Here is a 144179-nt window from a genome sequence, read left to right on the forward strand (position 1 = left end):
TCATTTAATGTTCAATATCATTCTAATTTCACCAATTAAGCATCATTCAGATGGTTATTTTTAATTTTTATGGTTAATTTTAATTTATACATCTCCAATCCTTTATGGTTGATTTCTTGTTATTTTGTTTCTTGGATGGGGATATGTTACCGTGAATTTTGTGAATATTGTAATCGTTGGTTGAGATTTGAGAATTAGCAAAATCAGCTCCATAAACTTCATCAAGTGGCTTTGTCCTGGGAGACTTTGATAGCAATTCACCTTACTGGAGATTGAAGAAGCCTTAAAAATGTTCTGAGAATGCATCTTCTGTGACTATATTTGTTTTCCATTTAAAGAACCTTTCCTACATTTCTTCTTAGGAGCTTGTCATCATATTCTATAACTATTCTCCATCTGTTGTAGTGAAATTTCAACTGACGTTGTAATAATCTTTTATCTTTGGTTTCAGCACACTCCGTCCTTCACTTAATATCATGATTCTTTTCTGAACTCTGTGTTATGGGAGACAGAAACCAGTCTTTGGAAGGGTTTCTAAAAGCTAGAAATATAATCAACATTTTCATTTTCTTTGAGAAAGAAGCTGGGGTTTGGTAATATACTTCTATGCTGTATTAAGGAGGAGGACAGGTCTTGGAGTGTCAGTATAAGAAATTTTGTTTCTTTTCTCTGTTGCTTTTGGTATTGTTCTCACGTGATTTTCTGTGAACTCTTCTTTCCTTATTAGAATTTCACAAAGTCAATTTGGTAAGCATAATTTTTTATATTTATTTGTGTAAAAGAGAATTAGAGCCTACATGTTGTATTGTGCCATCCTGCTAATGTGCTTAGGATAATTTTACATATAAATTTTGTAATATTTATTATTTGATTATGAAGGAAAGAAACAAGTGAGATAATTTGTTGTTTTTAAAATTTCTTTCAGTAATATCTTCTCATTCTACCCAACACTATTTGCCAGAGCAGCATTTAAAATTTCTTTTACCAAAAGTGATAAGAAGAAGATATGGAAGCTTCGGCCTTCAGAATATACAATTTAAAAATGACTGGGAAAGTGTGGGTGAGTGTAAGGAACAGAAAGGATATTACAATGAATGTAATCAATGTTTGACTACATATAGCAAAATCTTCCAGTCTAATGCATGTTTGAAAGTCTTCAGGAAAATGTTAAATCAAAATAGACATAAGGTGGGACATAGTGTAGAGAAATTTTTAAAATGTAATGAATGTGGGAAAGCCTGTAACCAATACTCACACATTACTCAACATAAAATAATTTTTAATACAAAAGACTATTACAAATTCAAAGAATGTGGCAAAGTCTTTAATCAGTGATTTTACCTTACTAAACACAAGAGAGCTCATACTGGAGAGAAAGCACACAAATGTGAAGAATGTGGCAAAGTCTTTTACAGGTACTCAGCCCTTTTGATACATAAAGTAATTCATGAAAGAGAGAAACCCTACAAGTGTGCCGAGTGTGGCAAAAAGTTTAATCATATCTCAAGCCTCACTAAACACAAGAGAATTCATAGTGGAGAGAAATCCTACAAATGTGAAGAATGTGGCAAAATCTTTAATTGGTCTTCATGCTTTAAAAGACATAATATAATTCATACTGGAGAGAAACCACACCAATGTGATGAGTGTGGCAAAGCTTTTAACTGTTGCTCGGAACTTAAAAGATATAAGAGAATTCATAATGGAGAGAAACTTTACAAATGTGATGAATGTTCCAAAGCCTTTAACTACTCCTCACAACTTAAAAGTCATAAGATAATTCATACTGGAGAAAAACCCTACAAATGTGAAGAATGTGGTAAATCCTTTAACTGGTCCTCAACTCTCATTGCACAAAAGGTCATTCATACTGGAGACAAATTGTACAAATGTGAAGAATGTGGAAAAGCCTTTGCCCAGATCTCAAACCTTTCTAAACATAAAATAATTCATCCTGTTGAGAAACCATACAAATGTGAAGAATGTGGCAAAGCTTTTAGCTGTTCCTCAGACCTTAAAAGACATACAAGAATTCATACTAGAGAGAAACCATACAAATGTGAAGAATGTGGCAAAGCCTTTACCCATAGCTCAATCCTTACTCAACATAAAAGAATTCATACTGGAGAGAAACCGTACAAATGTGAGGAATGTGGCAAAGCCTTTACCCAGAGCTCAAACCCTACTCAACCCAAAAGAATTCATACTGTGGAGAAACAATACAAATGTGAAGAATGTGGCAAAACTTTTAGCTGTTCCTCAAAACTTAAAAGACATAAGAGAATTCATACTGGAGAGAAACCATACAAATGTGAGGAATGTAGCAAAGCCTTTACCCATAGCTCAACTCTTAGTAAACATAAAAGAATTCATACTGGAGAGAAACCGTACAAATGTGAGGAATGTGGTAAATCCTTTCACTGGTCCTCAATCCTCATTGCACATAAGGTAATTCATATTGGAGAGAAACTGTACAAATGTGAAGAATGTGGAAAAGCTTTTAGCTCTTCCTCAGACCTTAAAAGACATAAGAGAATTCATACTGGAGAACAACCATACAAATGTGAGGAGTGTGGCAAAGCCTTTACCCATAGCTCATCTCTTACTGAACATAAAAGAATTCATACTTTGGTGAAACCATACAAATGTGAAGAATGTGGCAAAACTTTTAGTTGTTCCTCAAAACTTAAAAAACATAAGAGTATTCATACTGGAGAGAAACCATACAAATGTGAGGAATGTGGCAAAGCCTTTACCCAGAGCTCAACCCTTACTCAACATAAAAGAATTCATACTGGAGAGCAACTGTACAAATGTGAAGAATGTGGAAAAGCTTTTAGCTGTTCCTCAAAACTTAAAACACATAAGAGAATTCATACTGGAGAGAAACCTTACAAATGTGAAGAATGTGGCAAGGCTTTTAACTGTTCCTCACAAGTTAAAATACATAGGAGAATTCATACTGGAGAGAAACCATACAAATGTGAAGAATGTGGCAAAGCATTTACCCAGAACTCAACCCTTACTCAACATAAAAGAATTCATACTGGAGAGAAACCATACAAATGTGAGGAATGTGGTAAATCCTTTAACTGGTCCTCAATTCTCATTGCACATAAGGTAATTCATACTGGAGAGCAACTGTACAAATGTGAAGAATGTGGAAAAGCTTTTAGCTATTCCTCAAATCTTAAAATACATAAGAGAATTCATATTGGGGAGAAACCATACAAATGTGAAGAATTTGGCAATGCCTTTACCCAGAGCTCAACCCTTACTCAACATAAAAGAATTCATACTGGAGAGAAACCATACAAATGTGAGGAATGTGGTAAATCCTTTAAGTGGTCCTCAGTCCTCATTGCACATAAGGTAATTCATTCCTGAGAGCAACTGTACAAATGTTAAGAATGTGGAAAAGCCTTTACCCAGATCTTACACCTTATTAGACATACAATAATTCATAATGTATATAAACCATACAAATGTAAAGAGTGTGGCAAAGCTTTTAGCTGTTCCTCAGACCTTAAAAGACAAAAGAGATAAGAGAATTTGTACTGGAGAGAAACCGTAAAATGGGAAGAATGTGGCAAAGCTTTTAGCTGTCCCTCAATACTTAAAAGACTTAAGAGAATTCATACTGGAGAGAACCCTTCACATGTCAATGTGGTAAAGCCTTTAACCAATACTCACACTTTTCCATACATAGAAGAACTCATACTGGAGAGAAGCCCTACAAATGAGAGCAATTAGGGAAAGCTTTTTATCTGTGTTCATACCCTAGAATGCAAAAAAGAATTTACACTGGAGAGAAACTTTTCAAACAAAAAGAATGTATTAATGCTTTACCTTATGCTCTAAGTTTCCATGCATGAGCTAATTTGACTGGAGAAAATCCTTACAAATGTGAACAATGTGGGTAAGTCTGTATCTAATACTCACATCTTTCTGTATATAAGATAATTCATATAGGAGAGGAAACTTATGAATGTGAAGAATGTGACAAAAAGCTTTAACAGCTGATTAAATTTAACTAGGGTACCAGAAGGAAATCATAGAAAAATGAAATATGTGTCAAATGCTTTACCTGGTGCTTTTATGGTAGCATACATGAGACAATTCATACACGAACAGGATACTACAGATGTTAATAAAGTGGCCTAGCCTTTAATAACCCATCACACATTGTTCAACACCAGTTATACTGAGTAACTGGTATAAATGTAACGAGCATCAAAACACCTTTCTGAACATAAAAATTTGAGAGTACAGTGGAGTATTTATACTAAGAAAAAATTACAACTATAAAGAGTGACATGATACCTTTACTTTTATCACAGATATTGTACACAAGAGAATTTGTAGTGGGGGTGGAATCCTCCATTGATTGCTCAAACTTTATTTAAATTAAGGGAATTTGGGTTGTTGAGACACTCTAGGAATGTAATGAATGAATTCAGAAAAACCTTTGGTCTCTAACATAGCTTTGAAAACACCAGAAGTTATATGAAAATATATTTTACTTATGTTATAATCTGAAAAAATAGTTAATCAAAAAATCATGTCTAAATAAATACCAGAGGACTCACAGTAGGAAGAACCTTAGTGCTATTACTTCTAGACTATTCTAAAGTAGAATTTTGGTTATAGAGAATGCAAAGTTAAATACTTTAATAATTGATGTATATGTTTAAAATCAGCAGGAGATTGACTTTTATGGAGAGTTATATTTAGAGTTTACTTTTCACATTAAAATTTTTATATTTTTTTGAAAATCGAATATCAAGGTAATTCAATTTTAATTACTTGATTCTATTCCAGCATTCCTAGTATTTTTGTGAAAGAGTGTGTTCAATCGTTGCTGCATCAAAGATATGAAAGGTCTTTGTAAATTTTGTGGGCATCATTCATATGCTCTTACAATGTACACTAAACACTAAAATTTAAGATGCATGAATAAAATGGAGAGACTCTTTTTGATTAGCTTGTAAGTGCATTGCAGGTGATGTTGGCATTAATTGTACAGAGTGGTGTTTAATGTGTTGAGTGTTGTACATTGAATAAAGTGTTACATTGCCACCAACCTTAACCTGTCTCACCTTATTTATAGTTGTACGTAACAGATGGTAACAGTATACTATTGGATATCATGATGTAATGACATGTTTAGCGACCTTTATTCCAATATGCTGTAAACTTCAAGTATTTTGAAAAACATCATTTCCATAGGTTATATTATTATTCTTTGCATAGGTAAAATGCCATAAAAAGGCATATATTTCTGAGTCCTGAAGACACAATTTACAAAAGTGCATCTTACATTTGTTTTGAACCTGTGAACTCTCTGGCCTGCAAACCATAAACATACTATTATTTTTGCTTTAAGGAAGTGAAATATAAAATTATATCACTCTAAGTATAGATTTAAGCTTCAAGAGGATTATGGGAAAGGTAACTGTGTCTATGTTAGTGTGTATCTGGTTTCAGAAAAAAATATATATACATTGACAAAAACAGACAATCCCAAAAATGTTGATAATCTACTAGTAATGTAGAAGCCTCAAAAAATTCAAAACTAAGTATATATTCTCTTTGTTATTTCAAATTCATTTCTGTAAAATCTTATGGGTCCCCATTCAGAATCTGCCCATAAAAATTAAATGTTTTTCATTGTCATTGAGTTCCATGTTCTCTTTGGATCTGTCCAGAAGTTGAAGTCATTTTTTCAAGGTTTTGTCCCTTCCACTCCTTCAATAAGAGCTACCAGTAGGCCACACTGTGCTACTGACTGGCCACCTTCCTTCCCCATGTCACCTTATAAGCAAACACACCACCTTCATTATCCTGGGGAAACCTGAATGCAGCCAGGGCTGCAGATTTGGGAAGATGGAGCTAGGTCATAAGCTCCTTTTTCTTATAATTTCTGTATCCCTAGACAAGTCATTTTGTGTTTCAGGGCTTCCAGAGCCTCCCACCATTCACAGTGGGGATTATGCTAGCATGTATTTCCTAGCAATTATTCAGGTATAACTGAGATAAAACTTATAACACTCATAATGTGGTGTCACATGTAGATAATGCCTGAATTTAGAGATGGAAGAAAGAGAGATGGAAGACAGCATAGAATACACCTCAGACAGGACTAGGCCCAGCTGTGTGATCTGGGGAAAGTCATTTCCTTTCTGGGCCTCATTTTTCATTCTGCACAAGAAAGAAATTTAAATTAAATGAAATCCAAACATTGTCATCCTCTGACATCAAACGTTCCAACACCCTCCCATTATATTTAGAATCAGATCCATGTGCCTCATCTCAGCCTCTGTGCTGTGCAGCCTCCACAAAGGCTCAGAGCAATCTGTGGTTAATGAATCACTTCTGACTAAGACAACGCCACACAAATGATTAGCTATTACTTCTGTGTTACTTCAGGCTGCTATAGCAAAGAACCATAGACTGTGCAGTTTATAAACAACAGAGTTTAACTGCACACAGTTCTGGTGATCAAATGTTCAACATCTGGGTTTCAACCTGGCTGGGCTCTGGTGAGGACTCTCCTCTTAGTTGCAGACTTCATCTCCTCTTAGTTGCAGGTTTTATACTCACCTGGCAGAGAGAGGAGAAGAGAGCTCTCTGTGGTTTCTTGTAGAAAGCTAGTAAACCCAAGCATGAGGGCTCCACCCTTGGACATAATAACTTACCAGTGGACTCATCTCCTAATTAGGTCGCACTGGGGAGAAGGAGTTTAACATATCCATTTTTGGAGGACAGTCCATTGTGAATTCCAGAAATTGATTATGAACAAAGCTACTAATATCCATCTTATTTCCTTTCTCATATGTTCTATCCATTAACCTTTCCCTCTCTTGAGTGTATCCTTAAAGTTGGTGAAGCAAGCTCTAGTGATATGAGCTGCTTTTTGTAGATGCTGAATGGCAAAGAACTGAGGGAGTGAAACTAAAAGAACCAAAATAAAATCAGGTTCTCAGTCTACACGGATTCCTCCCAATCCCCACATGTATGAATTTGGAAGCTGACTCTTTCACAATCCAACTTCAATTGAGACCACAGCCCCAGACTCTTTGGTGACCTTGAGGCAGAGTCACCTGCTAAGCTGTGCCCAAATTTTAGTAAACAAAAATTATAAGGTATTAGGTATTTGTTGTGTAAAGTTGGTAATTATGGGGGCAGTGTTTTCATAGAAGAGAAGGGCACTCCTGTCATCTTGCAGCCTCAGTATTCTTCCTTTGCTTCTCTCTCCCCCAGGCTCCCTCTAGCCACACTGTCCTTTTTTTTTTTTTTTTTTTTTACCTTCTCTGCAAAGTCACTTCTACCAGTGACTGTCTACTCCCATAGTGGCATGTTCCTGATACACAGTTTTCACACTTGTGCAGTTCCAGAATTTGTCATTCTGGTCACAGCATTTCACCTCAGTGAGGCATTTTAGATCCAACACAGTGACCCCATAGCCCTCCCTGCCGTCCTCATGTTTTATTGTCACTATAGCACTTATTCTCTTTTTTCACATCTACTTGCTTTAGTGATTTTGTCCAGCTGTGCTCAGACTATGGGCTCCTTGGGGTAGACCACATGCTTGGACCACCAGGGCACCTGGCACAAGGTGATGCTCAGGGTGGTGTTGCTGAGTGAATTAATGTGGGGATCTCAAAGATGCCTTGCTGATTTTGACCACATCATTAAGTGGGCATCATTGGTAAGAACAAGAGGTTCGAGTTGGGTCTGAGAGAAGGAACAGACAGAATGACCTTGGCCTGAGTCTCCCCTGGCTCCAGCTGCTCCAGCCACGCTCAGGGAAAACCAGAGAAACAAGAGCTTGCTGCCTCCTGTTGCCTGAACTGTTAATGCAGCCCCATGCAGGAGCATCAGGGAACAAAGCAGCCACTTGCATTTAAGGATCTACAAGGCAGTGGCTCTCCATGGTTCCAAGGGGGCAAAGATCAGGATCTTCTTGCTCCAAAGGCAAGAAGACGGACACTAGAAGCCTGCCTTGTCCCCTCTTTGCTTCCACCTCCTGGGGTGTGCAGCTTATTCATGAAGCATGGTCACCTCAGCCAGGGCAATGATTTCCACCAGCTTCCAAATGAGTACCTGAAGGACCCAAGAAGACCTTGTATAATCCCTGGACATAACACTTGGTGTCCAGTGCTCTCCAACATTCTGCCCTGGTCCAAATTTTCAGTCTCTTAAGCTCCCAATACTCTCTCAGCCCTGAAGGTTCTCCAGGGAGTGAAATGCATTTTTCTAGAGTCTCAGAGCACAGTGAGTCAGTCATCAATGAAACCCAAGGCCAGAAGCTATTTATGATCATTGTGACCTCTTGGTGTTACCCACTCCAAACACCCCAATTTATACAGGAGGAAACAGGATTTCTCTCCCACATCTTTTGTGCATCAGGCTCATGCTAGCTTCAAGAGGCCACAAAACTGAGGACAGGACGCAAGGCCTGCCCTCTCAAGGTTGTGTTTGCTGTGACCCCAGTCCAGATAGAACTTTGGGGACCTGGAGGTTGCACTTGCTCATAATCTTGGTCCCTTGGCATGGCATGTAATTAGGAAGTGGATGTCCCTGCCTCATAGCACTGCCACCTTCAACTTATCTTCTTTTTGTCTTTTCACATCTCTAGTGTCTACTCCTGTTACTCAAGATCCATGGTCCTCACCTGAGAATTCACTGCACACACTGTGCATGTGTGTGCTTGTATGAACTCCTGTGGAGATTGAGGTTATCTGAACTCATGTGTAAAGGGAAGTGGCCTCAGGTGGAGAGGCAGTTAGAAAGGGTCTTTCAGGTTCTTTCAGGTTTCATTTGCAAAGAAAACCTTCTGGGAAAAGGTGGGCGAAGGCCTAGGAAGCCAGAGTACTTCCTAATGCTCCAGAGTCTGTCCACCTCCTTGGTATGGGCTAGTGCCATCCTCATTCTGTGCCTCAGTTTCCCAATTGTACAATGAGAATTTGAATAAGTGTGTATTGAGTGAGGACATGGTGTCGGGATTCATCAACACCAGATAGGATGTCAGCATGGGCTGAGCACAGTCACACAGGAGGGCACAGGACTCCTGTCATGGCCTGTGCCATGGACATAAAGCATAGGGAAACCAGGTGTCCTGTCCCAATTTGAGTGGGCATGCACAGTGCACCCACAGCTCTGCTCTTCAAGCCAGTCCCATATAATACTTCAGCTTCAGTCTCTGCCTGCTCTTTATACTCTAGGCCTTTTGGGGCCTGTGGGCAACATCAGTGCGTTCAGATGTGGCCGCATGGTGCCAAAGTGTATTGTCAAACTTTGAGTTTGACAATATTGTCATATTATGCTGAGCCCTAGGATATTGTCATCTTCTACATTCTATTGAGATTTCTTTTTATGTGAACTGGGGGTTATTATTCTACTTTGTGCCCATTTATTTTCTTATAAATTTCTCAGAGTTCTTTATGTGTTAAAGATTTAAGCCCCTTTGTGATATGAGTTGTAAATATGTATTCCCCATTTATTCTTTCTTTTTTATTATGGTCTTTAGTTTTGGTTTGGATGGGTTTTCTTGGTGTTTTGTTTGTTTTGTTTTGTTTCTCTTGTATTATTAATATTCCTGTTCTCTCCAAATTCATTGATGGGTTCAAACAGCCACAATAAAGCATCTTAGCAGGTAGCTTGTGGAAACTGATTAGCCAGTTTCAAAATTTATTATACATAGAAGTAAGGGCCAATAACAGTCAGGAGAATCAAGAAGAAGAAAAATTAGGAGGATTCACAGCATCAGATGTTTAGACTTAGATTAAAACCACAGTAATCAAGGTCATATATTTTAATAGTTTTGGCACAGAAACAAGAGAAAAATAAAATAAAATAAATAAATATTTATTAATATTTCCATGTCTCTACTAGAAATAGAAAGAAATTGATTGGCCAAATAAAATGTATAGAAAAATTAGCAGGGCATTGTGCCATATGCTTATAGTCCCAGCTACTAGGGAGGCTGAGGCAGAAGGATCCCTGGAGCCCAAGAGTTTGAGGTTGCTGTGAGCTAGGCTGATGCCATGGCACTCTAGCCCAGGAAACAGAGTGAGAGTGCTGTTTTTGTCATTCCATTTGTCAGTCGTAAGCAAGGGAACTCTGATATTTATCAGCAGACTCATAATCCAGCATACAACATGAACGGGGTTTTAATGCTTTCACTTGAAACTAAAGACACCTGGACTTCATGGTGCTGATGATTATGTTATAGAAGAGACGAAAAATGTATGTGGTGCTCACTGTCTCACCTCTGGCCACTGTGAGCATACAAAACAGGATTGCATCCAAAATCACTCATAAAATAGTCAATCAAAAAGCAGCCATGATCCCTGAGATTCCTCTACAGAGAAAGACCAAATTGTTGGCCACAGTTAGATGACTAAAAATGAGAACTGTGTACTGGGTACTGCACCCACTAAAATAAAGGAAGATAAAGTCATGTAAAATAAATTCTCTAGATTGAAATATCAGAAAAGAAATATTATTCCAAATACTTTAAATGCACAGAAATCATTCTATTATATTCTAACATGAAAATACACTCATAAGTACATTCTAGATGGATGCATATGTTGTACTACAAGTACTTCATAGAAAATTAAATTAAAACTTCTTTATATACCTAAACTCTCTATTAAGAGATTCCCAGATTCTCATGTTTCTTTATATAGTACTTACCATATGCATCAAACACTTATTAATGCTTTACTTATTGTCATTATTTTCATATCTATGGCATTATATGGTAGAATCTAATAACAGTTTGCTTTTACAAAGCAAACAATACTGAGTTCCAGATTTAATCCTCTGGCATTCTGAATTATTTATCTGTCTTTGTACTTAAGGCTCTTACTTTAAGCTTAGGATTCTGAATCTCTCTAATCTTAATTAAGTAATCAGAATGCTGCATGTATAGCCTATAAATGACCTCAAACTCTCTAGTTAAACTTTTTTTCACCAAAATAAATAATTCTACAATTCTCATTAAAACTTTTAAAGTATTATGTGAACTCACAGGGGGTGAGTACAACAGTGAGAATGTTGCAGCCAAAGTGAAGGCAGGAAGAAGAATGGCTTAGAAACATTTTTAGAAGGGAATGAATATAGAAAGATAGCAAAAGAAAAATCAATGCTGGAGATAATTATGAAATGAAAGAAGCAGAATTCCCACTGAAAAATTCTGAGAGTTGTTTGTACTGCAAGTTTCATCACTCCACATGCATATCAGTGACTTTTTTCAGCCGGGACATTTCAATCTATTACCTGGAGCCATAATTAAAATTTTATAAAAATTATTCTTATAATTTCAGAGTAGGACATATATACAATACGTAACAAACTTTGAAATAATAAAATAATATATTAAGCCTAGCATGAGTAATAACCATGTAAGAACAGAAGATAGGCATGGGCAGGTTCTGAATTAGAAACTTTAGAATTTTAACCAAATTAATTCAACATAAAGGAAAAAAATATGCTTTCACAATCCATGGAGATTCTAGTTTGCTAGTAAATTGTGAACAATTATGAAATTACCCATTTTTTTAATATTTTTCTTTTCAAAATAAATATACATCCACATTCACACAAACAGAATTACTCACTCTGTAAATTTACAACAATTAAAGTTCTTCTTATATGTGATGTATTTGTATATTTGATTCAGTATAAATAAAAATGTGTTTATTTCTGTTTCACTGGCCAGATGGGTTGCATATTAAAAGAAAAATGTAGCATAAAATGTAACAAGTACTCATTCAGTATTCAGAAATATATTGCTTTTCATTAAGTGTACAAACTTTATTGTAAGCATTACAGTTAAAATGGAATTATAAAAATAATAAAAAATAACACTTGTGGGAACATTATTCTTCAAAGAATTAGAAATTTGAAGCCACTGAAAAAAGGATCACAATTGATTTAATTTTACTGTGTAACCCAATAGTACATTTTTACAATCCCTTGCCTCCAACTTTGAGTAACATGGAATAGGTTAATGTTGGTAGCAAAATAACAGTTCATTCAAAGTAAAAAACGTTTGACACAATAAAAACATTTTTAATTTAATAAAACAAATTCAGTTTACATGTAATCTAAAATATTTAAAAATTCATTGTTTCATTATTCTAATGCGCAATCAGTAAAACAAATTATTGGTAATATTGTCATCGTTTCATTCTGATTTTAATGAGAAGGATATTAGTCTGTATACCTACATCATATATCACTTGAAATACTGTTTTTTAGAAGTCTACCACACAGCACCTCTCCATTTCATACATCTTACATTTCAGTGATTTTAGTTTTCTATGGAAAAGTACATGAATGATACGAAGACTTCTAATAACTGTGAGACAGCTATCATTAACCATAGACATTCACATACACACTAAAAATGAAGCATAGCATCTACTGTTTTTAAAGTTGAATAACATCAGTATTTCCTTGTCAAAGGTTGCAAAAAAATTATACTTTATTGCATTTGCATATCACCCTGATGAGAAAGTATATTTTACACATCATTATAATTTTCAAAAAATCTCATGCTTTTAAAACTGCCATAAAAATAAGTTATCTAACTATTTTAACAGAGTTATTCTCTATACTCAACAACCTGGTTTAAAGAAATGTTTAAATGTGTTAGTGCCTCAGCACATTTTGCTGTGAGTCCTGTGATATCTGTTTAGACTTAATTTTGAGTAAATGTGTTCTGAAATTTATTATATCTGTAAAGAAGTTTTAAGTATCAATTCTTTGTTGTTCTCTAATGTACACCTTTTCCATAAATATTTGTTCACATTCAGTATATTTGTAAGGTTTCTATCTATGGAAATTTTTGTGATGTTGAGCAATGTTTCAGAAAATATTGGAGAATTACTTTCAGTGAAAGTTCTCCCATGTCCAATAAAATCTCTGTTATAACTCAAGATATTATCAGCACTCTACATTATTATTGTTTACATAAGTATAAGTACTGTTGTGCATTTTAAAGCTAATATTTTGGGAAAGTACTTCCAAAGTCATTGCATTTGTCTCACTTATATCTAGTATGATTTCTTTGATGATGAGTAAGATTGAGCAGTTATTAAAGACTTTGTCACAATTTTCACATTTATACAATTTTTTTCTGTTATGAACTCTTTCATATAGATTAAGGTGTGAGCACTGGATAAAAGCTTTGCCACATTCCTCAAATTTGTATGGTTTCTCTCCACTATGAATTATTTTATATAGTGTACAGATAGAGCACTGGGAAAAGGCTTTTCCACGTTGCTCACATTTCTAAGGTTTCTCTCAAGTATGAATTCATTTATCCAGAGTAAAGTGTGTGTACCGGGTAAAGGCTTTGCCACATTCCTCACATTTGTATGATTTCTTTCCTGAATGAAATCTTTTATGTTGAGTGAGGTCTCTACACCGGATATAGGCTTTGCAAGATTCTTCATATTAGTAGGGTTTCTCTCCATTATGATTTATTTTATGAAGAGTAAGTGTTGAGCACCGGGTAAAGGCTTTGCCACATTCCTCACATTTGTAAGGTTTCTCTCCTGTATGAATTCGTTTATGTCGATTGAGGTCTCCAATCTTGATAAAGGCTTTGCCACATTCTTCACATTTGTAGGGTTTCTCTCCTGTATGAATTCGTTTATGTCGATTGAGGTCTCCAATCTTGTTAAAGGCTTTGCCACATTTTTCACATTTGTATGGTTTCTCTCCAGTATGAATTCTTTTATGTTGAGTAAGGTTTGTGCTCTGGGTAAAGGCTTTGCCACATTCCTCACATTTGTAGGATTTCTCTCCAGTATGAATTCTTTTATGTTGAGTAAGGTGTGTGCTCTGAGTAAAGGCTTTGCCACATTCTTCACATTTGTAGGGTCTCTCTCCTGTATGAATTCGTTTATGTTGATTGAGGTCTCCAATCTTGATAAAGGCTTTGCCACATTCTTCACATTTGTAGGGTTTCTCTCCACTATGAATTCTTTTATGTTGAGTAAGGTGTGTGCTCTGGGTAAAGGCTTTGCCACATTCCTCACATTTGTAGGATTTCTCTCCAGTATGAATTCTTTTATGTTGAGTAAGGATTGAGCAATGGGTAAAAGCTTTGCCACATTCTTCACATTTGTAGGGTTTCTCTCCTGTGTGAATTCTCCTATGTATAGTGAGATTTGTGTAGCAGTTAAAGGGTTTTCCATATTCTTCACACTTGGAAGGTTTGTCTACAGTGTGAAATTTCCTATGTCCAAGAACTTTTGAGCTGTGCATAAAAGGTTTGCCACATTCATTATCTTTGAAACCTTTCTCTCCAGTGTGCCTTATCTTAGGTTTACTTAGATTTGAGGACTTGCTAAACATTTTTATACATTTATAACCTTTCAAGATTTTCCTATGATTACCTGACAAACATTGGGTAAGACCATCATAACATACTTTCTGCCTCTTACACTCATCAACACACTCCCAGTCTTTTCTTAAAAGTACATTTTTTCGGTCAGAGCTTCCGTATGGTCTTATTATTGATTTCTGGAATGAATGTTTTATGCCCTGCTCTGGCATTGGGTCTTCAGAGCAATGGGAAGAGAGTTCTGAAAGAAATGAAAATAATAAAGTATCTTACTAATTATACTTAGGTAAATATACTTCATAATTTGAATATACAAAACTATACCAAGCACATTAGCAAGAAAGTGCAATGGAATACCATAGTCTTACTTCCATCATAGATATATGACCTCCAAAATATATTTGCAAACATGATTCATTGAGAAATCATAAGTGGTAATATTTCATGGTACCCCAGATGAGTATGACACCAAGAACCATATGGAAGGGGAAGGAACATATGTTACATTTACCCAGCAAAACTCTTCCTCCCCACTCATATAGAGTTCTCACTTTAGCAGTAAAATTCCATTTTCTGGATTCCCTTTCAAAAGAGAGTCAAACCAATGGCACATGTGTCCATACATCTGGTTTTTGATGGCCTTTGAATGTCTGGTTTCTGTCTTCCAAGATGACTACATAACATTCTGGGAAAGATATGCACATATCAAAAATAAAATTCTGCAGTATTATATTGATGGTGCAAAAACATTTAATTATGCTATCAAATTTGAAAGACAAAATAAAAATGATCATTCCCACATGTTAATTGACATAATGTAAAGAGACATAATTACTGACATCTATATCATGAAGTTGAGGGCAGATATAAATATTTTGAATTTTTATGTACAATTGAAGTTAAGTAGTTATCAGTTTAACATAAGTTGCAGCTTCAAAAGATTTTAGGTAATTCTCACAGTGAACACCAGAAAAATGTTTAATGCAATACACAAATGAAGGTGGCCACAGAAACAAAATATATCAATAAAAATCAGTGAGGTGGAATGAGGAGAAAAGGAGTGGAAAGAAAGACTAAATAGTGACAAAAGTGACATAAACAATTAATATTAGGGCAATTTTGAATCTGTCCCTTTTAGACAATTATGCAAATATTTATGTACTACTATTTCTACTCAGAAGACACAATTAAATAAAGAAATTAAAAAATCCAACTATATTCTCTCTAAAGAGACTTGACTTCATACCTGGTGAAAGCAATAGACAAAAAGTGACAGGAAATAACAAGACATACCACGAAAATGTTCAGCATACAAGAGCAGTGGAGTTCAAAATTATATTAGGCACATGACTTTTGAAGTGCAAAATGTTATAGTTTATAAAATATACTTTAAGTCTAAAGTGCCACAAGAGACAAACAAGGACATTTAATATAAAAGGAGGTCATTCACTGATAACCCTTTAAATATAATTTATATATCTGATATCTATCTATGTCTCGCATAAAGGTTCTCAAATATATAAAAGGGTTGACACCATTGAAGCAAGAAATGAACATAAAAATAATAGGATAGCATGGTATTCCACTTTCAATACTAATAAGGTCAGTCAAATTACTAATAAGAAAACAAGAGAGTTGAAATCACTAGAGAACAATAAGTCCTCGCACATACATAGAATATAATAGAATATACAATATTCTTGATAGCTCATAAAAATTCTTCCTACAAATCTACCTGTTCAGACAGAAAACATGTCTTAACCAATTTTCGAAAATTGAAATTTTATACAGTTTAATTTCTCACCAGAATGGAATGAGACTGTAGATAAGTGACACAAAAAACACAGAGAAATTCAAAAGCATAGAAAAATAAACAACACACTCTTGAACATGTTCTTGTTCAAGGGAAGAAGACCTAATGTTGTGAAAATGTCCAAAGTGATCTACTGATTAAATACAATTCCTTTCAAATTCTCAATTTCATTTTTTCAAAAATAGAAATAGCAAACCCCAAAATAATATGAAATCTCAAGAGACCACAAAGATGTGAACAATCATCAAAAAGAGAAGCAATGCTATAGGTATCACACTTACCCATTTTAAAACATTAAAAATGTATACTTTGGAATACTACTCAGCTATAAGAAACAACACTGATATGCACCTCTTGTAATTTCCTGGATAGAGCTGAACCCCATTATCCTAAGTGAAATATTCCAAGAATAGAAAAACAAGCACCACATTACTCACCAGAAAATTGGTTTCACTGATCAACACCTATGTGGACATATAGGAATAACATTTATCGGGTGTCGGGCAGGTGGGAGGGGAAGGAGGGGATGTGTATATACAAACATAAGGAGTGCGATGTGCACCATCAGGGCATGGACATGCTTAAAACTCTGATTCCGGGGGTGAAGGCAACACACATAACCTAAACATTTCTACCCCCATGATATGCTGAAATAAAAAAAGAAAAATTAAAAAAAATGATACAGTAGTCAAAGAAGTTATCTAATGGCAGAGACACCTGGACCAATGAATGAGAAAGAAACACAAATAAGCTCTTGCATATATTGTAAAATAAAGAGTTATATTCATATGCATATTTATTTCACCATAATTCACAAAAGTCAGTGGATGAGAGCAACCCAAACTGCCTTTGCCAAATGAACAGATAAATACTATTTGAAATGTAGAAATAATGGATTATTTCTCAGCTAAAGGAAAAACAGATTCTCTAATAACATCCACAATATAGATAAACCTCGATGACAATATGCTTAATGAAACCTCAGTCACAATAAGACAGATGTATTTTGATTGTATGCGTAGGATATTTCTTAGCTGTTACACTGCTAGGAACAGAAAACATAATGCATTTTGTCAGCAGTTAGGCAATGGGCAAAACAGGTAGTTTTCTCATGTGTACTGAAATTCACATTTACTTAGTACATACATTCCAGACAATATAGTACATGATGATGTAAATATAGCTCACATGACTGATGTTAACAACTAAAAGTAATTAAGCTTTCATTTTTGTGATTTTACAATAATTAAGATAAAAAGAATATCTTAAAGAGATACAGAGATGAACTTTTCAAAACTTTCTTACATATTACAAAATTGTTTTTGTAATTTCAAAATATTATGGGAGTAAATCATTTAGAATATGTATATTGCTTTTGCGCTGACTGATCAGAGCTACAACTGTGCCCTTCCACAGATCGTGTGCACCACACTCATTAGGAGTGGATTTTCCCAACACCTTCTCCCCCTTCCAACAGCCCAATACCCACTGAATTTTACTTCCATTTGTTCACATATGTGTTAATCAATTGGTAACAATTTGATAGTGACTATTTGTGGTGCTTGTTTTTCCATTCTTGTGATAGTTTACTTTAAAGAAAGGCCTCCAGAACAATCAAGGATAATATAAAAGGGTGTCATTTAGCCACTGAATTTGAGGCTCAGTAGTACTCCATGGTATACATATATCACATTTTATATTTATTTATAGATATATTTATATTAATGTATTTATAAGTACCAAGGATGTTTCTACCTCTTTGAAATTGTAAATTTTGATGTTATAAACATTCAAGTGCAGATGTATTTATTATAGGATGACGTTTTTACATTGGTTAGATACCAAGTAGTGGGATTTCTGGATCAAATGGATGTTCTAAATTTAGTACTTTCCTGTGTCTCCATATAACTTTCCAGAGAGATTGTACCAGTTTGCAGTCCCACTAGTAATATATAAGTGTTCCTACCTCTCTACATCCACACCTACACTTATTTTGGGCTTATTGATAAAAGCCATTTTCACTGGAGTTAAGGGATATCTCAGTTTGGTTTTCATTTGCATTTCCTTGATGAATAGAGATATACACACTTTTTTCATATGCTTCTTGGCCATAGTACATGTCCTTTTTAAAACTTTCTGTTCATATATTGGCACACTTTTAATCAGGTTGTTTGATTTTATCTTACTGAGTTCCTGGACTTATGTATAAATTCTAGCTATTAGAAATATATTGAATATATAGCATGCAAATATTTTCTCCCATTCTCTAGGTTGTTTGTTTGCTTTAGTTATACTTTTAATGGCTGTGTGGAAACTTTTTAGTATGATGAGGCCTGATTTATTTATTTTTGTTGTTGGTGTGATTGATTTTGGGGTAATCTTCCTAAATTTTTTGTCTAGGTTGAAGTATGTAAGAGTATTTTCAACATTTTCTTCTACAATTGTATGGTTTTATGCCATAGGATAAAGTCTTTCATCCATTGTGAGTTGATATTTGTGAGAGATGAGAGGTGTGGACCCATAATTTTGCCAGACATTTTTACTGGTGGGTCTGTAGACTCATTTAGCTAAGGGTTCTGACACATCTGAGTCCTGCATCAAGTGGTGAACTGTAAAAAATTAGGTGGAGATATAACTATTTGCACAGGAGATTTCCAATCCTAAGGAATTAACCTTTCTATTTGAGCCAATTCTTTAAGTGAGCTCTTGGTGTGAAGAGAGTTTGTGCTGTCCAGGCACAGTGGCTCACACCTGTAATCCTAGCACTCTTGGAGGCCAAGGCAGGAGGATAACTCAAGGTCAGGAGTTTGAAAAAAGCCTGAGCAAGAACAAGACCATGTCTCTACTAAATCTAGAAATAAATTTATCAGCCAAATAAAAGTATATAGAAAAATCATCAGGACATTGTGGCATATGCCTGTAGTCCCAGCTACTAGGGAGGCTGAGGCAGAAGGATTGCTTGAGTCCAAGAGTTTGAGGTTACTGTAGCTAGGCTGATGCCATGGCACTCTAGCCCAGGCAACACAGTGAGAGTGCTGCTTTTGCCATTCCATTTGTCTGTCATAAGCAAGGGAATTCTGTTATTTACCAACAGATTCATAATTCAGCATAGAACATGAAAGGGGTTTTAATGCTTTTATTTGAAGCTAAAGACACATGGACTTCCTGGTGCTGAAGATTATGTTATGGAAGAGGACTGAAGAGGTATGTGGTGCTTACTGTCTCCCCTCTGGCCACTGTGAGCACATATAACAAGATTTCATCCAAAATCACTAATGAAATTTTCAATCAAAAAGTAGCCATGATCCCTGAAATTTCTTTAGAGAGAATGACTGAATTGTTGGCCAAAGGTAGATGACTAAAAGTGAGAACTGTGTACTGTACCCTGCACCTACTAAAATAAAGGTAGCTGAAGTTATGTAAAATAAATTATCTAAGATTTAAATATCACATAAAGATTATTGCAAATATTTTCAATCCAGATAAATCATTCTATTATGTTCTAACCCTGAAAATACACACTCATAATTAGATTCTAGATGGATGCATATGTTGTACTATAAGTAATTCATAGAAAATTAAATTCAATCCTATTTACCTAAAATCCCCATTAAGAGATTGCCAAATTCTCATATTTCTTTATATAGTACTTAAGATATGCATCATACACTTTTCAATGCTTCACTTCTTGTAATTATTTTCATATTTATGGCATTATATGTTAGGATCTAGTAACAGTTTGCTTTTACAAAGCAAATAATGCTGAGTTCCTGATTTAATCCTCTGGCCTTCAGAATTGTTCATCTTTCTTTGGACTTTAAGGCTCTAACTTTAACCTTAGGAAACTGAAACTCTCTAATCTTAATTAAATAATCAGAATGCTGTATGTATAGCCTGTAAATGGTCTCAAGCTCTCTAGTTAAATTTTTTTTCATGAAATTAAAAATATTCTACACTGCTCATCAGAACTTTTAAGGTACTGTGTGAACTGGCTGGGGGTGAGCACAATGGTGATAATATTGTAGCACAAGCAGAGGCCAAAACAAGAATGGCTTAGATACAGTTGCAGAAGTGAATGAAGATAAAAAATGGCAAAAAAACTGGAGATAATTATGAAATGAAAGAAGCAGAATTTCCACTTATAAATTCCGAGAGTTGGTTGTTCTGTTTGTTCCTTCGCTCCACATGCAAAATCAATGACTTTTTTTTATCCTGGATATTTTCAATCTCTTCTCTGGAGCCACAAGCTCACTCCCACAGACGTATTGACTGCTAATTATGAAGCATCTATTACATATCTAACACTGTCCTGTACTTTTTTCTCCTATTTAAATATAAAATCAACTCCATACTTTATAAATCCTTCTTAGTGTTTACCTGAACAAGTAGCCTGATAAAGTCAATAAATCAATTAGTTCGATGACCAAAAGTAAAAGAAACAGTAACCAAAAAGGGCTTTCAATATGCTTCCCAAATTAGAATGAAAAGATAGAATGTACTAATTAAAATGATATTACTACACTGTGGAATTATTCATACCTTCAGGTAATTTTATGAGCACCAGTAAGTTTCATAACAATCTTTCCTGTAATTGCAGATCACATCACATAACCAATACTTAATCAACTTTGAAATAATAAAAAAAATAGTAGGCCTAGCATGAGTAATAAGCATGTAAAAACAGGGGATTGGCATGGGCAGGTTCCCATTCAGAGGCTTAAGGGTTTTAAACAATTAATTCAATATAAAGCGAACAAAACATTTCCTTTCAGAATCTTTGAAGTTTCTAGTTTGCTAGTAAATTCTCAACACTTTTGAAATTACCCATTTTGTCTAATATTTCTTCTTTTCTGTTCAAAATAAGTATATATCCACATTCAAACAAACATAATTACTTACTCTGTAAATATAGTGCAACTATAGGTCAACTTAACCATGATGTATTTGTATACTTGATTCAATATAAATAAAAATAATATGCTTATTTCTGTTTTACTGGCCAAGCAAGTTGCATGTTGAAAGAAAAATGTAGGATAAAATGTAACAACTAGTCATTCCTTGTTCAGTAATGTATGGCTTTTAATTAAGTGGAAAATCTTTATTATAAGCATTACAGCAACAATATAATTATAAATATAATAAAAAAGCTTTGGGAACAATATTCTTCAAAGAAGAGCAACTAATAAAAAGGATCACAAATGATGTCTTTGTACTGTGTAACCCAACAGTACATTTTTGTAATCCATTACCTCCAATATTGAGTAACATGGGATAGATTAATGTTGGTGCAAAATAACACTTCATTCTATCTACAACATGTTTGACATATTGAAAATATTTTTAATTTAATGAAACAAATTAAGTTCACATGCAATCTAAAAACATTCCAAATTTCATTTTATTTTATTATCGTAATGTGCGATATTAAAACAAGTTATTTTTCATATTGTAATTTTTTCATTCTGATTATGAGGAGAATATTAGTCTGTATACCAACATCATACATCACTTAAAATACTGTTTGTTATAAGAAAACTCCATAGTACCTCTCAATTTAGTAAATCTTACATTTCAGTGTTTTTAATTTTTCATAGAAAAGTACATGAATAATGCCTACTTAATAGAGAAAGACCTCTTATAAAAGTGATGTAGCTATCATTAACCACACACATTCACATGCACGCCAAGAATGAAAGCATACCATCGATTGTATTTAAAGTTGAATAATATCACTATTTGCTTGTCACAAATAGCAAAACAAAATTATACTTTATTACAATTTCACCCCACATTGACAAGAAAGTATATTTTACATGTAATTATAACTCTCAGAAAATCTCTCTCGTATTAAAGCTAACATACAAATAAATCAACTAACTATTTTAACTGGGTAGTTCTTTATAATGAACAACCTGGTTTAAAGAAATGTGTGAATGTGTTAGTGCATTAGTGTATTGCACTGCGAGTCATCGGATATATGTTTATACTTGATTCTTGATTAATTGCATTCTGAAATTTATTAAAGTAGTTTTAAGTATCAATTGTTTTTGTGTTCTCTAAGGTATATCTTTTGCATAAATATTTTTTCACATTCATTATATTTGTAAGGTTTCTATTCTTTAATATTTTTCTGATGTTGAGCAATATTTAGAATATATTGGAGCATTTCATTCAGTGTAAGTTCTCCCATATCCGGTAAGATCCGTTATAACTAAAGGTATTGTCAGCAGTCTACATCATTCTATTTAAGTTTCAGTACTGTTGTGCATTTTAAGGCAAATACATTGGTAAAGCACTTACATACTCATTACATTGATCTAACTTTTTTCTAGTATGATTTCTTTGATGTTGAATAAGATGTGAACAAATATTAAAGACTTTGCCACAAATCTCAATTCGTAAAATTTTTCAGTGATAGGAATTCTTTTATGTAGATTAAGGTGTGAGCACTGGGAAAATGCTTTGCCACATTCCTCACATTTGTATGGTTTCTCTGCTCTATGGATTCATTTATGTAGAGTGAGGTCTTTTAGCTGGATAAAGGCTTTGCCAGATTCTATACTTTTCTAGGGTTTCTCTCCAGTATGAATTCTTTTATGTTGAGTAAGGTGTGTGCACCAAGTAAAGGCTTTGCCACATTCTTCACATTTGAAGGGTTTCTCTCCAGTATGAATCCTTTTATGTCGAGTAAGGTTTGTGCACTGGGTAAAGGCTTTGACACATTCCTCACATTTGTAGGGTTTCTCTCCTGTGTGGATTCTTTTATGTCGAGTAAGGATTGAGGAATGGTTAAAGGCTTTGCCACATTCTTCACATTTGTAGGGTTTCTCTCCTGTATGAATTCTTTTATGTTGAGTAAGATTTGTGGACCAGGTAAAGGCTTTGCCACATTCCTTGCATTTGTATCGTTTCTCTCCGATATGAATTCTTTTATGTAGAGTAAGTTTTGTACACTGGGTGAAGGCTTTACCACATTCTTCACATTTGTAGGGTTTCTCTCCAGTATGGATTCTTTTATGTTGAATAAGGTTTGAGGACTGGGAAAAGGCTTTGCCACATTCTTCACATTTGTAGGGTTTCTCTCCATTATGGATTCTTTTATGTCGAGTAAGGTGTGCGCACCATGTAAAGGTTTTGCCACATTCTTCACATTTGTAGGGTTTCTCTCCAGTATGTATTCTTTTATGTTGAATAAGGATTGAGGACTGGGAAAAGGCTTTGCCACATTCTTCACATTTGTAGGCTTTCTCTCCAGAATGGATTCTTTTATGTCGAGTAAGGTGTGTGCACCGTGTAAAGGCTTTGCCACATTCTTCACATTTGTAGATTTTTAAAATGGCTAATATCCAAAACAAGAGACATAATAAGTGAGGACAAGAGTGTGCAGGAAATCCATCCCTGTAGACTGTTATTGATTATAAATGGATAGTGTCATCATACAGATTTGTTAAAAAATGTAAATAATACAACTGCCTCGTCATTCACCAATTCTACCTATGAGTATACTCATGTAAACTCAGTATCTGAAGAAGATTCTGCACCCCCATATATATTGCAGCATTATGCACATTAGCCAAGAAAATGGAAACAAACTAAATGCCTGCTTTGATGAATAGAATAAAAAATGACTGTACAAACAAATACCATATAATATTACTAAGCCATGAAAATGATAAATATCCTGCCATTTCAACAACATGGATGGACATAGGAGGCATTATGCTAAGTAAAATCAGCCATTCCCAGAAAGATAAATACTGCTATAGATAATTTTTTTAAAGCTGAATTTACAAAAGTAAAGAGTACAACAGTGGTTTCCAGGGTGTAGAGTAAGGAAAAATGAGAAGATTTTAAGGGTAAAATCTTTTAGTTATAAGATGAATAGATCTTGGAGATCTATTCTATGGCAACATGATTAGAGTTATTAATAATGTTTTATACGCTTAAAATTTTTAAGACCATAGAACTCACTATTAATAAATGTTCTCACTATAATTAAATGATAAATATGTGAGATGATGGATATGTTTATTACCTTAATTATATTGTTTTACCATTCATACACACATCAGATCACTACAGTGTGTACAATAAATTTATGCAGTTATACAAATATTATTTGTGGAGACTTCCACCCATTAAGCACCCCACACAGAAATATATGCACACACACACATGAGTGACACATTTCTGATGCTACTAAATAGGAGGAAATTATGGAACATAAGTTATCAAAGTATTATATATCAATTGGGAGTATAAACATATTCAGTTATTTGAAGCACTGAATGAGACAGTGTATTTAAGAATTATATAAGGTGAACAGAGAAAATAAACTATATTATAGTTTGAGTATTTGGGTATAATAAAGTTGAAATTTTACTCTCATTTTATACTAGAAAAAGATTATTTTAAGTCAAATAACATTAGATATTTTTACATTTAGGAAGAGGATATGCATTTGTACAAAATTAGTGAATCTGACTTTCTGTAGGATGGCCTCTGAAAATATAGAATTGGAAATCATGATGCAGAAAATATAAATATCTTTCCCTAGTGTTTCTTGTATTCCAGAAACAAATCCCAACATCTTCACTATTCCCCTTTACACATTTCAGAAATGAGGCATCAAAAAGAACTTAAAACATGGACCTGGGCATGGAGGATCACCTTTAGAATCCCAGCACCTTGGGAGACCAAGCAAGAAGGAAGCCAGGATCTTGATACCAGCCCTAGTAACATGAGGAGACTCCATTTTTATAAGAAAATAATAATAACAAAATGGTAGCTCATGCCCATAGATCTAGTTACTTGGAAGACAGAGGTTGTAGGATCTCTGGAGCCCATAGTTTTGAGGTTGCAGTGAGCTATGATCAGCCACTGTACTCCAGAAAGAGCAGGAGAGCGAAAGGCTATCAAAAGATGGTTTAATGTCATGGTCTTCAAAATATGCACAGATGGTCCCATAACTCCTAACCAATAGACATGCTAAAAGATAATGTAGTCCCTTATAAGCCATGACAAGAAGTTTGGCTCTCACTGAATTCTGAGGAAGATCACTGCATGGGTAGAGTTCTTAGAGAGTTTAAGAGCGTGGGACAGAAGATGTCCTTCTAAAAATCATTTCCAAAGAACAGAATATTCAAACCCACTATTTAATATCTGCCTTCCTCCTTGAGTTTTGGCTCTCTAACATTTGTTAATCTGCTTCACTGAATCTCACCTGCCTGGATGTTTACCTGTTGTTTCCTCTTTCTTCATAATCCAGGGTTCTATCCTTTGCTCCAGGCATGTGATCAGCTCTGGCTTTGACTTGGCAAGACCTGTTTCATTAGAGAAATTTCACATGACTCTTGCTGAAGAGTTTCCAATTACTAATGCAGTACTATCCTTAGTAGAGAGAACATTAGTGAAGATTCTAGAAAATTCCTTTGCAACATATTACTTTCTCATAGACCCTGTAGAATGATAAAAAATTGATCTAATTTATGACTAGAGCACCAATTCCCACTAGCACCAAATAAATAAGTGTTGGAAATTCTATTCCAAGGTGCAGACAACAATTTTATACCCTGATTTCTAGAGTAACCACTAATCTAGTGTGAAATCCCAACAAAGGGAAAGGTTCAAGATAACATGAGACATCTAATGATTTTATTTTATGCACCAAAATCTTCAAATTTTCTTTAAAAGTATGGATATGAAATTCATGCACATTGCTTTCCACAGACGTTGAACTAGTTTGCAATCCCACCAGCAGTGTAGAAGTGTTCTTCTGTCTCCGCATCCACGCCAGCATTTGCTGTTTGGGGACTTTTTGATTACATTGAGAACTTTTAAATAAGTAAATATATATACACATACATACGTACATACATATGTTGAGAATGTAGAGAAATTGAAATGCTGCCATGTTATTCTGAACCTTGGATTCTAATATTATACAAAATAGACATACAACAGATCTGAAAATAAAAATACAGAAGGAATAAAATGATTTGCATTTCCCTGATGATCAGAGATGTTGAACATACTGCAATAAGATATCACTTATCTCCACTAAGAATGACCTTCCAGTAAAAAGTCCCCTAACAATAAATATTGGCATAGATTTGGAGATAGGAACACTCCTATACTGCTAATGGGACTGCAAACTGATTCAGCCTCTGTGGAAAGCAATATGAAGAAACCTCAAAGCGATACAAGTAGATCTACCATTTGATCCAGCAATTCAATTACTGAGCATCTACCCAAAAGATCAAAAGTCATTTTATGAAAAGACACCTGCACTCGAATGTTTATAGCAGCACAATTCACAATTGTGAAGCTATGGAAACAACCCAAGTGCCCATCAATTCATGAATGGATTAATAAAATGAGGTATATGTATACCATGGAATACTACTCAGTTTTAAGAAACAATGATGATATAGCACCTCTCGTATATTCCTGGATACAGCTGGAACCCATTCTACTAAGTGAAGTATCTCAAGAATGGAAAAACCAGCACCACCTGTGCTCACCAGCAAATTGGTATTAACGGATCAACACTTATGTGGACATATAGGAATCATTTATCTGGTGTTGGGAGGGTGGGAGGGGGGAGGAGGGGATAGGTATATACAACGACAATGTGTAAGATGTGCAACGTTAGGGGATTGGACATGTTTGAAGGTCTTATTTGAGGGGGGAGGGGGGCATGGGCAATATAAGTGACCTTAACCCTTGTATCCCCATAACATGCTAAAATATAAATAAATAAAATAAAACAAAATACAATAAAATTTATTCATGTAAAGTAGAAACTTTTAAGAAACTATTAGTAAAAAAAGAATGGCCTTAATGTGGAATAGAAATTCTGTATATAAGTGATCCTCACCAAGGGAGAACAGGTTTCCATAGTTCTCTAACATCACATCCCTATACAAATTCCGCTGAGCATTGTCAAGGCATGCCCACTCCTCTGGAGAGAATTCTACAGCCACATCCTGAAATGTCACCATCTCCTGTAAAAAGACACATATTTCCCAAGTGGCCATAGAGAGAGTTATTCACTTGACTACAAGGAAAATGAGTTGTGAGAACTGTTTCTGACACATGAAGTACTGGAATTATCCAATAAGATATTCTCTAGCACATTGATATTCTTGAACGTATTCTCTTATCCGCTGGAATGAAGATCAAAAAAGATGTATGAATCTGTGTGCATATGATTCTTCTATGGATGATAAAGTATTTAATACAAAATTAAGGCCCCTACTACAGTAATATAAATTTTTGGGTGTTATATTTATATCACATCAATAAATTGTGCATATTTCTCACATACAGGATCATAGAGAGTTAGAAGGTATCACATAATTTTTACAAGTACAGTAAAGAACTGGAGATTTTGTTAAAATACAGCTTCTGATTCAGGCGATCTGGGGTGGGGTCTGAATCTCTGCATTTCACATAATATAACTACTGACAACAATGCTTCTTGCCTAAGGAGAGTAATTTGTCAATATCCAGTAAGTGGTAGACTTTGAATATATCTCAGTTCATCTGAACAGAACACAGATAATATCCCTCAGTTTTCAAAGCAAGCTATAAGAAGAAATTAGAGCTTCTAGATTAAATGTGATGGCTCATGCACATCAGAAAGTAAATCTCCACAAGACTCTTAATGATAAACAAAAAAACAATTAACTTTATATTGGATGAATCTGTCAGAAAGCATGTTAAGCAAGTGAATGAAATTAGCATAACTTTAGCAGAATGAATTGGTGTTAGGCATTGTTGCAAAGAGGAGGATACAAAATCACTGCTGGGATGGTAGTGTCCAACAATATGTAACCATGAAGAATCATCAGATTTATCCAAATTTCAGATACAGATACTTCCCATGTTTTATCTTTAATAATGTATGTAAATACTTTAGCATCAAATGGAACAAGTCTTTTATGTTATAATTTTTCCATAATTTTCTGGTTATCCTAGGCAATCAATGCTATCTTCTTTCTGAACTTTCCTAATAATATATTATGTAGAGATGATGAAGTATCTGGATCAAACTTTAGAGTACCTGTTTCCCTTCCTCACTCAAATCCAAAGACTCTATCCTATCCCCAATGGGAATCTCAAACATTCATACTATTCTATCTTGACCTCTCACGATGGGAACATTTCTAATATTATATGCCATATATTTCTTAGAAAACATGGTTATTGTAGTAAGAAGCTTGTGTGAGAGAATGTACAGTAGGCATTGTAATATAGGAAGGAAGGATTTCCTAGAAAACGTTGACTACCATAAGAAGAAATAAAAATATGTGGTTACAAAACTTGTTAGCTATACACATCAGAAGTAAAGAAGTAAAGGTTTACAGGTTCAAAAAATTGACATTCTATATGACTATCTGGAAGAAATAGTGGACACAATGCCAAATCTGGGCCACACTTACCTGATAACCAGCCATTTCTTCTTCTTCTTCTCCTACTCTGAAATTTCTTTTCATGTGAGATTGTGTGGAACAATTAGAATTAAATCTTGAGACTTTCCTTAATGGAGTCAGCACAATTTCTTCCCTTGTTTCCATCACACTCACAAGCAGGAGGAACATAAAATGCAGAAGGGCTACACTCACTTATTCTTGCTCACAGTAAAGAGTCGGCTATGATCAGCCCATTCATGGAGACCAAAATGGGAGGTTCTCCTGTCTTTTCTTCCGGTTACCTCCCCCTGCTACAGGTGCCAGGAGTTTCTGCAACAGGAATGGAAATATGGACCATACTGATCTGCCTCTACCAAACCCAAGAGAGCAGAACCTGTGACTTTCTTCAAGAACAAAGGCAAAACTCAATTCACATGAATATATGCAGAAGTCCTAATGCTTGACCCTGGTATCAAATTAGAATTATGTGGGGCACAATTAAAACCACATGGATGTTCCCACCCAGCCCAACACGCAGGTGATGGTGTTTCTTCAATCTAGCCAGGTTATCCTAATTGAAAGTCTGGGTTGAGAGGTAATTACTTTAAAATTGTCTCTGAAACATCAATGTGAATGTAAATGATGTGATAATGTGCGCCTCACTCTAAGAATTGTGCTCGGCTGGTGTGGAAGGTATACACTATTTGGGTTCTTTGTCAGGTCCCCTTTTAGTGCTGCTGTTGGTCAACCTGAATCCATTATTAGTAGCACTCAGGTAGAGACAGCAAGCACTGCGTACATACTGCCTTTTGCCCAACACTCATCACAACATATACCTAATATCCAAAGTGAAGAGCAGCATAATGCAATGTCTACTGAGCATGTGCTATTTGATTAGAAGTATGGTTTGTTGCACTGTGGAGAAGCCTTTACATTGTGTGATTTAATCCTTATTATTCCACAAAAGGTGACTAGTAAGTGTCCCATAATTTACAGAAAAATTTAGATGTGGTGCCAGCATTTCCATTCTTCACATACAACTATAATACAATACTACACAAGATCTAAAACATTGTCTACACTCACCCCAAAAGGATCCTTTCAAAGTCAACTTACAAGTCCATGTTGATCTCTTACACTGCAGCATAGGCCTCCCCTGAGACTTTGGAACATCCTCAGTCCAATGTATGTCTCTGTGTTGTGAATTCCAGGTTCAGGCCAGGTCTAGTTTGATCAAACTTGTGTATTCTTTGCTTTGACAGGGAGGGGAGGAAAACAGGAAGAGAAATTCTTCTTTGGAACCTGCTCTAGTGCATCCTGAGGAACCTCAGACTTTGGATTCAGAATTCAGAGCTGCAGGTTTAGGTCTCTAGAGAGGCATGGATTCAGTAGGACTCACTGCCCATTTCCTGGCATTTGGGCAAGAAGAGAAGGCAGAAAGGGAGTTTATGTGTCCAACCCAGAGTGCATTATCTTGTTCCCATTTGAGTCTGAGCCCCATGGTCTCCGAAACCATTTCAGTTCTAAAGATGTGAGATGCATTTAGAGAAAGGATAGAACTACTGATTATTATCCTATGAGAGTGTATTCACAGGAATCAGATCTAAGTATGCTCTAGAGGGACAGTAGACACCAAAGAGGCATAGAGAACTTACTGTGTGCAGATGTGGGGACAGTGAAGCTCTGTGCTGCAGAGTTTCAGGTTACAGACTGGAAGCTCAAAAAGGAATCTAGTGTTCAAAGCCCTTCAAATGTAGAAGTGGTGGGCACATTTTATGTTTATGTTGCATTTTTAATTCTGGAAAGTGTTCAGGAAATACTAAAAGTAAAGAGTCTCCAAATAAGAAAACCTCTCCACAAAGTTAAAAGAGAATTAAAAGAAAATCCTTTTATTACTCAATTAAAGCAGAATGTGATGTGCAGAGTGCCAATCCACTGAGAGATTCCAAAGGCACACATAAAGTCGTTACTGTATATAAGTAAACAAATCATAACTTTCACATACAAGTTATCTAGATAATTAATAATTAGCTTTGAAGAAGGAAGAAGTCTAAACAGCCCTATTTGTAATAAAGAGTGCACTGTAGCCAGGCGCAGTGGCTCACGCCTGTAATCCTAGCACTCTGGGAGGCCGAGGCGGGTGGATTGCTCAAGGTCAGGAGTTCGAAACCAGCCTGAGCAAGAGCGAGACCCCCGTCTCTACTAGAAATAGAAAGAAATTAATTGACCAACTAATATATATACAAAAAATTAGCCGGGTATGGTGGCGCATGCCTGTATTCCCAGCTACTCGGGAGGCTGAGGCAGGAGGATTGCTTGAGCCCAGGAGTTTGAGGTTGCTGTGAGCTATGTTGACGCTACGGCACTCACTCTAGCCTGGGCAACAAAGCAAGACTCTGTCTCAAAAAAAAAGTATTTCTTAAAAAATAACCTTTTAAAAAATCTTTCAAAAGGATTTACAAATCTTAGGCAGATAGTTAGGATCTTGGATCTTCTGGGGACAATGGTGCCCTGTTTTGGTGGTGTTTCCAGCAATTGCTACACCTGGGGAGATGGATAAGGCTGCTCAACCTTTAATTCTACCCTGAGCCACTTCTAAACCTGAGGAAGGAGGGAATCCTTTATCAATCTAATGTTTCCCCAGACAAGGCATAATAAGATTTACAAAGTGACCTAAGGTATCCTAAGTGTAATTAATATGTAATTAGCTTTTTTTTTTTTTTTTTAAGACAGAGTCTCACTTTATTGCCCAGGCTAGAGTGAGTGCCGTGGCGTCAGTCTAGCTCACAGCAACCTCAAACTCCTGGCTCAAGCAATCCTCCTGCCTCAGCCTCCCAAGTAGCTGGGACTACAGGCATTCGCCACCATGCCCGGCTAATTTTTTGTATATATATATTAGTTGGCCAATTAATTTCTTTCTATTTATAGTAGAGATGGGGTCTCGCTTTTGCTCAGGCTGGTTTCGAACTCCTGACCTCAAGCAATCCGCCTGCCTCGGCCTCCCAGAGAGCTAGGATTACAGGCGTGAGCCACCGCAGCCCGGCCTGTAATTAGCTTTAATCTGCATTACAGTTTACCCCCTCCATGGGCTTTCTTAAAGGGGCCTCCTATAGTTTGATGAAATTTTCAGGACACCTGTTGATTATTTGATAAGAACCTACACCTCTGAAGATACAAATACTGATGAAATAAAATTAATGAGCATGTTACAATTTTAAAGTAAAAAAATAAAAAACACCCAAGAGCCCATCAATTCATTAGTGGATTATTAATATTTGCTATATGTTTTTAATGACCTATCAGTCAATTTTAAGAAATGACAATGAGCTAGCACCACTTATATTTTCCTGGGTTGAGTGAGCCCATATCTGAAGTGAAGTGACACAAGATTGGAAGAATGGGCTCCACATTGTACTCACCTTCAAATTGGTACTGAATGATTAACACTACGATGCTCAAATGGTGGTAGTGTTCACCGGGGATTCAAGAGTTTGGGGGTAGACCCACAAATGAGGGATGCCTTGACCCTCATGGAGGGGAAGGGTGTACCTCTAACCCTTGCTAGGGAGATACAAAGATATTAAATGTGATAAAAATGTTTGTACTCATATTTTTTTGAAAGAAAAAATATAGTATCCGAAGAATGGAAAAACAAGCACCACATATACTCACCAGCAAACTGGTATTAACTGAGCAGTACCTAAGTGGAAACATAGGTGCTATGGTAATAGGGTATTGGGCAGGGGGGAGGGGGAGGGTATATACATACATAATGAGTGAGATGTGCACCATCTGGGGGATGGCCATGCTGGAGACTCAGACTTGTGGGGGGAGGGGAGAAAGGGCATTTATTGAAATCTTAAAATCTTTACCCCCATTATATGCTGAAATTAAAAAAAATCTAATAATAAATAAATAAAAATAGAGAGCAATTACAACAGTATACCAACATTATTACTCTTATGTTCTGTGTTCATTATTAAGTAAAATAAGTGTTACTTGAAAACAAACACTTTGGTACCATGATAGACAATCTGACATCTGACATAGCAACTCAGTGACTAATGAAACAAGTTGCATATGCAGTGTTGACAGGCTGGACAAAGGGATGATTCACATCCCAGGTGGGATAGAATGTGGGGGGGGAGTTGAGGCAGAGCTATGAGGAGATCAGTTGCTTTTCTCCACCAAGCCAAGTCACCTTAGATAGGGGTTACCACAGAGGATAAAAAAATTGATAGGAAATAGAATAAAAGAATATACAGAGACTAAGGTACAGTTTACAGTTTTATATAAAAAGATCACATATAACAGTGGGCTTATCCAGGAGACTAGACATATCCCCATAAATGTCTAGCAACATGGTTAGATTTACATAGATTTTTATAATCACAGATATTAATTACTAGGTTTCAGGGTAACATATTTAAATATCAGTGAATACAGTTACTATGGCAGACAGTGGGTTGGGGTCAAAATCCTTCTCAAAGGGTTTCAATTCTATCTAGGTGAAAAATAGGTACAAAGTCTTTCAAGGACTAACTTCTAAGTTTTAAGAGGTAGTCATCAATTAACATAGGTATAACAAAAGAGGCATAGTGACCCTATATTTTTTTGGTTGAGTTGTTGTGGACTTAAAGGTAGATGATCAGGAGAGAGCAGGGAACAGATCATTATAAAACAGATTGTTTAGAACACAGGGGCATGACTCTGGGCAAACGGCACTCATTGTCAGTGGCTCCCATCCTGTGAGTCATATTTGCCCTGCCTTGTCTTTTAAGGAAAGAGGGAAGCTCACAGATTTTGAGATACAAGGAAGCCTTTCTGGAAAACATCCCTACCAGAGCCATGAAAGCTCACCTTTGATAACAGCTTCTGATAAGTGAACCATTGAGTTCACACATTCCTTCAGGGCAAAACCCTGCTAACATCTGTTTCTGTCTTTATTTAATATAGTAACATAGGGTGATACAATAAAATAATGGCATTATTGGATACATATAATAAATTACTCAAACATATTTTTCCAAGAAATTCCCCCTTTTTATTTTATTTTATTTTTTTTTGAGACAGAGTCTCGCTTTGTTGCCCAGGCTAGAGTGAGTGCCGTGGCGTCAGCCTAGCTCACAGCAACCTCAAACTCCTGGGCTCGAGCAATCCTCCTGCCTCAGCCTCCCAAGTAGCTGGGACTACAGCCATGCGCCACCATGCCCGGCTAATTTTTTATATATATATCAGTTGGCCAATTAATTTCTTTCTACTTATAGTAGAGACGGGGTCTCGCTCTTGCTCAGGCTGGTTTTGAACTCCTGACCTTGAGCAATCCGCCCGCCTCAGCCTCCCAAGAGCTAGGATTACAGGCGTGAGCCACCGCGCCTGGCCCTTTTTATTTTTATTAGAAATAAGTTGATGCAGTTGTATGTCTATCATGGTAATGTGTCAGTCCTCTGCTGTTTTTTTGGAGTTTTTGACAGACTATAAATAAGCACAAGTAAATGATTAAAATAATGTCAGAAGTTATTATGGTGGAATTTTTATAGATTTTAAGATAAGAAAGTGAATCACCTGACTCCAAACAAGATAAGATGTCATTAAAAACGTCAGCTTTAGAGAGCAAATTCAGTTTGTGACTGAAAGTATTAAATATATTTGGTTGTAAATTTCTAAAGTGTTCAGTCAGATTTTTCTTGATGGAGTAGATGTTTTTTAATGTTTTCCCAAGGAAATACAGTTTGATTATGTATGTGTGTGTATATACACACACACAGAGAGAGAGAGAGAGAGAGAGAGAGAGAGAGAAATACAAATTGAGTGATATTGCAATCACAATAGAGCCTAAGTTGCTTTTGCAGACTTATGACCTGGTCTCCCAGTAAGGTGACTGCTAGTTGTAAGTCAGCCACTTAAGCAGCCAATTTGCTGTCAATTTGATTCTGATTGAACCATAATTGATTTGATTTGTAATGCCAATTTTGAACAAAGTCAGTAGTTTGAGCTGTTTCTTGTAATGCTACACCAGCCATGATGGCAGATGCAGTGACAGCAATAATTTGCAAAGTAGCTGCTATTAATAGACCAATAAATCTTTTTGTAAGTTTAAGAATGTGGTTAAGTAGTTTATCCAAAGCAAACTTTGCTGGGGATCCCTACCAAACTCTATTCATTTTAACAGGTAACCGCAGACCTGTTCTGGCTTTAAGAATATAAAATGTTTCTTTATGAGGATTGAATTTTATGAAACAATCAATACAGAAAAATAGGAACAGCTGTTACAAGTCACTAGGAAGGAAGGTGCATCAGAGATAGCATGTCCAATCATGAATAAGTAAGGCAATTTAACACAAGCTTGAATATAATGAGTAGAGTTTAGGTAAAAATTCTATTCTTTTTTTTTTTTTTTTTTTTTTTTTGAGACAGAGTCTCACTTTGTTGCCCAGGCTAGAGTGAGTGCCGTGGCATCAGCCTGGCTCACAGCAACCTCAATCTCCGGGGCTCAGTGATCCTGCTGCCTCAGCCTCCCGAGTAGCTGGGACTACAGGCATGCACCACCATGCCCGGCTAATTTTTTCTATATATATTTTTAGTTGGTCAATTAATTTATTTCTATTTTTGGTAGAGACGGGGTCTCGCTCAGGCTGGTTTTGAACTCCTGACCTTGAGCAATCCGCCCGCCTCGGCCTCCCAAAGTGCTAGGATTACAGGCGTGAGCCACCACGCCCGGCTAAAAATTCTATTCTTGGATACTGTTTATAACTAATGTGCTTGTGGTAATCCAGGACTGCAAAGGGTGTAAAGCAGCCAATAATTTCAACAGTTGCTGATGAATAGGGTCATCTAAACTATGGGGAGATGGAGTGCTCATGCCATAATTGAGCCATGTAATATGACTTTCAAAGTCAGTGTCTGTTACATACATCGAGGTGGCAGTTTTGTTCCAATGAAGTTTTTAAGTTTGTAAGATGAGGCAGGATGTCCCTGGGGACTCCAGTCTAATACATAACCACAAGAAGGTGACCCAGTAAGAATGTGTCCCATGTGACTTTTACAATTTCTCCATTGTACCCAGGATTTAGGGTCAGAAATTACTACCTCCTTACAGATGGGTATATCTGTAGATGCAAATGTAGTATGTCCAGAAGCAAAAAAAAAGGAGACAGTTAAAAGAAATAACCAGGATTTAGTTTTGTCACCGGTAGAGTTGCAGGTGACTAGCCAGATTTGAGTAGCAGGTTTTAAACAGTGAATACCTTTACCAATACATATGGGAGGGCCTTCTGTTTGAACTCATATTTATTAATTAAAGTGTCCTATTCATGGAGTTTCATTGGACCACAATAATCGTAAGTTCCTGGTAGCCAATTAGAATCATTATTAAATACTAGGAAAGGAATGCCAGCCCAATTGACAATCTTATTTAAAGTTGGATTGGGAATATAGGCCCAGTAATGATAAGTGTGGTTATCAGACATTCTTACTGTCATGCTCACTATGCAGATCACAGCAAGAAAGAGGTTTAGAGACGTTTTAGGTACAGACATCAACTTCAATTTTCTGTCCACTTCTTCATAGATCCTCTTCAGCTGTCCGCATGTCATGATCGATGGCTGGGATGTTTTCTTGCTTCAGCACTTCCTATTCTTTATTTTCATCCTTTTAAAGCCCTCAGCCAGGGCTTCGTTCACTTCTGGTGGTCTCTTCCATTTTTCACCTCGTGTTTCCACTCTGGGTTTGATTCTTCTGCTTGGAATGCAGACTGTTTGTCCATCATCTGTCAAAACACAAGCCAAAACCTCTCCCCCACACCTTTGCCCATCCTTCTTTCCATTTATTCTTCTGTATCACCTTTCCACCAGATAGGCTGGCGAGAAAAGAATCTGGTGGATGGCTCCCTTTCCAATACCTTATACTGTTGTTAAAGTATCTTTTTTATGATAACTCAAAAAAGTTAAATAAGGCTTAATTTATTCTATCTCTGGGGGATCATATACCTCCCCCTTTTTGTTTAAATAACATATATTTTAAGGTTTGATGAGTATGTTTTTTACTATTGTAGGTAATATCTATTGAGTTAAATGTGAAATCTGAATAATTTATTTTTGGGACAGTGATTATCAATTTTTTCTATAAAAGCAGATATATCTGATTGCCAATCCAGATTTCACTGATAAGCCATTTGAATTTGTGAATTAGTAAGAGGAATAATATTGTTTTTCAGGATCTTGGCACTCATTTGTTTCAGTCTATTGCTGTTTTTTAGGTTCGTTAACAAAATTAAAAAAGAACCTTATGTAGTCATAATTTTTAAATTAAAATGAAAACATGTTAAAGAATTAAGATGAGTAGATTATGCCATCTTATATTAATATTAACAGAAACCTTTGTTTTAGTCAAAATTCCCTAATATATTTCCTTTCATAAACTTTATCCCATCTTGCATGTATCACGCAGCATCTATAAAACATACCTTAAAACTTTGTGTTTTGTCCTAACTCCTTTTTCCTAAATAACCAGTCATTTTAGGACAAAAAATTCTATGAAACATCCTTCCTTTACATTATCTTTTTCTTAAACTTTCTAAATAAAATGTCATATTCTTTGACTTCTTACATCTTTTTCTTACTCACAAGTTGAATTTTCTTTTTCTTTTGTTTTTAAATTTATTTTGATTCAATCTTTAAATAACCAATGAATTTGACAAAATATATATTCTAACAAGAACACATTCTTTTTCTTTTATATTTTTTTCTATTAAAAACATCTTATTCTATGGTGTATCTTATATGTAGAATTACATGCATTGACCAGAATTCTTATTTTTAGTAACATTAAATTTTAATGAAAGCTTAAAAAGCAGGAAGTCATGAATTTTTTATCATAAGACTCTTCTCATCATGAAACAAGTTTATAGGTTCCTATAAAATTATAGCCAAACTAATAATTCAAATATTTTTCAAAATGCAAAAATCCCATTCCTTGAGAGAGGACACTCAGTTTTTCAAACAAGTATAAGACCTAATAGACAGACTATAGTACAAGTTAAAAAGCAGGCTGAGTCTGTCTTTTTTTCTTTGCCTTCATTTTCACAATTTATTGAAAGGTGAATACAAAATCTTGTTATATCTATTCATATCATATGACAATCTATATTGAAAGAGAAAACCAAATTTCATTCTATTAGTGTATCAATGATAGTTAATTTTAATAAAATCTTATAAACAAATCTATATAATTCTAACCAATTTGCCTGTAAGTTAAGACTTTTATAAATGTTTTGTAACCTTTAACTTGTACATCCAATTAATTTTAATGACCATGTATATATTGAATATAAGTAGCTTCAAAAACCAATAAGTTAAACAAAATTATCTTTTAATAAATCTAATACTTTTGTTTTAAATCATTTTTGTTAAAATTTTTTGTATAGAATTGTTTCCCTTTCATTCCATTGATACCGTTTAGTTGGCTATTAATTGTTTAAAGCAGGTATGGTGAAGGCAAATTTTTCTCTATCAGATATTTGCAAAAGGATAGTAAAAAACAATTGTTTAAATCTATGATTATAATATATCAATCCTTAGCCACAAATCTTTAGAAAAATTGTAACATCAGTTCCAGTATCTATAAGTCCACCAAAAGATTTGCCATTTAGCTTAATTTCTAATTGAGGTTTTTGGTCATTAATAAAAGTTTCCTAATATACTTTTATTCCAGTACTTCCAAAACCTCCTTGTCTTAAAACATTAGATTTAATTTACATATTAAGTACTAGCAGAAATTGTGCAATACAGTCTCCCACCTGAATAGTATAATTGGAAGTGAAACTCATCATAACTGAAATTTTTTTTGAATAAGCTGAATCAATTATTCCTAGATGTATTAATACTCTTTTTCATGTAACAGAAATAGGACCAAATTATTAATTAATATTAATGTGCCTGTAGGACCAGGACAAATACATATGTAGGTATATGTATTGTCACAAGATGGTCTTTGTTCTGGGAAATTACGTTTTGGGCCAACAGTCTCAGCCAAAAGTTGCATTTTAAATGTCTGACTGGATCTTTAGGCAAATTCTTAAAAGATTTTTCAGCAGCCAGGTGCTCCACTTGCTACACAATGTGCCACTGGGGTGCGGTGGTGGGGAGCTGGTGCTGGGCTGCCTGGCTGAGCACAGCCACAGACTGGGTGGCTCAGCAGCATGGCAGTGGTGGCACCATGCTGCTTAATTTTGCTGGGCATAATGGCAATGGCATTTAGATTTAACATTATTAAAAGCCGATATATGTAAAATCATATTCCTTCAATTAGGAGGACTAACCATTTCTTGCACCATATCTTTCTTGCAATCTAGCAATAAAATCTACATGAGTTTCATTAACATTTTGTTTAACATTTATATAGGAAGCTAGAGTCTAAGAGAAGGTACCTTTTCCATACTTTAATACAGCACTGTTGTATATGAGAAATAGCCTGATCATCATAATTTAGTTGAGCATTAATATCAAACCAATATTCTTGACCCGTAATTTGTGCCAGAAATTTTTACTGGTGGGTCCGCGGACACATTTAGCTAGGGTTTCTGACACATATTATCCCTGCACCAAGTGATTAACTGGAAAAATTTAGGCAGAGATATAACTGTTCACACAGGAGATTTCCAAACCCAAGGAATTACCTTTCTATTTGAACTAATTGTTTAATCGAGCTCAGGGTGTCAAGAGAGTTTGTGCTGGCTGTGCACGGTGGCTCACACCTGTAATCCTAGCATTCTGGGAGACCAAGGCAGGAGAATCACTCAAGGTCAGGAGTTTGAAACCAGCCTGAGCAAGACCTTGACCATGTCTCCACTAAAAATAGAAAGTAATTAATTGTCCAAATAAAAATATATAGAGAAATCAGCAGGGCATTGTGGCATATGCTTGTAGTCCCAGCTACTAGGGAGGCTGAGGAAGAAAGATTGCTTCAGCCCAAGAGTTTGAGGTTGCTGTAAGCTAGGCTGATGCCATGGCACTCTAACCCAGGCAACAGAGTGAGAGTGCTGCTTCTGTCATTCCATTTGTCAGTCGTAAGCAAGGGAACTCTGATATTTACCAGCAGGTTCATAATCCAGCACAGAACATGAAAGGGGCTTTAATGATTTTATTTGAAGATAAAGACACCTGGACTTCCTGGTGCTGATGATTATGTTATGGAAGAGACTAAAGATGTATGTGGTGCAAACTGTCTCACCTCTGGCCACTGTGAGCATCAAAAACAGGATTGCATCCAAAATCACTGATGAAATTTTCAATCAAAAAGTGGCCATGATCCCTGAGATTCCTCTAGGGAGAATGACCAAATTATTGGCCAATGTTAGATGACTAAGAATGTGAAGTGTGTACTGCACACTCCAACTACTAAAATAAAGGAAGATAAAGTTATGTAAAATAAATTCTCTAAGATTGAAATATCAGGTAAAGAAAGATTATTCCAAACATTTTCAATACAGAGAAATCATTCCATTATATTCTAACACTGAAAATACACACTCAAAAGTAGATTCTAGATGGATGCATATGTTGTACTATAATTAATAGAAAATTAAATCCAATGCTCTTTACCTAAACTTCCTATTAAGAGATTGCCAAATTCTCATATTTCTTTTTATAGAACTTACCATATGCATCACACACTTATTAATGCTTCACTTATTGTAATTATTTTCATATTTATGACATTATATGTTAGGATCAGAGGCTCTTACTTTAACCTTAGGACACTGAACCTCTCTAATTTTACTTAAGTTATGAGAATGCTGTATGTATAGCCTATAAATGGCCTCAAGCTGTCTAGCTAAAATTTTTGTTCACTAAACTAAAAAAATTCTACACTTCTCATCAGAACTTTTAAAGTATTGTGTGACTGGCCAGGCTTGAGTACAACAGTGAGAATATTATAGCCCAAGCACAGATGGAAAGAAGAATGGCTTAGATAGAGTTGTAGAAGGGAATGCAGATTAAAAAAAATGCCAAAAAACGTGAGATAATTATGAAATGAAAGAAGCACAATTTGCACTTATAAATTCCAAGAGTTGGTTGTTCTGCCAGTTCCATCGCTCTACATGCAAAATCAGTGATTTTTTACCCTGGACATTTTCAATCTCTTCTCTGGAGCCACAAGCTCTCTCCTACAGAAATATTGACTGCTAATTATAAAGCATCTATTAAATATCTAACAATGTCCTGTACTTATTTCTTCTAATTAAATATAAAATCAACTCCATAATTTATAAATCCTTCTGAGTGTTTACCTGAACAAAGTAGCCTGATAAAGTCAATAAATCAATTAGTTTGATAACCCAAAGTAAAAGAAACAGTAACCAGAATGTTCTTTCAATATCCTTCCCAAATTAGTATGAAAATATAGAATGTACTAAGTAAAATGTAATTACTACAATGTGGAATTACTCACACCTTTAGGTAATTTTATGAGCACCATGAAGTTTTATAACAATCCTTGTTGTAATTGCAGATCAGGTCACATAAATGGTATTTAATGAACTTTGAAATAATAAAATAACATAGGTGGCCTAGCATGAGTAATAAGCATGTAAGAACAGAGGATTGGCATGGGCATGTTCCCATTCAGAAGCTTTAGCGTTTTAAACAATTAATTAAACATAAAGTGAACAAAATATTTCCTTTCAGAATCTTTGAAGTTTCTAGTTTGCTAGTAAATTCTCAACACTTTTGAAATTATCCATCTTTTCTAATATTTCTTTTTTTCTCTTGAAATAGGTATACATCCACATTCACACAAACATAATTACTTACTCTGTAAATATACTACAACTATAGTTCAACTTAACCATGATGTATTTGTATATTTGATTCAATATAAATAAAAATATGCTTATTTCTGTTTTATTGGCCAGGCAGGTTGCATGTTGAAAGAAAAATGTAGGATACAATGTAATAACTAGTCATGCTGTGTTAAGAAATGTATGGCTTTACATTAAGTACAAAATCTTTATTATAAGCATTATAGGAACAATGTAATTATACATATCATGAAAAAGAGCTTTGGGAACATTATTCTTCAAAGTAGAGACACTGATAAAAAGGATCACAAGTGATGTCTTGTTACTGTGTAACCCCACAGTACATTTTTACAACCCATTACATCCAACTTTGAGTAACATGGGATAGGTTAATTGTGGTGCAAAATAACACTTCATTCAATCTACAACATGTTTGACACATTAAAATTACTTTTAATTTAATGAAACAAATTAAGTTTACATGTAATCTAAAAATATTCCAAATTTCATTCGATTTTATTATCTATCATAATGTACAATATTAAAACAAGTAATTTCTAATATTCTAATTTTTTCATTTTGATTATAATGAGAAAAATATTAGTCTGTATACCTACGTCATACATCACTTGAAATACTGTTTGTTATTAAAAATATCCATAGTACCTCTCCATTTCATAAATCTTACATTTCAGTGATTTTAATTTCCCATGGAAAAGTACATGAATAATGCCTACTGGATACACAAAGACTACTAATAAATGCGATGTAGCTATCATTAGCCACACACATTCACATACACGCTAAAAATGAAAACATAACATCTACTGTATTTAAAGTTGAATAACATTAGTATTTGCTTGTCAAAAAGGAAAAAAAAATTATACCTTTTATATTTTTACCCTACCCTGACCAGAAAGTATATTTTACATGTAATTATAACTCTCACAAAATCTCTCTCTTTTTAAAGCTGACATACAAGTAAATCAACTAACTATTTTAACTGGGTGGTACTCTGTAATCAACAACCTGGTTTAAAGAAATCTGTGAATGTGTTAGTGCATTAGTGTATTACACTCTGAGTCCTCTGATATTTGTTTAGACTTGATTCTTCTTGAAATGTGTTCTGAAATTCATTATATCTGTAGAGTAATTTTAACTATCAATTCTTTGTGGTTCTCTAAGGTATATCTTTTGCATAAATATTTTTTCACATTCATTATATTTGTAAGGTGTCTATCTCTTAAAATTTTTGTGATGTTGAGCAATGTTGGAGAAAATATTGGAGCATTTTTTTAAGTGTAAGTTCTCCCATGTCCAATAAGATCTCTGTTGTAACTAAAGGTATTGTCAGCACTCTACATTATGATTGTTTACTTTAAGTATAAGTACTGTTGTGCATTTTAAAGCTAATACTTAGGGAAAGCACTTCCATACTCATTACATTTATCTCACTTTTATCTAGTATAATTTATTTGGTGTTGAATAAAATGCGAGCAGTTATTAAAGACTTTGCCACAATTCTCACATTCATGGAATTTTTCTCTGTTATGCATTCTCCTATGAAGATTAAGGTGTGAGCACTGGGAAAATGCTTTGCCACATTTCTCACATTTCTATGGTTTCTCTCCTGTATGGATTCATTTATGTAGAGTGAAGTCTCGGAGCTGGATAAAGACTTTACCACATTCTACAACATTTCAGGGTTTCATACCTCCAGTATGAATTCTTTTATGTTGACTAAGGCCTGAACACTGGGTAAAGGCTTTGCCACATTCTTCACATTTGTAGGGTTTCTCTCCAGTATGAATTCTTTTATGTTGAGTAAGGTTTGAGGACCGGTTAAAGGCTTTGCCACATTCTTCACATTTGTAGGGTTTCTCTCCAGTATGAATTCTTTTATGTAGACTAAGGGTTGAGGACCAGTTAAAGGCTTTGCCACATTCTTCACATTTGTAGGGTTTTTCGCCAGTATGAATTCTTTTATGTTGACTAAGGATTGAGAACTGGATAAAGGCTTTGCCACATTCTTCACATTTGTAGGGTTTCTCGCCAGTATGAATTCTTTTATGTTGACTAAGGATTGAGAACTGGATAAAGGCTTTGTCACATTCTTCACATTTGTAGGGTTTCTCTCCAGTATGGATTCTTTTATGTTGAGTAAGGTGTATGGACTGGGTAAAGGCTTTACCACATTCTTCACATTTGTAGGGTTTCTCTCCAGTGTGAATTCTCCTATGTATAATAAGGTTTGAGCAACAGTTAAAGGGTTTTCCACATTCTTCACACTTGTAGGATTTCTGTGTGGTATGAATTTTTCTATGTCCAGAAACATTAGAGCTGTGGTTAAATGTTTTGCTACATTCTTTAAGTTTGAAACTTTTCTCTCCAGTATGTCTTGTCTTTTGTCTATATAGATTTGATGATTTGCTAAAGACTTTTATACATTTGTCACTTTTGAAGATTTTTCTATGGAAAGTTGACAAACATTGGGTAAGACCATCAGAACATACTTTCTGCTTCTTACACTCAGCCAAACACTCCCCATCTCTTCTTAAGTATATATTTTTAAGGTAAAAGCTTCCATATAGTCTCGTTATTGATTTCTGAAAGGGGTCTTTTGTGCCCTGCTCTGGTAATAGGTCTTTGGTGCAATAGTGAGATAGTTCTGAAAGAAATGAAAATGACAAAGTATCTCACTAACCAGACTCAGGTGAATATACTTCACAATTTGAATATATAAAACTATACAAAGCACATTAGCAAGAAAGCACAATAGAATACCATGGTCTTACTTGCATCATAGATGTATGATCTTAAACATATAATTACAACCATGATTCTTTTAGAAATCATAACTGCTAATAGTTCATAGCACCCCAATTGAGAAAAACACCAAGAACCACAGGAAGGGGAAGGAAACTTTGTTGCATTTACTCACCAAAGCCCTTCCTCCATGCTGACACTGAGTTATCACTTTAGTAGTAAAATCCCATCTCCTGGATTCCCTTTCAAAAGAGAATGAAACTATGGGCATATGTACACACATGTGTTTTTTGTGGCCTTTCCAAAGGCTGGTTTCCACCTCCCTTGACAACTACATAACTCTCTTAGAAAAATAAGCATATATTAAGAATAAAATTCTGCATTATCATAATGATGGTGCAAAATATTTAATTGTGTTATAAATTTGAAAGGCAAAATAAAAAAAAATGATCATTGCCATGTGTTAATTTCTATACAATATAAAAAGACATAATTACTGACATCGATATCATAAAGGTAGGGGCAGATGTAAAGATTAAGAATATTTATATGCAACTGAAGTAGTTATTCATTTAACATAAGTTGCAAGTTCAAAAGGTTTTATATAGTTCTCACAGGGAACATCAGAAAAAAATGTTTATAGAGAAAAAAGAAAGCTAGGCAAAGAAACAAAATATGTCACTAAAAATCAGTGAGGTACAATGCAGGACAGAGGGAGAGGAAAGAAAGAAAAGACAGTGAAAAAAGTTATATAAAATAATTAACATAAGAGAAATTGTAAATCCTTCCTTTGAGAAAATTATGTAAATATTTATGCACTACTGTTTCCAGTCAGAAGGCACAGTTAAATAAAGAGTTAAAAAAAATCCAACTATATTCTATCTAAAGCGACTTGACTTCATACCTGGTGAGAATAATAGACTACAATTGGCAGGATATAGCAAGATATATCAGAAAAACATTTAGCATCAAAGAGCAGTGGAGTTCAAAATTATATTAGGTACATTATTTTAAAGTGAAAAACATTATAATTTTCAAAATATACTTTAAGTCAAAACTGTCACAAGAGGGGGGCAGAGCAAGATGGCAGACGAATAACACCGCCAGACAGAGTGTATCTGCAGAAAAGACAGGTTCTAGCAGAAATTAGAGGGAAGAAGCAAGAACACGAGCATACAGTGGACGTGGGCCTGAAGGAGGGGTACCTGAGACCCCGGGAGACTACACGGGAAAAGGCTGCGGAGGAGAACTAGAGGCTGAGACCACCGGAGCAGCCCGGAGACCAGCGGCAAGGGTAGGTGGATTTGCTGTTTCCCCTCCCCTGAATTTGGGACTACTGGTGGGCTCCCCAGCGGGTAGAGAGAACTGCAGACATCAGCCCAGAGACGGCAGCCACCAGCCAGCGGTGAGCCTGTAGCAGATGTGGCACTAGGTTCCCAACTTCCTCTGGGCACTTCCGTGTGCATAGACCCGAGCCGCCAGGCAGGCGCCTATTGCCTCCTCCTCCCCTCCGCCTACCCTACCCGCGGCTGCCCAGAGAGACAATACAGCCACCAGCCAGAGGCACATCCAGGGAACGGGACCTTCCCTTTTGGGACTCCACAGCTGACTCAGGGGAATTCAGACTGTGAGCGCCCTACCTGCCAGTCCTCCCAGTTGCTGCTGGCACGGTGTTCCCAGGAGAATGGTGACGACTCAGAGTCAGAGAGACATAGATCGAGCATGGGCTCCCTGTGGGTGAATTGGGCCCGGAAATCCTCTCCCTGGTGGGGATACAGTTTGAACTCTTGGACCCATAGGACAGACCTGCAGACCAGATCCCCTGCACCAAGGGCTAGCATTGCCCCGGGCACAGAAGGGTTATACTTGAACAGCCTACTGAGGCGTGTGTGCCTCCAGCGGCGGATTGGCATCCTAGAGGGCAACCCTCCTCCAAGGAGGAGGCCGTGCGCCCAACCCAGGTGGCGTTCCTGTGCAGGGAACCTCCCCGCCGGCATCACAGTCCAGGGAGGCCTGGTGGCTTGTGGTCTGGCCTGCTGGCAGAGGCCCAGGAGTAGCTGCGGATTTGGGGAGGGTGGAAAGACTGAGGCCCGCTCCAGACTGCAGGTCTCAGACAGCCCCACCCCCACAGGCAGACTTTCTGGCTGAGCAGGACCATTCCAGCCCCACCCTGACAGCTTTCCCTGGAAGCAGAGAACAGAACTTTGACCCCTGCTAACGGCCTGAGCACAGGCTTACACAAAATCAACTGCATAGCTTGATCCCCCAAGCAAACGCCACCTACTGACAGGGACGGCATCTTGCACAGCCTTTTCATGGCACCCACTGACTCAATATACAGGGAGTGGTCCAATTTCACCCACATACACCACCTAACACCTCAGAAACTAAACAAGGTGTGTGAATACCCAAACAATAACTTAAGGAAAGAAACAACAACTGATCGACATGGGAAGAAATCAGCGAAAGAACTCAGGAAATATGAAGAACCAAATGGTAAACGCACCCCCAAAGAGGAGCACCAGCCCCCTAGAAATGGACACCAACCAAAATCAGGCAACCAATATGACAGAAGAGGAATTTCATACGTGGATCATAAGAACACTCACCCAGCTCCAACAACAACTCAATAACCAACACAAAGAAACCACAAAAAGCCTCCAGGATATGGGAAAAGAAATAGACACAATGAAGAAAAGAGTAACCAAACTCCTGGAAATGAAGAATCCATTCAAGGAACTACAAAATACAGTGGAAAGTCTCAAGAACAGGGTGGATGAAACAGAAGAAAGAATCTCAGAGCTTGAAGATAACACCCTCCAATTAAATAAATCAGTCACAGAAATAGAGCAGAGAAACAAGAGAAAAGAGCAAAGCCTACAAGAGGTGTGGGATTATGTGAAGAAACCCAATGTGAGGGTCATAGGTTTACAGGAAGGGGAAGAAGACAACACTCAAGGGTTGGACAAGCTGTTTGAAAATATAATAGAGAAAAATTTCCCAGGCCTTGCTCAAAATCTTGATATACAAGTTCAGGAAGCTCAGAGGACCCCTGGGAGATTCAACGCAAACAGGAAGACTTCATGACATGCAATCATCAGACTGACCAAAGTATCAACTAAAGAGGCCCTTCTAAGAGCTGTAAGACAAAAGAAGCAAATAACATACAAGGGAAAGCCAATTCGAATAACATCAGACTTCTCTAATGAGACTTTACAAGGAAGGAGAGACTGGGGCCACATTCTCACTCTTTTGAAACAAAACAATGCCCAGCCTAGAATATTATTCCCCGCAAAAATAAGCTTCATATATGAAGGAGAAATAAAAACATTCTCAGACAAGCAAAGGCTCAGATAATTTACCAAGACAAGAACAGCCCTACAAGAAGTACTTAAAACAGCGTTACGCACGGAACATCATAATAATAACCCACGAATATAAAAACAACCAAAACCCAAAGATATTAAAGGCCAGATATTACAATGGCAAAGGACAGAAATCATAGCAACAACATCCAACCCAACAGAATGATCAGTAATCTACCTTACCTATCAGTTCTCTCAATAAATGTGAATGGCTTAAACTCTCCGCTCAAGAGACATAGGCTGGCTGAATGGATAAGAAAATACAGGCCAAGTATATGCTGTCTTCAGGAAACACATCTAACCTGCAAGGATGCATATAGACTAAAAATAAAAGGGTGGAGATCAATATTCCAAGCAAATAGAAGCCAAAAGAAGGCTGGTGTGGCAGTTCTAATTTCAAACGATTTAATTTTTAAACCAACAAAAGTAATGAAAGACAAAGAGGGTCATTATATAATGGTGAAGGGCACAGTCCAACAAGAAGAGATAACAATTTTAAATATATATGCACCCAACTTAGGTGCACCCAGATTCATAAAGCAAACCTTACTGGAGCTAAGCAAATGGATTAATAGCAACTCCATAATCACCGGAGATTTCAACACCCCACTGACAGCATGAGACAGATCCTCCAGACAGAAAATTTAAAGAAATAATGGACTTAAACAAAACTCTAGAACAATTGGGTCTGACTGACATTTACAGAACATTCTACCCAAAATCCACTGAATATACGTTCTTCTCATCAGCTCACGGGACATTCTCTAAGATTGACCACATCCTAGGACACAAAGAAAATCTCAAGAAATTTAAAAAAATAGAAATCATACCATGTACCGTCTCAGATCACAGTGGAATAAAACTAGAAATCAACCCTAACAGAAACTCACATTTCTACACAAAAACGTTGAAATTAAACAACCTCTTACTAAATGATTACTTCATAAATGAAGAAATCAAGACGGAAATAAAAAAATTCTATGAAGAAAACGACAACGGAGAGACAAGTTATCAAATCCTCTGGGACACAGCTAAAGCAGTTCTCAGAGGAACGTTTATCTCCATAAATGCCTATAACCAAAAGACAAGAAGATCACAAATAGACAGTCTAATGAAAAGACTCAAAGAGCTGGAAAAAGAAGAACAGACCAACCCCAAACCCAGCAAAAGAAGTGAAATCAACACGATCAAATCAGAACTAAACCAAATTGAAAACAAGGAAGCTATTCAGGAGATTAATAAAACAAAAAGTTGGTTCTTTGAAAATATGAACAAAATTGACACACCATTGGCTAAGCTAACGAAAAGCAGAAAAGAGAAATCTCTAATAAGCTCCATCAGGAATAAAAAAGGAGATATCACAACTGATCCCAAAGAGATACAAGATACAATTTATGAATACTACAAAAATCTTTATGCACACAAACTGGAAAATGTGGAGGAAATGGACAAATTTCTAGAAACAAACAGCCTCCCTAGCCTCAACCAGGAAGAAATAGATTCCCTGAATAGACCAATCTCAACAGCTGAAATAGAAACAGCAATTAAAAATCTCCCTAAAAAGAAAAGTCCCGGTCCAGATGGCTTCACACCTGAATTTTACCACACTTACAAAGAAGAACTAGTACCTATCTTGCAGAAACTATTCTACAACATCGAGAAGAACGCAAACCTCCCCAACACCTTTTATGAAGCGAATATTACTCTGATACCAAAACCAGGAAAGGATGCAACAAAAAAAGAAAACTACAGACCAATATCCCTAATGAATATAGATGCAAAAATTTTCAACAAAATCTTAGCTAACCGAATCCAGACACTTATCAAAAAAATAATCCACCACGACCAAGTGGGCTTCATCCCAGGGATGCAGGGATGGTTCAACATATGTAAATCTATAAATGCAATTCAACACATAAACAGAAGCTAAAACAAAGACCACATGATTCTTTCAATAGAAGCAGAGAAAACTCTTGACAAAATTCAACACCTCTTCATGATACGAACACTTAAGAAAATAGGCATAGAAGGGACATACCTAAAAATGTTACAAGCCATATATGACAGACCCATAGCCAACATCATACTGAATGGGGAAAAATTGAAATCATTCCCACTTAGAACTGGAACCAGACAAGGCTGCCCACTATCTCCACTTCTGCTGAACATGGTGCTGGAAGTCTTGGCTACAGCAATCAGACAGGAAAATGGAATCAAAGGTATCCAAATAGGGGCAGAGGACATCCAACTTTCATTGTTTGCTGATGATATGATATTGTATTTAGAAAACCCCAAAGATTCAACCAAGAAACTCCTGGAACTGATCAATGAATTTAGTAAAGTCTCAGGATACAAAATCAATACACAGAAATCAGAGGCATTCATATACGCCAACAACAATCTAATTGAGAATCAAATCAAAGACTCAATTCCCTTCACAATAGCAACAAAGAAATTAAAGTACCTAGGAATATACTTAACCAAGGACGTAAAAGACCTCTAAAGGGAGAACTATGAAACACTGAGGAAGGAAATAGCAGAGGATGTAAACAGATGGAAATCCATACCATGCTCGTGGATCAGCAGACTCAATATCATCAAAATGTCTATACTACCCAAGCTGATCTACAGATTCAATGCAATACCTATTAAAATCCCATCAGCATTCTTCACAGATATAGAAAAAATAATTTTACCCTTCGTATAGAACCAAAGAAGACCCGAAATATCAAGAGCAATTCTAGGCAACAAAAACAAAATGGGAGGCATTAATATGCCAGATATCAAACTATACTACAAAGCTGTAGTAATTAAATCAATATGGTATTGGCACAAAAGTAGGAATATTGACCAGTGGAACAGATGTGAGAATCCTGATATAAAACCATCCTCATATAGCCATCTAATCTTTGACAAAGCAGACAAATATATACGCTGGGGAAAAGAATCTTTTTTCAATAAATGGTGCTGGGAAAACTGGATAGCCACCTGCAGAAGGCTAAAACAGGACCCACACCTTTCACCTCTCACAAAAACCAACTCACGTTGGATAACAGACTTAAACCTAAGGTATGAAACTATTAGAACTCTAGAAGAAAATGTTGGAAACACTCTCCTAGACATTGGCCTGGGCAAAGAGTTTATGAAGAAGTCCCCAAAGGCAATCACAGCAGCAACAAAAATAAATAAATGGGATATGATCAAACTACAAAGCTTCTGCACAGCCAAAGAAATAGTCATGAAAGTAAACAGACAACCTACAAAATGGGAGAAAATTTTTGCATCCTATGCATCCGATAAGGGACTGATAACTAGAATATACTTAGAACTCACGAAAATCACGAAGAAAAAATCAAATAACCCCATTAAAAAGTGGGCAAAGAAATTGAACAGAAACTTTTCTAAAGAAGACAGAAGAATGGCCAACAAACATATGAAAAAATGCTCAACATCCCTAATCATCAGGGAAATGCAAATCAAAACCACAATGAGATATCACTTAATTCCAGTGAGAATGGCCTTAATCAAAAAATCTCCAAACAATAAATGCTGGCGTGGTTGCGGAGAGAGAGGAACACTCCTACACTGCTGGTGAGACTGCAAACTACTTCAACCTCTGTAGAAAGCAATATGGAGATACCTTAAAGCAATACAAATGAATCTACCATTTGATCCAGCAATCCCATTGCTGGGCCTCTACCCAAATGATCCAATGACACTCTACAAAAAAGACACCTGCACTCGAATGTTTATAGCAGCACAATTCATAATTGCAAGGCTGTGGAAACAGCCCAAGTGCCCATCAATCCAAGAATGGATTAATAAAATGTGGTATATGTATACCATGGAGTACTATTCAGCTCTAAGAAACAACGGTGATATAGCACATCTTATATTTTCCTGGTTAGAGCTGGAACCCATACTACTAAGTGAAGTATCCCAAGAATGGAAAAACAAGCACCAGATATATTCTCCAGCAAACTGGTATTAACTGAGTAGCACCTAAGTGGACACATAGGTACTACAGTAATAGGGTATTGGGCAGGTGGGAGGGGGGAGGGGGGCGGGTATATACATACATAATGAGTGAGATGTGCACCATCTGGAGGATGGTCATGATGGAGACTCAGACTTGTGGGGGGAGGGGGGAAATGGGCATTTATTTAAACCTTAAAATCTGTACCCCCATAATATGCCGAAATTAAAAAAAACAAACCCTCAGTTAAGTCAAAGGATGTAACATTTACATACAGATATCAGTTATTTTTCTATACACTAATAATATAGACAATAAAAAAAGAATACACTCTCATGTACAATACCATCAAGATAATAGATTTCTAAGAAATAAATTTAACCAAAGTGGTTAAAAATACCCTTTACACTGAGTAGTATAAGATATTAATAAATGAAATTAAAGATAGCATGAATAAATAGAAATATATTACCCAAAGCAATGTATACATTCAATGCACTCCCTATCAAAATTCCAGGGGTATTACTTGACAGCATTAACCAACAAATCCTAATATTTTTATGATATCAGAAATATCATTGAAGAGCCCTAAACAATAATGGCAAAGAAGAAAAAAGGTTCCAGCATCACACTTTCTGATTTCAAACTAAATTTTAACGTGGGAGTAATAAAAACAGCAAAATATGCACATAAAAACCAACACAAATAACAATAGAAGAGAATGGAGAGCTCAGAAATAAATGGAAACATATAAGGTCAACTAACATTTATCTAGGCTTTAGGAATGCACGATGCAGAAAGTATGGCTCTTCAATGCTTGGTGCTGGGAAATTGGATACCCAAAAACAAATGAATAAAAGCAAACTGTTTTTGCTTACATGATACCCCAAAACTAACTCCCGATGTAATAAAGATTTAAATGGAAGACATAAAACTCTAATGTTTCTAAAAAAAAAAAAACAGTATAAAGGAAAAGAAAAAAATATGGGAAAACCTGACATAAGACTTGCAATTTTCTTAATTTTTTTTTTTTTGGATATGATAAAATAATCACTGGAACAAAATATAAACAATTTGGGCTGCATCAAATTAAAATTCTCTGCACAGCAAGGGAAAAAAAACAAAATAAGAAAATATAGGATGTGAGAAAATATTTTCAAATTTTATATTGTATAATATGTTAACACCAAAAATATATAGGAAACTCATATTTTTCAAATGCAAAACAATGTCATCACTCACTTAAAAATAAGCAAAAGTTTATGTAGAATATTTTCAAAGAAAACATACCAGTTTACAACAGGAAACATCAAGAGTAAGTCAGCATCACCAAAACATCATGTAAACACAAATGAAAACTATGATAGGTATCACCCCACAATTGTTACAATGACTAATGTGTAAAAGAAGAGACAAAACAAGTGTGGACAAGAGTTTGCAGGAAATCAATCCCTGTAGACTGTTATTGATTGTAAATGGATAGTGTCATCATAGAGATTTGTTTAAAACATGTAAACAATACAACTGCCTTATCATTAACCAATTCTACCTATGAGTATAACCATGTAAAATCAATATATTAAGAAGAGTCTGCACCCCCATGTATATCGCAGCATTATACATATTTGCCAAGAGAATGGAAACAAACTCAATGCCTGCTTATGATGAATAGACTAAAAAATGACTGTACAAACACATACCATATAATATTTCTAAGCCATGAAAATAATAAATATCCTGCCATTTCAACAACATGGATGAACGTAGTAGGCATTATGCTAAGTAAAATCAGCCATTCCCAGAAATACTGCTATGGATAATTAAATACTACTAATAAATATTGCTAATAAAAACTGCTATGGATAATTTTTAAAAAGTTGAATTTACAAAAATAAAGAGTACAACATTGGTTTTCAGGATGTGGCATCAGGAAAAGTGAAGAAATGTTTAAGGGTAAAAGCTTGTAGTTATAAGATGAATAGATCTTGGAAGTCTAATGTACGGCATCATGATTAGAGTTATTAATAATGTTTTATATGCTCTTAATTTGTTTAGACCATAGACGTCACTATTAATAAATGTTCTCACTATAATTAAATGGTAACTATGTGAGATGATGGAATAGTTTATTACCTTAATTATATTGTTTTACCATTTATACACACATCAGATCACTAAAGTGTGTACAATAAATATGTACAGTTATAAAATTCTTATTTGTGGAAACTTCCACCTATTAAATACCCCACACACAGAAATATATGCACACACACACATATGAGTGACACATTTTTGATGCTATTAAATAGGACAAAATTTTGGAACATAAGTTATCAAAGTATTATGTATCAATTGGGAGTATAAATATATTCAGCTATTTGAAGCACTGAATGAGACAGTATATTTAAGAATTCCATAAGGTGAGCAGGGAAAATAAACTATATTATTACTTTGGGAATTTGGGTATAATAAAGTTGAAAATTTACTCTTATTTTATACAAGAAAAAGAGTATTTAGAAGTGAAATAACATTAGATTTTCTTACATTTAAGAAGAGGCTATACATTTGTACAAAATTAGTGAGTCTGACTTTCTGTAGAATTGCCTCTGAAAACTTAGAATTGGAAATCATGATGTAGAAAATACGACAATCTGTCCCTAGTGTTTCTGCCATTCCAGAAACAAATCCCAATATCTCCACTATTCCCCTTTATATATTTCAGAAATGAGGCATCAAAAGGAACTTAAAACAGGGAGCTGGGCATGGTGAATCACACCTATAATCCTAGCACTTTGAGAGGCCAAGCAAGAAGGATCACTTAAGGCCAGGATCTTGATACCAGCCCTAGCAACATAAGGAGACTCAATTTTTACAAGAAAATAATAATAATAAAAAAAATGACTGGCCGTGGTAGCTCATGCCCATAGTTCTAGCTATTTGGAAGACAGAGGTTGTAGGATGCCTGGAGCCCAGATATTTGAGGTTGCAGTGAGCTAAGATCAGCCACTGTACTCCAGAAAGGGCAGGAGAGTGAATGGCTGTCAAAAGATGGTTTAATGTCATGGTCTTCAAAATATGCACAGATAGTCCCATAACTCCTAACCAATAGAAATGCTAATAGATAATGTAGTCCCTTATAAGCCATGAAAAGAACTTTGGTTCTCGCTGAATTCTAAGGAAGATCACTGCATGGGTAGAGTTCTTAGAGAGTTTAAGAGCATGGGACAGAAGATGTCCTTCTGTGAGATAAAGATGTCCTTCTGTGAGATAAAGAAGCCTGTGAGACACAGGCTTCTAAAAATCATTTCCAAAAGAGCAGAATATTCAAACCGACTTTTTAATATCTGCCTTCCTCCTTGAGTTATGGCTCTCTAACATTCGTTAATCTGCTTCACTGAATCTCACCTACCTGGATATTTAGCTGTTGTTTCCTCTTTCCTCATAATCCAGGGCTCTATTCTTTGCTCCAGGCATGTGATCAGCTCTGGCTTTGACTCTGCAAGACCTGTTTCATTAGAGAAATTTCACATGACTCTTGCTGAAGATTTTCTAATTACTAATGCAGTACTATTCTTAGTAGAGAGTATATGAGAGAAGGTTCTAGAAAAATCCTTTGCAACATATTGCTTTCTCACAGACCAGGTAGAATGATAAAAAATTGATCTAATTTATGACTAGAGCGCCAATTCCCACTAGCACCATATAAATAAGAGGTGGAAATTCTATTTCAAGGTGCAGACAATAATTTTATACCATACCCTGATTTCTAATGTAACCACTAATCTAGTGTGAAATCCCAACAAAGGGAAAGATTCAAGATAACATGAGACATCTAATGATTTTATTTTATGCACCAAAATCTTCAAATTTTCTTTAAAAGCATGGATATAAAATTCATTCATGTTGCTTTCCACAGAGGTTGAACTAGCTTGCAGTCCCACCAGCAGTGTAGGAGTGTTCCTCTCTCTCTGCATCCATGCCAGCATTTGCTGTTTGGGGACTTTTTGATTACATTGAGAACTTTTAAATAAGTAAATACAGATACACATATATACATATGTTGAGAATGTAGAGAAATTGAAATGCGGCCATGTTATTCTGAACCTTGGATTCTAATATTATACCAAATAGACATAGAACAGATCAGAAATTAAAAATACAGATAGAATAAAATAATTTGCATTTCCCTGATGATAAGAGATGTTGAACATACTGCAATGAGATATCACTTATCTCCAGTAAGAATGACCTTCCAGTAAAAAGTCCCCTAACAATATATATTGGCATAGATGTGGAGAGATAGGAACACTCCTACACTGCGAGTGGTACTGCAAACTAATTCAGCCTCTGTGAAAAGCTATATGGAGATACCTCAAAGAGATACAAGTAGATCTACCATTTGATCCAACAATTCCACTATTGGGCATCTACCCAAAAGATCAAAAGTGTTTTTATGAGAAAGACACCTGCACTCAAATGTTTATAGCAGCACAATTCACAATTGTGAAGCTATGGAAACAACCCAAGTGCCCATCAATTCATGAGTGGATTAATAAAATGTGGTATATGTATACCATGGAATATTACTACTCAGCTTTAAGAAACAATGGTGATATAGCACCTCTCGTATATTCCTGGATACAGCTGGAACCCATTCTACTAAGTGAAGTATCTCAAGAATGGAAAAACCAGCATCACATGCACTCAACAGAAAATTGGTATTAACAGATCAACACCTAAGTGGACATATAGGGGTAACATTTATCAGGTGTCGGGAGGGTGGGAGGGGGGAGGAGGGGATGGGTGTATACAACCACAATGAGTAAGATGTGCAAAGTTTGGGGGATGGATGTGTTTGAAGCTCTTACTCGAGGGGGGAGGGGGGCATGGGCAATATAAGTAGCCTTAACACTTGTATCCCCATAACATGCTAAAATATAAATAAATAAAATAAAATAAAATAAAATTCATTCATGTTAAGTAGAAACCTTTAAGAAACTATTAATAAAAAAAGCAATGGCCTTAATGTGGAATAGAAATTCTGTATATAAGTGATCCTCACCAAGGGAGACCAGGTTTCCATAGTTCTCCAACATCACATCCCTATACAAATTTCGCTGAGCATTGTCAAGGGATGCCCACTCCTCTGGAGAGAATTCCACAGCCACATCCTGAAATGTCACCATCTCCTATAAAAAGACACATATTTCCTAAGTGGCCATACAGAGAGTTCTTAATTTGACTACAAGGAAAATGAGTTATGAGAACTGTTCCTGACATATGAGTGACTGGAATTATCCATTAAGATACATTTTAGCACATTGATATTCTTGCACATATTCTCTTATCCGTTGGAATGAGGATCTCAAAAAATGTATGAAAAAGTGTGCATATGATTATGCTTTGGATGATAAATCATTGAATACACAATTAAGGGCCTTACAACAGTAATATAAATTTATGGGTGTTATATTTACATCACATTGATAAATTGTGCATATTTCTCACATAGAGAAACATAGTGAGTTAGAAGGTATCACCTAATTTTTACAAGTACAATGAAGAACTAGAGATTTTGTTAAAATAGAGATTCTGATTCAGGAGATCTGGGGTGGGGTCTGAATCTCTGCATGGCACATGATATAACTGCTGATATCAATGCTTCTTGCCTAAGAGTATGTTGTCAACATCCAGTAAAAGGTAGAATTTATCTCAGTTCATCAGAACAGAACACAGATGATAGCCCTCATTTTTCAAAGCAAACTATAAGAAGAAAGGGGAGCTTCCAGATTAAATATGATCCTTCATGCACATCACTCAGTAAATCTCCATGAGACACTTAATGATAAAGAGAAAAAGACAATTAACTTTATAGGGGAAAAATCTCTCAGAGAGCATCTTAAGCAAGTGAATATATTTAATACCACTTTAGTGGGACAAATTGTTGTTAGGCATCATTGCAAAGAGTAGAATACAAAATCACTGCTGAGAGAGTAGTGGCCAACAATATGTAACCATGAAAAATCATCAGTTGTATGCAAATTTCAGATACAGCTGTTTCCCATGTTTTGTTATCTTTAATAATGTACGTAAATACTTTAGCATCACACAGAGCAAGTCTTCTATTTCCTTTTTTTCCATAATTTTCTGGTTATCCTAGGCAATCAATGCTATCCTCTTCCTGAATTCTCCTAATAATATTTTATGTTTAGCTGATAAAGCATCCAGATAAAACTTTGAGAGTACATGTTCCCCCTCTTCACTCAAATTCAAAGACTATATCCCATCCCCAAGAGGAATCTCAGACATCCACACTATTCTATCTTGACCTGTCACAACGGGAACAATTTCAATATTACATGTCATACATTTCTTATGAAACTTGGCTATTGTAGTAAGATGCTTGTGGGAAAGAATTTAGAGCAGGATCTCTTATACAGGGAGGAAGGATTTTCCAGAGCTCCTTGACTATCTTAAGAAGAAATACAAAAATGTAGTTAGAAACTTATTAGGCATACACATTAGAAGTAAAGAAGTAAAGGTATAAAAGTTCACAAAATTGAAGTTCTACATGATTTTCTAGGAGAAATACCGGACACAACCCCTAATCTGGGACACATTTACCTGAAAACCAGCCATTTCTTCTTCCTCTTCTCCTATTCTGTAACTTCCTTTCAGGTGATATTGTGTAGAAAAATGAGAATTAAATCTTGAAAATGAGAATTAAATCTTAAAGGACTCAGAAAAATTTATTGCCTTGTTTACACAAAGTTCACAAGCAGGAGGAACTAAAAGGCAGAAAGGCTACACTCACTTGTTCTTAGTCACAAGAAAGAGTCAGCTATGAGCAGCTAATTCACTGAGACCAAAATGTGAGTTTCTCCTGTGTTTTCTTCCAGTTACCTTCTCCGGCTACAGGTGCCAGGAGTTTCTGCTACAGGAATGGGAATCTGGACAACACTGATCTGCCTCTGCCAAACTCAATAGAGTAGACCCTGTCACTTTCCTCTGGAACAAAAGCTAAACTCATTTCTTATGAATGTATGCAGGAGGCTTAATGTTTGACCCTGGTATCAAATTAGAATTATGTGGGGCACAATTAAAACCACATGGATGTTCCCACCCAGCCCAACAGGCAGGTGATGGTGTTTCTTCAATCTAGCCAGCTTATCCTAATTGAAAGCCTGGGCTGAGAGTTAATTACCTTAAAATTGTCTCTTAAACATCAATGTAAATATAAATCATGTGGTACTGTGGGCCTCATTCTAAGAAATGTGGTCTGCTGGTGTGGAAGGAGTACATTAATTGGGTTCTTAGCTATGTCCCTTTTAGTGCTGATGTTGCTCAACCTAAATTCATTATTAGTAGTACTCAGGTAGAGACAGCAAGCACAGCATACATACTGCCTTTTGTTCAACTCTCATCACAACATATACTTAATTTTCAAAGTGAAGAGCAACATGATGCAATGTATACCGAGCATCTGCTATGTGCTCAGAAGTATGGTTTGTTGCACTGTGAAGAAGCCTTTACTTTGTGTGATTTGATCCTTATTATACCAGAAAAGGTGAGTAGCAAGTGTCTAATAATTCACAGAAAAATTTAGATGTGGTGCCAGCCTTTCTATTCTTTCCACACAACTACAATATGATACTACACAAGATCTAGAAAATTGTTTACACTCACCCCAATTGGGTCCTTTCAAAGTCAACTTACAAGTCCATGTTGATCTCTTACACTGCAGCATATGTCTCCCCTGAGATTTTGGTACATCCTCAGTCCAAAGTATGTCCCTGTCTTGGGAATTCTAAGTTGAGGCCAGGTCTAGTTTGGATGAAACTTGTGTATTCTTTTCATTTACAGAGAAGGAAATAAAACAGGAAAATAAATTCCTCTTTGGAACCTGCTCCAATGCATCCTCAGGAACCCCAGACATTTGATTCAGAATCCAGAGCTGCAGATTTAGGTCTCTAGAGAGGCATGAATTCAGTAGGGCTCACTGCCCATTTCCTTGCATTTGGGCAAGAATTGAAGGCAGAAAGGGAATTTATGTGTCCAATTCAGTGTACATAATATTGTTCCCATTTGTGTCTGGGGCCGATGGCATCCGAATCCATTTAAGTTCTAAAGATGTGAGATGCATTTACAGAAAGGATAGAACTACTGATTATTATCCTATGAGAGTGTATTCACGGGAATCTGGTCTAACTATACTCCGGAGGAACAGCAGACACTAAAGAGGTCTAGAGAACTCACTGTGTTCAGATGTGGGGACAGTGAAGCCCTCTGCTGCAGACTTGCTGGTTACAGACTGAAAGCTCAGAAAGGAATCTAGGGTTCAAAGCCCTTCTAATTTAGAAGTGGTGGGCACATTTTATGTTTATATTGCAGTTTTAATTCTGGAAAGTGTTCAGGAAGTATTAATAGTAAAGAGTATCCAACTAAGAAAAACACTCCACAAAGTTAAAAGAGAATTAAAAGAAACAATTTTATTACTCAAATCACAATGTGATGTGCACAGTGCCAATACACTGAGAGATTGCAAAGGGACACATAAAGTTGTTCCTGTACATAACTAAGCATATTCTAACTTTTACATAAATGTTATCTAGATGAATAATAATTAGCTTTGAAGAAAGAAGTCTAGACAGCCCTATTTGTCCTAAACAGTGCACCATAAACTTACTGGGTAATTAGTGAGACTCTCTTTTTTTGATAATTGGTTAAATTCCAATAAAAAACAAGCTTCTGAAGTTAATACAGGAGGAGATAATTTTGCAACTTAAAGCTAGGTGCTCACTGAACTTTGGATCCCATCTTCAGATGGAAATTGTGGGATAGGGAGCTATTTTCCTTGATAACTAAAATTTCTTTTGAATAAGCTGAATCAATTACACCTAAATGTATTAATACTCCTTTTCATGTAACAAAAATATGACCAAATTATTAATATTAATGTGCCTGTTGGACCAGGACAAATAATGGCAAATTCTTAAAAGTTTTTTCAGCAGCCAGGTGATCCCCTTCCTCCATAAGGTGCCATTGGGGTGCGGTGGTGCGGAGCTGGTGCTGGGCTGCCTGGCTGAGCACAGCCACAGCATTGGTGGCTCAGCAGCCATGGCAGCGGTGGCACCATGCACTTTAATTTTGCTGGGCATAAAGCCGCTGGCATTTATATTTAACATTATTAAAAGCCAATATATGTCAAACCATATTTCTTAAATTAGGAGGACTAACCATTTCTTGCACCATATCTTTCTTACAATCTAGCAATAAAATCTACATGAGTTTCATTAACATTTTGTTTAACATTTATATAGGAAGCTACAGTCTAAGAGAAGCTATCTTTTTCCATTCCTTAATACAGCACTGTTGAATTTGAGAAATAGCTTGATCACCATATTTTAGTTAAGCATTAATATCAAACCAAATTTCCTGTCCCATCATTTGTGCCATCAATTTTTACTGGTGGGTCCGTGGACTCATTTAGCTAGGGTTTCTGACACATCTAATCCCTGCACTAAGTGGTGAACTTTAAAAATTTACACGGAGATATAATGGTTCACACAAGAGATTTCCAAACCCAAGGAATTAATCTTTCCATTTGAGCCAATTCTTTAAACGTGTTATTGGTGTAAAGAGAATTTGTGCTGACCGGGTGCAGTGGCTCACACCTGTAATCCTAGCACTCTGGTAAGCTAAGGCAGGAGGATCACTCAAGGTCAGGAGTTTGAAACCAGCCTGAGCAAGAGCAAGACTGTGTCTGTACTAAAAATAGAAAGAAATTAATCAGCCAAATAAAAATATATAGATAAATCAGCAGGGCATTGTGGCATATGGTTGTAATCCCAGCTACTAGGGAAGCTGAGGCAGAAGGATTGCTTGAGCCCAAGAGTTTGAGGTTGCTGTGAGCTAGGCTGATGCCATGGCACTCTAGCCTGGGCAACAGAGTGAGAGTGGTGTTTTTGTCATTCCACCTGTCATTCATAAACAAGGGAACTCTGATATTTACCAACAGATTAATAATGCAGCACAGAACATGAAAGGGGCTTTAACAATTTCATTTGAAGCTAAAGACAGCTGGACTTCCTGGTGCTGATGATTATGTTATGAAAGAGACTAAAGATGTATGTGGTGCTCACTGTCTCCCCTCTGGCCACTGTGAACATAGAAAGCAGGATTGCATCAAAAATCACTAATTAAATTTTCAATCAAAAAGCAGCTATGATCCATGAGATTCCTCTAGAGAGAATGACCGATTCGTTTGTCAAAGTTAGATGACTAAAAATGAAAACTGTGCACTGTGTACTACACCCACTAAAATAAAGGAAGATAAAGTCATGTAAAATAAATTCTCTAGATTGAAATATAAGATAAATATTATTCCAAATATTTTAAATACACAGAAATAATTCTATTTTATTCTAACACTGAAAATACACACTCATAAGTAGATTCTAGATGGTGCATATGTTGTACTATAAGTACTTTATAGAAAATTAAATTCAAACTTCTTTATTTATCCACTCTCTCTATTAAGAGATTGCCAGATTCTCATGTTTCTTTATATAGTACTTACTGTATGCATCACACACTTATTTATGCTTTACTTATTGAAATTATTTTCATATTTATGGCATTATATGTTAAGATGTAATAACAGTTTGCTTTTACAAAGCAAACAATAATGAGTTCTTGATCTAATCCTCTGGCATTCAGAATTGTATATCTGTCTTTGTTCTTAAGGCTCTTACTTTAAGCTTAGGATTCTGAATCTCTCTAATCTTAATTAAGTAATCAGAATACTGCATGTATAGCCAATAATTTCCCTCAAATTCTATAGTTAAATGTTTTTCACCAAATTAAATTAATTCTACAATTCTCATCAGAACTTTTAAAGTCATTATGTGAACTCTCAGCAGGTGAGTACAACAGTGAGAATATTGTAGCCCAAGTGCAGGCAGAAAAAAGAATGCCATAGATACATTTGTAGAAAGGAATGAAGATAAAAAGAGACCAAAAAAAAAAAAAAAAGAAAACACTGGAAATAATTAAGAAATGAAAGAAACTGAATTCCCACTGATAAATTCTGAGAGTTGTTTGTTCTGCAGGTCTCATCACTCCACATGAAAATCAGTGACATTTTTCACCCTGGACATTTCAATATCTTACCTGGAGCCACAATTAAATTTTATAAAAATCATTCTTATAATTGCAGAGTATGTCACATATACAATACATAACAAACTTGGAAATAATGAAATAGTATAATAGGCCTAGCATGAGTAATAAGCATGTGAGAACAGAGGATTGGCATGGTCAGGTTGTGAACTAGAAACTTTACAATTTTAAACAAATTAATTCAACATAAAGGCCAAAAAAATTTGCTTTCAGAATATTTGGAGTTTCTAGTTTGCTAGTAAATTCTCAACAATTATGAAATTACTTATATTTTTTTGATATTTTTTCTTTTCTTTTCAAAATAAATATACATCCACATTCACAAAAAGAAAACAATTACTTACTCTGTAAATCTACTACTGCTAAAGTTCATCTTATACGTGATGTATTTGTATATTTGATTCAGTATAAATTTTTAAAAAATGTGTTTATTTCTGTTTTACCGGCCAGACAGGTTTCATGTTGAAAGAAAAATGTAGGATAAAATGTAACAAGTACTCATTCAGTGTTCAGAAATGTATGGCTTTTCATTAAGTGGACAAACTTTATTATAAGCATTATAGTTACAATGATATTATAAAAATAATATAAAATAAAACTTTTGGGGACATTATTTTTCAAAGAATTATAAATTTGAAGCCACTGAAAACAGGATCACAAATGATTTAATTTTGCTGTGTCACCCAATAGTACATTTTTACAATCCATTGCCTCCAACTTTGAGTAACATGGAATAGGCTGATGTTGGTGGCAAAATAACAGTTCATTCAATCTACAACACGTTTGACACAATAAAAACAGTCTTTAATTTAATAAAACAAAGTTTACATGTAATCTAAAAATATTTCAAAATTCACTGTTTCATTATTCTAATGTGAAATTAGTAAAACAAGTTATTTGTAATATTGTCATTGCCTCATTCTGATTATAATGAGGACATTAACCTGTATACCTGTATTATATATCACTTGAAATACTGTCAGAAGTCTAGCACAAAGCACCTTTCCATATCATACATCTTCCATTTCAGTGATTTTAATTTTCCATGAAAAAGTACATGAATGATGTGTACTTAATACACAAAGACTTCTATTAACTGTGATGTAACTATCATTAACCATAGACATTCAAATACACACTAAAAATGAAAGCATAGCATCTACTGTTTTTAAAGTTCAAAAACATCAGTATTTCCTTGTCAAAAGCTGCAAAAATTATACTTTATTACATTTGCATCCCACTTTGACCAGAAACTATATTTTACATGTCATTATAACCCTCAAAAATCTCTTTTTTAAAACTGACATACAAATGAATTATCTATTTTAACAGGGTTATTCTCTATACTCAACAACCTGGTTTAAAGAAATGTGTGAATGTGTTAGTGCCTCAGTGCATTGCCCTGTGAGTCCTCTGGTATCTATTTAGACTTGATTCTTGATTCAATGTGTTCTGAAATTTATTATACCTGTAAAGTAGAGTTAAGTATCAATTCTTTGTTGTTCTCTAAGGTATACCTTTTGCATAAATATTTGTTCACATTCATTATATTTGTAAGGTTTCTATCTATAAAAAATTTTGTGATATTGAACAATGTTTCAGAAAATATTGGAGCATTACTTTCAGTGTAAGTTCTCCCACATCCAATAAGATCTCTGTTATAACTCAAGGTATTGTCAGCACTCTACATTATTACTGTTTACTTAAGTATAAGTAGTGTTGTGCATTTTAAAGCTGACATTTTGGGAAAGTACTTCCAAAGTCCTTACATTTATCTCACTTTTATCTAATATGAATTCTTTGATGAGAAAGATGTAAAGAATTATTAAAGACTGTCACAATTTTCACATTTGTAGAATTTTTCTCTGTTATTAATTCTTTCATTTAGATTAAGGTGTGAGCACTGGGCAAAAGCTTTGCCACATTCCTTACCTTTGTATGGTATCTCTTCTGTATGAATTCGTTTATGTAGAGTGAGGTCTCTGAACCAGATAAAGGCTTTGTGACATTTTTCACATATGTATGATTTCTTTCCTGTATGAATTGTTTTATGTAGAGTGAGGTCTCTACACTAGATATAGGATTTGCCACATTCTTCACATTTGTATGGTTTCTCTCCACTGTGAATTCTTTTATGTAGTGTAAGGATTGAGCGCTGGGAAAAGGCTTTTCAACATTGTTCACATTTCTAGGGTTTCTCTCCAGTATGGATTCTTTTATGAGAAGTAAGGTGTGTGCACAGGGTAAAGGCTTTGCCACATATCTCACATTTGTAAGGTTTCTCTCTACTATGAATTCTTTTATGATGTGTAAGGTTTGAGCAGTGGGTAAAGGCTTTGCCACATTCCTCACATTTGTAGGCTTTCTCTCCTGTATGAATTCGTTTATGTAGAGTAAGGTGTGTACACTGGATAAAGGCTTTGCCACATTCCTCACATTTATAGGCTTTCTCTCCACTATGAATTCTTTTATGTAGAGTGAGGTTTGTGCACTGGGTAAAGGCTTTGCCACATTCTTCACATTTGTAGGGTTTCTCTCCAGTATGAATTCTTTTATGTCGATTCAGGTCTCCAATCTGGATAAAGGCTTTGCCACATCCTTCACATTTGTATGGTTTCTCTCCACTATGAAATCGTTTATGTAGAGAGAGGTGTGTGTACCATGTAAAGGCTTTGCCACATTCTTCACATTTGTATGGTTTCTTTCCACTATGAATTCTTTTATGTTGAGTAAGATGTGTGCGCTGGGTAAAGCCTTTCCCACATTCTTCACATTTGTATGGTTTTTCTCCACTATGAATTCTTTTATGTTGAGTAAGGTTTGAGCAATGGGTAAAAGCTTTGCCACATTCTTCACATTTATATGGTTTCTCTCCACTATGAATTCTTTTATGTTGAGTAATGTGTGTGCGCTGGGTAAAGCCTTTCCCACATTCTTCACATTTGTATGGTTTTTCTTCACTATGAATTCTTTTATGTTGAGTAAGGCTTGAGCAATGGGTAAAAGCTTTGCCACATTCTTCACATTTATATGGTTTCTCTCCACTATGAATTCTTTTATGTTTAGTAAGTTGTGTGCACTGGGTAAAGCCTTTGCCACATTCTTCACATTTGTATGGTTTTTCTCCACTATGAATTCTTTTATGTTGAGTAAGGTTTGAGCAATGGGTAAAAGCTTTGCCACATTCTTCACATTTATATGGTTTCTCTCCACTATGAATTCTTTTATGTTGAGTAATGTGTGTGCGCTGGGTAAAGCCTTTCCCACATTCTTCACATTTGTATGGTTTTTCTCCACTATGAATTCTTTTATGTTGAGTAAGGCTTGAGCAATGGGTAAAAGCTTTGCCACATTCTTCACATTTATATGGTTTCTCTCCACTATGAATTCTTTTATGTTGAGTAAGTTGTGTGCAATGGGTAAAGCCTTTGCCACATTCTTCACATTTGTATGGTTTTTCTCCACTATGAATTCTTTTATGTTGAGTAAGGTTTGAGCAATGGATAAAAGCTTTGCCACATTCTTCACATTTGTAGGGTTTCTCTCCTGTGTGAATTCTCCTATGTATAGTCAGTTTTGGGTAGCAGTTAAAGAGTTTTCCACATTCTTCACACTTGTAGGGTTTCTCTACAGTGTGAAATTTCCTATGTCCAAGAACGTTTGAACTGTGGGTATGAGGTTTGCCACATTCTTTATGTTTGAAACTTTTCGATTCAGTATGTCTTATCTTAGGTTTATTTAGATTTGAGGATTTGCTAAAGATTTGTATACATTTATAATATTTGAAGATTTCCCTACGGTTACTTGACAAACATTGGGTAAGACAATTATAACATCCTTTCTGCCTCTTACACTCACCAACACATTCCCAGTCTTTTCTTAACTGTACATTTTCAAGGTCACAGCTTCCATATAGTCTCATTATTGATTTCTGGAATGAATCTTTTGTGACCTGCTCTGGCAATGGGTCTTCAGTGCAATGGGAAGACATTTCTGAAAGAAATGAAAATAACAAAGTACCTTACTATTTATACTTAGATAAATATAATTCACAATTTGAATATACAAAACTATACCAAGCACATTAGCAAGAAAGTGCAATAGAATACCATAGTCCTACTTCCATCATAGATGAATGAACTTCAAAATATACTTGCAAACATGATTCATTGAGAAATCATAAGTGGTAATATATCATGGCACCCCAGATGAGTATGACACCAAGAACCATATGTAAGGGGAAGGAATATTTTTACATTTATCCAGCAAAACCCCTCCTCCCCACTGATACAGAGTTATCACTTTATCAGTAAAATTCAATTTCCTATATGCCCTTTCTAAAGAGATTCAAACCAATAGCACATGTGTCCATACATCTGGTTTTTGATGGCCTTTGAATGGCTGGTTTCTATCTTCCATGACAACTCTCTGGGAAATATATGCACATATCAAAAATAAAATTCTGCAGTATTATATTGATGGTGCAAAAACATTTAATTATGCTATCAAATTTGAAAGTCAAAATAAAAATGCTCATTCCCATATGTTCATTGACTTACAATGTAAAAAGACATAATTATTGACATCAATTTCATAAAATTGAGGGCAGATGTAAAGATTATGAATTTTTGTATTCAATTGAAGTTAAGTAGTTATCAGTTTAACATAAGTTGCAACTTCAAAAGATTTTAGGTAATTCTCACAGTGAAGAGCAGAAGAATGTTTAAAGAGATACACAAAGGAAGGTGGCCCAGGAACAAAATATATCACTAAAAATCAGTAAGGTGCAACGAGAAGAAAAGGAGAGAAAAGAAAGAAAAAATAGTGACAATAGTTATATAAAACAATAAATAATAGGGAAATTATAAATCCGTTCCTTTGAGAAAATTATGCAAAGTTATATACTAGTATTTCTAGTCAGAAGACATGGGTAAATAAAGGAATTTAAAAATCCAACTATATTCTCTCTAAAGAGACTTGACTTCATACCTGCTGAAAGTATAGACAAGAAGTGGCAGGAAATAACAAGATATACCAAGAAAATGTTAAGCATACAAGAGCAGTGGAGTTCAAAATTATATTAGGCACATTACGTTTGAAGTGCAAAATGGTATAGCTTATAAAATATACTTCAAGTCAAAATTGCTACAAGAGATAAACAAGGACATTTAATATAAAAAGAGGTCATTCATTGAGAACCCTTTAAATATAATAGATATGTCTGATATCTGTCTATACCTCACATAAAGGTTGTCAAATATATAAAAAACCACGGACACAATTGAAGCAAGAAACGGAGAGAAAAATAATAGGATACCATTGTATTCCACTTTTAATAATAATAAAGCCAGTCAAGTTACTAATAAGAAAACAGGAATTTGAAAACACTAGAGAGCAATTAGACCTCACAGATATATAGAGAACACTCTGTTGAATAATAGTAGAATATACAATATTCTTGATAGCTCAGAAAACTTTCTTCCTACAAAACTCCCTTTTCAGACACAAAACATGTCTTAACCAATTGTAGAAAACTGAAATTTTACACACTTTAATTTCTGACCAGAAAGGAATGAAACTGTAAATAAATAACAAAAAAAAAAAAAGAAAAATTCAAAAGTATAGGAAAATAAACAACACACTCTTGAACACATTCTTGTTCAAGGGAAGAAGACCTAATGTTGTGAAGATGTCCAAAGTGATCTACAGATTAAATGCAATTCCTTTCAAATTCTCAATTTCATGTTTTCAAAAATAGAAATAGCACCAAATACCTGTCAATGGGAAGATCACAAGCTAAGGCCATCCTGCTGGAGCTGGGTGAAAATGCACCCCTGGCACTGAAAGGGGGGCATCTCAGCATAGACAATTCCATCGTTGACTATAGTGGCGAAAAGGTGTCATGGTCTTCCTGTAGTACTATGAAACTGTTGTTTGTGTGCCAAACCACCCTCCTCCACTTTGAGTGTAGCACCAGCTATACTTTCAAAGGCAGCATTGGCTGGCATGTTGCACCCCATTGCCCAAGGCAGGCTCTGTCACTCAGTCCAGCTTTTGCTGGAAGTGTGCTACCCATTGCCCACGGCAGGCTCAGTCACTCAGTACAACGTGCTTTGGCAGTTGCTATGAGGTGAGTGTGGTCACACATCTATGAGAACCTTGAACCAAAATTAGTATCTGAGATGCATGGAGTGTAGTAGATACAGAGGAAGGGGTGTCCAGGTGTAATGATTCTGGCTCTCGTGTTGCTCTTAGCACACTCCCATGGGATGAGAGACCTGCATCCCATTGTACGCCTGAGGCAACTGGGTGAGGGAGGTCAAAATCCCTTACTCTTTCGCTGGGCTCTAGAAGTCCTCTGATTTTGTTTATGTGAGTTTTGAGCTTCTATCTTCCTCTCTCTCAACTGCTCACTACCTGCTGTTAGTGTCCTGGACTCCACTTATTTCTTTCCCTACTGTCCCCTGCTGATCAGGAATCATCTCCCACTCCCCTATGTTCAATCCTCAACTGTTCTACTTGGAAGGTCCAACAAGCCTTGATTATCATCAGTCATTTTGAAGTCTCCTTACACAATTATTTCTCTCACAGAAATATAATACACTTTCACATATAAAGAGCTGCGGAAATTACAATTGTCATGACTAATTACCTAGTGAAGATAAAACAACTATTGACTGGAAACCAAGAAAACAAATATGTAAATTTCAAGCAAAATATACATCATTTTTACTCATATGGGCACCCCAATACATAGAGAATTATTTTGGCAATGGATGAATGGCTATTTCTTTTTAAAATATTAACCCATAAAGTGTTAATGTGAGCAGAATTCAGTATCGTCACACAAAATTACAACATAGAGTTAAAAACAAAGACAAAATTAACTGAACTTATCACAAGATTTCAGGCCATGCATATGATTCAGAAAACTTGTCCCACATCCACAAAAAATATAAATCTCCAGGAATCAACTCTTAAGAAATAGAGATGTTTACTGTATCTGAAAACAATTAAAAATAATCATCTGAAACATGCTCTACAAGAAATTACAGAACACTGCCAACACAATCTGAAAAATGATGCCTGAAGAAAGTGAGATATTAACAAAACATAAAAAGTATAACAAGAGCCCAATAAAAATTGTAGAGCTTAAGTATACAATTAGTGAGTTAAGAAATTCACTGGACAAGCACAGAAGCACACTTAATGAAACAGAAGAATCAGAAAGTTGAAGACATTTCATGTATAAATATTGAGTCATAGAAGCAAAATTTTAAAAGGGAGACAAGTAAAGATGGATAAAGGGATTTATTGGACACAGTCAAATAGATCAATATATTTAAGAAAGACTCCTAGAAGAAGAATGTAGTGGTAAAATGGAATAAAGATTATTTGGATAATAAATCAGCAGACAATTTTCTAAATTTCATAGTGATAAAAAATATAATACCAACTAAGAATACCTCACCTAGAAATTTTTTTCAAAACCAATACAAAAATTAAATATTTTCCAACTCAAGCAAAATCCAATGGTGTTCATCTCCACTAGAATAGCCCACAAGAAAGTAAAGGGAGTCCACTATGATGAAAAATAAAATGATGTTGGGTACCATAATAAACACTTAAAAACATAAACCTCTGGGTTAAATATAAATCTATAAACAGATATAGAATTCTATATGATCATGATGGCTCATAAACCCTCATAATTATTCTATAGAATTAAAAATAACCAAAAGCACAAGTGTGAAAAAATCTGTTCTCATATATAAAATTAAAAAAAAAACATGTCATTTGTGACATTAATAACAAAATGTGGCACTCTAAGACATGTGGGTTTAGTATTCAATTGAAGTGAAGTTGTTATGAGATTAAGATATATTGTTATAGCAGAAACAGTCTGAATTTCTGTAGGATTGCCTCTGAAACCTATGAATTGGAAATTATTATGCAGACAATATGAACATCTGTCCCTAGTGTTTCTAGCATTACTGAAACAAATCCTAATATCTCTAGTATCCCCCTTTATAAATTACAGCAATGAGGCAACAATAGGAAATTAAAACATGGAGCTGAGCATGGTGGATCACACTTATAATCCCAGCACTTTGGGAGGCCTTGGATCACTTGAGGCCAGAATCATGAAACCAGCCCCAGCAACATAAGGAGATACCTTTTTTTCTAAAAATATTAATATCAAAAATTAGCTTGCAATGGTGTTTCACGCCCATAGATAGTCATAGCTACTTAGAAGACTAAGGCAGTAGGATCACTGGAGCATAGAAGTTTGAGGTTGCAGTGAGCTATGATCAGCCGGCACTCTGGAAGTGGCAGCAGAGCAAAATTCTGTCAAAAGATGGTTAATGTAGAGGTCTTCTAAATACCTACAGATATTCTCATATCCCACCAAACCATAGAAATACTGACAGATAATACAGTCCCTTATAATCCATGACAAGAAGATTGGCTCTTATTGAATTCTAAAAATAATCAGTGAATGGGTAGATATTAAGAGAGTTTAAGAGCATGGGACAGAAGATGTCCTTCTATAAGGTAAAGAGAAACAGGCTTCTAAAAATCATTTCCAACCGAGCAGAATATTCCAAAGCACTTTTTAATATCTGCCTTCCTCTTTGAGTTTATCTCTCTAACATTTGTTATCTGCTTCACTGAATCTCACCTACCTGGATATTTAACTGTTGTTTCCTCTTTCTTCATAATCCAGGGCTCTATCCTTTGCTCCAAACATCTGATCAGCTCTGGCTTTGGGACAACAAGACCTGTTTTGTAAGAAAAAAGTTCACATTACTCTTGCTGAAGTCTTTCCAATTACTAATTCAGTACTATCCTTAGTAGAGAGAACATTATAGAATATTCTAGAAAATTCCTTTGAAACATATTGTTTTCTCATAGACCCTCTTGAATGATAAAAAATTATTTCTAATTTATGACTAGAGCACCAATTCCCACTAGCACCACATAAATAGGAGGTGGAAATTCTATTCTAAGGTGCAGGTAATAATTATACACCCTGATTTCTAGAGTAACTACTAATCTAGTGTGAAATTTACATATCAGCCCAAGAAAGGGAAAGGTTCAAGATGAGACATCTAATGATTTTATGTTATACACCAAAAATCTTCAAATTTTCTTTAAAATCATTGATATAAAATTCATTCATGTAAAGTAGAAACTTCTAAGAAACTATTTACAAAAATAAAATAATGACCTTAATGTGGAATAGGAATTCTGTATATAAGTGATCCTCACCAAGGGAGACCAGGTTTCCATAGTTCTCTAACATCACATCCCTATATAAATTCCGCTGAGCGTTGTCAAGGCATGCCCACTCCTCTGGAGAAAATTCTACAGCCACATCCTGGAATGTCACCATCTCCTGTAAAAAGACACATATTTCCCAAGTGGCCACAGAGAGAGTTATTCATTTGACTACAAGGAAAATGAGTTGTGAGAACTGTTTCTGACATATGAGAGACTGGAATTATCCAATAAGATATTTTTTAGCACATTGATATTCTTTCACATATTCTCTTATTTACAGGAATGAGGATCACTAAAGACGTATCAAATTGTGTGCATATGATTCTGCTCTGGATAATAAAGTGTTTAATACAAAATTAAGGGCCTTACAACAGTAATGTAAGTTTATGGGTGTTATATTTACATCATATCAATAAATTGTGCATATTTCTCACATAGAGAAAGAAAGAGAGTTAGAAAGTTTCACCTAATTTTACGAGTACAATAAAGAACTGGAGATTTCGTTAAAGGACAGACTCTGATTCAGTAGATCTGGGGTGAGGTCTGAATCTCTGCATGTCACATGATATAACTACTGCTAACAATGCTTCTTGCCTAAGGAGAGTATTTTGTCAATATCTAGTAAGTGGTATACTTTGAATATATCTCAGTTCATCTGAACAGAACACAGATAATAGCCCTCATTTTTTAAAGCAATCTATAAAAAGATATAAGAGCTTCCAGATTAAATGTGATGGCTCATGCACATAAGTCAGTAAATCTCCACAAGACACTTATTGATAAAGAAAAAAAACCAATTCACTTTATATTGGATGACTCTATCAGAAAACATCTTAAGCTAATGAATGAAATTAACATAACTTTAGTGGAACAAATTGGTGGTAGTCACTGTTGCAAAGAGGAGGATACAAAATCACAGCTGGGATGGTAGTGGTCAACAGTATGTAACCATGAAGAATCATCATATTTATGCAAATTTCAGATGTAGATACTTCTCATGTTTTGTTATATTTAATAATGTATGTAAATACTTTAGCATCATACAGAGCAAGTCTTTTATTTTATTTTTTTTCCATAACTTTCTGGTTATCCTAAGCAATCAATGTTATCTCTTTCTGAACTTTCCTGATAATATTACATAGAGATGATGAAGCATCCAGATCAAACTTTGAGAGTATATGTTTCCCTTCCTCACTCAAATCCAAAGACTATCCCATCCCCAATGGGAATCTAAAACATCACACTATTCTATCTTGACCTGTCAAGATGGGAACATTTTTAATATTAAATGTCATACATTTCTTATGAAACTTGGTTATTGTAGTAACAAGCTTGTGGGAGAGAATGTACAGCAGGCTCTGTTATATAGGGGAGACAGATTTCCCAGAGAACCTTGACTATCATAAGAGGAAATAAAAAAATGTAGTTACAAAACTTATTAGGTATATACATCAGAAGTAAAGGTTTACAAGTTCAAATAATTGACGTTCTACATGACCTTCTGGAAGAAATAGTGGACACAACCGCTATTCTGAGACAGTCTTACCTGAAAACCAGCCATTTTTTCTTCCTCTTCTCCTACACTGAAATTTCTTTTCAGGTGAGATTTTGTAAAACAATTAGAATTAAATCTTCAGAGTGCTCTTAAAGGAATCAGCAGAATTTCTTCCCTTGTTTCCACAAGATTCACCAGCAGGAGTAACATAAAATGCAGAAAGGCTACACTCACTGATTCTTAGTCACAGGAAAGATTCAGCTATGATCAGATCCTTCATGGAGACCAAAATGTGAGGGTATCCTGTCTTTTCTTTCAGTTACCTCCCCCTGCAACAGGTGCCAGGAGTTTCTGCAACAGGAATGCGAATCTGGACCCCACAGATCTGCCTCTACCAAACTCAATAGAGCAGAACTTGTGACTTCCCTCTAGAACAAAGGCTAAACTCAATTCTCATGAATGTATGCAGGAGTACTAATGCTTGACCCTGGTATCAAATTAGAATTATTTGGGGCACAATTAAAACCACATGGATGTTCCCACCCAGCCCAACAGGCAGGTGATGGTGTTTCTTCAAGCTAGCCAGATTATCCTAATTGAAAGCCTGTGATGAGTGGTAATTACCTTAAAATTGTCTCTGAAACATCAATGTGAATATAAATCACGTGGTACTGTGGGCCTCACTCTAAGAAATGTGGTCTGCTGTGTGGAAGGGGTACATTAATTGGGTTCTTTGTCTTGTCCCCTTTTAGTGCTGATGTTGCTCAACCTAGATCCATTATTAGTAGCACTCAGGTAGAAACAGCAAGCACAGCATACATACTGCCTTTTGCCCAACAGTCATCACAACATATACTTAATACCAAAGTGAAGAGCAGGATAATGCAATGTCTCCTGAGCATGTGCTATGTGTTCAGAAGTATGGTTTGTTGCACTGTGAAGAAGCCTTTACATTATTTGATTTAATCCTTATTATACAAGAGAAGGTGAGTAGTAAGTGTCCAATAATTTATAGAAAAATTTAGATGTGGTGCCAGCCTTTCTATTCTTCCCACACAACTAAAATATGACACTACACAAGATCTAGAAAATTGTTTTCACTCACCGTAAAAAGGTCCTTTCAAAGTCAACTTACAAGTCCATGATGATCTCTTACACTGCAGCATATGTCTCCCTGAGAATTTGGTACATCCTCAGTCTAAAGTGTGTCCCTGTCTTGCAAATTCCAGGTAGAGTCTATGGCCATGTATATTTTCGATCAAACTTGTGTAGTCTTTGCTTATACAGAGAGACAAGGAAAACAGAAAGAGAAATTCCTCTTTGGAACCTGCTCTAATGCACCCTGAGGAACCTCAGACCTTGGATTCAGAATTCAGAGCTTCATATTTAGGTCTCTAGAGAGGCATAGATTCAGTAGCACTCACTGCACATTTCCTGACATTTGGGAAAGAAGACAAGACAGAAATGGAGTTTATGTGTCCAACCCAGTGCGCATTATCTTGTTCCAGTTTGTGTCTGGGCCCCATGGTCTCTGAATCCATTTCAATTCTAAAGATGTGAGATTTGTTTAGAGAAAGGGTAGAACTACTTATTATCCTATGAAAGTGTATTCACAGGAATCTGGTCGAAGTATGCTCTGGAGGGACAGTAGACACTAAAGAGGCCTAGAGAACTTACTGTGTGCAGATGTGGGGACAGTGAAACTCTGTGCTGCAGAATTGCAGGTTACAGAGTGGAAGCTCAAGAAGGAATCTAGTGTTCAAAGCCCTTCTAATTTAGAAGTGGTGGGCACATTTTATGTTTATGTTGCATTTTTGATTATGGGAAGTGTTCAGGAAATATTAAAACTCAAGACTCTCCAAATAAGAAAACCTCTCCACAAAGTTAAAAGAGAATCGATATAAATCCCTTTTATTACTCAATTAAAGCAGAATATGATGTGCACACTGCAAATTCACTGAGAGATTTCAAAGGCACAGCTAAAGTCTTTATATAACTAAGCAAATTGTATGTATGTACAATTTTATGTATGTACAAAATGTATGTAACTAACTTTTACATACATGTTATCTGGATAAATAATAATTAGCTTTGAAGAAAGAAGAAAGAAGACTTGGCAGCCCTATTTGTCATAAAGAGTACACCGTAAACTTACTTGGTAATTCAAATAAAAAACAAGCTTCTGAAGTCAATGCAGGAGGAGATAATATTGCAACTTAAAGCTAGGTGCTCACTGAATTTAGGACCCCATCTTCACATGGAAATTGTGGGATAGGGAACTATTTTCCTTGATATTTCATTGTAAAGAGATGTTTCTCAGTTTCAGAAAAAGCATTTCTTAAAAAAAAAAAACCTTTTTAAAAATCTTTCAAAAGGATGTACAAATCTTAGGCAGATAGTATTTCTGGTTCTTCTCAGGACAATGGTGTCCTGTTTTGGTGCTGTTTCCAGCAATTGCTCCACCTGGGGAGATGAATAAGGCTGCCATTCCATTTTGGTGCTGCTCCACTCTTAATTGTACCCTGAGCCACTTCTACACCTGAGGAAGGAGGGAATGCTTTATCATTCTAGCTTTTCCCCAGCCAAGGCATAATAAGATTTGCAAAGTGACCTAGGCTATCTTAAGGGTAATTAGCATGTCATTAACTTTAATCTGTATTGCTGTTCACCCTCCCCTATGGACTTTATTAGAGGGAGCTGCTATAGTTTGATGAAACTTTGAAGACACCTGTTGATTATTTAATAAGCACGTACACCTCTGAAGATACAAATTCTGATGAAATAAAATTAATGAGCAGGTTACAATTTTAAAGTTAAAAAAAAAAAAAACACCCAAGAGCCTGTCAATTCATGAGTGGATTATTAATATTTGGCATGTTTACAGTGAAATATTACTCAATTTTAAGAAAGGACAGTAAGCTAGCACTGCTTATATTTTCCTGAATTGAGTGAACCCATTATCCGAAGTGAAGTGACACAAGATCAGAAGAATGGGCTCCACATGTACTTGCCATCAAATTGGTACTGACTGATTAACAGTACGGTGCTCAGATGGTGGTGGTGTTCCCCAAAGATTCAGGGCTTGGGTGGTAGACATCAAAGAAAAAAACATGACTGGTACCCCCTTAATTTACTGAAATACAAATAAATTTGGCTGACCTAATTTATATTCACAGCAACAATATGCAAGTGTTTCCTTTTCCCCACATCCTCACCAGCACTTAGTATTCATCATATTGAGAGTAGGCATTCTCACAGGTGTGAGGTAATAGCTCACTGTGGCTTTAACTTTCATTTCCATGATGATTAGATAGGTTGAACATTTTGACATATAGCTGTTGAACATTCATTTCTGTCTTTTGAGAAATGTCAATTAGTTTTATCATATCTTTCCCAAAGTATGCCTAGATAAAATCATCACACTGTGTCTGACATATTCATGTACAATTATTTGTGAATTAAAACAAAAATATAGCAAAATAAATAACAATGACCAAATAAGATGATTGTACAGTAATAAGAAATGGATATTTGATATAATACACAAATACGCTGCATTCCATTATATTCTATTGGAGTACAAATACAGAAATGAATAAAAGGAAGAAAATGACCAAGTTACATATCAACTTTCAAGACAGGATCATGTCTTTTTATCTATTATCTGTTCCTCAAAATATCTGGCTTTATAGTTAAATGCATATGAATATGTCTCTCTACATATGATAAATCCCACCATTTCAATGTATATGTTTCATTGTTTTAGGTTGGATTTTCAGTGGAAAGTTAAATATGTCATATTTCCTATTTTCTGAGAACACTTCAGGGGGCTCCAGAGACATCACTGTTTGTCATATTGTAGAAGAGAGGGTTGAGCATTGGCAGCAGGATGGTGTAGATGACAGAGTCCACTTCTCCTGCTCAGGGGAATGAAACTTTTGTAGCAGGTACTTTGTAATGGCAGCCACATAGAATAGAGACTCCAGGGGCATGTGAGAGAAGTAAGTAGCCAGGGTTTCCATGTGGCCCAGGCTTGAGACTGTAACCAGTCGAGTGGACAGTATAAATACATAGGAGGCCATAGTATCTAAGATAGGAGGTAAGAGAAAAATAACACCATGAATTAAAAGACCCTGATATAGAGGGAAGTGTCAGCAGAGACTAGTTTAAATACAGCATGGATGTCAGGAACAAAATGACGACCTTCACTGGAGCTGAAGTAATGGAAAGTCAGAGGGCAGAGCACATGGATTAAGGCATTGAACACCGCACTCAGCAAAGATGCAAGCACCAGGAGAACCCAGAGAACATGGGGAATGTCGATGGGGTAGTGTAATGGGTGACAGATGGCCACATAGCAGTCCTAAGCCAGGGTGGCCAGCATCTGACACTCTGCTTCCAACAGGGTGATGATGAGGAGGAGATAAATGCCACAGTCAGTGAGAGAGATGTGATTATCCCAAGAGAGAAAGTTGAGGGCCATTTGATGAGCAAATATGGACATATAGATTTGGTACATGAGCGATGTCTTTCTGATCAGAAAATATGTAGGGCAGTGGAGAGGTGGGTAGGGTGAATGAGGAGGATGCCTGTGGTGTTCCCAGAAAAGACCAGGAGTTCCAGCATGGTGAGGACAAATAGAAGCCAGAAATCCTGTGGTCTGTGAAACAGGCCTAAAGAATGACATCACCCTTGATGTCTGGTTGTTCTTCCATGCTTGTTCCTTATTTGTTAATTTAGAAGACAGTTTGAAAGAGCATTATGTTCACAATCTGTACATAATTACACCAAATTAAATCACAAGGCACTTTCCAGCACTTCAAATTCATTTTTTCCCTGCCCTTCTTCTTTTAGTTTCAGTAAATTATTACATTTCTCTTTCACCAGGATTTACTAAGGAATCATAAAAGAGTTCTAGAATATGACACTTGCCACATTGGAAGAGAGAAGACAATCATTGTTGCACTTGAACATGTACTTTTTAAACATTTTTTCCTTAATTACAGTTCTAGAAATTGAAATCCTCTCATAGTTACAGTAAACATTCTTAAGAACTAAATAGAATAAAAAATTCAGTGTTTTAGTTACACTAGACACTTTTCAAGAGCTAAGTAACAACATGAGGTTAAAGGCTACAGCTTATACTACAGCACGGATACCAAACATTTTCAGTGTTGAAGAATGTTCTCTTCGATGCCAAGCAGAAACCAGCCATGGGAAGAGACAGTATTGGCTTATAGATAAGAAAAACCCACAAGGCAGCCAAACAAGTTTAACCAAAGAATGATCTACACTCAGGAGTGTACATGGTACCAGAAGAGCAAAATCTACATTCATCCATTCAGGTCATAATTCCTACTGCACTGGAGAAAAGGCTTGAAACAAAACAGAGAAGGCTCCCAGGCTCCCGGAGCTTTCATTCTGTTTGCAGTGATTGACACAAATATGTAATGTCAGGTAAATGTAACTGTGAAGGGGAGGAGGAAAGCAGGATAAGTGGAGGGAGCATTGATGGTGAGGTGGAGTGTAGGTGATGTTCCCCTAGGGAGATCCATTTGAGCAGGGGCCTGGATGAAGGTAGTGAATGCACTGTATGAGGATATGTGGGAAGAACCTGAGTGTGAGTGTGGTCAGTTGTGGCTGAAGTGGAGTGAGCTGGGAGGAGAGTAGAAGGAAATTAGCAGAAGTCAGTAGAGAACAGGAGTCCCTATATCATTTTTCTCAAACTCTTATCATTAAAAAACTTTGGGGCATGTGCCCCTAATTCATGCTTATAGAGAGTCTTTATTTACTATTATCAGTCTATTAGCATAGCATCATAACTATATTTAAGGGTAAAAGTAAACATCAATACAAGTTCTAGTATTCTCTCACTTTAATGTATCATTTGCCTAAGGGACATTAAGTGAGTGATTCTTCTGTCCTATAAAGTCTTAAAGTTCCAAGTAGGGATTAATAAAATTGGTTGAATGGACCAAATTTTTACCATTCAGCATATAGCAAATCTTCACAGCAGAAAACCCCTGTAAGTAGTGGAAAAACTTCCATAACCAAGCCATTTCAAAAGACGCTGTATAGCATACTTATAAGTACCACTTTTGGGCAAATCTATCTCCACTACTTTTTGTATAACTTTGAACAAGTTCTTTATGCTTACAGACTCTCACTCTTCTAATTTATAAAATGGGAATTATACTTAATTTTTTCACTAAATTTAGTTACTAGGGGCTCCTAATGAAAACTAGGTAAGTTATAAGTAAAGAAAACACACTATATTTTATCCCTCTAGTGAGGCTTCTATGGACCATAGTTAACTAGGCACAGGAGTTCAAGAAGGAGTTCAGGAAGAAAAAAAAAAAGCAATGCTTGTATAGGTAAAGTAATAGAAAATGGCAGGTTGTCTTTAGGAAATCCATTTATTTATAAATGGTGTGAAAGCATGGGACATGTTTAGGATCCATCAGCAGTGGCTGGTGCATAGTAGATACTTAAACATTTATGAAAATAACACAGAGTGATGGAGGGGAGTATGGGAGGAAACTATGCAGGAATCAGAGCCCGATCCAAATTAGCTTCATATACAGATTCTGATAGCCCAGAAACTGTGGGGGCCTCTGAAGGAGTTTATGGAGGAATTGAGGTGATAAAACTGGAATTTGGCAATCCTGTAGCTAGTAGAGTTTTAGGGGATAAGGTGGAGGAGCCAACTTGAGGGAAAAAGAACAGTGGGAACCCATCAGACCAATCAACAGGGCAGTGACGAGGGCCCTGCTGAGGCTTTGGTATTGAGGAAGGAGAGAGGCAGATTGAGGTAATATTAGAGGTGAGATGATGTGCACATTGGTGTCTTTTTCTGAGGTAGGAACAAATGGGTCAGGTAAAAGAAATTTTCAGGAATGAATGGGACTTATGCCTACTTAAGAATATGGTGTGAAGGATAGGCCTTGATAATGGCACTTAGGCTTCCAAATAGAGAGGGTGAATTATTGTGTTTTTTTTTTCTGTGACAATATGTTCTGAAGTACCACAGGGGGTTGTGAAAGAAGCTGCAGAGTGAGTTTAGCTTTCTACATGGTAGGTGTGAGTTTCCTATGGGTTGCCCAGGGAAGGCAGCTGAGAGGTGGTTTGGTGTGTGGATCTGAAGCTGCATTTAGCACTTGTTGCATTCAGGGGTGCTGATGTGACAGGATGAGATAAAACTGCTTAAGGCATGTGCACAGTGAAGAGTGGAGGGTAAGGTTGTTTTATCAGGAGAGCAACACAGCACTAGAGGCTACTATCTCTGAACTTTCAAAGATCTAAGACAATATCAGAAGCCTGATATAAAATCTCTAGCTTATTAACCACTTTGGTATGAGTGTCAACTATAGTCGATAGCTACAGATGAACATGCACAGCGACTTTAGCTGACAGCCATGATAGGAAGGCGCACAGCCAAGCATCAACTAAACCGACAGCCATGACATCACTTTTCTGATTTTTCATTTATCCAAATAAAATTGTGAACATTTAAAAATAAGGTAATGAAAACATATATGTATATGTTACCTATTCTGATTTGCATTATAAGTAAAACTGCCTGTAAAGTGTTTCAGTGCTTTAAAGCTTTCCTCATCACACAAGAGCAAAATGGATTCATTGTCAGTGCAAAGCACAAACTATCATGCGGACTATGAGTGCTGGCTGTGGGCAAAGTTCGTGGCCAGTGAGCACGGTACTGAAGTGGTTAAAAACAAACAAAAAAAGAGAAAAAAAATCTTAAAATGTTGCAAAATATAATTATTTCCAAAGAAATATTCTTAAAAGCCATTCTGCCCTTTTCCTACACCAAAATTATTAAATAATGATGTGGATGAATTTGAATATAGCTAATATGTCTAATAAAATGTAGAATGAGACCCCTTCAAATTGATTGTTCTTGAAGTCTATGAAAGAGGTCGGGGTGTGTAAAAATGCATCTTTGATTTCACTAGCACCTGCAACCCCCATCCCTCAGCCTCTGACTCCTCCTTCCTGGGGTGTTCTCCCCACTCTTGCCTACTCTACACATCACCACATCACTCACTTTTGGAGGAGATGCCTATAATTTTGAGTGTAGACTTTTTGGGTTAGGAGCTACTTGTGGTACATTTCCCACAAGATTTAGCTCTTTTTAATTTTTTTTTATTTCAGCATATTACAGCATATTACATAACCTAAAAATGTTTAGGTTATGTTTAGGTTATGTATATGGCCTTTTGCCCACCTGAGTCAGAGCTTCAAGTGTGTCCGTCCCCCAGAACGGTGAGCACTGCAATCATTAAGTATGTATATTCCCATCCCTTTCACCTCCCTCTCATTAGCCCAACACCCAATGAATTTAGTTGTGATGAACATTATCTTAGATCACCTTCTCATTCTAATGTGCCGTGGTGGCCTTGCCACTGCTTGATCCAGTCCAGGGCATTCTCAGTACTCTCTGGCAGCTTAGCTGGTCCAGGGTCTTCTGCTGTCTCCAGACAAAGGGATTGCAGTGTTACTTCCCTGCTGGGGTAGAGCTCACTCAGCCCATTTTCCTGTCTGCATCGCTTCTATCATGTTCTCACCTCTCAGGATCTTATTTCATGCCCCACTCTCTTCTTGCTCTACTAACATGCCCTGGCTTCTGAGGACCTGCCTTGTTACTAGAACTACCCCTGGATACTGCCAGGAAAGGGCTTGCTGTGTAGGGCAAACCCACAAGGTAATGGACATAATATTGGACTTCAGCTTGGGTATTTATTTTTTTAAAAAGATTTTGGGAGAGGTCTAAAACCTCTCCCACTTTTAAGCAGATACCTAGAATCAAAATCCTCTAGGACTATCTGATAAAAACTAAAAATGAAAACAAAAATGGGGATGCCATGACTGAGAAAAATTCTTGCCAATGTGGCCAATATCACCAATGTGATAATACAGACAGAATAACCCTATCCTATTCTAAATCGCTTGGTGACTATATAGGTAATTTAAAATTTGAAATTGTGGTAAAGTATATGCAACATATTTGCCATCTTACACATTGTTAGGTCACAGCACAGTTGTGTTAAGTATAATCATACTGTGTGAAAGAAATTTCAAGAACATTTTTACACCCAGTAAACAGCTCCATTTCTCCATTATTCCAGTCCCTGGCAAAACTATTTTAATTTTTGCTTCTATGATTTTGATTCTCCTAGATACTTTGCATAACATAGTTTATTTTTTAAACAGACAATAACAAAAGTATCTCCAGCAGAGAGAAAGAAGGAACCCCTGGTTTTAGTAAGTACCTAAATACTGACTTTATGGCCTGTGATTTTCCTCACTGTATTTTTATTCATTCATTTATTAATTCAGGAAGCAATGTGTGCTAGAATGTGTTTAGGACTGAAAAACACAGTGTTGAACATATTAGCTCTGTAGACATTTATGCAGTTTTAAGAGTCCAACAATTTATTCAATAATTCCTCCCTTATTACCTCCTGCTTTTTTACCTGAAGGTCTCTTCCTTCCCATTTTTACCATTTGTCTGGAGAACACACAACAATTTTTTCCAGACTTTATGGCCCACATTTTTATGTTTATTTGTACTATGCTCTACCTGAAATCTATAGGTACTTTACTAAATGTATTTTTATATGTAAGTTACTTAAAAATCAACAAATATATCTGATCAATCTCTGCATTACTAATGCCTGACACAGTATGGAGATGTGTGTGTTGGGTAAATGTGTGCTGGCTGACTGTGTGTGTGACAAGTCAGCACTGTACTTTTATTCTTCTGCTTATATCATTACATAAACCAAGTGGTTTTAAAAAAATCAATAAATTAAACAAAATTATCTTTTAATAAAACTAATACTTTTGTTTTAAAACATTTTTATTAAAAATTTTTGTATAGAATTATTTCCCTTTCATTCCATTCATAATGTTTAGTTGGCTGTTGATTATTTAAAGCAGGTATGGTGAAAGCAAATTTTTTCTATCAGATATTTGCAAAAGGATAGTAAAAACAGTCTTTTAAGTCTATTATTATAATATGCCAATCCTTAGCCAAAAACCTTTAGATAAATTTTAATATCAGTTCCAGTATTTATAAATCCAAAAAAAGATTTGTCATTTAGCTTAATTTCTAATTGAGGTTTTTGGTCATTAATAAAGTTTGCCAATATACTTTTGTTGCAGTACTTCCAGAACCTCCTTGTCTTAAAACATTAGATTTTTTAATTTGCATATTAATAGCAGAAGTTGTGCAATACAGTCTCTAGCCTGAATAACATCATCAGAATTGAAACTCATCATAACGGAAATTTCATTCGAATAACCTGAATCATTTATACCTAAATGTATTATTATTCTTTTTAATGTAACAGAAATATGACCAAATTATTAACTAATATTAATGTGCTTGTAGGATCAGGCCAAATATATCTATAGGTATATATATCTCAGTAGATGGTGTTAAGTGTCCATTATCACAAGATGATCTTTGTTCTCTGAAATTACCTTTTGGGCCAAGAGTCTCAGCCAAAGTTCCATTTTAAATGTCTGATCAGACCTTTTGGCAATTTCTTAAAAGTTTTCTCAGCAGCCAGGTGCTCCCCTTGGGCCATAAGGTGCCATTGGGGTGCGGTGGTGAGAGCTGGTCCTGGGCTGCCTGGCTGAGCATGGCCACAGCCTGGGTGGCTCAGCAGCCATGGCAGTGGTGGCACCATGCTGTTTAATTTTGCTGGACATAAAGCTGCTGGCATTCAGAATTAACATTATTAAAAGCCAATATATGTAAAGTGATATTTCTTAAATTAGGAGGACTTACTATTTCTTGAACATGATATTTCTTGCAATTTAGCAATTAAATCTATGTAAGTTTCATTAACATTTTGTTTAACATTTATATAGGAAGATACACCCTAAGAGAAGCTATCTTTTCCCTACTTTAATACAGTACTGTTGAATTTCAGAAATAGCCTGATCATATTTTAATTGTGCATTAATGTCAAACCAGTATTCCTGGCCCATAATTTGAGTCAGAAAATTTTATTCGTGGGTCTGTAGACCCATTTAGCTAGGGTTGCTGATGGATCTTTTCCCTGCACCAAGTGGTGAACTATAAAAGTTTAGGTGAAGATATAACTGTTTGCACAAAAGATTTCCAATCGCAAGGGATTAACAGTTCTAATTGAGCCAATTATTTAATCGAACTCTTTGTGTAATGACAGTTTGTGATGGCTGGGAGCAGTGGCTCACACCTGTAATCCTGGCACTCTGGGAGGCCAAAGCAGGAGGATCACTCAAAGTCAGGAGTTTGAAACCAGCCTGAGCAAGAATGAGACTGTGTGTCTATTAAAAATAAAAACAAATTAATCAGCCAAATAAAAATATATAGAAAAATAAGCAGGGCATTGTGGCATATGCCTGTAGTCCCATCTACCAGGGAGGTTGAGGCAGAAGGATTGGTTGAGCCCAAGAGTTTGAGATTGCTGTGAGATAGGCTGATGCCATGGCACTCTAGCCCAGGCTACAAAGTGAGAGTGCTGCTTCTGTCATTCCATTTGTCAGTCATAAGCAGGGGAACTCTGATATTTACCAGCAGGTTCATAATCCAGCATAGAACATGAAAAGGGCTTTAACACTTTTATTTGAAGCTAAAGACACCTGGACTTTCTGGTGCTGATCATTATGTTATGGAAGAGACTAACAAGGTATGTGGTGCTCACTGTCTCACCTCCGGCCACTGTGAGCATTGAAAACAGGATTGCATCCAAAATCACTAATGAAATTTTCCATCAAAAAGTGGCCATGATCCCTGAGATTCCTCTAGGGAGAATTACCAAATTGTTGGCCACAGTTAGATGACTAAAAATGTGAACTGTATACTGCACCTGTACCTATAAAATAAAGGAAGATAAAGTTATATAAAATAAATTCTCTAAGATTGAAATATCAGATAAAGATTATTCCACATGTTTTCGATCCAGAGAAATCATTCCATTATATTCTAACACTGAAAATACATACTCATAAGTAGATTCTAGATGGATGCATATGTTGTACTATAAGTAATTCATAGAAAATTAAATTCAATCCTCTTTATTTACCTGAACTCCCTAAGAAGAGATTCCCAAATTCTCCTATTTCTTTATGTAGTACTTAAGAAGTGCATTCACACACTTATTAATGCTTCACTTATTTAATTATTTTTATATTTATGACATTATATGTTAGGATCTAATAACAGTTTGCTTATACAAAGTGAACAACACTTTGTTCTTGATTTAATCCACTGGCACTCAGAATTGTATATCTTGCTTTGGCCTTTAAGGCTCTTACCTTATCCTTAGGACAGTGAATCTCTCTAATTTTAATTAAGTAATCAGAATGTTGTATGTATAGCCTATAAATGTCCTCAAGCTCTCTAGCTAAAATTTTTGTTCACCAAATTAAAAAAAAAATTCTACACTTCTTATCAGAACTTTTAAAGTACTGTGTGAACCGGCCAGACTTGAGTACCACAGTGAGAATATTGTAGCTCAAGCACAGGCAGAAAGAGGAATGGCTTAGATAGAGTTGTAGAAGGGAATGAAGATAAAAATTGGCAAAAACCCTGAGATAATTAGGAAATAAAAGAAGCAGAATTTCCACTTATAAATTCCAAGAGTTGGTTGTTCTGCCAGTTCCTTCACTCTACATGCAAAATCAGTGACCCTGTACATTTTCAATCTCTTATCTAGAACCATAAGCTCACTCCCACAGATATACTGACTGCTAATTATCAAGTATTTATTACATATCTAACACTGTCCTGCACTTATTTCTTCTATTTAAATATAAAAACAACTCCATAATCTATAAATCCTTCTGAGTGTTTACCTGATCAAAGTAGCCTGATAAAGTGAATAAATCAATTAGTTCGATGACCAAAAGTAAAAGGAGTAACCAAAAAGTGCTTTCAATATGCTTCCCAAATTATTAAAAAATAAAAGTTGGAGAAAATCGATTGTACATTTTTACAATCGATTTTCTCCAACTTTGAGTAACATGGGATAGGTTAATGTTGGTGGCAAAATAACACTTTATTCAATCTACAACATATTGGAAACAGTAAAAACATTTTGAATTTAATGAAACAAATTAAGTTTACATGTAATCTAAAAATATTCCAAATTACATTCTATTTTATTATCATAATATGCAATAGTAAAACAAGTTATTTCTAATATTGTCATTTTTTCATTCTGATCATAATGAGAAGAATATTACCCTGTATACCTACATCATACATCACTTGAAATACTGTTTGTTATAAGATAACTCCATAGTACCTCTTCATTTCATAAATCTAACATTTCAGTGTTTTTCATTTTCCATGGAAAAGTACATGAATAATACCTACTTAATACAGAAAGAATTCTAATAAATCTGATGTAGCTATCATTTACCACACACATTCACATACATGCTAATAAAGAAAGCATACCATCTACTGTATTTAAAGTTGAATAACATCAGTATTTGCTTGTCAAAAATAGCAAAAACGTTATACTTTATTACATTTGAACCCCACCCTGACCAGAAAGTATATTTTACATGGAATTATAACTATCACAAAATCTCTCTCTCTTTCTAAAGCTGACATACAAATAAATCAACTAAGTATTTTAACTGTGTTGTTCTCTATAATCAACAACCTGGTTTAAAGAAATGTGTGAATGTGTTAGTGCATTAGTGTATTGCACTGTGAGTCCTCTGATATATGTTTAGACTTGATTCTTCATTAAATGCGTTCTGAAATTTTTTATATCTGTAGAGTAGTTTTAAGTATCAATTCTTTGTGGTTCTCTAAGTTATATCTTTTGCATAAATATTTTTTCACATTCATTATATTTGTAAGGTCTCTATCTCTTAAAATTTTTGTGATGTTGAGCAATGTTAGAGAAAATATTGGAGCATTTTTTCAGTGTAAGTTCTCCCATGTCCAATAAGATCTCTGATATAACTACTGGTATTGTCAGCAGTCTACATAATTATTGTTTACTTTAAGTATAAGTATTCTTGTGCATTTTAAGGCAAATACTTAGGGAAAGCACTCCCATATTCATTACATTTATCCCACTTTTATCTAGTATGATTTATTTGGTGTTGGATAAGATGTGAGCAGTTATTAAAGACTTTGCCACAATTCTCACATTCCTAGAAATTTTCTCTGTTATGCATTATTTTATGAAGATTAAGGGGTGAGCACTGGGAAGTGCTCTGCCACATTCCTCACATTTGTATGGTTTCTCTCCTCTCACATTTGTATGGTTTCTCTCCTGTATGGATTCATTTATGTAGAGTGAGGTCTCTGAGCCAGATAAAGGCTTTGCCACATTCTACACATTTTTATGGTTTCTCTATAGTATGAATTCTTTTCTGTTGAGTAAGGGCTGAGGACTGGGTAAACGCTTTGCCACATTCCTCACATTTGTACGGTTTCTCTCCAGTATGAATTCTCTTATGTTGAGTAAGGTGTGTGCACCGAGTAGAGGCTTTGCAACATTCGTCACATTTGTAGGGTTTCTCTCCTGTATGAATTCTTTTATGTTCCATGAGAGTTGAGCCCAGGGTAAAGGCTTTGCCACATTCCTCACACTTGTAGGGTTTCTCTCCAGTATGAATTCTTTTATGTTGAGTAAGGTGTGTGCACTGGGTAAAGGCTTTGCCACATTCTTCACATTTGTAGGGTTTCTCTCCAGAATGAATCCTTTTATGTAGAGTAAGGCTTGTGCACCAGTTAAAGGCTTTGCCACATTCTTCACATTTGTAGGGTTTCTCTCCAGTATGAATTGTTTTATGTTGCATAAGGGTTGAGCACTGGTTAAAGGCTTTGCCACATTCTTCACATTTGTAGGGTTTCTCTCCATTATGAATTGTTTTATGTTGCATAAGTGTTGAGGAATGGGTAAAGGCTTTGCCACATTCTTCACATTTGTATGGTTTCATTCCCATATGAATTCTTTTATGTAGGCTAAGTTTTGAACACCAGGTAAAGGCTTTGCCACATTCATCACATTTGTAGGGTTTCTCTCCAGTATGGATCCTTTTATGTTGAGTAAGGGTTGATGACCGGTTAAAGGCTTTGCCACATTCTTCACATTTGTAGGGCTTCTCTCCAGTGTGAATTCTCCTATGTATAATAAGTTTTGAGCAACGGTTAAAGGATTTTCCACATTCTTCACACTTGTTGGATTTCTCTCTGGTATGAATTTTCCTATGTCCAGAAACATTAGAGCTGTGATGAAAAGTTTTGCCACATTCATTAAGATTGAAACTTTTCTCTCCAGTATGTCTTGTCTTGTGTCTATTTAGATTTGATGATTTGCTAAAGACTTTTATACATTTGTAACATTTGAAGATATTTCTATGGCAAGTTGGCAAACTATGTGTAAGACCATCAGAACATACTTTCTGCTTCGTACACTCATCCACACACTCCCAGTCACTTCTTAAGTGTATATTTTCAAGGCCACAGCTTCCATATAGTCTCATTACTGATTTCTGAAAAGGGTCTTTTATGCCCTGCTCTGACATTTGGCCTTTGGTGCTATGGGAAGACAGTTCTGAAAGAAATGAAAATAACAAAGTATCTCACTAACTAAATTCAGGTGAATATACTTCAAAATTTGAATATAGAAAATTATAGAAAGCACATTAGCAATAAAGCACAATAGAATAGCATGGCATTACTTCCATCATAGATGTATGACCTTAAAAATATACTTACAACCATGATTGTTTTAGAAATCATAACTTCTAATTGTTCATAGCACCTCAGATGTGAAAAACACCAAGAACCACATGGAAGGGGAGGGAAACTTTGTTGCATTTATGCACCAAAGCCCTTCCTCCACACTCATACTGATTTATCACTTTAGTAGAAAAATCCCATCTACTGGATTCCCTTTCAACAGAGAATAAAACTATGGGCACATGTCCACACATCTGTTTTTTTATGGCCTTTCTGAAGGCTGATTTCTATCTCCCATGACAACTACATAACTCTCTGGGAAAAATATGCTCATATCAAAATAAAATTCTGCATTATCATAATGATGGTGCAAAACAGTTAATAATGATATAAAATTTGAAAGACAAAATAAAACAAATGATTATTACCATGTGTTAATTTGCTTACAATATAAAAAAACATAATTATTGACATCAATATCATAAAGGTGAGAGCAGATGTAAAGATTAATAATTTTTGTATGCAACTGAAATTCAGTAGTTATCCATTTAACATAAGTTGCAAGTTCCAAAGATTTTATGTAATTCTCACAGTGAATATCAGAAAAAATGTTTATACAGATACAAAAAACAAGCTGAGCAAAGAAACCAAATATCACTCAAAATCAGTGAGGCACAATGAACAAAGAAGGAAAGGAAAGGAAGAAAAGATACCGACAAAAGTCATATAAAACAATTAACATTAGGGAAATTGAAAGTCCCTTTTTTGGGAAATTATGTAAATATTTATGTACCAGTGTTTCCAGTCAGAACACATTTAAATAAATTGATTTTAAAAATCCAACTATATTGTATCTAAAGCTACTTGTCTTCATACCTGGTGTGAACAATAGACTAAAACTGGAAGGGTATGGCAAGATATATCAGGAAAACATTAAGCATTTAAGAGCAATGGAGTTCAAAATTATATTAGGCACATTACTTTTGAAGTGAAAAACGTTATAGTTTTTAAAATATACTTTAAGTCAAAACTGTCACAAGAGACAAACAAGGACATTAAATATAAAAAGTGGTAATTCACTGAGCATATAAAAATAATACATATATATGAAATCTCTCTTAATCTCACATCAAGTTTCTCAAATATATTCTTAAAAAGCAATCACAGAATTGAAGTACGAAATGGACATCAACATAATATGATACTTTGATATTCAATTCCACTTTCAATAATAATAAAACCAGTCAAATTATTAATAAGAAAATAAAAGATTTGAAAAAACTACAGAGCAATTAGACCTAACAGATATATTGGAAACACTCTACAGAATAATAGTAGAATATACAATCTCGATAGCTCATAAAACGTTCTTCCTAAAAAATTACCTCTTCAGCCACAAGTCTTAAGTAATTTTAGAAAATTGAAATTTTACTCACTTTAATTTTTGACTAGAATGGAATGAAACTTAAAATAAATAAGAAAATTGGAAAAATTCACAAATATAGGAAAATAAAAAACACACTCTTGATTACGTTCTTCTTCAGGAAGAAGACCTAATGTTGTGAAGATGTCCAGATTGATCTACAGATTAAATGAAATTCATTTCAAATTATCAATTTCAGTTTTTGAATAACAGAAACATCAAACTTTTCCATCAGAAGTTTCATTAAATGTAAATGGTTCAGTCTCACCAATGAAAAATAAGATGAACGTATGGATAAAAACCAAACAGAACCCTAGTATATGCCACCTACGAAATCCTTCCTTTAGCTCTAAATAGTCAAATTGAAAGTAATGTAAAAAAATCTACATTAATAATAAGAGGAAAGTTTATCTCCATAAATGCCTATAACCAAAAGACAAGAAGATCACAAATAGACAATCTAATGAAATGACTCAAAGAGCTGGAAAAAGAAGAACAGACCAACCCCAAACCCAGCAGAAGAAGTGAAATCAACAAGATCAAATCAGAACTAAACGAAATTGAAAACAGGGAAGCTATTCAGGAGATTAATAAAACAAAAAGTTGGTTCTTTGAAAAAATAAACAAAATTGACACACCATTGGCTAAGCTAACGAAAAGGAGAAAAGAGAAATCTCTAATAAGATCCATCAGGAATAAAAAAGGAGATATCACAACTGATCCCAAAGAGATACAAGATACAATTTATGAATACTACAAAAATCTTTATGCACACACACTGGAAAATGTGGAGGAAATGGACAAATTTCTAGAAACACAAAGCCTCCCTAGGCTCAACCAGGAAGAAATAGATTCCCTGAACAGACCAATCTCAACAGCTGAAATAGAAACAGCAATTAAAAATCTCCCTAAAAAGAAAAGTCCCGGTCCAGATGGCTTCACACCTGAATTTTACCATACTTACAAAGAAGAACTAGTACCTATCTTGCAGAAACTATTCCACAACATCGAGAAGAACGGAAACCTCCCCGACACCTTTTATGAAGCGAATATTACTCTGATACCAAAACCAGGAAAGGATGCAACAAAAAAAGAAAACTACAGACCAATATCCCTAATGAATATAGATGCAAAAATTTTCAACAAAATCTTAGCTAACCAAATCCAGACACTTATCAAAAAAATAATCCACCACGACCAAGTGGGCTTCATCCCGGGGATGCAGGGATGGTTCAAATTACGTAAATCTATAAATGCAATTCACCACACAAACAGAAGCAAAAATAAAGACCACATGATTCTTTCAATAGATGCAGAAAAAGCTTTTGACAAAATTCAACACCCTTTCATGATACGAACACTTAAGAAAATAGGCATACAAGGGACATACCTAAAAATGATACAAGCCATATATGACAGACCCATAGCCAACATCATACTGAATGGGGAAAAATTGAAATCATTCCCACTTAGAACTGGAACCAGACAAGGCTGTACACTATCTCCACTTCTGTTCAACATAGTGCTGGAAGTCTTGGCTACAGCAATCAGACAGGAAAATGGAATCAAAGGTATCCAAATAGGGGCAGAAGAGATCAAACTTTCACTGTTTGCTGATGATATGATATTGTATCTAGAAAACCCCAAGGATTCAACCAAGAAACTCCTGGAACTGATCAATGAATTTAGTAAAGTCTCAGGATACAAAATCAATACACAGAAATCAGAGGCATTCATATACGCCAACAACAATCTAATTGAGAACCAAATCAAAGACTCAATTCCCTTCACAATAGCAACAAAGAAATTAAAGTACCTAGGAATTTACTTAACCAAGGAGGTAAAAGACCTCTACAGGGAGAACTATGAAACACTGAGGAAGGAAATAGCAGAGGATGTAAACAGATGGACATCCATACCATGCTCGTGGATCGGCAAACTCAATATCATCAAAATGTCTATACTACCCAAGCTGATCTACAGATTCAATGCAATACCTATTAAAATCCCATCAGCATTCTTCACAGATATAGAAAAAATAATTTTACCCTTCGTATAGAACCAAAGAAGACCCGAAATATCAAGAGCAATTCTAGGCAACAAAAACAAAATGGGAGGCATTAATATGCCAGATATCCAACTATACTACAAAGCTGTAGTAATTAAAACAATATGGTATTGGCACAAAAACAGGAATATTGACCAGTGGAACAGATGTGAGAATCCTGATATAAAACCATCCTCATATAGCCATCTAATCTTTGACAAAGCAGACAAAAACATACGATGGGGAAAAGAATCCCTCTTCAATAAATGGTGCTGGGAAAACTGGATAGCCACCTGTAGAAGGCTAAAACAGGACCCACACCTTTCACCTCTCACAAAAACCAACTCACGCTGGATAACAGACTTAAACCTAAGATATGAAACTATTAGAACTCTAGAAGAAAATGTTGGAAACACTCTCCTAGACATTGGCCTGGGCAAAGAGTTTATGAAGAAGTCCCCAAAGGCAATCACAGCAGCAACAAAAATAAATAAATGGGACATGATCAAACTACAAAGCTTCTGCACAGCCAAAGAAATAGTCATGAAAGTAAACAGACAACCTACAGAATGGGAGAAAACTTTTGCATCCTATGCATCCGATAAGGGACTGATAACTAGAATATACTTAGAACTCACGAAAATTAGGAAGAAAAAATCAAATAACCCCATTAAAAAGTGGGCAAAGGACTTGAACAGAAATTTTTCTAAAGAAGACAGAAGAATGGCCAACAAACATATGAAAAAATGCTCAACATCTCTAATCATCAGGGAAATGAAAATCAAAACCACAATGAGATATCACTTAACCCCAGTGAGAATGGCCTTTATCAAAAAATCTCCAAACAATAAATGCTGGTGTGGTTGCGGAGAGAGAGTAACACTCCTACACTGCTGGTGGGACTGCAAACTAGTTCAACCTCTGTGGAAAGCAATATGGAGAAACCTTAAACCAATACAAGTGAATCTACCATTTGATCCAGCAATCCCATTGCTGGGCATCTACCCAAATGATCCAGTGACACTCTACAAAAAAGACACCTGCACTCGAATGTTTATAGCAGCACAATTCATAATTGCAAGGCTGTGGAAACAGCCCAAGTGCCCATCAATCCAAGAATGGATTAATAAAATGTGGTATATGTATACCATGGAGTACTATTCAGCTCTAAGAAACAACGGTGATATAGCACATCTTATATTTTCCTGGTTAGAGCTGGAACCCATACTACTAAGTGAAGTATCCCAAGAATGGAAAAACAAGCACCAGATATATTCTCCAGCAAACTGGTATTAACTGAGTAGCACCTACGTGGACACATAGGTGCTACAGTAATAGGGTATTGGGCAGGTGGGAGGGTGGAGGGGGCGGGTATATACATACATAATGAGTGAGATGTGCACCATCTGGGGGATGGTCATGATGGAGACTCAGACTTTTGGGGGGAGGGGGAGAAATGGGCATTTATTGAAACCTTAAAATCTGTACCCCCATAATATGCCAAAATAAAAAAAAAAAATCCCACTACCTTAATGACAGCGATTGCAGATACTTATGTAACTTCTCTGAGAACAAGTGCCTTAATATAACATGGGATCGGTACCAAGTAAGAAGTCAGGTTAGTATGAATGAAAATAAAAACGAACAAAGCAAAATAAAACAAAATAATAATAATAATAAGAGGAGAATATTGTGGACATAATTAAATAAAATACACTTTAAGTCAAAAGCCATCAGAAGAGACTAAGACTTGTATAATGACAAAATGGGTCATTGAGGAGAAATCTATGGTAGAGAATACACATATACAGATGATATACATGTAATGTACACATTTTAGCTTAGATATTTTTAAAATACATATTATATATCAGGACTTTGCATGATATATGGTGATTTCAATGATGATATATAAGGATATGCCTGATATATATGATTTCAATGATGAATACAAAAATTTGACAGAAGATAAATAAGAAAACAGATAATGGGAAAGACATTATAGATTAGTTAGATATAAGAGACATTTACAGAGGTCTTCTGTCAAAAGCAGCAGAATACACTATGGTTTCAATCAAACATGATAAATGCTATTAGGACATTTAACTCTTATCAAGTTGAAGAAACCTAAAATCATACAACATATATTGTTGACAAAATTGAAGTGGAACTAGAAATCAAAAGCACAACACAAACTGGCTAATGCAAATATATGTCAAAATTAAACACACTCTTTTATGCATTCATGCTCAATGGTCAGATGATTTAAAATTGTTAAGATGTCAATACTATCCACAGTGATATACAAATTTAATTCAATGCCTATAATGGTCCTATCATACTTATTTTGAAGATATATAAAAATAAATTCTAAAGTATATTGGAACAATAAATAGCCAGACTGTTTTAGAAATACAAACAAGGAGGCATAGCACTTCTTGATTTGAAAATAAATCTGCAGGAATAAAAAAATGTGTTACTGGCCCAAAGACAAGTAATGAGATGAGATAACAGAACGGAGAACTCAGAAATAAACCTTTTTGTCCATGACCAAACTTAGGTTCCTCAAGATTGCAATGACCATGCAATGAAAAAGAAGAGTCACTTCAAGCCGAAAAAAGATGGCGGATGACAAACACTGCCAGAGTATCTCTGCAAAAAAGATAGATTCTAGCAGAAATCAGAAGAAAGAAGCAAGAAGACGAGCCTACATCGGATGAGGGTCGGAAGGAAGAGTACCTGAGACCACGAGAGACTCCACAGGAGGAGATCACAGAGGAGAACTGGAAGCTGGGACCACTGAGGCAGCCCAGAGACCAGCAGGAAGTATCTGCCGTTTCCCCTCCCCTGCATCTCAGACTGCTGGTGGGCTCCCCAGGGAGTGGAGAGACCAGCGGACACCAGCCCAGCGACGGCCACTGCCAGTGAGCGGTAAGCCAGTGGCGGACGCGGTGCTGGGCTCCCCATTCCCTCAGGCACCTCCGTGTGCACAGACCCGAGCCGCCCACGGCTGCCCAGAGAGACAGAGAGACAATATAGCCACCAGCTGGAGGCACCTATAGAGAACGAGACCTTACCTTTTGGGGCCCTAAAGCTGACTAAGGGGAACTCAGACTGTGAGCTCCCTACCTGCCAGCCCTCCCAGGTGCTGCTGGCACAGTGATCCCAGGAGAACGGGGCAGACTCTGAGGTTGAGAAACAGACACAGCTTGGGCTCCCTGTGGGTGAATTGGGACTGGCACTGCTCTCCCTGGTGGGGATATAGTTTGAACTCTGGGACCCAGAGGTCAGACCTGCAGACCACATCCCGTGTGCACCGAGGCCTCGCATTGCCTGGGGCACAGAAAGGATATTTGTGAACAGCCTACTGTGGTGTGTGTGCCTTCAGGGGCAGATCAGCATCCTAGAGGGCAACCCTTCCCCCAAAGGGAGGCCCTGCACCCAGCCCAAGTGGCGATCCCGCGTAGGGAACCTCCCCGCAGGTAGCACAGCCAGGGGAGGAGTCGTGGCGTGTGGTCTGGCCTGCGGGCAGAGGCCCAGCAGTAGCTGTGGAGTTTGGGATGGTGAAAAGAAGCCAGGCCTGCTCCAGACTGTGAGTCTCAGACAGCCCCATTCCCACAGCCAGACTCTCTGACTGAGCCGGGCCATTCCAGCCCCGACCTGAAAGCTTTGCCTGGAAGCAGAGAACAGAACTTTGACCCCTGCTAACAACATTGGTGTTGCCTGAGGGCAGGCTTACCCAACCCAGCTCTGCCCAGACTCTCTCCTAGACCAGCCCTCACTGAAGGGGAAAAAGGACACACCTGGAAGTCCCAGGCCCCACCCACGACCTGAGGCAATAGAGTTCTCTCTACAGGAATAAGAGCTGATAACAGGGCATAAAAACTGCCTAGCCTATTCCTCCAAATGCCACCTACTGACAGGGAGAGCAACCTGCACACCCTTATCAGGACAGAGAGTGGACGAATCTCACCCACAGACACCACCTTCCGGCTCAGAAACTAAACAAGGTGTGTGAATACCCAAACAAAAACCTAAAGAAAAGAAACAACAACTGATCAATATGGGAAGAAATCAGCGAAGTAACTCAGGAAATATGAAGAACCAAACGGAAAACTCTCCACCAAAGAGGAGCCCCAGCCCCCTAGAAATGGGCAACAACCAAAATCAAGCAACCAAAATGACAGAAGAGGAATTTCTTCGGTGGATCATACAAACACTCACTGAGCTGCAACAACAACTCAATAACCAACACAAGAAAACCACAAACAGCCTCCAGGATCTGGAAAAAGAAATGGACACAATGAAGAAAAGTTTAACCGAACTCCTGGAAATGAAGAATCATTCAAGGAACTATAAAATACAGTGGAAAGTCTCAAGAACAGGGTAGATGAAACAGAAGAAAGAATCTCAGAGCTTGAAGATAACACCCTCCAATTAAATAAATCAGTCACAGAAATAGAGCAGAGAAACAAGAGAAAAGAGCAAAGCCTACAAGAGCTGTGGGATTATGTGAAGAAACCTAACGTGAGGGTCATAGGGTTACCAGAAGGGGAAGAAGACAACACTCAAGGGTGGGACAAGCTGTTTGAAGATATAATAGAGGAAAATTTCCCAGGCCTTGCTCAAAATCTTAATATACAAGTTCAAGAAGCTCAGAGGACCCCTGGGAGATTCAATGCAAACAGGAAGACGTCACGACATGCAGTCATCAGACTGACCAAAGTATCAACTAAAGAGGCCCTTCTAAGAGCTGTAAGACAAAAGAAGCAAGTAACATACAAGGGAAAGCCAATTTGAATAACACCAGACTTCTCTAATGAGACTTTACAAGCAAGGAGAGACTGGGGCCCGTTCTCACTCTTTTGAAACAAACAAAGCCCAGCCTAGAATCTTATTCCCTGCAAAACTAAGCTTCGTATATGAAGGAGAAATAAAGACATTCTCAGACAAGCAAAGGCTCAGAGAATTCACCAAGACAAGACCAGCCCTACAAGAAGTACTTAAAACAGCGTTACGCACGGAACATGATAATAATAACCCATGAATATAAAAACAACCAAAACCCAAAGATATTACAGGCCAGATATTACAATGGCTCAAGACAGAAATCATAGCAACAACATCCAACCCAACAGAATGATCAGTAATCTACCTTACCTATCAGTTCTCTCAATAAATGTGAATGGCTTAAACTCTCCACTCAAGAGACATAGGCTGGCTGAATGGATAAGAAAATACAGGCCAAGTATATGCTGTCTTCAGGAAACACATCTAACCTGCACGGATGCATATAGACTAAAAATAAAAGGGTGGAGATCAATATTCCAAGCAAATAGAAGCCAAAAGAAGGCTCGTATGGCAGTTCTAATTTCAGACGATTTAGTTTTTAAACCAACAAAAGTAGTGAAAGACAAAGAGGGTCATTATATAATGGTGAAGGTCACAGTTCAACAAGAAGAGATAACAATTTTAAATATATATGCACCCAACTTAGGTGCACCCAGATTCATAAAGCAAACCTTACTGGAGCTAAGCAAATGGATTAATAGCAACTCCATAATCACCGGAGATTTCAACACACCACTGACAGCATGAGACAGATCCTCCAAACAGAAAATTAATAAAGAAATAATGGACTTCAACAAAACTCTAGAACAATTGGGTCTGACTGACATTTACAGAACATTCTACCCAAAATCCACTGAATATACATTCTTCTCATCAGCACATGGGACATTCTCTAAGATTGACCATATCCTAGGACACAAAGTAAACCTCAAGAAATTTTAAAAAATAGAAATCATACCATGTATCTTCTCAGATCACAATGGAATAAAAGTAGAAATCAACCGTAACAGAAACTCACATTTCTACACAAAAACGTGGAAATTAAACAACCTCCTACTAAATGATTTCTTCATGAATGAAGAAATCAAGACTGAAATAAAAAAATTCTATGAAGAAAATGATAATGGAGAGGCAAGTTATCAAATCCTCTGGGACACAACTAAAGAAGTTCTGAGAGGAAAGTTTATCTTCATAAATGCCTATAAACAAAAGTCAAAAAGATCACAAATAGACAATCTAATGAAACGACTCAAGGAGCTCACAAAGAAGAACAGACCAGCCCCAAACCCAGCAGAAGAAGTGAAATCAACAAGATAAAATCAGAACTAAACAAAATTGAAAATAGGGAAGCTATTCAAGAGATTAACTGTGGGGCGCGGTGTCAACGCCATTACAAGTTGGCGCCTGTTTCCGGCTTTGCCTAGAGCAGCTAACAAGTTCAGCGCACGCGCAATTGTTGGTTGCCCTGTGGCGCGAGAATGAAAACAAAGGGTCCTGCTATGGACTAATGCTTTGGTGGCTCGACAGCTGAGCGGCCTATCGCAGCTTAGGGGTTGTACTTCTGGGGTATATAGCGGCCTGCACGCTGCCGGGCTGGGTCTTCCGCATCATGTAAGTCTAAAGGGAACCCCATTAAAGCACGGTCAGAAGAACTCCTGTTGCCGCGTCTTCCTTGCTGGCGAGGCGGGCGCGACAAGTGGTGCCGAAACCCGGGACTCGAAACAACTTTGAAGCACCAGCGGAGACGACCTCGACAGAGGTGAGTTCAGAACTGACGTGTGGGACGGCCAAAACTCCCCTGCTTCCAAAAATGGGTAATATTCTGCTGCGGCGCTTTTTGTGGCCTATTATCATAAAATGCCTGTATGATGAGACTTCAGGCCCGCGCGTAGCAGCTAGCCAAAGTGCACTGAGTGACTTGCAAGAAGCAAGCTCAGAGAGAAGCAGTAAGGGAAGGACCGCGGTAAAAGGTGGAAAAAAGAAATATAGAGCTAAAAAAAGGAAGTGTAAAGCGCTTGAAAAGAAAATGCAGGGAGGGAAAGCGCAGCCCGATCTGCCTAATTGTGACCCCTTATCAGATTTTGACAATCTACATTTATCTGACACTGCTGACTCTGAGGCAGACTGCGAAAGTAGCCCAGAGTCAGATGAGGAATTAGAAAAGAAAGAGGAACCGGTTTTTCAGGAAGCGGCAGGTTATGAGAGGTATCGCCTATCTCCGTCTGCCCCGCCTTATGAGAAAATAAGCGTTAGCCCCAGGCAGAGAGGCGCACTGCAGGGTGCTTCATTCATTCACCCTAAAGAGCGAAAAGAGCTGTTTCTTACCTTTCCTGTCTTTGAGAATGATAATCAAAGGGGCTGGGAGCCAGTAAACGCCAAGCAATTGAAAGAGTTGGCGGAGGCTGTCCGAAACTGGGGACATGGGGCCTCCTACACCTTATCTTTGGTAGAGAGACTGGGCAATTCAGCAATGACGCCCAGAGATTGGAGTCAGCTCGTCAAGGCAGCACTGACTACAGGTCAGTATTTAGATTGGAAGTCCATTAACCAGGAAGAGTGCATGGAGCAATCCCAGAGAAATGCCCAGCGTGGGCAACCAGCATGGAATTTTGACATGCTCACAGGGCAGGGGCAGTGGGTCAACAATCAGATCGCCTACCCAGAGGAGGTATATGCCCAGATCAACTCCATAGCCATTAAGGCATGGAAGAGCTTGCCCAATCGTGGGGAGGTCAGGGGTAACTTGACAAAAATTATCCAGGCCCCTGCTGAACCATTCTCAGACTTTGTAGCTAGGCTAGTAGAGGCAGCAGGAAGGGTATTTGGGGATCTAGACACAGCCATGCCACTCATTGAGCAGCTTGCCTTTGAGCAGTGCACTACGGAATGCCGTAATGCAATTGCCCCTTGGAAGAATAAAGGCCTTAATGCCTGGCTAAAAGCATGCAGAGAGATAGGGGGTCCCCTGACCAATAGTGGCCTGGCGGCCGCTGTTTTAACAGCTCAATCAAAGCAGGAACGCAATTGCTACAATTGTGGCAAACCTGGGCACCTTAAAAGGCAACGTAGAGCATCTCCTAAGCAAAGGAGCTCCTCTAACGAACAGCCAGGCATCTGCCCTACCTGTGGCAAGGGGCGACATTGGGCTTCTGAATGTCGCTCGATGAAGGATAAGGATGGAAATCCCATAGTTCGGGATCGAAATGAAAAGCCTGTACCTAAGCAAAAAAACGGATGGTGGGGCCCCCGACCCCAGGGCCCGCAAATATATGGGGCCATGCAGGGGAATACCCAGGAGAGGTCGCTCCTAGCGCCTCCAGGGAGCCAAGGAGAGCCACTAAAGGTTCTGCAGGATTGGACCTCTGTGCCACCACCACAACAGTATTAACCCCCCTCATGGGGTGCCAACCGGTCCCATCTGATTTTAAGGGACCGTTACCTAATAATACGGTAGGACTCATCCTCGGCAGGTCTTCATCAACTCTGCAGGGATTAATAATTCACCCAGGAGTTATTGATTCAGATTTTGAAGGGCAAGTAAAAATTCTTTGCTCTTCCACTAGAGGCATAGTTTCCATATATCCAGGAGACCGGATAGCACAGTTGCTAATTTTACCTAGCCTCCATTCTTTATTCCCTAGTAAACAAAAAATCAGAGGAGAAAAAGGTTTTGGCTCCTCTGGAGGAAACTGTGCATATTTGTCATTGAATTTAGATGAACGTCCTACTATGGACTTAACCATACAAGGAAAGACATTTACAGGCCTCCTAGATACAGGAGCTGACACTAGTATAATTTCTGAACGCTGGTGGCCAAAAACGTGGCCATTGGCCCCCTCAGCTCAGACACTGCAGGGATTGGGATATGCATCCTCTCCAGTGATTAGCGCCCAGACACTGAAATGGAGGGATTATGAGGGTAGAGAGGGTAGTTTTCAACCTTATGTTCTGCCTTTGCCTGTGAATCTTTGGGGTAGAGATTTACTACGGCAATTGGACTTCAAATTGACCAATGACTACTCTGTTCAAAGTCAAAAGCTGATAAAGAGCATGGGCTGTGTCCCAGGTAAAGGGCTTGGGAGGAACTTGCAGGGAAGAACTGAACCTATAGAGCCTGTGCCACGACCTTCTAGGCAAGGGCTGGGTTTTTCTTAGGGGCCGCTGGGGATCCTCTGCCCATACCCTGGAATACAGAGGAGCCAGTGTGGGTACCTCAGTGGCCTTTACCCTTTGAAAAGTTACTTGCGGCCCATAATCTAGTGCAAGAGCAGCTTACTCTTGGGCATCTTGAACCCTCTCAATCTCCTTGGAATACTCCTATTTTTGTGATTAAGAAAAGGTCTGGTAAATGGAGACTGTTGCATGACCTTAGAGCAATTAATGCCCAGATGCAGCTTATGGGGCCTGTTCAAAGAGGACTGCCCCTTCTCTCAGCTTTGCCTAAACATTGGAGTCTAATTATCTTGGACATTAAAGACTGTTTTTTCTCTATTCCCTTGCACTCTCAAGATAAAAGCAGATTTGCATTCACGCTTCCTTCCATAAACCATGAGCAGCCTGATGCAAGATATCAATGGCAGGTTTTGCCTCAGGGCATGGCTAACAGTCCCACTATGTGCCAACTTTATGTGGCCTCAGCTATCCAGCCGGTTAGGCAGAAGTTTTCAAAGGTAAGAATTATACATTATATGGATGATATTCTCTTGTGTCATTGTGATAATGGCGTACTTCGCCAAGCTTATGCGTCCCTTCAGGCTCACTTAAAGGAAAAAGGCTTGCTGGTCGCTCCAGAAAAGGTGCAAGAGGGAGAAGTAGGCGCGTTTCTTGGTAGTAGCATTCTCCCTGACAAAATTGTGCCTCAAAGACTGTCCATCCGAAGAGATGCCTTAAAAACATTAAACGATTTTCAAAAACTGCTAGGGGATATTAATTGGCTTCGACCTTTTTTATGTCTTACCACAGCAGAACTGAAGCCATTATTTCAGATTCTAGAGGGAGACTCACACATCACGTCTCCTAGAACTTTGACTCCTGAGGCCCTAAAGGCTCTTCATAAGGTAGAAGAAGCCATTCAAAAGGCGCAACTAGTGCGCATTCAACACCATGATCCTTTCTCCCTCTGTGTACTCCCTTCTCCCACGCTCCCTACGGCAGTGCTTTGGCAGGATGGTCCCCTTTTATGGGTGCATCCTCAAGCCTCTCCAGGAAAGATGATTGGCCATTATCCTACCTGTGTGGCCGAGATAGCTTTAAAGGGTATTAGTTTGGCTGTGTCCCATTTTGGGCGTCACCCTGATAGCCTGATTTGTCCATATACTGCCAATCAGATAAACACCCTATGTGCCACTCTTGATGCATGGGCCATATTGAGATGCACCTTCCCAGGGAGCATTGACAACCATTATCCCAGACATGCCTTGTTGCAGTTTGCAGTAGAGTGTGCCGTAGTCGGTCTGGTTCTCAGCACCATCACTAAACTTATCAACATCATCTCAGACTCCTTTTATGTGGTCAACGCAGTTAAACAGTTAGAGAACTCCTTTCACATTCTGGCCAAGAGTACAGTCTTTTCTGTATTTACAGAAATTAGGAATACTATTCAAAATAGGAAAAACCCATTTTCCATTCAGCATATCAGAGCTCATTCCTTGTTACCTGGACCTATGGCTGCGGGAAATGCTATGGCAGATCACGCCACTCACGCCCTCTGGGTGTCTGATGGCCACGCAGCCGCCATAGACTTTCATAAACTTTATCATGTGCCAGCTGAAACCTTACGACTTAAGTTCAACATCACACGTGCAGATGCTCGTGAGATTGTACTGCAATGTCCAAGTTGTGCTCCTTATCGCACTGTTGTTCATACGGGCGTAAATCCTAGGGGTTTGCGTCCTCTACATATGTGGCAAATGGATGTAACTCATGTCCCATCCTTTGGGAAGCTTCAGTATGTTCACGTGTCTGTTGACACGTGCTCAGGCGTCCTTCATGCCACGCCTCTGGCTGGAGAAAAGGCAAGTTACGTTATCATTCACTGCCTAGAAGCTTGGGCAGCCTGGGGCAAGCCCCGGGTTATTAAGACAGATAATGGCCCGGCTTATACCTCAAAATCTTTTCAGCAGTTTTGCACTCGCTTGGGTGTGGAGCACCGTACCGGTCTTCCCTACAACCCTCAAGCGCAAGGCATCGTGGAACGTGCTCACGGCACGCTCAAAATGTACTTACAAAAACAAAAAGGGGGAGATGCCCTACAGCTAGGGCTATCACCCAAAGGACGCCTCTCTTTTGCTCTCTTTACTTTAAATTTTTTAAATTTAGATGTCAAGGGACGTTCGGCAGCAGACAGGCATGTCACGCCTGCTCCGCCACAGAAAGAATTAGTGAAGTGGAAAGATGTGTTGTCTAATCTATGGAAAGGCCCGGATCCAGTGTTAATGAGATCCAGGGGAGCTATTTGTATTTTTCCACAGGACCAGGACAATCCCATCTGGGTGCCCACGCGGCTGACCAGAACGGTGCAGCAGCCTCTGGAGCAGCATGAAGACGTGCTGGCTACTCCTCCTGATGACAGCATGGATGATCACGAGGACGGCAGCGGAGCCACACTGGAGGATCCTGTCAGTGCTTCCCCTGCCGATGCCTGTGACACATAACTCACCAACTTTCCCTCGCTTCTTTTCTACTAATGTTTCCTTGGACACTGCGTACATGCCGTTGGACACACAGAGTAGTAATCTGGAGGGAAATAGATCCTTCTCCTTGAAGGGGACTTTGTGTTTTGTGTGGGGTTAACGGAAGCTGCACAGACTTGGCCCCCCTGTCCATTGGTGGCTGGGCGTATGGCAAGAAATGCTAGTTTCGCATGGAATCTTAGCGACTCTTTTAAAGGTTCTGTGAGGGTGATTGCGGGAGGGCAAAACGCGACCTTTGCCCCTACACCTGTCTGGGTTTGGCCCCCGTTTATCTGGGTGGTATCCACGGAAAAACCCTCTGGTACACATGTGAATTGTTCCTCTAATACGTGCAATTATACATTGTGTTGGAATGCCATGTCTCACCCCTCTGCCATTGTTACTTGCTTGCCTAGATACATTCCTGTTCCTGTTGAAGCTCCTAGCTCTATGACTTTGTTTCGGTCTTGCAGCCACGGACCATGTGGTATTGGCACAGACATTTGCTGCGCTTGAACTGAGACAGTCTGCACAGGTGTGGTTGACCATGCTAAAAGGTTAGCCTGGTTTTGGGTTGCACCCGCTCCTACCCCCAGGTATTTTAGCAGACATGGCCTTTGCACTCTGAGGGGTCTCTCCCATTGCACCAAATAAGGCATGTCTCCTATCCCACAGCCAGCCTTTGCACACCTCCGAGTTGTGCTCATTGCACGAGGATAGGTGGTTGCTGGTGAAAGTGAGGCTCTGCAACCTTGATCGCACGGTCGAAGGATGGTGCTGAACGGTTGCTCAGCTCTCATTAAATTAATAAAACAGGGGGAGATGTGGGGCGCGGTGTCAACGCCATTACAAGTTGGCGCCTGTTTCCGGCTTTGCCTAGAGCAGCTAACAAGTTCAGCGCACGCACAATTGTCGGTTGCCCTGTGGCACGAGAATGCAAACAAAGGGTCCTGATATGGGCTAATGCTTTGGTGGCTCGACAGTTGAGCGGCCTATCGCAGCTTAGGGGTTGTACTTCTGGGGTATATAGTGGCCTGCGCGCTGCCGGGCTGGGTCTTCCGCATCATGTAAGTTTAAAGGGAACCCCATTAAAGCACGGTCAGAAGAACTCCTGTTGCCGCGTCTTCCTTGCTGGCGAGGCGGGCGCGACATATTTTCAAAGACAACATACCAGTTTACAACAGGAAACACAAAGAGTAACTCAGCATCACCAAAACATCATGTAAATATAAATGAAAAGTGTAAGGTTTCACCTCCCAACTGTTAAAATGTCCAATGTCCAAAAGAAGAGACATAACAAGTGTGGACAAGAGTGTGCAGGAAAGCAATCCCTGTACACTGTTATTGATTGTAAATGGATAGTGTCATCATAGAGATTTGTTAAAAATATAAATAATACAACTGGTGAATCATTCACCAATTCTACCTATGAGTATATCCATGTAAAATCAGTATCTTAAGAAGATTCTGCACAGCCATATATATTGCAGCATTATGCACATTTGCCAAGAAAATGGAAACAAACTAAATGCCTGATTTGATGAATAGATTAAAAAATGACTGCAGAAACATATACCATAGAATATTACTAAGCCATGAAAATGATAAATATCCTGCCATTTCAACAACATGGATGGACATAGTAGGCATTATGCTAAGTAAAATCAGCCATTCCCAGAAAGATAAATATTGCTATGGATAATTATTTTTAAAGAGTTGAATTTACAAAAATAAAGAGTACAACAGTGGTTTCTAGGGTGTAGAGTCAGGAAAAATGAGGAGATGTTTAAGGGTAAAATCTTTTAGTTATAAGATGAATAGATCTTGGAAATCTATTGTATGGCAACATGATTAGGGTTATTAATAATATTTTATATGCTTAAAATTGGTTAAGACCATAGACCTCACTATTAATAAATGTTCTCAGTATAATTAAATGGTCAATATGTGAGATGATGGAACAGTTTATTTCTTTAATTATATTGTTTTACCATTTATACACACATCAGATCACTACAGTGTATACAATAAATATATAGAGTGATACAATTCTTATTTGTGGAAACTTCCACCCATTAAACACCCCCCATACAGAAATATATGCACACATACACACATATAAATGACATGATTCTGATGCTACCAAATAGGGGAAATTATGGAATATAAGTTACCAAAATGTTATTAATCAATTGGGAGTATAAATATATTCATGTATGTGAAGCACAGAATGAGACAGTATATTTAGGATTTCTATAAGGTGAGCAGGGAAAATAAACTATATTATAATTTTGGTATTTCGGTATAACAAAGTTGAAAATTTACTCTTTTCTATACTAGAAAAAGATTCCTTAGAAGTGAAATAACATTAGACTTTCTTACATTTAGGCAGAGGCTATGCATTTGTACAAAATTAATGAGCCTGACTTTCTGTAGAATTGCCTCTGAAAACAGAATTGGAAATCATGATGCATAAAATATGACTATCTGTCCCTAGTGTTTCTGGTATTACTGAAAAAAATCCAAATATCTCCACTGTTCCCCTTTATACATTTCAGAAATGAGGCATCAATAGGAACTTAAAACAGGGAGCAGGGCAAGGAGGAGCACACCTATAATCCCAGCACTTTTGGAGGCCAAACAAGAAGGATCACTTGAGGCCAGGATCTTATACCAGCCCTAGCAACATAAGGAGACTCCATTTTTACAAGAAAATAATAATAATAAAAAAATGGTTGGCCATGGTAGCTCATGCCCATAGTTCTAGCTACTTGGAAGACAGAGGTAGTAGGATCCCTGGAGCCCCTATATTTGAGGTTGCAGTGAGCTATGATCAGCTACTATACCCCAGAAAGGGCAGGAGAGCGAAAGGCTGTCAAATGATGGTTTAATGTCATGGTCTTCAAAATATGCACAGACAGTCCCATAACTCCTAACCAATAGAAATGCTAATAGATAATGTAGTCCCTTATAAGCCATGACAAGAAGTTTGGCTCTCACTGAATTCTAAGGAAGATCACTGCATGGGTAGAGTTCTTAGAGATTTTAAGAGCATGGGACAGAAGATGTCCTTCTGTGAGATAAAGAATTCTGTGAGACACAGGCTTCTAAAAATCATTTCCAAAAGAGCAGAATATTCAAACCCACTTTTTAATATCTGCCTTCCTCCTTGAGTTTTGGCTCTCTAATATCTGTTAATCTGCTTCAGTGAATCTCACCTACCTGGATATTTAGCTGTTGCTTCCCCTTTCTTCATAATGCAGGGTTCCATACTTTGCTCCAGGCATATGATCAGCTCTGGCTTTGACTCAGCAAGACCTGTTTCATTAGAAAAATTTCACATGACTCTTGCGGAAGACTTTCCAATTACTAATGCAGTACTATCCTTAGTAGAGAGAACATTAGAGAAGAATGTAGAAAATTCCTTTGCAACATATTGCTTTCTCACAGACCCTTTAGAATGATAAAAAGTTGGTCTAATTTGTGACTAAAGCACGAATTCCCACTAGCACCAATAAATAAGAATGGGAAATTCTATTCCAAGGTGCAGACAACAATTACATACCCTAATTTTTAGAGTAACCACTGATCTAGTGTGAAATCCCAAAAAAGGGAAAGTTTTAAGATAACATGAGACATCTAATGATTTTATTTTATGCACCAAAATCTTCAAATTTTCTTTAAAAGCATGGATATAAAATTCGTTCATGTTGCTTTCCACAGAGGTTGAACTAGCTTGCAGTCCCACCAGCAGTGTAGGAGTGTTCCTCTGTCTCCGCATCCATGCCAGCATTTGCTGTTTGGGGAGTTTTTGATTACATTGAGAACTTTTAAATAAGTAAATATATATACACATACATACATACATATGTTGAGAATGTAGAGAAATTAAAATGCTGCCATGTTATTCTGAACCTTGGATTCTAATATTATACAAAATAGACATAGAACAGATCAGAAATTAAAAATACAGAAAGAATAAAATAATTTGCATTTCCCTGATGATCAGAGATGTTGAACATACTGCAATGAGATATCACTTATCTCCAGTAAGAATGACCTTCCAGTAAAAAGTCCCCTAACAATAAATATTGGCACAGATGTGGAGAGATAGGAACACTTCTACACTGCTAGTGGGACTGCAAACTGGTTCAGCCTCTGTAGAAAGCAATATGGAGATACCTCAAAGAGATACAAGTAGATCTACCATTGGATCCAGCAATCCCACTACTGGGCATGTACCCATAAGATCAAAAGTCACTTTATGAAAAAGACATCTGCACTCCAATGTTTATAGCAGCACAATTCACAATTGTGAAGCTATGGAAAGAACCCAAGAGCCCATTAATTCATGAGTGGATTAATAAAATGTGGTATATGTATACCATGGGATACTACTCAGCTTTAAGAAACAATGGTGATATAGCACCTCTCATATATTCCTGGATACAGCTGGAACCCATTCTACTAAGTGAAGTATCTCAAGAATGGAAAAACCAGCACCACATATACTCACCAGCAAATTAGTATTAACGGATCAACACCTAAGGGGACACATATGAGTAACATTTATCAGGTGTCAGGAGGGTGGGAGGGAGGAGGAGGGGATGGGTGTATACAACCGCAAGGAGTAAGATGTGCAATGTTTGGGGGATGGACATGCTTGAAGCTTTTACTCAAGCGGGCAGGGGGGCATGGGCAATATAAGTAACCTTAACACTTGTACCCCCATAATACACTAAAATAAAAAAAAAATTCATTCATGTAAAGTAAAAACTTTAAGAAACTATCAATAAAATAATAATAGCCTTAATGTGAAACAGGAATTCTGTACATAAGTGATCCTCACCAAGGGAGACCAGGTTTCCATAGTTCTCTAACATCACATCCCTATACAAATTCCGCTGAGCATTGTCAAGGCATGCCCACTCTTCTGGAGAGAATTCTACAGCCACATCCCTGAATGTCACCAGCTCCTGTAAAAAGACACATGTTTCCCAAGTGGTCATAGAGAGAGTTCTTAATTTGACTGCAAGCGAAATGAGTTATGAGAACTGTTTCTGACATATGAGTGACTGCAATTGTCCAATAAGATAATTTTTAGCACATTGATATTCTTGAACATATTCTCTTATCCGCTGGTATGAGGATCACAAAAGATGTATGAAAAAGTGTGCATATGATTATGCTTTGGATGATAAATCACTGAATACAAAATTAAGAGCCTTACAACAGTAATATAAATTTATGGGTGTTATACTTACAAAACATTGATAAATTGTGCATATTTATCACATAGAGAAACATAGTGAGTTAGAAGGTATCACCTAATTTTTACGAGTACAATGAAGAACTAGAGATTTTGTTAAAATACAGATTCTGATTCAGGAGATCTGGGGTGGGGTCTGAATCTCTGCATGTCACATGATATAACTACTGATATCAATGCTTCTTGCCTAAGGAGAATATGTTGTCAACATCCAGTAAAAGGTAGAATTTATCTCAGTTCATCAGAACAGAACACAGATGATAGCCCTCATTTTTCAAAGCAAGCTATAAGAAGAAAGGGGAGCTTCCAGATTAAATATGATCCTTCATGCACATCACTCAGTAAATCTCCATGAGACACTTAATGTTAAAGAGAAAAAAAAACAATTAACTTTATATGGGAACAATCTCTCAGAGAGCATCTTAAGCAAGTAAGTGTAATTAATATCATTTTAGTGGGACAAATTGTTGTTAGGCATCATTGCAAAGAGTAGAATACAAAATCACTGCTGGGATAGTAGTGGCCAACAATATGTAACCAGGAAAAATCATCAGTTGTATGCAAATTTCAGACACAGATGTTTCCCATGTTTTGTTGTCTTTAATAATGTATGTAAATACTTTAGCATCACACAGAGCAAGTCTTCTATTTTCTTTATTTTCCATAATTTTCTGGTTATCCTACACAATCAATGCTATCCTCTTCCTGAATTCTCCTAATGATATTTTATGTATAGCTGATAAAGCAACCAGATAAATCTTTGAGAGTACATGTTTCCCCTCTTCACTCAAATTCAAAGACTATATCCAATGCCCAACAGGAATTTCAGACATCCACACTATTCTATCTTGACCTGTCACAATGGGCACATTTTCATATTACATATCATACAGTTCTTATAAAATTTGGTTATTGTATTAGGAAGCTTCTGGGCAAGAATGTAGAGCAGGCTCTGTTATATAGGAAGGAAGGATTTTCCAGAGCTTCTTGACTATCATAAGAAGAAAGGAAAAAAAATGTACTTACAAACTTCTTAGGCATAAACAACAAAAGTAAAAAATTAAAGGTTTACAAGTTCAAAAAACTGAAGTTCTACATGACTTTCTAGGAGAAACAGTGGACACAACCTCTAATTTGGGACACACTTACCTAAAACCAGCCATTTCTTCTTCCTCTTCTCCTACTCTGAAATTTCTTTTCAGCTGAGATTTTGTAGAACAATTAGAAGTAAATGTTGAGACTGCGCTTAAAGCAGTGAGCACAATTTCATCCCTTGTTTCCACCACATTCACAAGCAGGAGGAACATAAAATGCAGAAGGGCTACACTCAATTACTCTTGCTCACAGTAAAGAGTCAGCTATGATCAGCTCATTCATGGAGACCAAAATGTGAGGTTCTCCTGTTTTTTATTCTGGTTACCTTCCCCTGCTACAGGTGCCAGGAGTTTCTGCTACAGGAATGGGAATCTGACCACAGTGATCTGCCTCTAACAAGCCCAAGAGACCAGAACCTGTGACTTTCCTCTACAACAAAGGCTAAACCCAATTCTCATGAATATATGCAGGAATCCTAATGCTTGACCCTGGTATCAAATTAGAATTATTTGGGGCACAATTAAAACCACATGGATGTTCCCACCCAGCCCAACAGGCAGGTGATGATGTTTCTTCAATCTAGCCAGGTTATCCTATTTGAAAGCCTAGCTGAAAGGTAATTACCTTAAATTTGTGTCTGAAACATCAATGTGAATATAAATCATGTGGTACTGTAGGCCTCACTCTAAGAATTGTGGTCTGCTGGGGTGGAAGGGGCACATTAATTGGGTTCTTAGCCATGTCCCTTTTAGTGCTGATGTTGCTCAACATAGATCCATTATTGGTAGCACTCAGTCGAGACAGAAAGCACAGCATGCATACTGCCTTTTGCCCAACTCTCATCACAACATATACTTAATATCCATATGAAGAGTAGCATAATGCAATGTCTACTGAGCATGTGCTATGTGCTCAGAAGTATGGTTTGTTGCACTGTGAAGAAGCCTTTACATTGTGTGATTTAATCCTCATTATACAAGAAAAGGTGAGTAATAAGTGTTCAATAATTTACAGAAAAATTTAGATGTGGTGCCAGCCTTTCTTTTCTTCTCATGCAACTATAATATGACACTACACAAGATCTGGAAGATTGTTTACACTTATCCCTATTAGGTCTTTTCAATGTCCACTTACAAGTCCATGTTGATCTCTTACACTGCAGCATATTTTTCCCCGGAGATTTTGATCCATCCTCAGTCCAAAGCGTGTCCCTGTCTTGCAAATTCCAGGTTGAGGCCAGGTTTAGTTTGGATGAAATTTGTGTATTCTTCACTTTTACAGAGGGGGAAGGAAAACAGGAAGAGAAATTCCTCTTTGGAAGCTGCTCTAATGCATCCTGAGAAAACTGAGACCTTGGATTCAGAGTTCAGAGCTGCAGATTTAGGTCTCTAGAGAGGCATGAATTCAGTAGGGCTCACTGCCCATTTCCTTGCATTTGGGCAAGAATTGAAGGCAGAAAGGAAGTTTATCTGTCCAACTCAGTGTGCATAATATTGTTCCGATTTGTGTTTGAGGCCGATGGTATCTGAATCCATATAAGTTCTAAAGATGTGAGATGCATTTACAGAAAGGATAGAACTACTAATTATTATCCTATGAGAGTGTATTCACAGGAATCTGGTCTAACTATACTCCGGAGGGACAGTAGACACCAAAGAGGTCTAGAGAACTCACTGTGTTCAGATGTGGGGACAGTGAAGCTCTCTGCTGCCCACTTGCTGGTTACAGACTGGAAGCTCAAGAAGGAATCTAGTGTTCAAAACCCTTCTAATTTAGAAGTGGTGGGCACATTTTATGTTTATGTTGCAGTTTTAATTCTGGAAAGTGTTCAGGAAGTATTAATAGTAAAGAGTATCAAACTAAGAAAACCACTCCACAAAGGTAAAAGAGAATTAAAAGAAACCCTTTTATTACTCAAATCACAATGTGATGTGCACAGTGCCAATACACTGAGAGATTGCAAAGGGACACATAAAGTTGTTCCTGTACATAACTAAGCATATCCTAACTTTTACATAAATGTTATCTAGATGAATAATAATTAGCTTTGAAGAAAGAAGTCTAGACAGCCCTATTTGTCCTAAACAGTGCACCATAAACTTACTGGGTAATTAGTGAGACTCTCTTTTTTGGATAATTGGTTAAATTCCAATAAAAAACAAGCTTCTGAAGTTAATACAGGAGGAGATAATTTTGCAACTTAAAGCTAGGTTCTCACTGAACTTTGGATTCCATCTTCAGATGGAAATTGTGGGATAGGGAGCTATTTTCCTTGATAACTAAAATTTCTTTCGAATAAGCTGAATCAATTACACCTAAATGTATTAATACTCCTTTTCATGTAACAAAAATATGACCAAATTATAAATATTAATGTGCTTCTTGGACCAGGACAAATAATGGCAAATTCTTAAAAGTTTTTTCGGCAGCCAGGTGATCCCCTTCCTCCATAAGGTGCCATTGGGGTGCGGTGGTGGGGAGCTGGTGCGGGGCTGCCTGGCTGAGCACAGCCACAGCATTGGTGGCTCAGCAGCCATGGCAGCGGTGGCACCATGCACTTTAATTTTGTTGGGCATAAAGCCGCTGGCATTTAGATTTAACATTATTAAAAGCCAATATATGTCAAACCATATTTCTTAAATTAGGAGGACTAACCATTTCTTGCACCATATGTTTCTTACAATCTAGCAATAAAATCTACATGAGTTTCATTAACATTTTGTTTAACATTTATAAAGGAAGCTACAGTCTAAGAGAAGCTATCTTTTTCCATTCTTTAATACAGCACTGTTGAATTTGAGAAATAGCTTGATCATCATATTTAGTTAAGCATTAATATCAAACCAAATTTCCTGTCCCATCATTTGTGCCACCAATTTTTACTGGTGGGTCTGTGGACTCATTTAGCTAGGGTTTCTGACACATCTAATCCCTGCACTAAGTGGTGAACTTTAAAAATTTACACGGAGATATAACGGTTCACACAAGAGATTGCCAAACCCAAGGAATTAATTTTTCCATTTGAGCCAATTCTTTAAACGAGTTATTGGTGTAAAGAGAGTTTGTGCTGACCGGGTGCAGTGGCTCACACCTGTAATCCTAGCACTCTGGTAAGCTAAGGCAGGAGGATCACTCAAGGTCAGGAGTTTGAAACCAGCCTGAGCAAGAGCAAGACTGTGTCTGGACTAAAAATAGAAAGAAATTAATCAGCCAAATAAAAATATATAGATAAATCAGCAGGGCATTGTGGCATATGCCTGTAATCCCAGCTAATAGGGAAGCTGAGGCAGAAGGATTGCTTGAGCCCAAGAGTTTGAGGTTGCTGTGAGCTAGGCTGATGCCATGGCACTCTAGCCTGGGCAACAGAGTGAGAGTGCTGTTTTTGTCATTCCACCTGTCATTCATAAACAAGGGAACTCTGATATTTACCAACAGATTAATAATGCAGCACAGAACATGAAAGGGGCTTTAACAATTTTATTTGAAGCTAAAGACACCTGGGCTTCCTGGTGCTGATGATTATGTTATGAAAGAGACTAAAGATGTATGTGGTGCTCACTGTCTCCCCTCTGGCCACTGTGAACATAGAAAGTAGGATTGAATCCAAAATCACTAAGGAAATTTTCAATCAAAAAGCAGCTATGATCCATGAGATTCCTCTAGAGAGAATGACCCAATCGTTTGTCAAAGTTAGATGACTAAAAATGAAAACTGTGCACTGTGTACTACACCCACTAAAATAAAGGAAGATAAAGTCATGTAAAATAAATTCTCTAGATTGAAATATCAGATAAATAGTATTCCAAATATTTTAAATACACAGAAGTAATTCTATTATATTCTAACCCTGAAAATACACACTCATAAGTAGATTCTAGATGGATGCATATGTTGTACCATAAGTACTTTATAGAAAATTAAATTCAAACTTCTTTATTTACCCAAACTCTCTATTAAGAGATTGCCAGATTCTCATGTTTCTTTATATAGTACTTACTGTATGCATCACACACTTATTTATGCTTTACTTATTGAAATTATTTTCATATTTATGGCATTATATGTTAGGATCTAATAACAGTTTGCTTTTACAAAGCAAACAATACTGAGTTCTTGATTTAATCCTCTGGCATTCAGAATTGTATATCTGTCTTTGTTCTTAAGGTTCTTACTTTAAGCTTAGGATTCTGAATCTCTCTAATCTTAATTAAGTAATCAGAATACTGCATGTATAGCCAATAAATTCCCTCAAATTCTATAGTTAAATGTTTTTCACAAAATTAAATTAATTCTACAATTCTCATCAGAACATTTAAAGTATTATGTGAACTCTCAGCAGGTGAGTACAACAGTGAGAATATTGTAGCCCAAGTGCAGGCAGAAAAAAGAATGGCATAGATACATTTGTAGAAGGGAATGAAGATAAAAAGAGACAAAAAAAACACGAAATAATTAAGAAATGAAAGAAGCTGAATTCCCACTGATAAATTCTGAGAGTTGTTTGTTCTGCAGGTCTCATCACTCCACATGAAAATCTGTGATATTTTTCACCCTGGACATTTCAATCTCTTACCTGGAGCCACAATTAAATTTTATAAAAATCATTCTTATAATTGCAGAGTAGGTCATATATACAATAAATACAAACTTTCAATTAATAAAATAATATATTAAGCCTAGCATGAGTAATAACCGTGTAAGAACAGAAGATAGGCATGGGCAGGTTCTGAATTAGAGACTTTAGAATTTTAAACAAATTCATTCAACATAAAGCAAAAAAAATTGCTCTCAGAATCTGTGAAGTTACTAGTTTGCTAGTAAATTATGAACAATTATGAAATTACCTATTCTTTTCAATATTTCTACTTTTCTTTTCAAAATAAGTATACATCCATATTCACACAAACATAATTACTCTATAAATCTACTGCAACCAAAGTTCATCTTATACATGATGTATTTGTATATTTGATTCAGCATAAATAAAAGAATGTATTTATTTCTGTTTCACTGGCCCGATGGGTTGCATGTTGAAAGAAAAATGTAGCATAAAATGTAACAAGTACTCATTCAGTATTCAGAAATATATGGCTTTTCATTAAGTGTACAAATTTTATTACAAGCATTACATTTACAATGGAATTATAAAAATAATAAAAATAAAACTTGTGGGAACATTATTCTTCAAAGAATTAAAAATTTGAAGCCACTGATAAAAGGATCACAAATGATTTAATTTTACTGTATAACCCAATAGTACATTTTTACAACCCATTGCCTCCAACTTTGAGTAACATGGAATAGGTGAATGTTGGTAGCAAAATAACAGTTCATTCAATCTAAAACACATTTGACACAATAAAAACATTTTTTTTTTTTGAGACAGAATCTCACTTTATTGCCCAGGCTAGAGTGAGTGCCGTGGCATCAGTCTAGCTCACAGCAACCTCAAACTCCTGGCTCAAGCAATCCTCCTGCCTCAGCCTCCCAAGTAGCTGGGACTACAGGCATTCGCCACCATGCCCGGCTAATTTTTTGTATATATATATTAGTTGGCCAATTAATTTCTTTCTATTTATAATAGAGATGGGGTCTCACTCTTGCTCAGGCTGGTTTCGAACTCCTGACCTCGAGCAATCCGCCCGCCTCGGCCTCCCAGAGAGCTAGGATTACAGGCGTGAGCCACCGCGCCCGGCCTTAAAAACATTTTTAATTTAATAAAACAAATTAACTTTACATGTAATCTAAAAATATTTAAAAATTCATTGTTTCATTATTCTAATGTGCAATTAGTAAAACAAGTTATTTGTAATATTGTCATTGTTTCATTCTGATATAATGAGAAGGATATTAGTCTGTATACCTACATCATATATCACTTGAAAAACTGTTTGTTAGAAGTCTGCCACAAAGCAAGTCTCCATTTCATACATCTTACATTCCAGTGATTTTAATTTTCCCTAGAAAAGGACATAAATGATGTGTACTTAATACACAAAGACTTCTAATAACTGTGATGTAGCTATCATTAACCATAGACATTCACATACACACTAAAAATGAAAGCATAGCATCTACTGTTTTTAAAGTTGAATAACATCAGTATTTCCTTGTCAAAAGTTGCAAAAAAAATTATACTTTATTACATTTGCATCCCACCATGACCAGAATGTATATTGTATACATCATTATAATTTTCAAAAACTCTCTCATTTTTAAAATTGACATACACATGGATTATCTAACTATTTTACCAGGGTTATTCTCTATACTCAACAACCTGGTTTAAATAAATGTGTGAATGTGTTATTGCCTCAGCGCATTGTCCTATGAGTCCTCTGATACTTGTTTAGACATGATTTTGATTAAATGTGCTCTGAAATTTATTATATCTATAAAGTAGTTTTAAGTATCAATTATTTGTTGTTCTAAGGTATACCTTTTGCATAAATATTTGTTCACATTCATTATATTTGTAAGGGTTCTATCTATGAAAATTTTTGTGATGTTGAGCAATGTTTGAGAAAATATTGGAGCATTACTTTCAGTGTAAGTTCTCCCATGTCCAATAAAATCTGTTATAACTCAAGATATTGTCAGCACTCTACATTATTATTGTTTATGTAAGTATAAATACTGTTGTGCATTTTAAAGCTAATATGGGAAAGTACTTCCAAAGTCATTATATTTATCTCACTTATATCTAGTATGATTTCTTTGATGATGAGTAAGAATAAGCAGTTATTAAAGACTTTGTCACAATTTTCACATTTATACAATTTTTCTCTGTTATGAACTCTTTCATATAGATTAAGGTGTGAGCACTGGGTAAAAGCTTTGCTACATTCCTCAAATTTGTATGGTTTCTCTCCACTACAAACTATTTTATGTAGTATAAGAATTGAGCACTGGGAAAAGACTTTTCCACATTGCTCACATTTCTAGGCTTTCTCTCCAGTATGAATTAATTTATCCAGAGTAAAGTGTGTGTACCTGGTAAAGGGTTTTCCGCATTCCTCACATTTGTATGATTTGTCTCCTGTATGAAATCTTTTATGTCGAGTGAGGTCTCTACACCAGATATAGGCTATGCCACATTCTGCACATTTGTAGGGTTTCTCTCCACTATGATTACTTTTATGGAGATTAAGTGTTGAGCACCGGGTAAAGGCTTTGCCATATTCCTCATATTTGTAGGATTTCTTTCCACTATGAATTATTTCATGTTTAGTAAGGTATGTGCACTGGGTAAAGCCTTTGCCACATTCTTCACATTTGTAGTGTTTCTCTCCACTATGAGTTATTTTATGTTGAGTAAGGTGTGTTTTCTGGGTAAAAGCTTTGCCACATTCCTCACATTTGTATGGTTTCTCTCCTTTATGAATTCGTTTATATCGATTGAGGTCTCCAATCTTGATAAAGGCTTTGCCACATTCCTCACATTTGTATGGTTTCTCTCCAGTATGAATTCTTTTATGTTGAGTAAGGTGTGTGCTCTGGATAAAGGCTTTGCCACATTCTTCACATATGTAGGGTTTCTCTCCACTATGAATTATTTCATGTTGAGTAAGGTGTTTGCTCTGGGTAAAGGCTTTGCCACATTCTTCACATTTCTAGGGTTTCTCTCCACTGTGAATTCTTTTTTTTTTTTTTTTTTTTAATTATTTTTTTTATTTTGGTATATTATGGGGGTACAGATTTTAAGGTTTCAATAAATGCCCATTTCCCCCCCTCCCCCCAAAAGTCTGAGTCTCCATCATGACCATCCCCCAGATGGTGCACATCTCACTCACTATGTATGTATATACCCGCCCCCCCTCCCACCTGCCCAATACCCTACTGTGAATTCTTTTATGTTCAGTAAGGTGTGTGCTCTGGGTAAAGTCTTTGCCACATTCTTCACATTTGTAGGGTTTCTCTCCAGTATGAATTCTTTTATGTTGTGTAAGCTTTGTGCACTGTATAAAGGCTTTGCCACATTCCTCACATTTGTAGTATTTCTCTCCTGTATGAATTCGTTTATGTCGATTGACATGTTCAATCCTGATAAAGGCTTTGCCACATTCTTCACATTTGTATGGTTTCTCTCCAGTATGAATTCTTTTATGTTGAGTAAGGTGTGTGCTCTGGGTAAAGGCTTTGCCACATTCTTCACATTTGTAAGGTTTCTCTCCACTATGAATTCTTTTATGTAGAGTAAGGGTTGAGCACCAGGTAAAGGCTTTGGTACATTCCTCACATTTGTAGGGTTTCCCTCCTGTATGAATTCGTTTATGTCGATTGACATGTCCAATCTTGTTAAAGGCTTTGCCACATTCTTCACATTTGTAGGGTTTCTCTCCACTATGAATTCTTTTATGTTCAGTAAGGTGTGTGCTCTGGGTAAAGACCTTGCCACATTCTTCACATTTGTAGGGTTTCTCTCCACTATGAATTCTTTTATGTTGTGTAAGTTTTCTGCACTGGGTAAAGGCTTTGCCACATTCCTCACATTTGTAGGGTTTGTCTCCTGTATGAATTTGTTTATGTCGATTGAGGTCTCCAATCTTGATAAACGCTTTGCCACATTCTTCACATTTGCAGGGTTTCTCTCCATTATTATTTCTTTTATGTTGTGTAACTTTTGTGCACTGCGTAAAGGCTTTGCCACATTCTTCATATTTGTATGTTTTCCCTCCATTATGAATTCTTTTATGTTGAGTAAGGATTAAGCAATGGGTAAAAGCTTTGCCACATTCTTCACATTTGTAGGGTTTCTCTCCTGTGTGAATTCTCCTATGTATAGTGAGATTTGTGTAGCAGTTAAAGGGTTTTCCACATTCTTCACACTTGCAGGGTTTGTCTATAGTGTGAAATTTCCAATGCCCAAGAACTTTTGAACTGTGCATAAAAGGTTTGCCACATTCATTATGTTTGAATCTTTTCTCTCCAGTATATCTTATCTTAGGTTTATTTAGATTTGAGGACTTGCTCAACATTTTTATACATTTATAACCTTTCAAGATTTTCCTATTGTTACCAGACAAACATTGGATAAGACCATCATAACCTACTTTCTGCCTCTTACACTCATCAACACACTCCCAGTCTTTTCTTAAAAGTACATTTTCCTGGTCAGAGCTTCCGTATAGTCTTATTATTGATATCTGGAATGAATGTTTTATGCCCTGCGCTGGCATTGGGTCTTTAGTGCAATGGGAAGAGAGTTCTGAAAGAAATGAAAATAACAAAGCATCTCACTAGTTATACTTAGGTAAATATAGTTCATAATTTTAATATACAAAACTATACCGAGCACATTAGCAAGAAAGTGCAATAGACTACCATAGTCTTACTTCCATCATAGATGTATGACATTCAAAATGTATTTGCAAACATGATTCATTGAGAAATCATAAGTGGTAATATTTCAATGCACCTCAGATGAGTATGACACCAAGAACCATATGGAAGGGGAAGGAACATTTGTTACATTTACCCAGCAAAACTCTTCCTCCCCACTGATACAGAGTTCTCACTTTAGCAGTAAAATTCCATTTCCTGGATTCCCTTTCAAAAGAGATTCAAACCAATGGCACATGTGTCCATACATCTGGTTTTTGATGGCCTTTGATGGTCTGGTTTCTATCTTCCAAGACAACTAGATAACATTCTGGGAAAGATATGCACATATCAAAAATAAAATTCTGCAGTATTATATTGATGGTGCAAAACATTTAATTATGCTATCAAATTTGAAAGACAAAATAAAAATGATCATTCACACATGTTAATTGACAGAATGTAAAGAGACATAATTACTGACATCTATATCATGAAGTTGAGGGCAAATATAAATATTTTGAATTTTTATGTACAATTGAGGTTAAGTAGTTATCAGTTTAACATAATTTGCAGCTTCAAAAGATTTTAGGTAATTCTCACAGGAAACAGCAGGAAAATGTTTAAAGAGGTACACAAACAAAGATGGCCACAGAAACAAAATATATCAATAAAAATCAGTGAGGTGGAATGAGGAAAAAGAAGTGGAAATAAAGATAAATAGTGACAAAAGTTATATAAACAATTAATATTACTGCAATTTTGAATCCATCCTTTTTAGAAAATTATGTAAATATTTATGTACTAGTATTTCTACTCAGAAGACACAATTAAATAAAGAAATTAAAAAGTCCATCTCTATTCTCTCTAAAGAGACTTGACTTCATACCTGGTGAAAGCAATAGACAAAAAGTAACAGGAAATAACAAGACATACCACAAAAATGTTCAGCATACAAGAGCAGTGGAGTTCAAAATTATATTAGGCACATTACTTTTGAAGTGCAAAATGTTATAGTTTATAAAATATACTTTAAGTCTAAAGTGCCACAAGAGACAAACAAGGACATTTAATATAAAAGGAGATCATTCACTGATAACCCTTTAAATATAATTGATATGTCTGATATCTATCTATGTCTCGCATAAAGGTTCTCAAATATATAAAAAGGGTTGACAACATTGAAGCAAGAAATGAACATAAAAATAATAGGATAGCATGGTATTCCACTTTCAATACTAATAAGGTCAGTCAAATTACTAGTAAGAAAACAGGAGAGTTGAAATCACTAGAGAACAATAAGTCCTCACACATATATAGAACATAATAAAATATACAATATTCTTGATAGCTCATAAAAATTCTTCCTACAAATCTACCTGTTCAGACAGAAAACATGTCTTAACCAATTTTCAAAAATTGAAATTTTACACAGTTTAATTTCTCACCAGAATGGAATGAAACTGTAGATAAGTGACACAAAAAACACAGAGAAATTCTGTATAGGAAAATAAACAACACACTTTTGAACATGTTCTTGTTCAAGGGAAGAAGACCTAATGTTGTGAAAGTGTCCAAAGTGATCTACAGATTAAATACAATTCCTTCCAAATTCTCAATTTCATTTTTTCAAAAATAGAAATAGCAAACCCCAAAATAATATGAAATCTCAAGAGACCACAAAGATGTGAACAATCATCAAAAAGAGAAGCAATGCTATAGGTACCACACTTACCCATTTTAAAACATTAAAAATGTATACTTTGGAATACTACTCAGCTATAAGAAACAACACTGATATGCACCTCTTGTAATTTCCTAGATAGAACTGAACCCCATTATCCTAAGTGAAATATTCCAAGAATAGAAAAACAAGCACCACATGTACTCACCAGCAAATTGGTTTCACTGATCAACACCTAAGTGGACATATAGGAATAACATTTATCGGGTGTCGGGCACATAGGAGGGGGAGGAGGGGATGGGTATATACAAACATAATGAGTGCGATGTGCACCATCAGGGCATGGACACGCTTAAAACTCTGACTCCGGGGGTGAAGGCAACACACATAACCTAAACATTTCTACCCCCATGATATGCTGAAATAAAAATGTAAAAATAAAAAAAATGATACAGTAGTCAAAGAAGTTATCTAATGGCAGAGACACCTGGACCAATGAATGAGAAAGAAACACAAATAAGCTCTTGCATATATTGTAAAATAAAGAGTTATATTCATATGCATATTTATTTCACCATAATTCACAAAAGTCAGTGGATGAGAGCAACCCAAACTGCCTTTGCCAAATGAACAGATAAATACTATTTGAAATGTAGAAATAATGGATTATTTCTCAGCTAAAGGAAAAACAGATTCTCTAATAACATCCACAATATAGATAAACCTCGATGACAATATGCTTAATGAAACCTCAGTCACAATAAGACAGATGTATTTTGATTGTATGCGTAGGATATTTCTAAGCTGTTACACTGCTGGGAACAGAAAACATAATGCATTTTGTCAGCAGTTAGGCAATGGGCAAAACAGGTAGTTTTCTCATGTGTACTGAAATTCACATTTACTTAGTACATACATTCCAGACAATATAGTACATGATGATGTAAATATAGCTCACATGACTGATGTTAACAACTAAAAGTAATTAAGATTTCAATTTTTGTGATTTTTACAATAATTAAGATAAAAAGAATATCTTAAAGAGATACAGAGATGAACTTTTCAAAACTTTCTTACATATTACAAAATTGTTTTTGTAATTTCAAAATATTATGGGAGTAAATCATTTAGAATATGTATATTGCTTTTGCGCTGACTGATCAGAGCTACAACTGTGCCCTTCCACAGATCGTGTGCACCACACTCATTAGGAGTGGATTTTCCCAACACCTTCTCCCCCTTCCAACAGCCCAATACCCACTGAATTTTACTTCCATTTGTTCACATATGTGTTAATCAATTGGTAACAATTTGATAGTGACTATTTGTGGTGCTTGTTTTTCCATTCTTGTGATAGTTTACTTTAAAGAAAGGCCTCCAGAACAATCAAGGATAATATAAAAGGGTGTCATTTAGCCACTGAATTTGAGGCTCAGTAGTACTCCATGGTATACATATATCACATTTTATATTTATTTATAGATATATTTATATTAATGTATTTATAAGTACCAAGGATGTTTCTACCTCTTTGCAATTGTAAATTTTGATGTTATAAACATTCAAGTGCAGATGTATTTATTATAGGATGACGTTTTTACATTGGTTAGATACCAAGTAGTGGGATTTCTGGATCAAATGGATGTTCTAAATTTAGTACTTTCCTGTGTCTCCATATAACTTTCCAGAGAGATTGTACCAGTTTGCAGTCCCACTAGTAATATATAAGTGTTCCTACCTCTCTACATCCACACCTACACTTATTTGGGGCTTATTGATAAAAGCCATTTTCACTGGAGTTAAGGGATATCTCAGTTTGGTATTCATTTGCATTTCCTTGATGAATAGAGATGTACACACTTTTTTCATATGCTTCTTGGCCATAGTAAATGTCCTTTTTAAAACTTTCTGTTCATATATTGGCACACTTTTAATCAGGTTGTTTGATTTTATCTTACTGAGTTCCTGGAGTTATGTATAAATTCTAGCTATTAGAAATATATTGAATATATAGCATGCAAATATTTTCTCCCATTCTCTAGGTTGTTTGTTTGCTCTAGTTATACTTTTAATGGCTGTGTGGAAACTTTTTAGTATGATGAGGCCTGATTAATTTATTTTTGTTGTTGGTGTGATTGATTTTGGGGTAATCTTCCTAAATTTTTTGTCTAGGCTGAAGTATGTAAGAGTATTTTCAACATTTTCTTCTACAATTCTATGGTTTTATGCCATAGGATAAAGTCTTTCATCCATTGTGAGTTGATATTTGTGAGAGATGAGAGGTGTGGACCCATAATTTGTGCCAGACATTTTTACTGGTGGGTCTGTAGACTCATTTAGCTAGGGGTTCTGACACATCTGAGTCCTGCATCAAGTGGTAAACTGTAAAAAATTAGGTGGAGATATAACTGTTTGCACAGGAGATTTCCAATCCTAAGGAATTAACCTTTCTATTTGAGCCAATTCTTTAAGTGAGCTCTTGGTGTGAAGAGAGTTTGTGCTGTCCAGGCACAGTGGCTCACACCTGTAATCCTAGCACTCTTGGAGGCCAAGGCAGGAGGATCACTCAAGGTCAGGAGTTTGAAAAAAGCCTGAGCAAGAACAAGACCATGTCTCTACTAAATCTAGAAATAAATTTATCAGCCAAATAAAAGTATATAGAAAAATCATCAGGACATTGTGGCATATGCCTGTAGTCCCAGCTACTAGGGAGGCTGAGGCAGAAGGATTGCTTGAGTCCAAGAGTTTGAGGTTACTGTAGCTAGGCTGATGCCATGGCACTCTAGCACAGGCAACAGAGTGCGAGTGCTGCTTTTGCCATTCCATTTGTCTGTCATAAGCAAGGGAATTCTGTTATTTACCAACAGATTCATAATTCAGCATAGAACATGAAAGGGGTTTTAATGCTTTTATTTGAAGCTAAAGACACCTGGACTTCCTGGTGCTGAAGATTATGTTATGGAAGAGGACTGAAGAGGTATGTGGTGCTTACTGTCTCCCCTCTGGCCACTGTGAGCACAGATAACAAGATTTCATCCAAAATCACTAATGAAATTTTCAATCAAAAAGTAGCCATGATCCCTGAAATTTCTTTAGAGAGAATGACTGAATTGTTGGCCAAAGGTAGATGACTAAAAGTGAGAACTGTGTACTGTACCCTGCACCTACTAAAATAAAGGAAGCTGAAGTTATGTAAAATAAATTATCTAAGATTTAAATATCACATAAAGATTATTGCAAATATTTTCAATCCAGATAAATCATTATATTATGTTCTAACCCTGAAAATACACACTCATAAGTAGATTCTAGATGGATGCATATGTTGTACTATAAGTAATTCATAGAAAATTAAATTCAATCCTATTTACCTAAAATCCCCATTAAGAGATTGCCAAATTCTCATATTTCTTTATGAGAAATACTTAAGTACTTAAGATATGCATCATACACTTTTTAATGCTTCACTTCTTGTAATTATTTTCATATTTATGGCATTATATGTTAGGATCTAGTAAAAGTTTGCTTTTACAAAGCAAACAATGCTGAGTTCCTGATTTAATCCTCAGGCCTTCAGAATTGTTCATCTTTCTTTGGACTTTAAGGCTCTAACTTTAACCTTAGGAAACTGAAACTCTCTAATCTTAATTAAATAATCAGAATGCTGTATGTATAGCCTGTAAATGGTCTCAAGCTCTCTAGTTAAATTTTTTTTCATGAAATTAAAAATATTCTACTCTGCTCATCAGAACTTTTAAGGTACTGTGTGAACTGGCTGGGGGTGAGCACAATGGTGAGAATATTGTAGCACAAGCAGAGGCCAAAACAAGAATGGCTTAGATACAGTTGCAGAAGTGAATGAAGATAAAAAATGGCAAAAAACTGGAGATAATTATGAAATGAAAGAAGCAGAATTTCCACTTATAAATTCCAAGAGTTGGTTGTTCTGTTTGTCCCTTCGCTCCACATGCAAAATCAATGACTTTTTTTTTACCCTGGACATTTTCAATTTCTTCTCTGCAGCCACAAGCTCACTCCCACAGACATATTGACTGCTAATTATGAAGCATCTATTACATATCTAACACTGTCCTGTACTTTTTTCTCCTATTTAAATATAAAATCAACTCCATAATTTATAAATCCTTCTTAGTGTTTACCTGAACAAAGTAGCCTGATAAATCAATAAATCAATTAGTTAAATGACCAAAAGTAAAAGAAACAGTAACCAAAAAGTGCTTTCAATATGCTTCCCAAATTAGAATGAAAAGGTAGAATGTACTAAGTAAAATGATATTACTACACTGTGGAATTATTCATACCTTCAGGTAATTTTATGAGCACCAGTAAGTTTTATAACAATCTTTGCTGTAATTGCAGATCACATCACATAACCAATACTTAATGAACTTTGAAATAATAAAAAAACATAGTAGGCCTAGCATGAGTAATAAGCATGTAAGAACAGGGGATTTGCATGGGCAGGTTCCCATTCAGAGGCTTAGGGTTTTAAACAATTAATTCAATATAAAGGGAACAAAATATTTCCTTTCAGATTCTTTGAAGTTTCTAGTTTGCTAGTAAATTCTCAACACTTTTGAAATTACCCATTTAGTCTAATATTTCTTCTTTTCTGTTCAAAATAAGTATATATCCACATTCAAACAAACATAATTACTTACTCTGTAAATATACTGCAACTATAGGTCAACTTAACCATGATGTATTTGTATACTTGATTCAATATAAATTAAAAAAATATGCTTATTTCTGTTTTACTGGCCAAGCAAGTTGCATGTTGAAAGAAAAATGTAGGATAAAATGTAACAACTAGTCATTCCATGTTCAGGAATGTATCGCTTTTCATTAAGTGCAAAATCTTTATTATAAGCATTACAGCAACAATATAAGTATAAATATGATTAAAAAAAGCTTTGGGAACAATATTCTTCAAAGTAGAGCAACTAATAAAAATGATCACAAATGATGTCTTTGTACTGTGTAACCCAACAGTACATTTTTATAATCCATTACCTCCAACATTGAGTAACATGGGATAGATTAATGTTGGTGCAAAATAACACTTCATTCTATCTACAACATGTTTGACATATTAAAAATATTTTTAATTTAATGAAACAAATTAAGTTCACATGCAATCTAAAAACATTCCAAATTTCATTCTATTTTATTATCGTAATGTGCAATATTAAAACAAGTTATTTTTCATATTGTAATTTTTTCATTCTGATTATGAGGAGAATATTAGTGTGTATACCTACATCATACATCACTTAAAATACTGTTTGTTATAAGAAAACTCCATAGTACCTCTCAATTTAGTAAATCTTACATTTCAGTGTTTTTAATTTTCCATAGAAAAGTACATGAATAATGCCTACTTAATACAGAAAGACCTCTAATAAATGTGATGTAGCTATCATTAACCACACACATTCACATGCACGCTAAGAATGAAAGCATACCATCGATTGTATTTAAAGTTGAATAATATCAGTATTTGCTTGTCACAAATAGCAAAACAAAATTTCACTTTATTACAATTTCACCCCACACTGACAAGAAAGTATATTTTACATGTAATTATAACTCTCAGAAAATCTCTCTTGTTTTAAAGCTAACATACAAATAAATCAACTAACTATTTTAACTGGGTAGTTCTTTATAATGAACAACCTGGTTTAAAGAAATGTGTGAATCTGTTAATGCATTAGTGTATTGCACTGCGAGTCATCGGATATATGTTTATATTTGATTCTTGATTAATTGCATTCTGAAATTTATTAAAGTAGTTTTATGTATCAACTCTTTTTGTGTTCTCCAAGGTATATCTTTTGCATAAATATTTTTTCACATTCATTATATTTGTAAGGTTTCTATTCTTTAATATTATTCTGATGTTGAGCAATATTTAGAATATATTGGAGCATTTCTTTCAGTGTAAGTTCTCCCATATCTGGTAAGATCTGTTATAACTAAAGGTATTGTCAGCAGTCTACATCATTATATTTTACTTTAAGTTTCAGTACTGTTGTGCATTTTAAGGCTAATACATTGGAAAAGTACTTACATACTCATTACATTTATCTAACTTTTATCTAGTATGATTTCTTTGATGTTGAATAAGATGTGAACAAATATTAAAGACATTGCCACAAATCTCACATTCGTAAAATTTTTCAGTGATAGGAATTCTTTTATGTAGATTAAGGTGTGAGCACTGGGAAAATGCTTTGCCACATTCCTCACATTTGTATGGTTTCTCTGCTCTATGGATCCATTTATGTAGAGTAAGGCCTTTTAGCTGGATAAAGGCTGTGCCAGATTCTATTCCTTTCTAGGGTTTCCCTCCAGTATGAATTCTTTTATGTTGAGTAAGGTGTGTGCACCAAGTAAAGGCTTTGCCACATTCTTCACTATTGTAGGGTTTCTCTCCAGTATGAATCCTTTTATGTCGTGTAAGGTGTGTGCACTGGGTAAAGGCTTTGACACATTCCTCACATTTGTAGGGTTTCTCTCCTGTATGAATTCTTTTATGATGAATAAGGATTGAGGACTGGGAAAAGGCTTTGCCACATTCTTCACATTTGTAGGGTTTCTCTCCATTATGGATTCTTTTATGTCGAGTAAGGTATGTGCACTGGTTAAAGGCTTTGCCACATTCTTCAAATTTGTAGACTTTTAAAATGGCTAATGTCCAAAACAAGAGACATAATAAGTGAGGACAAGAGTGTGCAGGAAATCCATCCCTGTAGACTGTTATTGATTATAAATGGATAGTGTCATCATACAGATTTGTTAAAAAATATAAATAATACAACTGCCTCATCATTCACCAATTCTACCTATGAGTATACTCATGTAAAATCAGTATCTGAAGAAGATTCTGCACCCCCATATATATTGCAGCATTATGCACATTAGCCAAGAAAATGGAAACAAACTAAATGCCTGCTTTGATGAATAGAATAAAAAATGACTGTACAAACACCTACCATATAATATTACTAAGCCATTAAAATGATAAATATCCTGCCATTTCAACAACATGGATGGACATAGGAGGCATTATGCTAAGTAAAATCAGCCATTCGCAGAAAGATAAAAACTGCTATGGATAATATTTTTAAAGCTGAATTTACAAAAGTAAAGAGTACAACAGTGGTTTCCAGGGTGTAGAGTAAGGAAAAATGAGGAGATTTTAAGGGTAAAATCTTTTAGTTATAAGATGAATAGATCTTGGAGATCTATTGTATGGCAACATGATTAGAGTTATTAATAATGTTTTATACACTTAAAATTTTTCAGACCATAGAACTCACTATTAATAAATGTTCTCACTATAATTAAATGATAAGTATGTGAGATGATAGATATGTTTATTACCTTAATTATATTGTTTTACCATTCATACACACATCATATCACTACAGTGTGTACAATAAATTTATGCAGTTATACAAATATTATTTGTGGAGACTTCCACCCATTAAGCACCCCACACACAGTAATATATGCACACACACACATATGAGTGACACATTTCTGATGCTACTAAATAGGAGGAAATTATAGAACATAAGTTATCAAAGTATTATATATCAATTGGGAGTATAAATATATTCAGTTATTTGAAGCACTGAATGAGACAGTGTATTTAAGAATTATAATTATATAAGGTGAACAGAGAAAATAAACTATATTATAGTTTGGGTATTTGGGTATAATAAAGCTGAAATTTTACTCTCATTTTATACTAGAAAAAGATTTTTTTTAGTCAAATAACATTAGATATTTTTACATTTAGGAAGAGGATATGCATTTGTACAAAATTAGTGAATCTGACTTTCTGTAGGATTGCCTCTGAAAACGTAGAATTGGAAATCATGATGCAGAAAATATAAATATCTTTCCCTAGTGTTTCTTGCATTGCAGAAACAAATCCCAACATCTTCACTATTCCCCTTTTCACATTTCAGAAATGAGGCATCAAATGGAACTTAAAACATGGACCTGGACATGGAGGATCACCCTGATAATCCCAGCACTTTGGGAGACCAAGCAAGAAGGAAGCCAGGATCTTGATACCAGCCCTAGCAACATGAGGAGACTCCATTTTTATAAGAAAATAATAATAACAAAATGGTAGCTCATGCCTATAGACCTAGTTACTTAGAAGACAGAGGTTGTAGGATCTCTGGAGCCCATAGGTTTGAGGTTGTGGTTAGCTATAATCAGCCACTGTACTCCAGAAAGGACAGAAAACTGAAATACTGTCAAAGATGGTTTAATGTCATGGTCTTTAAAATATGCAGATAGTCCCATTACTCCTAAGCAATAGAAATGCTGATAGATAATGTATTCCCTTATAAGCCATGAAAACAAGTTTGGCTCTCACTGAATTCTAAGGAAGATCACTGCATGGGTAGAGTTCTTAGAGAGTTTAAGAGCGTGGGACAGAAGATGTCCTTCTGTGAGATAAAGAGAAACATACACAGGCTTCTAAAAATCATTTCCAAAAGAGCAGAATATTCAAACGGACTTTTTAATATCTGCCCTCCTCCTTGAGTTTTGTCTCTCTAACATTTGTTAATCTGCTTCACTGAATCTCACCTACCTGGATATTTAGCTGTTGTTTCCTCTTTCTTCATAATCCAGGGCTCTATCCTTTGCTCCAGGCATGTGATCAGCTCTGGCTTTGACTCAGCAAGACCTGTTTTATTAGAAAAATTTCACATGACTCTTGCTGAAGAGTTTCCAATTACTAATGCAGTACTATCCTTAGTAGAGAGAATATTAGAGAAGGTTCTAGAAAATTCCTTTGCAACATATTGCTTTCTCACAGACCCTGTAGAATGATAAAAATTGATCTAATTTATGACTAGAGCACCAATTCCCACTAGCACTAAATAAATAAGAGGTGGAAATTCTATTCCAAGGTACAGACAACAATTATATACCCTGATTTCTAGAGTAACCACTAATCTAGTGTGAAATCCCAACAAAGGGAAAGGTTCAAGATAACATGAGACATCTAATGATTTTATTTTATGGACCAAAATCTTCAAATTTTCTTTAAAAGCATGGATATAAAATTCATTCATGTTGCTTTCCACAGAGGTTGAACTACTTTGCAGTCCCACCAGCAGTGTAGGAGTGTTCCTCTCTCTCTGCATCCACACCAATATTTGCTGTTTGGGAACATTTGGATTACATTGAGAACTTTTAAATAAGTAAACGTATATACACATACATACATACATACATAAATATGTTGAGAATGTAGAGAAATTGAAATGCTGCCATGTTATTCCGAACCTTTGATTCTAATATTATACAACATAGACATAGAACAGATCAAAAATTAAAAATACATTAAGAATAAAATGATTTTCATTTCCCTGATGTTCAGAGATGTTGAGTATACTGCAATAAGATATCATTTATCTCGAGTAAGAATGACCTTCCAGTAAAAAGTCCCCAAACAATAAATATTGGCACAGATGTGGAGAGATAGGAACACTTCTACACTGCTAGTGGGACTGCAAACTGGTTCAGCTTCTGTGGAAAGCAATATAGAGATACTTCAAAGCGATACACGTAGATCTACCATTGGATCCAGCAATCCCACTACTGGGCATCTACCCATAAGATCAAAAGTCACTTTATGAAAAAGACACCTGCACTCAAATGTTTATAGCAGCACAATTCACAATTGTGAAGCTATGGAAACAACCCAAGTGCCCATCAATTCATGCGTGGATTAATAAAATTTGCTATATGTATACCATGGGATACTATTAAGCTTTAAGAAACAATGGTGATATAGCACCTCTCGTATATTCCTGGATACAGCTGGAACCCATTCTACTAAGTGAAGTATCTCAAGAATGGAAAAACCAGCACCACATGTACTCACCACAAATTAGTATTAACGGATCAACACCTAAGGGGACACATATGAGTAAAATTGATCAGGTGTCAGGAGGGTGGGAGGGAGGAGGAGGGGATGAGTGTATACAACCACAACGAGTAAGATGTGCAATGTTTGGAGGATGGACATGCTTGAAACTCTTATTCAAGGGGGGAGGGGGGCATTGGCAATATAAGTAACCTTAAGACTTGTACCCCCATAATACACTAAAATAAAAATAAAATAAATAAAATTCATTCATGTAAAGTAGAAACCTTTAAGAAACTATCATTAAAAAAAGTAATGGCCTTAATGTGGAATATGAATTCTGTATATAAGTGATCCTCACCAAGGGAGACCAGGTTTCCATAGTTCTCCAACATCACATCTCTATACAAATTTCGCTGAGCATTGTCAAGGCATGCCCACTCCTCTGGAGAGAATTCTACAGCCACATCCCTGAATGTCACCAGCTCCTGTAAAAAGACACATATTTCCCAAGTGGTCATAGAGTTCTTAGTTTGACTGCAAGCAAAATGAGTTATGAGAACTGTTTCTGACATATGAGTGACTGCAATTATCCAATAAGATAATTTTTAGCACATTGATATTCTTGAACATATTCTCTTATCCGCTGGTATGAGGATCACAAAAGATGTATGAAAAAGTGTGCACATGATTATGCTTTGGATGATAAATCATTGAATACAAAATTAAGGGCCTTACAACAGTAATATAAATTTATGGGTGTTATATTTACATCACATTGATAAATTGTGCATATTTCTCACATATAGAAACATAGTGAGTTAGAAAGTATCACCTAATTTTTACGAGTACAATGAAGAACTAGAGATTTTGTTAAAATACAGATTCTGATTCAGGAGATCTGGGGTGGGGTCTGAATCTCTGCATGGCACATGATATAACTGCTGATATCAATGCTTCTTGCCTAAGGAGAGTATGTTGTCAACATCCAGTAAAAGGTAGAATTTATCTCAGTTCATCAGAACAGAACACAGATAATAGCCCTCATTTTTCAAAGCAAGCTACAAGAAAGGGGAGCTTCCAGATTAAATATGATCCTTCATGCACATCACTCAGTAAATCTCCATGACACACTTAATGATAAAGAGAAAAAAAAACAATTAACTTTATATGGGAACAATCTCTCAGAGAGCATCTTAAGCAAGTGAATGTAATTAATATCACTTTAGTGGGACAAATTGTTGTTAGGCATCATTGCAAAGAGTAGAATACAAAATCACTGCTGGGATAGTAGTGGCCAACAATATGTAACCATGAAAATTCATCAGTTGTATGCAAATTTCAGATACAGATGTTTCCCATGTTTTGTTATCTTTAATAATGTATGTAAATACTTTAGCATCACACAGAGTAAGTCTTCTATTTTCCTTTTTTTCCATAATTTCCTGGTTATCCTACACAATCAATGCTATCCTCTTCCTAAATTCTCCTAATGATATTTTATGTATAGCTGATAAAGCAACCAGATAAAACTTTGAGAGTACATGTTCCCCCTCTTCACTCAAATTCAAAGACTATATCCAATGCCCAACAGGAATTTCAGACATCCACACCATTCTATCTTGACCTGTCACAATGGGAACATTTTCATATTACATATCATACAGTTCTTATAAAATCAGGTTATTGTATTAGGAAGCTTCTGGGCGAGAATGTAGAGTAGGCTCTGTTATATAGGAAGGAAGGATTTTCCAGAGCTTCTTGACTATCATAAGAAAAAAAAAATGTACTTACAAACTTCTTAGGCATACACAACAAAAGTAAAAAAATAAAGGTTTACAAGTTCAAAAAACTGAAGTTCTACATGACTTTCTAGGAGAAACAGTGGACACAACCTCTAATCTGGGACACACTTACCTGAAAACCAGCCATTTCTTCTTCCTCTTCTCCTACTCTGAAATTTCTTTTCAGCTGAGATTTTGTAAAACAATTAGAATTAAATGTTGAGACTGCACTTAAAGCAGTGAGCACAATTTCATCCCTTGTTTCCACCACATTCACAAGCAGGAAGAACATAAAATGCAGAAGGGCTACACTCAATTACTCTTGCTCACAGTAAAGAGTCAGCTATGATCAGCTCATTCATGGAGACCAAAATGTGAGGTTCTCCTGTTTTTTATTCTGGTTACCTTCCCCTGCTACAGGTGCCAGGAGTTTCTGCTACAGGAATGGGAATCTGACCACAGTGATCTGCCTCTAACAAGCCCAAGAGAGCAGAACCTGTGACTTTCCTCTACAACAAAGGCTAAACCCAATTTTCATGAATATATGCAGGAATCCTAATGCTTGACCCTGTTATCAAATTAGAATTAGTTGGGGCACAATTAAAACCACATGGATGTTCCCATCCAGCCCAAAAGGCAGGTGGGGGTGTTTCTTCAATCTAGCCAGGTTATCCTAATTGAAAGCCTAGCTGAAAAATAATTACCTTAAATTTGTGTCTGAAACATCAATGAGAATATAAATCATGTGGTACTGTGGGCCTCACTCTAAGAATTGTGGTCTGCTGGTGTGGAAGGGGCACATTAATTGGGTTCTTAGCCATGTCCCTTTTAGTGCTGATGTTGCTCAACATAGATCCATTATTGGTAGCACTCAGTAGAGACAGCAAGCACAGCATGCATACTGCCTTTTGCCCAACACTCATCACAACATATACTTAATATACATATGAAGAGCAGCATAATGCAATGTCTACTGAGCATGTGCTATGTGCTCAGAAGTATGGTTTGTTGCACTGTGAAGAAGCCTTTACATTGTGTGATTTAATCCTCATTATACAAGAAAAGGTGAGTAATAAGTGTTCAATAATTTACAGAAAAATTTAGATGTGGTGCCAGCCTTTCTTTTCTTCTCATGCAACTATAATATGACACTACACAAGATCTGGAAGATTGTTTACACTTATCCCTAATAGGTCTTTTCAATGTCCGCTTACAAGTCCATGTTGATCTCTTACACTGAAGCATATTTCTCCCCGGAGATTTTGATCCATCCTCAGTCCAAAGCGTGTCCCTGTCTTGCAAATTCCAGGTTGAGGCCAGGTTTAGTTTGGATGAAATTTGTGTATTCTTCACTTTTACAGAGGGGGAAGGAAAACAGGAAGAGAAATTCCTCTTTGGAAGCTGCTCTAATGCATCTTGAGGAAACTCAGACCTTGGATTCAGAGTTCAGAGCTGCAGATTTAGGTCTCTAGAGAGGCATGAATTCAGTAGGGCTCACTGCCCATTTCCTTGCATTTGGGCAAGAATTGAAGGCAGAAAGGAAGTTTATCTGTCCAATTCAGTGTGCATAATATTATTCCCATTTGTGCTTGAGGCTGATGGTATCTGAATCCATATAAGTTCTAAAGATGTGAGATGCATTTACAGAAAGGATAGAACTACTAATTATTATCCTATGAGAGTGTATTCACGGGAATCTGGTCTAACTATACTCCAGAGGGACAGTAGACACCAAAGAGGTCTAGAGAACTCACTGTGTTCAGATGTGGGGACAGTGAAGCTCTCTGCTGCAGACTTGCTGGTTACAGACTGGAAGCTCAAGAAGGAATCTAGTGTTCAAAGCCCTTCTAATTTAGAAGTGGTGGGCACATTTTATGTTTATGTTGCAGTTTTAATTCTGGAAAGTGTTCAGGAAGTATTAATAGTAAAGAGTATCAAACTAAGAAAACCACTCCACAAAGGTAAAAGAGAATTAAAAGAAACCCTTTTATTACTCAAATCACAATGTGATGTGCACAGTGCCAATACACTGAGAGATTGCAAAGGGACACATAAAGTTGTTCCTGTACATAACTAAGCATATCCTAACTTTTACATAAATGTTATCTAGATGAATAATAATTAGCTTTGAAGAAAGAAGTCTAGACAGCCCTATTTGTCCTAAACAGTGCACCATAAACTTACTGGGTAATTAGTGAGACTCTCTTTTTTTGATAATTGGTTAAATTCCAATAAAAAAACAAGCTTCTGAAGTTAATACAGGAGGAGATAATTTTGCAACTTAAAGGTAGGTGCTCACTGAACTTTGGATCCCATCTTCAGATGGAAATTGTGGGATAGGGAGCTATTTTCCTTGATAACTAAAATTTCTTTCGAATAAGCTGAACCAATTACACCTAAATGCATTAATACTCCTTTTCATGTAACAAAAATGTGACCAAATTATTAATATTAATGTGTCTGTTGGACCAGGACAAATAATGGCAAATTGTTAAAAGTTTTTTCAGCAGCCAGGTGATCCCCTTCCTCCATAAGGTGCCATTGGGGTGCGGTGGTGGGGAGCTGGTGCGGGGCTGCCTGGCTGAGCACAGCCACAGCATTGGTGGCTCAGCAGCCATGGCAGTGGTGGCACCATGCACTTTAATTTTGCTGGGCATAAAGCCGCTGGCATTTAGATTTAACATTATTAAAAGCCAATATATGTCAAACCATATTTCTTAAATTAGGAGGACTAACCATTTCTTGCACCATATGTTTCTTACAATCTAGCAATAAAATCTACATGAGTTTCATTAACATTTTGTTTAACATTTATATAGGAAGCTACAGTCTAAGAGCAGCTATCTTTTTCCATTCTTTAATACAGCACTGTTGAATTTGAGAAATAGCTTGATCATATTTTAGTTAAGCATTAATATCAAACCAAATTTCCTATCCCATCATTTGTGCCATCAATTTTTACTGGTGGGTCTGTGGACTCATTTAGCTAGGGTTTCTGACATATCTAATCCCTGCACTAAGTGGTGAACTTTAAAAATTTACACGGAGATATAATGGTTCACACAAGAGATTTCCAAACCCAAGGAATTAATCTTTCCATTTGAGCCAATTCTTTAAACGAGCTATTGGTGTAAAGAGTTTGTGCTGACTGGGTGCAGTGGCTCACACCTGTAATCCTAGCACTCTGGGAAGCTAAGGCAGGAGGATCACTCAATGTCAGGAGTTTGAAACCAGCCTGAGCAAGAGCAAGACTGTGTCTGTACTAAAAGTAGAAAGAAATTAATCAGCCAAATAAAAATATATAGATAAATCAGCAGGGCATTGTGGCATATGGTTGTAATCCCAGCTAATAGGGAAGCTAAGGCAGAAGGATTGCTTGAGCCCAAGAGTTTGAGGTTGCAGTGAGCTAGGCTGATGCCATGGCACTCTAGCCTGGGCAACAGAGTGAGAGTGCTGTTTTTGTCATTCCACCTGTCATTCATAAACAAGGGAACTCTGATATTTACCAACAGATTAATAATGCAGCACAGAACAGGAAAGGGGCTTTAACAATTTTATTTGAAGCTAAAGTCGCCTGGACTTCCTGGTGCTGATGATTATGTTATGAAAGAGACTAAAGATGTATGTGGTGCTCACTGTCTCCCCTCTGGCCACTGTGAACATAGAAAGCAGGATTGTATCCAAAATCACTAATGAAATTTTCAATCAAAAAGCAGCTATGATCCATGAGATTCCTCTAGAGAGAATTACCGAATCGTTTGTCAAAGTTAGATGATTAAAATGAGAACTGTGCACTGTGTACTACACCCACTAAAATAAAGGATGATAAAGTCATGTAAAATAAATTCTCTAGATTGAAATATCAGATAAATAGTATTCCAAATATTTTAAATACACAGAAATAATTCTATTATATTGTAACCCTGAAAATACACACTCATAAGTAGATTCTAGATGGATGCATATGTTGTACTATAAGTACTTTATAGAAAATTAAATTCAAACTTCTTTATTTACCCAAATTCTCTATTATGAGATTGCCAGATTCTCATGTTTCTTTATATAGTACTTACTGTATGCATCACACACTTATTTATGCTTTACTTATTGAAATTATTTTCATATTTATGGCATTATATGTTAGGATCTAATAACAGTTTGCTTTTACAAAGCAAACAATACTGAGTTCTTGATTTAATCCTCTGGCATTCAGAATTGTATATCTGTCTTTGTTCTTAAGGCTCTTACTTTAAGCTTAGGATTCTGAATCTCTCTAATCTTAATTAAGTAATCAGAATACTGCATGTATAGCCAATAAATTCCCTCAAATTCTATAGTTAAATGTTTTTCACCAAATTAAATTAATTCTACAATTCTCATCAGAACCTTTAAAGTATTATGTGAACTCTCAGCAGGTGAGTACAACAGTGAGAATATTGTAGCCCAAGTGCAGGCAGAAAAAAGAATGGCATAGATACATTTGTAGAAAGAAATGAAGATAAAAAGAGACCAAAAAAAAAAAAAAAAACAAAAACACTGGAAATAAGAAATGAAAGAAGCTGAATTCCCACTGATAAATTCTGAGAGTTGTTTGTTCTGCAGGTCTTATCACTCCACATGAAAATCAGTGACGTTTTTCACCCTGGACATTTCAATCTCTTACCTGGAGCCGCAATTAAATTTTATAAAAATCATTCTTATAATTGCAGAGTAGGTCATATATACAATAAATACAAACTTTCAATTAATAAAATAATATATTAAGCCTAGCATGAGTAATAACCGTGTAAGAACAGAAGATAGGCATGGGCAGGTTCTGAATTAGAGACTTTAGAATTTTAAACAAATTCATTCAACATAAAGCAAAAAAAATTGCTCTCAGAGTCTGTGGAGTTTGCTAGTGTATTCTGAACAATTATGAAATTAACTATTTTTCTCAATATTTCTACTTTTCTTTTCAAAATAAGTATACATCCATATTCACTCAAACATAATTACTTACTCTATAAATCTACTGCAACCAAAGTTCATCTTATACGTGATGCATTTGTGTATTTGATTCAGTATAAATAAAAAAGTGTGTTTATTTCTGTTTAACTGGCCAGCCGGGTGGCATGTTGAAAGAAAAACGTAGCATAAAATGTAACAAGTACTCATTCAGTGTTCAGAAATATATGGCTTTTCATTAAGTGGACAAACTTTATTATAAGCATTACAGTGACAATGAATTATAAAAATAATAAAAAATAAAACTTGTGGGAACATTATTCTTCAAAGAATTAGAAATTTGAAGCCACTGAAAAAAAGATCACAAACGATTTAATTTTACTGTGTAACCCAATAGTACATTTTTACAATCCATTGCCTCCAACTTTGAGTAACATGGAATAGGTTAATGTTGGTAACAAACTAACAGTTCATTCAATCTACAACACGTTTGACACAACAAAAACCTTTTTTAATTTAATAAAACAAATTAGGTTTACATGTAATCTAAAAATATTTAAAAATTCACTGTTTCATTATTTGAATGTACAATTAGTAAAACAAATTATTTGTAATATTGTCATTGTTTTATTCTGATTTTAATGAGAAGGATATTAATCTGTATACCTACATCATATATCACTTGAAATACTGTTTGTTAGAAGTCTACCACACAGCACCTCTCCATTTCATACATCTTACATTTCAGTGATTTTAGTTTTCTATGGAAAAGTATATGAATGATATGTACTTAATACACAAAGAATTCTAATAACTGTGATGTAGCTGTCATTAACCATAGACATTCACATACACACTAAAAATGAAGCATAGCATCTACTGTTTTTAAAGTTGAATAACATCAGTATTTCCTTGTCAAAGGTTGCAAAAAAATTATAATTTATTGCATTTGCATCCCACCCTGATGAGAAAGTATATTTTACACATCATTATAATTTTCAAAAAATCTCTCGTTTTTAAAGCTGATATAAAAAAATTTATCTAACTATTTTAACAGAGTTATTCTCTATACTCAACAACCTGGTTTAAAGAAATGTTTAAATGTGTTAGTGCCTCAGCACATTTTCCTGTGAGTCCTCTGATATCTCTTTAGACTTAATATTGATTATATGTGTTCTGAAATTTATTATATCTGTAAAGGAGTTTTAAGTATCAGTTCTTTGTTGTTCTCTAAGGTATACCTTTTTCATAAATATTTGTTCACATTCATTATATTTGTAAGGTTTCTATCTATGAAAATTTTTGTGATATTGAGCAATGTTTCAGAAAATATTGGAGAATTAATTTCAGTGAAAGTTCTCCCATGTCTAATAAAATCTCTGTCATAACTCAAGATATTGTTGGCACTCTACATTATTATTGTTTATATAAGTACTGTTGTGCATTTTAAAGCTAATATTTTGGGAAAGTACTTCCAAAGTCATTGCATTTATCTCACTTATATCTAGTATGATTTCTTTGATGATGAATAAGATTGGAGCAGTTATTAAAGACTGTCACAATTTTCATTTATACAATTTTTTTCTGTTATGAACTCTTTCATATAGATTAAGGTGTGAGCACTGGATAGAAGCTTCGCCACAATCCTCAAATTTGTAGGGCTTCTCTCCATTATGATTTCTTTTATGAAGAGTAAGTGTTGAGCACCGGGTAAAGGCTTTGCCACATTCCTCACATTTGTAGGGTTTCTCTCCTGTATGAATTCGTTTATGTCGATTGACATGTCCAATCTTGTTAAAGGCTTTGCCACATTCTTCACATTTGTAGGGTTTCTCTCCACTGTGAATTCTTTTATGTTCAGTAAGGTGTGTGCTCTGGGTAAAGGCTTTGCCACATTCTTCACATTTGTAGGGGTTCTCTTCACTATGAATTCTTTTATGTTGTGTAAGTTCACTGCACCGGGTAAAGGCTTTGCCACATTCCTCACATTTGTAGGGTTTCTCTCCACTATGAATTCGTTTATGTCGATTGAGGTCTCCATTCTTGATAAAGGCTTTGCCACATTCTTCACATTGGAATGGTTTCTCTCCACTATGAATCCTTTTATGTTCAGTAAGGTGTGTGCTGTGGGTAAAGGCTTTGCCACATTCTTCACATTTGTGGGGTTTCTCTCCACTATGAATTCTTTTATGTAGAGTAAGGGTTGAGCACCAGGTAAAGGCTTTGCTACATAACTCACATTTGTAGGGTTTCTCTCCTGTGTGAATTCGTTTATGTCGATGGACATGTTCAATCTTGTTAAAGGCTTTGCCACATTCTTCACATTTGTAGGGTTTCTCTCCAGTATGAATTCTTTTGTGTAGAGTAAGGGTTGAGCACCGGGTAAAGGCTTTGCCACATTCTTCACATTTGTAGGGTTTCTCTCCTGTATGAATTCGTTTATGTCGATGGACATGTCCAATGTTGTTAAAGGCTTTGCCACATTCCTCACATTTGTAGGGTTTCTCTCCACTATGAATTCTTTTGTGTTCAGTAAGATATGTGCTCTGGGTAAAGGCCTTGCCACATTCTTCACATTTGTAGGGTTTCTCTCCACTATGAATTCTTTTATGTTGTGTAAGTTTTGTGCACTGGGTAAAGGCCTTGCCACATTCTTCACATTTGTATGGTTTCTCTCCAGTATGAATTATTTTATGTAGAGTTAGTGTTGAGCACTAGGTAAAGGCTTTGCCACATTCTTCACATTTGTAGGGTTTGTCTCCTGTATGAATTCGTTTATGTCGATTGAGGTCTCCAATCTTGATAAAGCCTTTGCCACATTCTTCGCATTTGTAGGGTTTCTCTCCACTGTGAATTCTTTTATGTTGAGTAAGGTGTGTGCTCTGGGTAAAGGCTTTGCCACATTCTTCACATTTGTATGTTTTCTCTCCATTATGAATTCTTTTATATTGAGTAAGGATTGAGCAATGGGTAAAAGCTTTGCTACATTCTTCACATTTGTAGGGTTTCTCTCCTTTGTGAATTCTCCTATGTATAGTGAGATTTGTGTAGCAGTTAAAGGGTTTTCCACATTCTTCACACTTGCTGGGTTTGTCTATAGTGTGAAATTTCCTATGTCCAAGAACTTTTAAGCTGTGCATAAAAGGTTTGCCATATTCATTATGTTTGAAACTTTTCTCTCCAGTATGTCTTATCTTAGGTTTATTTAGATTTGAGGACTTGCTAAACATTTTTATACATTTATAACCTTTCAAGATTTTCCTATTGTTACCTGACAAACATTGCATAAGACCATCATAACCTACTTTCTGCCTCTTACACTCATCAACACTCTCCCAGTCTTTTCTTAAAAGTACATTTTCCTGGTCAGAGCTTCCGTATAGTCTTATTACTGATATCTGGAATGAATGTTTTATGCCCTGCTCTGGCATTGGGTCTTCAGTGCAATGGGAAGAGATTTCTGAAAGAAATGAAAATAACAAAGTATCTCACTAGTTATACTTATGTAAATATACTTCATAATTTTAACATACAAAACTATAACAAGCACATTAGCAAGAAAGTGCAATAGAATACCATAGTCTTACTTCCATCATAGATGTATGACCTTCAAAATATATTTGCAAACATGATTCATTGAGAAGTCATAAGTGATAATATTTCATGGCACCCCAGATGAGTATGACACCAAGAACCATATGGAAGGGGAAGGAACATTTGTTATATTTACCCAGCAAAACTCTTCCGCCCCACTATACAGAGTTCTCACTTTAGCAGTAAAATTCCATTTCCTGGATTCCCTTTCAAAAGAGACTCAAACCAATGGCACATGTGTCCATACCTCTGGTTTTTGATGGCCTTTGAATGTCTGGTTTCTATCTTCCAAGACAATTACATAACATTCTGGGAAAGATATGCACATATCAAAAATAAAATTCTGCAGTATTATATTGATGGTGCAAAAACATTTAATTATGCTATCAAATTTGAAAGACAAAGTAAAAATGATCATTCCCACATGTTAATTGACATAATGTAAAGAGACATAATTACTGACATCTATATCATGAAGTTGAGGGCAGATATAAATATTATGAATTTTTATGTACAATTGAAGTTAAGTAGTCACGAGTTTAACATAAGTTGCAACTTCAAAATTTTAGGTAATTCTCACAGTGAACACCAGAAAAATGTTTAAAGCAATACACAAATGAAGGTGGCCACAGAAGCAAAATATATCACTAAAATTCAGTGAGGTGGAATGAGGAGAAAAGGAGTGGAAAGAAAGACTAAATAGTGACAAAAGTTAAATAAACAATTAATATTAGGGCAATTTTGAATCCGTCCCTTTTAGACAATTATGCAAATATTTATGTACTAGTATTTCTACTCAGAAGACACAGTTAAATAAAGAAATTAAAAAGTCCAACTCTATTCTCTCTAAAGAGACTTGACTTCATACCTGGTGAAAGCAATAGACAAAAAGTGACAGGAAATAACAAGACATACCATGAAAATGCTCAGCATACAAGAGCAGTGGAGTTCAAAATTATATTAGGCACATTACTTTTGAAGTGCAAAATGTTATAGTTTATAAAATATACTTTAAGTCAAAACTGCCACAAGAGATAAACAAGGACATTTAATATAAAAATAGGTCTTTCACTGAGAACCCTTTAAATATAATAGATATATCTGATATCTATCTATATCTCACATAAAGGTTCTCAAATATATAAAAAGCATTGACACAATTGAAGCAAGAAATGGACATAAAAATAATAGGATAGCATGGTATTCCACTTTCAATACTAATAAAGACAGTCAAATTACTAGTAAGAAAACAGGAGATTTGAAAAGACTAGAGAGCAACAAGACCTCACACATATATAGAGAACACTCTGCGAAATAATAACAGAATATACAATATTCTTGATAGCTCATAAAAATTCTTCCTACAAAATCTACCTGTTCAGACACAAAACATGTCTTAACCAATATTTGAAAATTGAAATTTTACACAATTTCTGATCAGAATGAAATGAAACTGTAGATAAGTGACACAAAAAACACAGAGAAATTCAAAAGCATAGGAAAATAAACAACATACTCTTGTACATGTTCTTGTTCAAGGGAAGACGACCTAATGTTGTGAAGATGTCCAAAGTGATCTACAGATTAAATACAATTCCTTTCAAATTCTCAATTTCATTTTTTCAAAAATCTAAATAGCAAACCCCAAAATAATATGAAATCTCAAGAGACCACAAAGATGTGAACAATCACCAAAAAGAGAAGCAATGCTATAGGTACCACACTTACCCATTTTAAAACTTTAAAAATGTATACTTTGGAGTACTATTCAGCTATAAGAAACAACACTAATAGAGCACCTCTTGTAATATCCTGGATAGAACTGAACCCCATTATCCTAAGTGAAGTATCCCAAGAATGGAAAAATAAGCACCACATGTACTCACCAGCAAATTGGTTTCACTGATCAACACCTAAGTGGACATATAGGAATAACATTTATTGGGTGTCGGGCACGTAGGAGGGGGAGGAGGGGATGGGTATATACAAACATAACGAGTTTGATGTGCACCATCTGGGCATGGACACACTTAAAACTCTGACTCCGGGGTGAAGGCAACACACATAACCTAAACATTTCTACCCCCATGATATGCTGAAATAAAAATAGAAAAATAAAAAAAAAGATACAGTAGTCAAAGAAGTTATCTAATGGAAGAGACACCTGGACCAATGAACGAGAAAGAAACACAAATAAGCTCTTGCATATATTGTAAAATAAAGAGTTATATTCATATGCATATTTATTTCACCATAATTCACAAAAGTCAGTGGATAATAGCAACCCAAACTGCCTTTGCCAAATGAACAGATAAATACTACTTGAAATGTAGAAATAATGGATTATTTCTCAGCTTAAGAAAAAACAGATTCTCTAATA

The 144179-nt window shown here is 36.1% G+C and overlaps 3 protein-coding genes and 1 pseudogene across 3 annotated transcripts in view; 1 reads left to right on the top strand and 3 right to left on the bottom strand.

The window, feature by feature from the left end:
- Nucleotides 1–1341: 1341 nt before the first annotated feature.
- On the top strand, nucleotides 1342–5066 carry LOC142866369 (uncharacterized; the record flags this gene model as incomplete). Its single annotated transcript, XM_075999743.1, has 1 exon — nucleotides 1342–5066. A coding segment is annotated over one exon (2046 nt), but the record flags the coding sequence as incomplete, so codon positions are not given.
- Nucleotides 5067–22498: 17432 nt separating this feature from the next.
- Nucleotides 22499–68704, bottom strand: LOC142866370 (uncharacterized). Its single transcript, XM_075999744.1, is given in 4 exon segments — nucleotides 22499–23430; nucleotides 43111–44064; nucleotides 66543–66677; nucleotides 68632–68704. Coding segments are annotated over 4 exon segments (2094 nt in total).
- A 19025-nt stretch (nucleotides 68705–87729) lies between these two features.
- LOC142866371 (uncharacterized) lies at nucleotides 87730–89034 on the bottom strand (annotated as a pseudogene).
- Nucleotides 89035–139770: 50736 nt separating this feature from the next.
- The window catches only part of LOC142866372 (uncharacterized), a 5492-nt gene continuing 1083 nt past the window's right edge, over nucleotides 139771–144179 (bottom strand). Inside the window, 1 exon segment of the mRNA XM_075999745.1 lies at nucleotides 139771–141229. Coding sequence (XP_075855860.1) covers nucleotides 139771–141229 — 1459 coding nt within the window.

The sequence above is a fragment of the Microcebus murinus genome, unplaced genomic scaffold (assembly GCF_040939455.1).
Source record: "Microcebus murinus isolate Inina unplaced genomic scaffold, M.murinus_Inina_mat1.0 scaf004_hap2_Mmur4.0, whole genome shotgun sequence".
NCBI classification, from domain to species: Eukaryota; Metazoa; Chordata; class Mammalia; order Primates; family Cheirogaleidae; genus Microcebus; species Microcebus murinus.